General features: G+C 52.5%; 3 protein-coding genes across 3 annotated transcripts; 1 reads left to right on the top strand and 2 right to left on the bottom strand.

Annotated features, from left to right (window-relative positions):
* The first annotated feature begins 29,661 nt into the window (after window positions 1–29,661).
* TMEM86A (transmembrane protein 86A) lies at window positions 29,662–34,654 on the top strand. The gene is made up of 3 exons (XM_062198079.1): window positions 29,662–29,744; window positions 31,646–31,910; window positions 32,218–34,654. The coding sequence occupies exons 1-3, from the start codon at window positions 29,724–29,726 to the stop codon at window positions 32,652–32,654; spliced, it is 723 nt and encodes a 240-aa protein (XP_062054063.1). The 5' UTR covers window positions 29,662–29,723; the 3' UTR covers window positions 32,655–34,654.
* On the bottom strand, window positions 34,639–53,735 carry IGSF22 (immunoglobulin superfamily member 22). Its single transcript, XM_062197496.1, is given in 39 exon segments — window positions 34,639–34,652; window positions 34,973–35,084; window positions 35,086–35,117; window positions 37,760–37,884; window positions 37,886–38,037; window positions 38,101–38,125; window positions 38,583–38,645; window positions 38,647–38,845; window positions 39,495–39,632; window positions 39,635–39,686; window positions 39,890–39,980; window positions 40,429–40,477; window positions 40,480–40,512; window positions 40,515–40,623; window positions 40,626–40,714; window positions 41,726–41,854; window positions 42,044–42,091; window positions 42,094–42,126; window positions 42,129–42,223; window positions 43,232–43,523; window positions 44,606–44,692; window positions 44,695–44,847; window positions 44,850–44,894; window positions 44,991–45,129; window positions 45,177–45,191; window positions 45,224–45,312; window positions 45,315–45,338; window positions 46,422–46,436; window positions 46,439–46,554; window positions 46,556–46,691; window positions 47,639–47,778; window positions 47,780–47,822; window positions 48,776–48,921; window positions 49,436–49,592; window positions 49,884–49,983; window positions 50,980–51,096; window positions 51,249–51,358; window positions 53,637–53,678; window positions 53,681–53,735. Coding segments are annotated over 39 exon segments (3,609 nt in total).
* A 2,966-nt stretch (window positions 53,736–56,701) lies between these two features.
* Window positions 56,702–100,512, bottom strand: PTPN5 (protein tyrosine phosphatase non-receptor type 5). The gene is made up of 15 exons (XM_062197495.1): window positions 100,453–100,512; window positions 95,678–95,691; window positions 95,485–95,561; window positions 70,468–70,652; window positions 69,871–69,978; window positions 69,538–69,621; window positions 68,911–69,140; window positions 67,768–67,957; window positions 65,217–65,301; window positions 61,735–61,814; window positions 61,468–61,605; window positions 60,914–61,024; window positions 57,232–57,392; window positions 57,019–57,132; window positions 56,702–56,795 (listed from the first exon to the last, which is right to left on the bottom strand). Exons 1-15 carry the CDS (start codon window positions 100,510–100,512, stop codon window positions 56,702–56,704), a joined length of 1,731 nt encoding a protein of 576 aa, XP_062053479.1.
* Window positions 100,513–140,966: the final 40,454 nt, after the last annotated feature.

Below are 140,966 nucleotides of genomic sequence, written 5' to 3'. Positions count from 1 at the left end.
TTCTCCTGGTCTCCCATAGCAGAGAACTGGCCTGGAAGAGGGGCAACTGGGACAGAATCCGGCGCCCCGACCGGGACTAGAACCCAGTGTGCCGGCACCACAAGATGGAGGATTAGCCTGTTAAGCCACGGCGCCGGCCATAAATCTTTTCTTATAAAGTAAGCTTCTTGGGGCAGGAGCTGTGGCGCAGTAGGCTAAGCCTCTGCTTGTGGCGCCAGCATCCCATATGGGCGCCAATTCCTGTCTTGGCTGCTCCTTTTCTAATCCAGCTCTCTACTATGGCCTGGGAAAGCAGTGGAAGATGGCCCAAGTGCTTGATCCCCTGCACCCACATGGGAGACCCAGAAGAAGCTCCTGGCTTCGGATTGGCCCAGCTCCGGCCATTGCAGCCATTTTGGGGTGGAATGGGGAGAACCAGCAGATGAAAGACCCCTCTCTCTGTAACTCTATCTCTCAAATAAGTAAATAACATCTTTTAAAAAAAAATAAGCTTTGATCAAGCATTTCATTGCAATGATGAAAAGCTAACACACACCCCTACCATGTACTAAGCAGTTATATAATCATGTTTTAAATTGCACTTATTGACCTATTTTGTTTGAAAGGCAGAGAGAGAAAGAAAGAGAGGAGAGAGAGAATGAGAGTGCTCCTATACACTGATTTACTCTTCAAATGCCCACAATAGCCCGACTAGACCTAGGAGCCTAAAACTCAATCCAGATATCCCACATGGGTGACAGGGACTCAACTACCTCTACCATCACGTGTGCCTCTCTGGATGCACATTAGCAAGGAGCTGGAATCAGGAGCAGAACAGGGACTTGGAGCAGGCACTCTGATACGGAATGTGGCCATTCCAAGAGACATCTCAACCACCACACCATATACTTGCCCAACGCATTTTTTGTTACAAAATAGTTCATACCAGCAAAAAAGTATAAAGAATAGCACAACAATCAGCTGTGTGATCATTACTCAGCTTGTGACCAAAATCATTGCAAACAGAGTTAAAACCCCTTCGTACTTACCTTAAATCTTAGTCTCAGTCTACTGAGAGGTAACAATGATCCCAAGTGTGGTGTGCATCACTCCCATGCATATTACTATATTACTGCAGTATTCTTCTATAGTACCATGCATGGGTTTATACTTTTCCTATTGAAGTAGCACCTTGACAGCAGGACCCATTTTGGAGCACCTGAGACTCCATTCTGGGAAGGCAACCCCCCCACCATGAGACTGTTGTCTGAAACTATGATCTAAAACAGTCAGACAATAGCAGTCCACTACATCACACTTGGCAGAGCACAGAAACCCCCTAGCATGATCGCTCAAGCTTGAAAGTAGAAAGGTTGCACCTGGGTTAATGATAAAAATGTGATTTGTCTATGTCCCACATATCATTAAAACCAATAATTGGATTAATGTCAAGATTGTAATTGATAATTGTTAAGATTGTAACTGTTACTGTCAAGATTATAATTGATATTAATTTTGCGTAGGTTTTAGGTCAGCTTGACCCCAGTAACAATGTATTCCCCTTTGATCTTAGCAACCATGTATTTTCCTCCTGATTTTGCGGTTTTTGCCTTTATAAACCCTGTTGCTTTGGGCTTCAGGGTTGAGAGTTCTTTAGGGCATGAGCCTGCTCTCCACTGCTGGCAATAAAGGACCATCAAATTGTATCAATGTGTGGTACTCCTTTGTTTACACTCGCTCCGGTACAACACTATATTACTGTAGTATTCTTCCTGCTTACATTAGTTTGAGTTGGGTCTGTTGTTCCTTGCAATTAAAACCAGGATACAGTATTTCTTTTACAAAGCAGAGGACAAGAAGGTGATCATTAATCCTGGAGAACAGAGATGCCAAGCGCCACGAAGCTTGAGGAGGTCCTTTGGGTGATTAGGACATTGCTGCTCACTGCCTCAACAGCAGATGCAGCAGAGTAGGGGGTGGGAGATGCAGAGCCCATACTGGAAAGGGAGAGGGGCCAATGAGATGAGAGAAGGCAGGAGGCAGAGAGCCAAAGCCACCAGTGGGAAGTGCTCCACAAAGGGAGAGTGTCAGGACAGCAGTGCGAGAGGGAAGCTGCCTCGGGCAGACTGTCTTCAGTGGACAGATGACGCAGGTGTAGCAGGCAGGGTGTGTCTGGAGAGATAAGAAGGAGTAATCTCCAGGAAGACAGGTAAATGTCACTGTGAAGGCAGGGACCCTGTCTTTTTTTTTTTTTTTTTTTTTTTTTTAGATTTTATTTATTTATTTGAGAGGCAGAGGTACAGACAGAGAAAGGGAGAGACTGGGAGAAAGGTCTTCTATTTGCTGGTTCACTTCCCAAATGGTCACAACTGCCAGAGCTGAGCCAACCAGAAGCCAGGAGCCAGGTGCTTCTTCCTGGCCTCCCACACAGGTGCAGGTGTCCAAGCACCTGGGCCATCTTCTGCTGCTTTCACAGGCCACAGCAGAGAGCTGGATCAGAAGAGGAATAGCTGGGGCTAGAACCAGCGTCCATAGGGGTGCCGGTGCTGCAGGTTGGAGGCTTAGCCTACTACGCCTCAGCGCTGGCCAGGGACCCTGTCATGTTAGCTCCACATCTGAGCCCCTGGCCCTGGGTCGGTCTCAGAGAAGGAATTCAGTACATGCTGCTTCGAGGAGCACATGGAAGAAACACAGAGGCAAGGTAGCCTTGGAGGAGGTGGGGAAGCTTGTCTTCAGAGAAGAGAACAAAGGAAGGGGGCGGAGTGAAAACTGAAATATTTTGAAATGGACATGAAGCCATCAAGTGAGGTCACTCTCATCTTCTTGATGAGGGGAAGGAGTGAGGAAAATGTGTCTGGCAGAGGACGATTTGAGAGCTAGCTACACGTGGCAATCAGCTGAAGCTCCACAGTGCCCATGAAGGAACAAGTCCACTGTGAGGATGGAACGCACAGAAATAAAGCCTCCAGTGCACAAGGATATATGTGTGAGGCTATTTATTGCAGATCATTATACACGGGATAACCTAGATGTTCCCTGCAGGAGAATGATAGGAAAAAGCCATTGTCTATTAGTCTGAGTTTAATCAAGAGAGAAACCACTTAGCAATTTCGACAGAGGAATCTAAGATGAAGAATTATTAACTACAGCAAGGGAGTGGAGGACGGCAGGATTGGCTAAGAAGTGGTACAGAGAATTGGAAAGAATGTAGAAAGCAACCGCTACAACTGAGATAGAGCGGCCAAGAGAGAATCCCCCGCCCCTGCAGCTGAAACCCAGACCCTGTTGGAGAGGACTACGGCTCACTGAGTGGCAGAGGAATCGGTGGAATTTTCTAGAAATCCATCCTCTGGAAGTTGTCAGATACCTACCAGCCTTCTAGCATGCTGGGGAGAGCTGTTCATCAGGAGATGTCTCTCTGCAGGTCACCTCCTCAGAACTACCTTAGGGACAGTGCTGGGAGGAAGCTGCTGCCCGGGCCACACCTGCACCCCATGAGGTAGAGAAGCCGAGATCCCTGTGTGTGTGTTTCAAAGGCCTGGTGCCCTAGTCTTTGTTCCACTCCCAGTTCCAACTTCCTGCTAACACGCACCCTGGGAGGTAGCAGTGAAAGCTCAAGTCCTTGGATCCCTGCCACCCCCAGAGGGACCCGGACTGAGATCTAAGCTCCTGGCTGCAGCCGGCCCCAGCTCTGGCTATTGCAGGCATTTCTGGGAGTAAACCTGCAGATGACAGTTACTCTTTTCTGTGTGTCTCTCCGCCTTCCAGGGGGAAAAAAAAAAAAAAAAAAGGAGCACAGGGCCCACACCGTGGCCCAGTAGCTTAATCCTCTGCCTCCGGCGCCAACATCCCATATGAGCGCTGGTTCTAGTCCCTCTTCCAATCCAGCTCTCTGCTATGGCCTGGGATAGCAGTAGAAGATGGCCCAAGTCCTTGGGCCCCTGCACCTGTGTGGGAGACCAGGAAGAAGCACCTGGCTCCTGGCTTCGGATTGTTGCAGCTCCAGCTGTTGAGGCCATCTGGGGAGTGAACCAGCAGATGGAAGACCTTTCTTTCTGTGTCTACCTCTCATTCTCTGTTAACTCTACCTCTCAAATAAATAAAAAAAGGAGCACACAGGAACCTGAAATACTCTTTCCTTTTCAATTCCTCTCTGGCGCCCTCTACTGACACAACCATATTGTCACCAGCTGTTATGCCCCCAAGTCCGTGGTCCCCCGAAAGTCACACCACCAGAGACCGAAGTTGAAGCTAATAAGCAGGGTCGTTTTTATTTCGAGTTCGAACTCGGGCCTCTCAGTGCCTCCAGGAGAGGAAGCCCCCTGAGAAGCCCCGAGCCTAATTCTTACAGAGTTTTTATTACGATGTACAAGCAAGTGTTAAGGGGATGCTGTAGATCAAGTTGACACTTCTGATAAGTCCCGGCATCGCAGCTGCTGACTCTGGGGGTAGTGGCTGGTTGTTATCTAAAGCTTTGAACCCTATAGGTATAGATAATTAGTTTACATTCCTGGACCTGGGTCAGGGTAGGGTCACATCTGGCCAGATGGAGGGAAGGGGAGTGTACAATAGCGAGTGCCAGGAATGGGCAGCGGTTCGGGTCGTACAATAATCAACTTAATATAGTTACTGGATTACTTAGCTCAACATTTAACATAATACATATATTTTAAAGTCTAGCATCGCTTCTTTTTACTAATAGTTGCCTAACAAGCTAACGTGGTTACACTTTAGGTTACATTGAAATAATGATAGCACTAGTACAATGGATAATAAAAGCATAGTAAAAGCTGGTTGTGCAGGTGCCTTCTCACAGCAAAGGAAAAATACTATTAGAGGGCCCAGAACTACCTTTTACAGAGCTTTCAAAAAGGGTGAGTTTGGAACGGAGGCAGTCCATTGGTAACTGGCACGTGAAGGTTATAAGTAAAAAGATTTATTGCAGGATTATTTGAAGAGGCTAAGATTTAGAGACAACTTGGGTGCTCTCACAGGAGAATAATTGATTAAAACCATGGCACACCCATTCTGTGGGATATTGTGGGAAGAACTTTAATCTCTATCCACTGCTCTAGTGAGATTCTAGTGAGATTTCATTTTTTTTTTTAAAGATTTATTTATTTATTTGAGAGGCCGAGTTGCAGAGAGAGGAAGAGACAGAGAGGTCTTCCATCTGCTGGTTTAATCCCCAAATGACCGCAGTGGTCACAGCTGGGCTGATCCAAAGCCAGGAGCCAGGAGCTTCTTCTGAGTCTCCCACATGGGTGCAGGAACCCAAACACCTGAACCATCTCCCACTGCTTTCCCAGGCCACTAGCAGGGAGCTGGATTGGAAGTAGAGCAGCTGGGACTGGAATTGGTGCGCATACAGGATGCCAGCACCACAGGCAGCAGCTTTACCCACTACGCCACCATGCCGGCCCCTGGAGGGATTTCTATGTGTTGGCCACATGAGATAAGAAAATTTTAGAGAAAACCATATAATTCTACTTGAGTAATGTGAACAAGGATTAAATCCTTATGATTGATAGACGTGTTTGAGTATGGGGGAATGCACAAATGTAAAAGTGGTAGAAAGGAAAGGCACAAGGTTAAAAAAAAGTTTCCAGGGGCCGGCGCTGTGGTGTGCCAGGTTAGGCCGCCGCCTGCAGTGCTGGCATTCCATGTGGGTGCCAGTTTGAGACTCGGATGCTCCACTTCCAATCCAGCTCTCTGCTATGGTCTGGGATAGCAGTAGAAGATGGCCCAAGTCCTTGGGCCCCTGCGCCCGCGTGGGAGACTTGGAGGAAGATCCTGGCTCCTGGCTTTGGATTGGCACAGCTCCAGCCATTGCGGCCAATTGGGGAGTGAACCAGCGGATGGAAGACCTGTCTCTCTGCCTCTCTTCTCTCTGCGTAAAATTCTTTCAAATAAATATATAAATATTAAAAAGAAATTTCCAATGGAAGCACAGGTAGAAAATAATAGGAAACTAGTGCAAAAATGAATTAAACAAACCTGTTGCCAAGTGCTGCTTGTACTGGCAGGAAAATAGTTAACCTAAATGTTTAGTTACAAAGGGTCGATTGACTTATTTACAGCATGCATACATGATGGATACTGAATAGTCACTGACAATGATGCTGCACAGTCTACAGTGTTTAAGATATATATAATATATATACATATAGATGTATAGATAGATACATGAAAAAAAGATGACAAGTGCAAAAACTAGAGCATAAGTTCAGCTATGTGTTTATGCGCAGAAAATTACCCACAGGGATCCTGGAGATTGATAATGGCAGTTCATGATCATGAGATCATGGGTGTTAATCCCTCCCACTTTTTGATTTTCCACTCGTTTTCTAATTGGAGTAAAACATACAGAAAAATGAATCAATGACAGGGCACAGTCCAGTGAACTTTCAGCACGTCAGCGTGTTCTGGTGGGCGGGTCAAGAAGGAGCATTATCAGTGCTCTCAGGAACCCCTTCTGGAAAAACCTTTCCCCCCGGGGGAATGATCCACAGCAGCGCGGCATGCATTCTGTGGCCTATTTCTGAAGTTCACACGCATGGAACCACAGGCTATGTGCTTGTGTGTGATTTGTCTTGCTCAGTATTATGTTTGTGAGAGCTGCCCATATTTCTCTGTAGCTTATTCAGTCTCAGTGGTGTGTGTTGTCCATTGCATGGATGTATCACAATTTATTCTCTGTTGGTGGACATTTGGGTTGTTATGAATCTTCTTGACACATGTCTTGGTGACTATTTGTACATGTTTTTTGAGTATATTTCCTTATCTATTTAAGAGGCAAGGCGTTAGAGACAGATCGACACAGATGGACAGAGCACTCATCCACTAGTTCATTCCTCAAATGCCCTCAACAGCTAGGGCTGGCCCAGGGCTCAAGCCAGGAGCTGGGAATTCAATCCATGGCAGAAATGTTCCCATGGCAGAAACCCAATTGCTTGAGTCATTACCACTGCAGGAGCTGGAGCAAAGTATAGAACCCAAATACTGTCTTTTTTTTTTTTTTTTTAAGGATTTATTTCTGAAAGGCAGAGATAGATAGATCGATCTTCTGTCCATTGATTCATTGATTCACTCCCCAGTGGCCACAGCTGCCAGGCCCAGCTGAAGCCAGGAGCCAGGAACTTCTTCAGGGTCTCCCACATGGGTGGCAGGGGCCCAAGGACTTGGGCCATCTTTTGCTGCTTTTCCAGGCACATTAGCAGGGAGCTGAATCACAAGTGGAGCAGCTGGGAGTTGAGCCAGAACTCATATGGTTCAAGCCGCCCCAAGAGATACGGCTGTCTTTTAATTAAATTAAATTTAATTTTTTAATTTTTGATAGGCAGAGTGGCTAGTGAGAGAGAGAGAGACAGAGAGAAAGGTCTCCCTTTTTTGCTGTTGGTTCACCCTCCAATGGCCGCTGTGGCCGGCGCATCTCACCTATCTGAAGGCCTATCTGAAGCCAGGAGCCAGGTGCTTCTTCTGGTCTCCCACGCGGGTGCAGGGCCCAAGGACTTGGGCCATCCTCCACTGCCTTCCCGGGCCATAGCAGAGAGCTGGCCTGGAAGAGGGGCAACCGGGATAGAATCCGGCGCCCCAACCGGGACTAGAACCCGGTGTGCCGGCACCGCAAGGCGGAGGATTAGCCTGTTAAGCCACGGCGCCTGCCATCTCCTCCTTTGTTTTTAATGAGAGCAAACATTTATTGAGTGTCTGTCATGGGTAACTATAGAACAGAAGGTTCTAAGAGCATTATATTTTAGTTTAATTCTTGTGATTTACGAGACTGGAGTTATTTCTCTCCATTTTGCTGTTAAGGAAATTAAGGCACAGAGAGAGTCAACAACTGACTCAAAGTCACACAGCTGTATGACTCCAAACTGGGAGTACTTAACTACAATGTTGTAATTTACAGACCTGGGAGGGTTTTTATCATTAAGACACTGGGGCTCAGGCACATCCCAAATATTTGATGACTAAAATATTGCCTGTATCCCATGTTGGAGTGCCTGGGTTTGAATCCTGCTCTGCTTCCGATTCCAGTTTTTTTCAGTGGCAATGACTCAAGTCCTTGGGTCCCTGCCACCCACATGGGAGACCCAGATTGAGTCCCTGGCTTCTGGGTATTGGGGCATTTGGGGAGTGAAAGTGATGGAAGAGGCCGGCGCAGTGGCTTACTAGGCTAATCCTCCACCTGCGGAGCTGGTACCCCAGGGTTCTAGTCCCCATTGGGGCGCCGGATTCTGTCCCGGTTGCTCCTCTTCCAGTCCAGCTCTCTGCTATGGCCCGTGAGTGCAGTGGAGGATGGTCCAGGTCCTTGGGCTCTGCACCCGCATGGGCGATCAGGAGGAAGCACCTGGCTCCTGGCTTCAGATCAGTGCAGCACGTCGGCCGTAGCGGCCATTTGGGGGGTGAACCATCAGAAAAAAGGAAGACCTGTCTCTTTGTCTCTCTCTCATTGTCTAACTCTGCCTGTCCAAAAAAAAAAAAAAAAAGTGATGGAAGATCTCTCTGTCTTTTTCTGTGTTTCTCTGCCTTTCAAAACAGAGACTACACTGTCATCATCTTACCATCTATAAAGCTGTGCTTTTTCCCTTTAAGGAAGAAAAAGGCTAAAGCAAAAGGCCTTAATTCTGTTGTCTCCTAGAACTTCTTGACCCGAATTTAACTATGGACATGAACTGACTTTAGGGAAAGTCCCTCTAGCCTGGGAAGAAGAGTGCTTGGGGTTTTACAGCAAGAATCAGAGACGCTTGGGTTTAAAGGATGCTGGGAAGCCGTGCTATGTGATCCCTTGGCCCCTGTGTCCCAAGGCCTCTGGGGATGGAGTTTCCTGCTCCAACCACTGAAAAACTGGACTTCGCGGCTTCCTTCTGTCCCCTCCCTGCTCCCAGAGCTGTGCTGCTCCCTCTTCCTTCTCATCCCCTCCTGTCTCCATCGGTCTTCTCACCGCCCCAGCCCCCAGAGTGAAGCTATGGAGATTGGCTTTGAAGCCGCGACCACAGAAAGGGGCGTGCTGTTCCCAAAGCAGCACACTTCTGGTCTGTGTGACACTGGCATGGGAGCAGGACAGATGGAAGAACCCTCTCTGTATCCCTCCCGCTCTCTCTCTGTAACTCTGCCTTTCACATAAATAAAGTAAACCGTTAAAAAACAGGAAAGAGAAAGATTCAATCTTTAAAAATACGAACTAAAGAGAAATAAGTAATTAAATAGTACAGATGATAAGGGGGAATGGCAAGAAGCATACAATATTTTCTCTCTCTCTTTTTAAAAGATTTATTTATTTATTTGAAAGGCAGAGTTACAGAGACATAGAGAGAGGTATTCAATCTGTTGGTTCACTCCCCAGTTGGCTGCAATGGTTAGAGCTGGGCTGATCTGAAGCCAGGAGCCAGGAGCTTCTTCTGGGTCTCCCACATGGGTGCTGGGGCCCAAGGACTTGGGCCATCTTCTACTGCTTTCCCAGGCCATAGCAGAGAGCTGCATTGAAAGCGGAGCAGCCAGGATTTGAACTGGCGCCCATATGGGATGCTGGCACTGCAGGCGGCGGCTTTTCCCACCAAGCCACAGCACCAGCCTCATTTTTCTCTCTCTTTTTAAAATTGATTTGAAAGGCGGAGTTATATATAGAGATAGAGACACAAAAGAGGGAGAGAGAAAAATATCTTCCATCCACTGGTTCACTCCTTGGATGGCCACAATGGCCAGGACTGGGCAAGCTGAAGTCAGGAGCCAGGAGCTGCATCCGGGTCTCCCACGTGGGTACAGAGGCCATTTCTGCAGCTTTCCCAGGTGTATTAGCAGAGAGCTGGATCGGAAGTGAAGCAGCCGGGACTCGGACCAGTGCCCATATGGGATGCCAGCACTGCAGGCGGCAGTTTAACTTATTATGCCACAACATCGCCCCCAAGTTCAAATCTTAAGAAATCTGGAAATTTAGTATCATTTGACATGTGAGAACAAACTTCTCACTAGATATGGCTTTAAAACATTAGCACCTTAATAAGCGTGGAAGCAATATTAGCAGAAACTAAGATTTCCTTTTGATGATTCCTCTTTTGAAAGGGATTTTTAGACCTCTCACAACATGAATGATAACAACAGGAATTGGCATGTGCTCAGTGCTCACTAGACGGCAGCTTTAGGTGCGGGAGCTATGGGGCAGCAGGTAAAGCTGCCATTTGGGGCACCTGCATCCCTTCTCAGAGTGCTCAGAACATCTGCTCCCATCTTGGGGTGCCTGGGATCCAGCCCTGGCTCTCCCACTTCCCATCCAATTTCTTTTTTTTCTTTTTTTTTGACAGGCAGAGTGGATAGTGAGAGAGAGACAGAGAGAAAGGTCTTCCTTTTTGCCATTGGTTCACCCTCCAATGGCCGCTGCGGTCGGCACATCTCGCTGATCCGAAGCCAGGAGCCAGGTGCTTCTCCTGGTCTCCCATGTGGGTGCAGGGCCCAAGGACTTGGGCCATCCTCCACTGCCTTCCCGGGCCATAGCAGAGAGCTGGCCTGGAAGAGGGGCAACCGGGATAGAATCCGGCGCCCCAACTGGGACTAGAACCTGGTGTGCCGGCACTGCAAGGCGGAGGATTAGCCTGTTAAGCCACGGCGCCGGCCTTTTTTTTTTTTTTCCCATCCAATTTCTTGCTAATGTGCCTGGAAGACAGCAGATGATGGCTCAAGTGCTTGGCTTCCTGCCATCCAGATTCCAGGTTTGGCCTGGTCCAGCCCCAATTGTGGGCATTTGGGGGAGTGAACCAACAGTTGGAAGATCTCTTTTCTCAATTTTTTTCCCCTCTCTTTCTGTTTCTCTGCCTTCCAGACCAACCAACCAAGCAAGATCCCAATGAAGTAACCGGATATTATTCCTATTTTCCTGATGAGGAAGCAGAGGTGGCAGATAAGGTGTTACTTCATGAGCTATCACATATTTAAGTGTTGGAGTCAGGATTCAAACCCAGAGCCCAGGTCCTGTGCACAGGGATTCATGCACCAGCCATAGCTACCGCTGTGGAGGCCACCAGGGTGGCAGGGATTGTGGTGGGACCTGCAGAGAGCAAAGGAGCGGGGTGAGGCTGAGCGGAGCGGGGCTGGAATTCAGCCAGGAACCTGGGGCTAGGATTACCAGTTCCAGCACAGCCATTACACTGGGATTTCAGTTAAACATCTACACACTTGAGTGAAAGCATGTCTCAAGCAAAACGCTGGTTCTCTGACATGCAAACTTGTGGAGTTCTGCATTTTGATTTGCCAAGCCCAGCAATCCCTATTTAGGAATCCAGGGTCTGATTCCAGCATGGAAATTTCCCCTGGGGCTAGGTAGGCCATCCGTTTCAGCGAGGGCCTGTGGTAAATCCAACCCCTGCCACTAGGCGGCAGTAGAGGACAGAGCAGAGCCCAGGGGTGGGGGAAGAGGGGGAAGCAGCTCATGGTGGGGGCGGCGGGGGTGGGGGGGTGGGGGGAGAGAAAAACAGATCTGAAAAGTGCTTTAGATCCTCCTGCAGAATCTCGAATCACATCAGCAAAAGACAGGAACAGGCAGCTCCCAGAAAAAAGAGCAGTTTATAGATGACAGACAGACATGAAAAGATGCTTGGTTCTGCTGCTGACTAAACCTAAAATAAAATGTTATTTTCTCTCTCTCAAATTGGCACATTTTATAGTATCAAAAAAGATTAATAATAATCGGTGTTGTGAAAAGTGGGAGAAATTACTGTGTAAGTGCAGACTGGTACATCTTTGGGTTATTATCAAAATAAGAAATACATACTGGGGGCCGGTATTCTGGCATTGCGGGTTAAGCCACTGCAACACCAGCATCCTACACTGGAGCGCCGGTTGAGATCCGGCTGCTCCACTTCCTATCCCGTTGCCTGCTAGTGTGCCCCTGGGAAAGCAGTGGTAGACGGCCCACGTGCTTGGGCCTCTGCCACCCATGTGGGAGACCCTGACTGGAGTTTCTGACTCCTGGCTTTGGCTTGACCCAACCCTCACTGTTGTGAGCATCTGGGAAGTGAGCCAGCAGATTGAAGACTTCTTTCTCTCTATCTCCCCCTTTCTGTCACTCCGTCTTTCAAATAACTAATCAATCCATCAATCAATCTTTGGGGCCAACATGGCGGCAGGGCAGGTTAAGCTGCTGCCTGCAATGCTAGCATCCCATGTGAAACCTGTTTCAAGTCCTGACTGCTTCACTTCCAATCTAGCTCCCTGCTAATGCGCCTGGCAAAGCAGTGGAGGATGGCCCAAGTATTTGGATCCCTGCCAGCCACATGGGAGACCTGAATGGATTCAGGGCTCCTGGCTCTGATCTGACTCAGCCCCAGGCCATTGTGGCCATTTGGGGTGTGAACCAGTAGATGGAAGACATCTCTGTCTCTGTCTGTCTTTCCCTCTCTCTCTTAACTCATCCATATCCAATAATAAAATAGATACGTTTCTAAGAAAAGATTTCATCCGTGATTCACCAAACAGATTTACTTTCCCTTACATACGGACACATATGAAGATGTTTATTTGGTAAAAACAAAACAAATAGGCCGGCGCCGTGGCTTAACAGGCTAATCCTCCGCCTTGCGGTGCTGGCACACGGGGTTCTAGTCCCGGTTGGGGCGCTGGACTCTATCCCGGTTGCCCCTCTTCCAGGCCAGCTCTCTGCTATGGCCCAGGAAGGCAGTGGAGGATGGCCCAAGTCCTTGGGCCCTGCACCCGCATGGGAGACCAGGAGAAGCACCTGGCTCCTGGCTTCGGATCAGCGCGATGCGCCGGCCACAGCGGCCATTGGAGGGTGAACCAAAAAAGGAAGACCTTTCTCTCTGTCTCTGTCTCTCTCTCACTATCCACTCTGCCTGTCAAAAAAAAACAAAACAAAACAAAACAAAAACAAATGGCCTTAAAGGAACTGCTTAAATAAATAACATCCAAGTATCTGGTTTTTGATGGCTACTTTGGTACTAAATGAGCAAGCAGCCCTGGGGTTGGGGGGGATGGGGCTGGGAACTCCAGTTCTAACAAGGTTAAGAAATAGTAAGCAGTGGAGTAGCTGTCCTCCAAAATGGCGCCTGATGGTTCCTTCCTGCTTCCTGTCGCGATGCCCCGTGGAGTTTTCCACCGCTTTGTGCAGGGTTGTTTTTGCACGGCCAACCGCACATGGCAGAAGTGAAGGAATGTCACTTGTTTATACACATTCTTGGAGCTTTCATTCTGGGAAAGTAAGTTGCTGTATTGTGTGTAGCCTGTGGAGATGCAGCGTGGCAAGGAACAGAAGCTTCCCCCAGCTAGGAACTGAAGCTTGCTACCAGCCACGGGAGTGAGCTTGCCAGCCACCCCAATAGCGCTATGACATGGCTGCAGCCCCAGGCTCCCAGCTGACAGTTTGCAGCCCTGGGAGAGAGACCCTGAGCCAGAATCACCTGTGCTAAGACACTTCTGGATTCCTGATCCAGAGAGAGAGAGAGAGAGAGAGAGAGAGAGAGAGAGAGAGAACTAGTGCCTGTTTCTTAAGCTGCTAAATTTAGGAGTAATTTGAGATAGATATCATAAGTACCACTGGGTGAAATCTTACTCTGTACCTAATCCTCCCTTCCAAGTGTCCAACACACTCTGTCCCATGAGAATTTTATGACACATTTATGAGGCAAGAACTATTAGTCCTGTTACCGGAGAAGCAAAGGGTCCTTGTCTTCGCGCAGGAAAGAACTCAGGCATGAGACAGAGAGCAGGGGAAAGCAACATAGCAAGGTTTATTAGGGCAGGGACATCCGTAAGAACAGATGGGCACCTCTCCAGACAGGCCCTGAGAGAGAGTGCACAGTTCACATTTAGGCTGGGGCTTTTAAGGGGATGGGTCTTGTCTCCCCTCCCCCTCTCTTTCTCCCCCTCCCCCAACAAAGGACTTGTTGGATGTAAATAGGAAAAATTCCTTTCTGAGTTTTTCCCATTGAAGTTGTCAGGTAGGGGAAGCCTGGCTGGCATCGCCCCACCTTAGAGGAAGGATGTTTATCAGGCCTGGTAAGGGTCAGGACTCCCCGGAAGGTCATAAGGATCTGGGCAGGACTTTGGAGTGCAGAGACTGGGCTGCACCTGGAAGGTTATGGGGTGTCTTTGATGCGGATGCTGGACTGCTGTAGATGTCAATTCCTTAGGCCTTTGTCACACACACGTAAGCTCATTTCTGACTTCCTACCTACCAGTCCCATTTAACAGGGGAAGAAACCAAAGTTTAGTGAAAGTCCTGGAACACCACCATTTTGCAGAAAAAGCTCAGAAGAAGCACATCTGAAGTGTTAAGTAAAAGTGTAACGAACTAGGTCTTTTAATCATAAAATAATGTTTTTTTTTTTTTACTAAAACTATGCTTTGGTGTAATTATTAGAAAGAATAATTTTATATGTCTTCAAAAAACATACTCCTGAATGCACTCACAGTCGTTGTTGTAGTTAGCCATTCACGATAATACTTGCCATTTCAGTTCTGGAGACTTTTTGCCAAAAATGACATTTTAAAATTTAGGCATGAGCAAGCCAAGGTAGCCTTTCTGGTAATGAATCGGCACTTTTCCTGTGTGTTTAAGTTTGTGGCAGCAGAATCACACCATCAGCAAGAACAAAAGAAAGGAAGAGGAGAGGTTGAGATTAAGCCCCTGTGAAGGCTCTCACAGTGTTCGGTTGGTTGACTTGCTGAGCCAGGAGTGTGGCCTTGGCCTCTGGGCTCCTGGAATGGGGTCACTCTTATCTATGGCTTGAGGCTTTCTGACTTTACATTATGAAATGTCATTGTCACCTCTATGGGCCCCAAGTAGGTGCAAGGTGGATCTGGATTGCTAAGCCGGAAGGCACCTTGGCTATCAGTGTTGACTCTGTGATATGTCACTTGACCAATGAGAGGGGAGAGCTCTCCTGGAGGGAGCGAAAATGATCTACACCCCTGCACTGGCTTCTTCCTGTGCCCTGCTCTACTGTTACAAGAAGTAGCAGTAGCGAAAACATGGATTTTTTCGAACCATCCAGACCTGATGTCAAATCTGGGCTCTGCCACTGCTCTGCTGTGGGGCTCTGTCCTCACAACTCATCTCTGTGTACCTCAGCTCCTTGTTTTCATTCCTTCAGTCGCTCACGTATTCAAAACTATTTCTTGAAAACTTGTCAGGCACTGGAATTCCATGGTGAACAAGACAATGTCTCTTATCTCTGAGGGCTTTCAAGCAAGGAGAGTTGTTGGGAAACAGACAATAACTAGGAAAACTAATATATAATGTCGCTGGGCAATGGTAGTAGGTGCCACACAGACAATGAAACAGGGTAAAGTGAGAGAGGAGCCAGGCGTGCTGCTTATGTGGGGACGCACAGGTTGACAATGCATAGGAAGCACTTAGCACTGTGCCGACTCAGAGAATGAATTATGGTAACAATTACCGAGTCCTTGTCATGTGCAAGACACAGCTCAGATGGTAAGTCATGTAATGACCCAGTCTTACAGATAAAGAAACAGAGGCACAGGTAGGTTGAATTTTTTTGTCTAAAGCCTAGGTTTCCCAAATGATAGATGTGGGACCTTCTAGACTCAGAGTCCGTGCGTTCTCTCTCTCTCTCTCTCTCTCCCTTCCATATCTTGGTTTCTGGAAGTTGAAGGGCCCCAGAGGAGGATAGTTTCGATTCTGTTGGAGGTCCGTGGGGATGGAGAGCAGTTGGAGCTACAGCGGCTTGTAGAGACATGCTAGGGTGGGTCACCAAGTCACCTGCTGATGCCAGCACATGACAAAGAGTGGAGGATAATGGAGTCACGAGAGAATGGTGGGACGAGGGTGTCCTTAACAGCTCAGACTGCCACAACAAAATAACCAAGACAGGGTAGTTATTTTCCTATAATTCCCGAAGCTGGAAGTCCTGGGTTATGGTGCCAGCGTAACTGAGTTCTGGTGAGGGCTCTCTTCCTCACGCAGTATGTACTGGGGGCAGACTGCAAGCTCTCCGGTGTCCCTTCTCTTGGCACCGCAGTCATGACCTCATCTGATTCTAATCACTCCCAAAGGACCACTTCTAAATATCAAACATTGAGGGTAAGGGCTGCAATACCTGAATTTTGGAAGGATCCAATTCAGCCCACAGCAGAGGGGATGGACAGGATCTATGGAATTTAGTCCCAGAATCTAGATGCACAAAGATTTCCCTGGGCTGGAGTCTAACAGAAATGAAACACAATAGGAAAAAAAAAAAACCTCAATTCCTGAATTTAGATCCAAACAACTATGAAGTCCAGGATAGAAGAACTGCAACCTCACTGAGGTAGTGGGTCACGGTGGTCACAGAAAGAACTGACTCTGCTCTGGTCAAATGCAAACACTTTTATGACAGCATTACATTTGTGTCCCTCATAACATAATTCTAAGATGCCTTAGGAAGCTTGTGTGGGGAACTCTACTCACTGCCACCATAAAGCAAATCCTATCATCTGTGATCCTCTTCCCCAAGTATTTTCAGGCAGTTTAATTGTCTTGTTTTTATTGTGGATTTTATAAAGCAATGATATATATATATATATATATAATATATATATACATATAAAACATTTTAATTTTTTAAAAGATTTATTCTATTTATTTGAAAGGCAGAGTTACAGAAAGAGAAAGGGAGAGACACACAGAGAGAACTTCCATCCACTGGTTCACTCCCCAGTTGACTGCAACTGCTGGAGCTGCACCGATCCAAAGCCAGGAGCTTCTTCCAGGTTTCCTACGAGGGTGCAGGGACCTAAGGGTTTGGGCCGTTTTCCACTGCTTTTCCATGTGCACTAGCAGGGAGCTGGATCAGAAGTGGAGCAGCTGGGATTGAACCGGAGCCCCTGTGGGATGCAGGCAGCGGCTTAACCTGCTACGATATAGCGCCATCCTCGGGTTACACCTCGTATGAAGCTTATAATCTAGTGTGTGTGAAATAATAACATCATCTAATTAATTGAGCTCACAATTCCAAGTTGAGATGGCATCTAAGGAAGAACAAATTGTACAGGCACTAGAAGAGTAAATATTGAAGGCAGTGACTGTGGTGCTGTTATAAACAACAAGTGACGTCAACTTGATGAAGTCCAGAAAGTCACAGGAAGTTAATGAGTATAAGCTCTTATGATAAATACGTATATAAGGAAGTTAATGAGCATAATCTCTTATGATAAATATAGTCAAAATGCCAGTTTCCTACCACACACATCTCAAATGAAGAAATTCTCTATGAATAAACATGTATGGTCTTCCCCATGGTGGTCAGGCAATGGTCCTTGAAACCGTTAAAGCTGACCTGTCATGTGATAGGGAAGTCCTTTGCTATTCTCAGTAAAGACTTAGAAACTTCCTGGTCAGCTGCCCTAACAAAATGCCACAGACTGTGTGGCTTGAAGAATACAGACATTTATTTTCTCGTAGTTCTGGGGGCTGGAGGTGAGATCAGGTCCTGGTGAGGGCCTCCTTCCTCGCTGTTTCTCGCACGGCGGGAGAAACAGCTCTGCCTGATCTCCCTTCCCTGTGAGCCCACGCATATCATTTCGGGCATTCCATCCTCAGGACCGCATTTCAGCTTCTTCTCCCAAAGGCCCCTTCTCCTACATTGTCACACTGGGAGTCAGGGCTTCAACAGGGGGTAGAGGGTGACAGACATTTGGTCCATTCAACTTTACAATGACAGGGTACCGGATACATACAGGTTTGGCATAAATCTAATGGTAACTGACATATCAATAGCCCCTATTGTTATCTGTCCGAGATATAACAGCCAGATGACACTCTGTCACCTGCAAGCACCTGTGTCCTCCTTTCAAGCTTCCTCATTTAATGGGGAAATAAGGTGTGGAGCCTCAGGCTTCAGATACGATTTATGACCAAGGCTGATTAAGTAATTATTGCAGATTTATTATTTTTTGTTTCCTCATATGTGACCTAGGGCACGTGTTGTGAGAATTAGAAGAGATAATACAGGTAGAGCATCTGGCACAGGGTCTGACATATGGCAAACACTAGAAAATACTTACTATTATTTTTATCATTTTTAAAGATTTATTTTTTTATTTGAAAGGCAGAGTTACATAGAGAGAGAGAGAAAATCTTCCATCCGCTGGTTCACTCCCCAAATGGCCACAATGGTTAGAGCTGGGCTGATCCGAAGCCAGGCGGCAGGAGCTTCTTCCAGGTCTTCCACATGAGTGCAGGGCCCCAAACACTTGGGCCATCTTCCACTGCTTCCCCAGGTGCATTAGCAGGGAACTGGATCGGGAAGTGGAGCAGCTGTGACTCAAACTGGTGCCCATAGGGGACGCTGGCATCGCAGGTGTTGGCTTTACCTGCTATGCCACAAGGCCGGCCCCAATATTTGCTATTATTAACATAGCAAGTGCGAGCGGAGCTCGTAGGAAATTGAGACAGAAGCATGATCTTCATTTACATGGTCATTTGTCAGATGAACTAATAGTCTTCATAGTCGTCACCAAAGCAGGAATTCTTCTTGGAGGATGATGTGGCAATTTAACTGGAGAGTAAATTTATGAATCATAAGTATAATAATTCCCTTTGGTTTAATCATCATATTTCTAATAATTTGTTGTAAGAAAATAAAGGTGTGTACAAAGGTTTGTGAGGAGGAGCTGGCATTGTGGTACGACCATTAAGCTGCCTCTTCTGATGCCCGCATGCCCCATGGGAGTGCTCGTTACAGTCCTGGTTACTCCGCGCTTTCCATCCAGCTTCCTGCTAGTGCACCTGGGAAGGCAGCAGACGATACCTTCCTATGTGGGAGCTGAGGATGGAGAGCTTGGCTCCTGGCTTTGTCCTGGTATAGCCCCGGCTGCTGCAGGCATTTAGGGGGTGAGCCAGAAGATGGAAGATCTCTCTGTCTGTCTGTCTCTCTGTTTTAGTCTGTCTCTGTTATTGTGCCTTTCAAATAAATAAATATTTTTAAACAGATTTATGTAGAGGATGTTTATGATAGCATTATTTATAACAGGAAAATAACTTGGATCTTTTGAAAAATGGTAAGATTAAGTAAATTATGACAAATTTACATTTTAAAATCTGAAACATGTCTTTAAAATAACTGGAAAGAAATATACCAAAACATACAACCGTGACTACCTGTGGACTGGGGCACTGTAGTAATTCTTATTATTATATTATTTATGCTTTTCTACATTTCCCAAAATTTTCATAACGAATATGTGTTCTATTCACAAACAAAAAGGGCTTTGATGGTCTCCCTGTCAAAAGTTTTCTCCTTAAGCTTTGAAAACGACGACCCTGGGACGACAAGGTCCCGATAGCAAAAGGAACTACCTAAAACTTGTTTGAACTGGCCTCATGCCACCCTTTCACACTCCACTGCCACTACTCCACCTTGGGTCTCCTCCAGCCTGCTCGTGGACTATTGCAACAGCTCCCTAATCGTTCTGCTTGCCCCAGGCCTGGACTGTGCCACCCCGGTTCTCCACTCCGGTGGCGGCCAGAATCTTTCTGCAGGGAAAATCTGATTGCACATCTCCCATCTGCACCCCTTCCAGGCCCGCGCGGACTTTACAACATCGAAACTCCTTGGCAGGGCAGGTCGGTCACCAGCTAGTCCTGAAACGCCCACACCTCTTCCGGCTTCACTTCTCACGCTCTCCCGGGGCGACCCTGAGCTCCAGGCACACCCAGTCTGCCACGCCTCTAAGCCTTCGCACACCGGGGCGGCGGGTATGCGTAGGACGCCCCCTCCCCCACAAAGCCGTCTCTGACACGCACTCTGCAGGTGACAGCGTTCCCCGAGTCCCCTTTTCTAGGCACGCACGTCATTTAATATTGACTCCCAGGGCCGCTTCCCTCATCCGACGCCGCTCCTTCAAGGCCATTAGTTGCCAGCTGTTTACTAAGTGCTTACGGAGTGGCAGGCCGCGCGGGAGGCATAGTGTTTCCAGCGGCAGGCTGTTTTCTTGCCACGGCGCACTGCGGCTGCTGCGTGCTGATTGGGTGAGTGGCTCCATGAGTTATCTCTGCACAAAGGTTCTCAGACTTCCACGTGCATATGAATCACTTGGGGAGCTTGTTAACATTCAACTCTCAGGGTCTCACCCTGAAGCGCCTGAACCATGCGCTCGTGGGTGACCTCAGGTATGCAGAGTGTTTAACAAGCTTCTCCAGTGGTCCTGACATACTCCAGAGTGTGTGAATGTGAGAAACTCCACTCCACTCTAGAAACCACCATTCTCCATCATTCCAGGCATCTATGACGTCACCCTGAATTTCAATTTCCTCAAAAGAAGAAAATCAGAGGCTGGCACAGAGGGTTAAGCTGCTGCCTGAGGAGCTGGCATTCCGTCCTGGAGCGCTGGTTCGAGCCCTGGCTTCTCCGCTTCTGATCCAGCTCCTTGCTAATGCACCTGAAAAAGCCCCAGGAGAGGGGCCAAGTACCTGGGCCCCTGCCACCCACATGGGAGACCTAGATGGAGCTCAGGGCTCCTGGCTTCAGCCTGGAAGAGGAACAGTGCAGGCATTTTGGGGAGTGAGCCAGTGGATGGAAGACATCTCCCCGCGTCTGTCTGTCTCTGTAACTGCCTTTTAAGTAAACAAATTAAAAAAAAAAAAGGAAGAGAATCAGTATTTTCTCAATACTTGCTCAGTATCAGGTTCCTAGTAACTAGGTACCTTAGGTGCTTACATGATTTTCTCATTTAATTTTCATAAAAGTTCTCCGAGGGAACTACTTGTCTTCTCATTTATTTATTTTTTTTTAAATGGAGGCCCAGAAAGATTCTGTCGCTTGCCCAGGAGAAACTGTTGTTGCTGGGAATCGAATCAGGAACTCAAGACCTCTGAAGCTGTTCGGTGACACGGGGCTGCCTCCTTGCACCTGCCACAGCCGGTGCCTCTCTCTGTGTGTCTCATTTCTCGCTGTTTCCAGATGCCTACCTGCACCCTGGTGATGGTCCCTGATCGTGGTTTCCCCAAGCCTAGGAGAACTGAGGAAAATGAAAGCCAATTCTTGGGGAAGCTGTTTGTTCTTGTGGATTGAGTTGCAGGCTCCTAGTTGCAGCCTGGCCCAGTTCTGGATGTTGTGGGCGTTTAGGGAGTGAGTCAGAGGCTGGGAGCTCTGTCTGTCTCTCTGCCCTTCCAGTTAAAAAAAAATCAATGCAACTCTCTTCAATAAAGTCTATTTAATTCATCAACCTCAGTTCTGAGATTATTATCCTCATTTTTAGGATTAAAGTGTCATTTTTATTAAGTAAATATGTAGTGATGGATTTGATAGTTTGTTCCATCTTGAAATAGTCTTACTTGGGAAAATAAAAATACAGGCAATCCTAGTTCAATATCCAAGTTTTTTTTTTTTTAATTTAATTGGTTCTAGAATCCCAAAATATGGTAACAGCTGCTTTCACCACAATCCTGTTCCACAGCCCGAGCCTCTTTCCCAGGCTGGCATGCCCCGTGGCAGGTGGAGGTCCACCAGAACACTTCTGCATGAAAAGGAGGTTCAGACGCTTGTACAGGGTGCAGGATTAGCTTTCATCACCACAATGAAACACTTCAGAGGGATGAACTTCACGAAGAGAAAAGTTCATTTCGGCTCATGTGTTTGGGATTCCCAGTCCAAGATCGTGTGGGCCCCGTGAGTTCAAGTTCTCTGGTGAGGCCAGAAGATGGCAATGGCAGTGACAATGGCAAGGCAAGTGTGGAGAAGGAGCACATAGAGAGCCAGGAAGCTGAGACAGAGGGTGGCCGGCGGGGGTTTGTAACCAGCCTTCTCTCAAGAACTACCTTCTGGGAGCACCCCCTGATGAGCTGAGGGCCTCCCACTAGGCCCACCTGCTAAATGCCATAGGTTGTTTCCACCTTCTTAGTATCATCAATGTATGACTCAGGGTTTATCTGAATGAGTTCAGAGGCCACATCCCATTCAAGCCACAGCAGAGTGTGTGTGTGTGTGTGTGTAATAATAACAGGTGGATTTTTTCAATCCTTGGAGGATTGAATTTCAATCCTTGGAGGGATGATGAACCTGCTGGGAGCCATCAGGACTGGATGCCAGGAGAGGAGTAGGGCCACAGTTCCAGCTCTTTTTCATTTGCGATTTAAACCACGAGTATTACTTACTCCCAAAGCCCTCTGTTCTCAGATAGGAGGCAGGAAGTTGACCTGAAATAGGAAAACATTTGCAGAGGGCCAATGATGCAACACAAGGAATTTTTGCAACCTCTGCGCAGGGTGCCTTAGCCTCACTGCTGTTTTCTCTGCTTTTGGTCTATGGGAGGACCCTCCTCAAAGGCCCAGCCAGCTCTTGCTGACTTGGTTTTCCTGGCCTTGGGAGGTGTGAGGAAAGCTAGGCAAGGTGGTGGTGGGAGGCTGACACTGTCATTCTGTTGGCTGTCTGACAGGGAAGTTCTGTTTTACATCCATGTCCAAGACACAGCCTGGCCCATGGGTGCCACTTAGTAGACACCATTTCCAGGGATGACTCATGGTGTCTGCCCAGACCAAGGGTCTGAGCAGGGATATTATCTGTCTGGGAAGACGGGTCTCTGTGGAGAAGGGCTAGGATGGTCTTCTCCCTATCTGAGCAAGCAACCCTGTGGTCTCTCGATTTGAGTGCTGGTTAGTCAATGATGGGTAAGATCCCCTGGGGGACAACCTAAGACAGGCACAGCTTCGTACGGAGACCACACGGAAACGGGGTCAACAATGGTATGGCCAAGAATCATGCCTCCCGTTGCTCAAAAATAAATGAAAAGGGGGAAATGTGGTGGAATGAGAAGGCCATGCCAAGATGGCCGCTGGCAAGCGAGCGTCAGTTACTCAGGAATGGCTTTGAATCCCACCTGGCAATGGAGCCTGCCTGGCAACAGGCTGTGATTAGATGGCTTTGAAACCCACATGGCAAACGGAGCCTGCCTGCCAACGGGCTGTGATTAGATGGCTTTGGAAACTGCCTGGCAACAGGCTGTGATTGGTTGGGGCATAGACCGCTCCCTGACCGGATTGGCTGGTCTTGGCTATATAAGCTGTTGTACTAACTGAAATAAACGAGTCTGCGGGCTGCTTGCCTCAAGCCTGCTTTCACCTGACTCCTGGGGTCTGTGTGGTGACTCTGCGCCTCTTGCCCCCACCACGCTTCTCCTCTCAGAAAGGAATCCACTGCTTCATTGTTGAGAAATCAACCTCAACACTCCTGGTGTCCCAAGGCAGGTCCCCGGAGGCTGACGTTGAGAAGTCCTGGGGCTTGAGTGCTGCCTTCTAGGTGTGATTTTTCTTGAAAGCCATGCTGCTGCCCAACCCTAGACACTTATCCTGCTTGGCTTCTCCTGACTCCTACAAACCTCCTAACACAGAGAGAGGAGCTACTCAAAGGCCTACTACCTCTGAGAGCTTTGGGTCTGGACAGGGTGGGAGGGCTGAACTGGATGACCATGGAGCCGGGACCCCTGGAAGATTGGATATTGGGGGGGGGGTCACATAATTCTTCATGTGGGAGATTACACCCCTTAAAGGGATCCATCCTGAACCATCCCTGGCATTGAGCCCCATTAAGAGACTTATAGCTTGGCAGCTTTGTGGTTAGAGAAATCACTTGTTTTTGAGGCCTGAAGATGCCCTCATCAGCAGAAAAAAGAAGCAGGCATCTTGTGGTGGGGGCTGGGGGCATTGTGCGGGACACCGCATGTGTGTTAACAAACTACATTTCACATCGCCGCTGTTGGGTATTTTATAGAAAATGCAACCGAGGCCCAGAGAGGTTAAACAACTCTCTAAGACCACAAAGAAGATGAAGAGCTTGGAGTTAAACCCAGGACCCAAGCCTAGAGGCTAACCGAGGAGCCCAGAATGTCCTTAGGGACATGGGTCCACTTAGTATTTCAGGAAAGCCTAAGATGGAGCCCCAGCTGAGGATCTGGAAAGATGAGTTCTGAGAAAGCCTTTGTCTTTTGTTGTTGTTTTTAAGATTTATGTATTTGAAAAGCAGAGCATGGTAGGGAGAGGTCAGGGGAGAAAGAGAGAGAGAGAGCGTGAGCTTCTATCAGCTGGTTCACTCCCTCAAGTGGCTGCAATAGCCAGAGTTGGGCCAGGCCAAAGCCAGGAGCCAGGAACTCTACTGGGTCTCTCACATGGGTGGCAGGGGCCCAAGTGCCTGGGCCATTGTCCACTGCCTTTGCAGGTGAATTAGCAAGAGGCTGGACTGGATGCAGAGCAGGTGGGACTCAAACTGGTGTTCTGATAGGGCATGCTGGCTTCACAAGCAGTGGCTTGACTTGCTGCACCACAATGCCAGCCCCTGTCATTTTCTTCAGTGTCCCTGGGAACAGACTCTGCATCAGTGGCCACAGTGGCCACTCCAGGGCTCACCTTTCTGATCCAACTGGGCTGCAGCATGGCAGAGGCATTCTGGAATGAACGTCTTCACGGGATGGATGACCTAGGAGTCGAAATTCCTGGGTGGACTCCTGGAAGCAGGAAGGGCAGGAGTTGATGAGGTCGAGCTGCACACAGACGTGGGCCATGGAATTGGCAGTCAGCAATGGACACTGGTCATGAGCTTCTATTTTCAAAGCTTCTGACCCCCCACATGGGGAAGCAGGATGGCTGTCAGTCACCCATTCTAGAAGGAGGGACAGAATCACAAAGCCACAGATGACCAGTGTGCATGTCTACCACTCTGGATGTGTCTGAGTCTTTTCTAGGGAGGATACTTGTGTCTGGGCATACCCAGGTGTGCCAGAGGCATCCTTAACATATCTGTTTACCTGTGCGTCTGCCTCCTCCCTTGCTGTCTCCCCAGGGCTTGGTCTCATTCTTCTCCACTCCCTCACGTATCTTACCCAGGTTATCTCTGGTTAATCACGTCCACTTGGCTTTCAGGATGGCTGTGACTTCCAAGGTTCCCTTCTGGCCCTGAGCTCTAGATTGGTATCTAGCTCCTCTCCAATACCTCGACTTGGCTGATGCACATTCAGGTCACGTTTAACAACTCCTCCACTTTCTCCCTGACACTGTTGTCAGGACAACGACTTTGTCACACCCTCTTTAGCATTTCTGGTTTCCTCTCCAGATAGAGCGGTGAGGTGGGAGGGAATGAGAAGTGGAAGGGCTTGGGAGAGCTGATTAGAAGTGTTGTAGCGGTCTGGAACAGACATAGAGAAATTACCCAAGACCCAGCATCAGGTCAGGGATCAGGTAGACAGTTCAGAGCTGTTTGACAACTCCGAGTGGGATAAACAAGTGAGAGAAAGTATCCTGTGGCAGAGCCATGGGGGGTCGGGGGTGAGGGCAGTCACCGGCTGAGAAGCAGCAAGGCAAGACCGAAGTGAGGGTTGGTCACCGTCTCGAACGTGCACTGCCCATGCCTTGGCAGGTGAGAGCCAGGAGTAATCAATCAGGGAAGGCAGAGAAGACAACTGACCTACTGTTGTCTTCTAGGTCAAGTCTAAATCCTTGGTAGAACATTCAAGACCTCCCCTGACCTGGCTCATGCTTCCTTTCCAGTTTGTTTTTCCTCTCCCTAGCTCACTCGAGCACTACAGGTACCGCTCTCAATTCAGTGCACGCGCACACACAACTCCCTCTGCCTTCAAAATCCCCGATGTCTGCTCAGCGCTGACCAGCTCATGCGCCGAGTTTTAGCGCCTGCTTCCTCAGCTGCTCCAGGTGCACTTAATGATTCTGATGTCTTCCGGATGTCCTCTGTGATGTGCCCTCATAACTGAATTATTTCCGTTGCACAACTTGTTTACATGCCTGCCTCAGGGGAACTGTGAGCTCCATGAGGGCAGAGCTTACATAATATATATATATATATACTTACATAATATATATACACTTACATAACACATATATATACTTACATAACATATATATACTTACATAACATATATATACTTACATAACATATGTATACTTACATAACATATATATATATATATACTTACATAACATATATATATATGTTTTAAAACATTTATTTGGGGGGGTGGGGAAGAGAGAGAGAGAGAGAGAGAGCGCTCCATTGGGGTTCATCCCCAAATGCCTGCAATGGCCAAGGCTGGGTTGAGCTGAAGCCAAGAGCCAGAAACCAAATCCAGGTTTCCCATAGGAGAGGCAGGAATTACACTGAATTTTGGCATCACTGATGTCACTCACGGTCTGCGTTAGCAGGAAGCTGGAGTCAGGAGTTGGAAGTGGGTATTAAACTCGGGTACTGTGATACAACATGGGCATCTTAACCAGAATCTTAATTGTTAGGTTAAACACCCACCCTATTCAACATTTTAAACTCCAACACCTAACACGGTGGCGCACACGTAGTAAGTGCACAGTGAACATTTGTTGGGTGAATGAATGTGTGACTGGGTTCACATTTTTACCGAGGAGACAGAAAGTATACAGAGAACACAATTATGTGACAAGGACCATAATAACAGGTCATTTTGGGTACAGAAAGGAAGGAATGCCATTTCTCAGGCAGCCCAATCCTGTAATGTGCAATTCAAAATAAAAACAGAACAGTAAATAAAAATGTAGTTTTTAAGCAAACAAAAATTCTTACCTTCTGGATGAAATTAGGATAAGCCTTTTCTTTTCGGAAGGGGGCAGTGCCTGAATCTGTCAGTGCACTGGCACACTCAAGATTTTAACTGAGAACTCAAGGATGATTCAATGCATTGACTCTTGGGCAGGGCTAAAGAAGGCAGGTGTGGGTGAAGAGGCACCGAACGACCAGCAATAGCAGGTGGAGCGGCTGTGACCCCAGGCCTGCAGGCAGAGGGATGGAGCCTGGAGCTGCAGTCACGGCGGATCCCAGCCAATCTCAGCTTGGCCCAGCAGGCTTCATCCATGCTCTCCTCACATCCTCATTATAGCTTTGGCTCTCACTGGCTGAACTCAACCCAAAGCTGGAGCCCTGGTGATACAGTCCATAGAACTCTGGCTCCTAGGCAAGGTGGGGAAGGGCCAAGAAGGGATCTGGGCAGTGAGAGGGTAATGGGATGGGAACCAGGGTGCAGGGAGGATGCTTCAGTTTTGTGGTTGACCTATGTAGATACAGGGGTCTTCAAAAAGTTCATGGAAAATATGTATCATGAAAAAATATGCATGGATTTCAATATTTTTGTAGCCAAAAAAATCTTTTAACTCAGCTTTTTAATGAACTTTTGAAATGCCCTGATATGATTAGCTTGTCCATTGGTTAAGCAAGCACTGGCTTGAACTCTGTGAAAGAAAATTCTAGGACCCATGTTTGTACATTTAGGCTTTTGTGTATGTAAGCTTATTAAAATCTGTGCCACTGCACTGATAGGTCCAGGGTGGGGCTCCAGGCATCTAGGTGTTCAGAAAGCTTCCCAAGTGAACATGAAGGCCCCACTGATCCAGTCTGCATTTGCATTCCTATAGGTAGGCAACAACAAGGCCCAGAGAAATTAGCAATGGCGTGGCACACTCAGGTGACCTCAGAGGGTGTGACTGGAAAACTGAATGGCTGCACCTGTCTTCTAGTCCAATTCCTGCATTTTCCTGATGAGGAAACTGAGGCTGTAAAGATGGAGTGACGTGCCCAAGTATGCAATCACCAACGCATGGAGCAGGAGGCGTCAGTACCAAGCACAGAATAATTCTCTGGGCTGGTGCTGTGGCACAGCAGGTTAAGTTGCTGTCTGTGATGCCAGCATCCCATATGGGCATTGGTTCAAGTCCTGGCTGCTCCACTTCTGGTCCAGCTCCCTGCTGATGCACAGGGGAAAGCAGCGGAAGATGGCCCAAGTGCTTGGGCTCCTGACCCCCATGTGGGAGACACAGATGAAGCTCCTGGCTTCGGTCTGGCCATCCTCAGCCATTGCAGCCATCTGAGAAGTGTAACAACAGAAGGAAGATCTCTCTCTTTTTTTTTTCTTGTCTGTTTCTCTCTCTCTCTGTGTAACTTAAATAAAGAAATACATCTTTAATTAAAAAAGGCACAGAATAATTCTCAATCCAGTGTTATTCTGGGGCAGCACACTTTGTAGTGTGTGTGTGCGCGTGCATGACAAAGCCCTGGGTACCTGAAACTCCCGGAGACCACTAATTAGGGCTGGTCATCAGCTACCACCCTGCTATTCCCATCACGGACTACTCACCCATCCTGTGGGATGTATCAGAAATCTCTGTCTCCAGGAAGCCCGGGAGGCTGAAATGCCCTGGGATCAGCAGCCCTTCCCTTTTCGCCATCCTACAAGACATGTCAGGGGTGGGCAGAGCCTCAGAGCTCACCCACTCACAGTACTCAGTGTCAGAGAGGGGAAGAGATTCAGCCACTCGCGGGGGATGCAAGTGGCAAGGCTGGGACGACATTCCAGTCTGGTTGGCTGCCTACCAGTCCACCCATCCTGTGTTTGTGAACACGCACGGCTTCAAAGGTGCTGACACACCTTTAGTCCACATAATGTCAACATTAAATCCTTGGGGCTGGGGCTGGCGCTGTGGTGTGGAGGTAGAGCGACTGCCTGCAGTGCTGGCATCCCATATGGGTACCAATTCGAGTCCTGGCTGCTCCACTTCCGATCTAGCTCTCTGCTACGGCCTGGGGAGGCAATGGGGGGGTGGCTCGGGTGCTTGGGACCCTGGACCTGCATGGGAGGCCCAGAGGAGGCTCCTGGCTCCTGGCTTCGGATCAGCCTGGTCCCGGCCATTGTGGCCATTTGGGGAGTGAACCAGTGGCTGGAGGGCCTCTTTCTCTCTGCCTCTGCCTCTCTGTAGCTCTGCCTTTCAAATAAATATTCCTGAAGTCGTACTTATGAAATGCATGAAGTGCGCATTCCTTAAATAAAAGGTTTCTTTGGGGGGGGGGGCAAGCCAGGCAATAAAGAGATTGAAGAAAAAAAATCTTTAGAAAAATCATTAAATTCTCTTGGTGTTTCTTCGGCAAAGTTAGTTCACACTTCTTGGGATCCTTAAGGGTGCTCAGGTCTGCCTGTCACTCCTGTTTTGGTGTGTGTCACAGTTGTCTTCGAGTTGTGAAACGTGTGTGCCTGAGGCCAACTGACTGTGTTTGTTTCTATATTAGGGTTCCGGGTCTACAGGCTGAGGCTTGCCCATACACGTGTCTGTTCTCACGCTGAGGGTGTATGTCAACCCACAGGTGTTGGTTTTCTGGCTGTGTCCTTAAGGTGACTGTGACGCGGGACAGTCTTGTGTATGTGTGGATCTACAGGCCTCGTTTCACGTCCAAGGCTGTGTGTTTGCACCCAGTGAAAGCTGGGTGTAACTGCAATTGTGCCTGCAAGAACGGTATGTTCAAAAACTGAACGGGATGTTTTTGACTTTTGTTCCTAGGTATGAGAACATGTGTGCAACGGTGCATCCATGGCATCCGCCAAGCCTGGTCCTCACCCAGGCATGGGGTCACGGTCACGTTCTGGGATGCCTCGGTACGGCCTCCCTCCCCGGAGGACTGGGCCTCGCGGCCCCGCCTGCTGGCCCCGGGGCGCTCCTTCCCCTCTCGGGCTGCAGCCGGACGCGCCGGGCCGGCGTCGCCAGCCGGGCCCCGCCCCCCGGCGCCGGGCCCCGCCCCCCGAGCTCCGGCCCGCTGATTGGCCGAGGCGCGGGTGACGCCGCAGGGTTCATAGACAGAACCCCGAGCGCCCGGCGCGCGGGAGGTATTGTCCACTACCCCGGCTTTGTTACGTCGTCTGCTGCTCACCTGGCCGCGGGCGCGTGCTGGCCGTGGCAGCTCGGAGCAGGGTCCCCGCCAGCCGCCGCCGCCGCCGCCGCCATGGTGTCCCCGGTCACTGTGGTGAGTGAGCGGGCGAGCGAGCCGGCGTCCCGGGCGGCCAGAGCCCACCCGCTTGGCTGTAGCGCTGTGACGGGCCACGCCGCTGGGGCCTTGACGGGGCAGGGGCCCTGCGGCGGCCGGCGGCCCCTGGTGGGGCGGCGGGCGCTGGCACTGCCCCGGCCGCCGGACCCGCGCGCCCCCCGCCCGCGGGACGGCGGAAAACAGAGCGCACGTGACTCGGAAGCGTGACTTTGTTGATCTCTGCGCGTCTGGCGCGGGGCGCGGGGTCGCGCGGGGGAGGCCCGGAGGGATGGCAGACTTGGGCCTCCCGAGACTCCTGTTCGGACTTCGTGTCCGCCCCTTCTTCGTCTTAGGAACAGGTCGGGCTGTGGAGGGGCGGCCCCGTGTCTCAGCAGCGCTGCTAACGCTGGGGGAAGCAGGGTCCTTGTCTGTGGACACCCCCCCCCCCCCCCTTTCCAGGCTGTCTCAGCTCGAGCCTTTGTCTTGCCTCCTTGCCCTTTTCTAGAGCCGGGTTCCCTGGGACTGTCCAGACCTCCCAAGCTACTTCCTGCCTGCCGGTTTCTCTTGCTAGGACATAATGGGGCTAGGAGGGCCATGGAACGAACGTCAGTGCCCCCAGTGCTGGCAGGTGGATGCAGAGGGAGAGGGGGCTGGGTCTCTGACCTTGCCAACCTTGATGGTGGTGGTGCTGGTGGGGGATTTCCATGGGAGGGGGAAGGCGCCTCTTCTCTGGCAGAACTAGGACAAGTGTCCACCCCAACCCCCCTCCTCAGGGTCTGATCCGGGAGCCCGGGTGTGTCCCCAGAGCACTGTGCCGGACAGCTCATCAGTCAAAGACACAGTCACTTTGGGGGCGGTGTGGGTATACAGGGGGACCCTCAGCTGCTCCGGTCCCCCGGAAAGGAGCTCCAGGGGATCACAAATTCAGAATATCTGCAGCCGTCCCCTCCTCCAGCTTGGACTGTGCCTGCAGTGCCCTGGAGTGAAACCTTCCTTTAGCTGCCCTCCCCCCTAATCCCGGCTGAGACCAAGTCAGCTGCTTTAACTTCCCCCTCTGAGTTCCCCACGGCCTCCCAGCCTGTCTGAGATCAGAAGCTGGACACAGAGCCCTCCCCTCTTCCTGCCTCTTTCTCGACTAACTGGCCCTCCCCTCTCCCCAACCCTGAAATCTCTGAGTTTAGGGATAGTTTTGTTGCCCCCAATTTGTGAGTCTGTTTCTCGCCCCAGCATCCGGAACACCTCTGCTTTCCTTTGATGCCTCTGGTCCAGGCTGGGGCAGGTGGAGTGGAGGCTGAGCAGCATGAGGGCAGAGGAGCGAGCCTGCAGCGTGGAGGTGGTTGTCACTGCCTACCCTCCCACATTCCTGGCGCTTACCTAGTGTTGCCAGAGGCCTAAGCCTGTGCCCTGGCCCCACTACTGAGGATCAGTCAGGGCGGCTCTGTGGTTTCCCGCTGAGTCCACTCCATTCCAGACAGCTGGAGGCTGACGCTGGCAGAGAGAGGGGCTAAAGGGCCCCTGAGGAGGGGAGGGAGGGCACAGGAAGGGAGAAGCATCCTAAGGGCTGTTTGCTGCCCAGTGAGTGATCATTCCAGTTTAGCCCCAGGCCCAAGAGTGGACATGGATAACAACAACAGTGGGGCCCTCCTCCTGCCTCACGAATTGAGCCTCAGGGTGGTGATGGGTTTGCTTACACCCTGCGGGCTGGTTGGGGCAGGTGAGGCTGGACTTTCTGTGTCAATACTGCTTCCCCCGGGTGGTGTGTGTGTATGTGTGTGGGGGGGGTGCTGGGGTAGGCCTACGTCTGGGGTGGACACCTAGGCTGAGAGTGCTGGCTCTGGGCCTCACTACAGGCCTCTGAGCTCCCAAAGCTCTGAGTGCTGCCCTTATCCCGTGTCCTCCAGGTGAAGAGTGAGGGACCCAAGCTGATGCCCTTCTTCAAGGCCACCTGCGTGTATTTTGTGCTTTGGCTGCCCTCATCCAGCCCGTCGTGGGTCAGCGCCCTGATCAAGTGCCTGCCCATCTTCTGCCTCTGGCTCTTCCTTCTGGCTCATGGCCTTGGGTTCCTGCTGGCCCATCCCAGCGCCACACGCATCTTAGTGGGACTCGTCTTCTCTGCCCTAGGTGATGCCTTCCTCATCTGGCAGGACCAGGGCTACTTTGTGCACGGTGAGTGGCCCCAGTAGCTGCCTGGGCGGGGTCCTGGGGCTGGGGGCCAGAGGGTCCTAGGGGGAGGGCCAAGGATTTGGAAGTGGGGGCCTTTGACCCGGAAGGAGTCTGAGAGTTTCTGAGGCCAGGGACCATGGAAGCCCCTGTTAGAGGATGCCCTTGCATGTGATCTTGAGTCCTTGAGGGGAGTGGGGAGGTGTGGTCTTTACCCAGGCACCTTTCCCACCCTGTTACTCCCACAGTGAAGCTGCTGGGCAAACACTTGTTTACCAAGCCCACCCTCAGCATCCCTCATCCCTTCTCCCAGGTCTGCTGATGTTTGCTGTGACCCACGTACTCTATGCCTCAGCCTTTGGCATGCGGCCACTGGCTCTTCGGACAGGTCTGGTGATGGCAGTGCTGTCAGGCCTGTGCTATGCTATCCTCTACCCGGGCCTCTCGGGCGCCTTCACGTACCTGGTGGGGGTCTACGTGGCCCTCGTCAGCTTTATGGGCTGGCGAGCTATGGCAGGGCTGCGGCTGATGGGGGCAGCCTGGCGTTGGACTGAGCTGGCGGCTGGCGGTGGTGCACTGCTGTTCATCGTCTCAGACCTGACCATCGCCCTCAACAAGTTCTGCTTTCCTGTGCCCTACTCGCGGGCTCTCATCATGTCCACCTACTATGCGGCCCAGATGCTCATCGCTCTGTCCGCAGTGGAGAGCCGGGAGCCTGTGGAAGACTACAGACTGAGCAAGGCCAACTGAGGCACCAGGGTCTGCTCACCCCGTTCCCCTGGGGCTGGACTCCAGACCCTGGGAACCTGCAGGAGCTGGATCAGGATGGCTGCAATGCCAGCCTGGGGCAGCAGGTACCACTTGGGGAACGTGCGAGTTTGAGGGGTAAGCCAGCAAAGGATCTCCCGAGCAAAGTTAGTGGTGCAGGACAGTGCTGAGCGCTAAGAGGGAGCCTCACGCCCTTGCTGGCGCCAGAAGTAGACATCTCCTCGCCTCTGTCCCGTCAGGATTGTCGGAGCTCCTGAGGGTGCTGGTGCTTCTTAAGCCCCTCTTGCCCTACTGGGTGGAAGAGGCTGACTCCATCTCTTATGCCCAGGGCCAATGGCAAGGCTGGGATCACCCCCTCCCACCATTTCTGTCTGCACAGAGTTGAGGGAAAGATGGGGGAAACCTGGGCTGAGATGACTTGGGCCAATGGCTTGAGTCCCTCTCACAGACCCTAACTGGGAAGAGTGGGTGAGGGTGGAGGCTCCCTTTTCCCATCTATCCCTGTTACTTGAACAATCTCAGTCTCTAAGTAGGGTAGGTGGGAAGGTGAACTGGTGTCTGTCCCCGGTAGGTAGAAGAGGGAACTTCTTTGGTCTGGGAGCTTGGGGTCCCAGGGATTCAAGTTGTCCCCATCTCTCTGACAGGCCAGCCCAGAGCTCAGGCCCCACACCACCCCTTCAGACTTTATCCCTAGGGCTAGAGTGAACCATGCCAAAGGAAGGGGCCAGCCCGTGTGTGTGTGTATGTGTGTGTGTGTGGTCTCCCAGCCTTCCTGTGTCTTTCTCTGCCTATGTCTCTGTCCTGCTGTCTGTCTGAGTCTCATAGGGAGAGGGCCTCAGGGAGCTGCTGAGCCTGGCTCAGAGAGCTGGGGTCCCTCCCAACAATGCTTACACTCTTAGTGCTTCCCTCTCTGTCCCTCCTGCACTGGGAGCAAGAGGAGGGGCTTCAGTAACACTCTGGGTCTTAAGACTAGAGGCACAGTCAATGCAAGGGGAGCAAGGATGGGGCAAGCCCATCCTCTACTTCCCATGTGAATAAAAATAAAAACCGAGGGCCTTTGGCTGCCTTGCTTGTCTGCCTGTGTGGCATGTGCCTGTTCTGGAGACGGGGTGGCGGCCCAGTGTGTCCTCACAGTCTGGGTCACAGTCCTGGCCAGTGCGTCTTGCTTGGAACCAGGCTGGCTCCCTGGCTGTGGTGACACTGTGATGGCTGGCGTGGGTCTCGCTTCCCTGCTCACATACGTGGGTGAGGGTGTGGTTTGGGAGGACGGGAGATGGGTAGCGTTTGCTGTGGTCCACGTTCGTCCTTAGGCATAGACGCCCGACGTGCTTGGTGATCCTCAGTTACCCAGTGTCCTCGACTGATGCCCATCTTCTCCCTTCCCCTCCCCAGACCTGCCACCTGCTCTAAAGTGGGCCAGCCGTCTCCTGGGACTCTGGGCTTAGTTGAACAGCTGGCCGGGAGGAGTGGGATTAGATGAGCTGATTCATACTTAAGCTTTGAAGCCCTGGAAAAAGAATGAGCTACCTCCATTTGAGGGCCATTTTTTTTTTTTTTTAAATAAACAGGTAATACTCCAACCCAGAGGTAGAAAGTCTTGGGTGGCGGTAAACTTGCCATTAGTATAGGTGTTGCACATTTGTAGGGGAATGTGATAGTAGGAGACTCAACTCTCATACAGGCATTGGATGAAGCAGTACTTTTCAAACCAGAGTTTGTATAGAGATTGCTGGTCGGGGCTAGCAAAAGAATAAAGAGAGAAGGAAGGCTCAAAAGATCCCTTATCTTTGTTCCAAGTTTGGTAGCTTTGTCAAAATTTTGTAAAGGAAGGACTGTGGTACACAACTTAGTTTGAAACTTAGGGAACTGGTTGATGAATCATTTCCAGCTCTGAGAGTGGGAACCCCAGACATGAAAGAGGGAAAGTGCTGATCTTTTCAAACCCCAGAGCGCTTGAACACAGAGCCTACTGGAGAAGAACTGTGAGGGAGCAGCATGGAGAGAAGTGTGAAGTCAGCAAGATTTGCTCCCATTCCCTGAGGAGGGCGGGAGGTGCAGTGTGGCTGTGGGGGAGGGAAAGGCAAGCCAAGGGCAGGCAAAAGGGGGCTGCTCACTCCTCTGTGAATGGGTTTTTGGACCAGGATCTTGGGGCCAGGCCAGGGAGTCCCCCTCCTACTGTGTCCATCCCCTTGGTTCTTGCTGGCCAGCACCCACAGTAACAGGACAGGGTGAGCTCCGTTTATTGTCCTACCCTACACTGAATGTTTATATTGACAGAGAGGAAAGTGGCCTCCCTGTACTGGGGCCATGCAGGGGCCAGGCCACAAAGCTCCACATCATATCGGCTTCCTGATGCCTGGGCTGGACTGGAGGCCACGTAAGGTGCTTTGATTTCTTCTGCAGACTCGCTGTTAATGGGCACCAGGGTTGTCTTGTCATCTTTGTCTGAAAGAGCAAAGCAAGTATTCGTTAGTGTTAAGAAAACGCCAAAGTGCTAGTCTTGGAGTTACTCCTCAGGAAACAGACTGGACCCTGGGACCCTCAGTCCTGGGATGGTCTAGGATTTGCCATTTTCAGCACTGAATGTTTGCCTGGTGTCATGCCAGACACACTCCCCTGTGCTGTCTCATTCAAGCCTCAGGGCCTCAAGGAACAGACGAGGGAACTGCCTCAGAGAGGTGGTCTGTGGAGATCCCGTGGCTTATCAGTTTTGGAGCCAGGGCCCTGGGGCCATGTGCATCCAGTCAGGCCTGTCTTCCAGGGATCTCTCTAGCTGGGGAGTGAAAGCCCGGTGGCTCCCACAGTGTCTTCCCTGGCCCAGGTCTGTTACGCAGCTCTGCAGTCTGGAGGCATCATCATCTCAGTGCCAGATGCTTAGCTGAGCGCCTGAAAGACAGCAACAGGATCCTGTCCTTTCCCCCAAGGAGAGGCATCTGTAACCATGGAGACCATGGCCTGGAGGGTTCAGGGAGGGGCAGAGGATGAGGCTGGAGAGGTGGGGGAGAGGAGATCTTGGTTGGACTTTTATCTTCAAGATCAGTGGAAAGATGGAGAATTTTTTTTTAAATTTTTATTTTATTTATTTATTTATTTATTTATTTATTTATTTTGACAGGCAGAGTGGAGAGTGAGAGACAGAGAGACAGAGAGAAAGGTCTTCCTTTGCTGTTGGTTTACCCTCCAATGGCTGCCACGGCCAGCGCACCGCGCTGATCTGAAGCCAGGAGTCAGGTGCTTCTCCTGGTCTCCCATGGGGTGCAGGGCCCAAGCATTTGAACCATCCTCCTCTGCACTCCCAGGCCATAGCAGAGAGCTGGCCTGGAAGAGGGGCAACCGGGATAGAATCCGGCGCCCTGACCGGCACTAGAACCTGGTGTGCCGGTGCCGCTAGGCGGAGGATTAGCCTGTTGAGCCACGGCGCCGGCCGGAAAGATGGAGAATTTAAGCAAGAGGGAGCAAGACTGACTGGCTTGTCATTTAGAGAATTCACACTGCTAGCCTTGTAGCTGTGAAGACACTAAGCTGTGTGGGAGAGAATAAAGTATGTCCCCTGATGTGTGCACACAGGAGAAATGTGGCCTGTATGTGCCAGAGGGAAGTTTCCCTCAGTCCTCCCCCTATTTTGCCTGTCTTCTGTCTTTATTCTAGACTGGTAGTTTATTTTTCTTTTGAAAGATTTATTTATTTTATTTGAAAGGCAGAGTTATAGAGACAAGAGGCAGAGACAGAGAGATCTTCCATCCACTGGTTCACTCCTCAAATGGCCACAGTGGCCAGAGCTGGGCCGATCTGAAGCCAGGAGGCAGGAGCTTTTTCTTCTTCTTCTTTTTTAAGATTTTATTTTTATTTGAGAGGTAGAGTTACAGACAGTGAGAGGGAAAGACAGAGAGAAATGTCTTCCTTCTGTTGGTTCACTCCCCAAATGGCCGCAATGACTGGAGCTGCGCCAATCAGAAGCCAGGAACCAGGAGCTACTTCTGGATCTCCCACGTGGATGCAGGGGCCCAAGGAGTTGGACCATCTTCTGCTTTCCCAGGCCATAGCAGAGAGCTGGATGGGAAGAGGAGCAGCTGGGACTAGAACCAGCGCCCATATGGTATGCCAGTGCTGCAGGTGGAGGATTAACCTACTGTGCCACAGTGCTGGCCCCAGGAGCTTTTTCTGGGTCACCCACATGGGTGTAGTACTTGGGCCATCCTCCACTGCTTTCCCAGGCACATTAGCAAGGAGCTGGATCGGAAGTGGAGCAGCCAGGTCTCCAACCATATAGGACTCTGGTGCCATAGGCAGCAGCTTTATCGGCTACACCACAGTGCCGACCCCTAGCCTGGTAGTTTTCAATCTTGGTTATGCATCAGAATCTCTTGCAAAATTTTGTTAATGTATAGATTCCCCCTGGAAACCTGTCGGAGAGACTGGGATTGGTAAGACTGGTTAAGGACTGATCACGAGTAACTTTTTTTTTTTTTTTTTTAAGATTTTTATTTATTTATTTGAGAGGTAGAGTTAAAGACAGTGAGAGGGAGAGATAGAAAGGTCTTCCTTCGACTGGTTCACTCCCCAAGTACCTGCAACGGCTGGAGCTGTGCTGATCCGAAGCCAGGAGCCAGGTGCTTCTTCCCGGTCTCCCATGTGGTGCAGGGGCCCAAGGACTTGGGCCATCTTCTACTGCTTTCCCAGGCCATAGCAAAGAGCTGGATTGGAAGAGGAGCAGCCGGGACTAGAACTGGTGCCCATATGGGATGCTGGAGCTGCAGGCGGAGGATTAACCTATTGCGCCACCACTCCGGCCCCCACAAGTAACTTTTTTAAAAGAGGTCTAGGCCCACTAAGGGTTTGCAAACCATAACTTTCCTGGGTATCACAAACCCCCATGTCTGTAGGGTCCAGGCACATAACAAGTGACATGAAGAGGAAGGGAGCGCAGGTGGCTAACTAATGTCTGCACTACTTGGTGGTGGTCAGATGAAATGAAAGATGGTGCCACCCGAATGAAGAGAGATGCCTAATGGCCCAAGAGACCGTGATTTTGCGCCTCTGCCCCAGACTAGATGTGTGCCCCCGGCTCAGACCCAGGGTGCCCTCACCATAGACGGTGAGCGTGCAGCTGCTGTGGTCCTTGCTCAGCTCATTCTCTGACAGCGTGCTGTGCTCCTGCTGTCCTTGAGCGTGTGCAGTGGGGATGAGCAGGATGCACACACCACTCACGGAGCTTGGAGTTGGCCGTGACGTTGACATCACTCTTGTAGAAAGTCACCATGGGACACGGGTTCCCAAGGAAGGTGCAAGTCATGGTGCAGTCCTGGTCACAGAGCACCTTGTGTGGCTTGAGCGGGGTCAGGAAGCCTGGCGCATGATGCCAGTCCTTCCGTCATGGGGCTTCAGGTGCTGGACTGCACGGGCAGGGCGGGGTGGGCGGTGAACGCACCTGAAGGCCCCAGCCGCCATTGCATCTCAGAGCTTGGACGGTGCCCTGGGGGCCTCCGGGTGCCATCAACTCTAAGAGCTCCTTCCGCCCTTGTCCCTCTCCCGGTTTCATGACCTAAGTCAGGTTTGAAGAATTCTACTTTTCCCACCCCAGAGGTCCTAGATGGATTTCTTTCCAGTGCCAGTATCCCATACCCAGATGTCCAACTGTCACCCTGTCACTCCCCCTTCAAGTTGCCCATATTTCATTTCAGTTTCCATGGACCACAAGTCTCCACTTTAACCCCCGCTCTCCACCATCACCCCCACCCACAAAGCCCTCCCCGTCTCCATCTTAGTCTCATACTTCAAACTACCAGAAAGTTACCTGTCTCCAATACCCACGTCTCTTGCCGGTGTCAATGGTTCTCTGATTTTATTTTACCTCTTGGGTACCCCTTGTGACCCATATGTCATCCCTACCATCAGGGCTCCCTGACTCACTTGGTCTCATTGACAAGCCAGGTACCCTTGGAGTCCAGTGGGTCACTGTCACCAATTTCATTGAGTCACCACTCTAAAGTAATACTTCCTGCCTGGGAGCAACCCTGTCATGGGGCACTTGTTGCCACAGTGGACCAGAGGCAGGGCTTGCATCCTACTTCATGATGACACAGTGGGCTCTCCATCCTGCACGTTGGGGCTGTGGTTCCAGGTCAGAGTCACCGTGTTGGGAACCTCCTCAAACAGGTGTAGGTGTGTAGGGGCTGCAAGAAATCTGGAGCAGCAGGAAGGTCCATCAGGAACGCTGGCGGGGCCTAAGATATTGTGTCACCACCCCAGCCACCTGCCGAGGCCGATGGAAGAGGAAGCAGGGGCACGCCTTTCTTTGTGTCTCAGGCAGGTGGTGTCTTAGAGCAAACTATTCTGAAGTGCCACTCTGCCACTTACTAGCCTGTTAACCTTGGGCAACTAAGTCACCTTTCCTGAGATCCATTCTCCCACTTGCAAAATAGGGCTAACAATGGGTATGTTTTTAATAGGAGTATAAACTGCCTGGCATAGAGCTCTAAGTTCATCCTTGCCCTTGGAGTTTGGAAGCTCTGTGATAAAGTTTGCAGAGGTCACCTCAGTTAAAGGATTTGTTTCCACCTACCCCTCCTGCCCTTTACCCATTCTCTACTCTCTCTGCTGACCAAACTCTGCCTGTGCCCCAAAGCCCAGCAGCTGTGACAGCAGAAACTAAAAGGTTTTGTCCTAGTTCAGTGCCTCCAGGGTTTCTGGGCTTTGAGAAGAAGCAGGGAAACAACTCTCCCCACTAGGCTGACTGGTAAAAGGAACTCAGGCAGCAGTGCGAGCTACATTTTGGAGAACACGCAGGGATACCTCCCAGAGGCCTCTGTCCACCATCTATACCTGTCGTGTGCACACGGACATTGTAGCATGCCTCTCCAAACTCATTCTGGAGCAAGATTTGATAGCCAGCCGAGTCAGAGCGTGTGGTGCTGTTGAGGAGGAATTAGGAGTGGCTTTAGCCCTTGGTGATAGTTTCTGCCCCTTGGTAGGGATGCCATCTTGCTACCAGAGCACATGGAGGGGTGGTTAGCCCTGGGTGGTGGCAGGAGATGGCATTGTTGGTCCTCCAGGACCATGTGGAGGGAGGCTCCCCTCCAATTGACAAGAAGTCTCCTGCCAGGTCCTGTGCCCAGGGTCTGGAGAGGGGCACATCCAGAAGCAGAGACCGCCATGCCTACAGTAGACATCTTGGGTGTGTGGAGGTCACTTGGGAGCCAGGGTCAAGAGCAACTCACAGAGAAGGCTGCGTGGATGTAGAGGGCTGTCCCATTGTGAGCCGCCACGTGACTCTTCATTCAGGCACTGAGGTCAAACTTGGGGCCGCTGAGACAGAGGAGACAGAATAGGGGCATGGCACTCTCTCAAGAAGACTCAGCTTTAAGCCTCCCCTCCAAAGCCTTTCCCAACTTTTCCTTTTCATACCCCTACTACTGGCCATACAGACACTTAGCTGTCCTGTAACACCGTGAAAACACTGGTTTTCCCATCTGTCTCCCTCTGTTAGCGTGTAAGATCCTGAAAGGCAGTTCCTATGTCTTACTTGTTTTTGTATCCCTAACACTTCCCTTAGCACACAGTGGATACTGTTTGGCACACAATAATTTTTTTTTTTTTAAAGTAGGAGAGCCCCTGTGGTTACGTCTAGCTTTGTCCAGGCACAAGTATGAATGACTTTTCCTTGATCATAGCATCACCCAGTTTCCCCCGGTGCAAACAGGAAGGTTGGAACTGTAATGTTGGGCCTGAACCCCCAGCCCTCTGTGTGTCCTCACCAGGTGGTGCCATGGCATGGACCCCCTTGTCTAGCTCCATGGGGCCTCCAACCCAGCCTCCTTCACAGCCCAGATTCGAAAGAAGTCTCAGTGAGGCCTCCCACTGTGTAGCAGGTGTCTGAGCTGGGGATCTTTGCACACTTAAATCACTCCTTGTCGTCTTCAGTCCACATCTCAAGGATGTAGCTGGGGGGTGGGAGTCTCCCTCTACAGGCACCTGCCAGGCCAAAGAGGTGCTGGAGTTGGAGGAATCAGATATGTGCAGACCTTGCACCAGGCCTGGGGGTTCTGGGGTTGCACAGACAACCAGTCAATCCCCAAACTCATCCCCAATGAACACCAAGCCCATTTCCCACCTCCTGAACCCTAATGTTCACTGCTTCTGCCTTTGACTCCCCCAGTGAACACTGTCAGTTCCCAACCTCGCACATTCAACAGCCTCCAAATTCAGGACCCCTACTGACTCAGCACTTTTACCCTTAAAGTCAGTATCCTCCAACTCCAACATACCCTGCACATCCAAACCTTTTATATTCAAAACTCTGCCTGTAAATCAGTCATCTTCACCACACCCATTTATAGGTAGCAACGCTGCCTCACCTCGTAAACTCAACACCTCCCAACCATCTACCCAATACCCCTACGCAGTCTTCTGCATGTCTCTACTACATTTTTTAACAGGCAGAGTTAGACAGTGAGTGAGAGAGTGAGAGAGAGAGACAGAGAGAAAGGTCCTCCTTTTCCATCGGTTCATCCCCCAAATGGCTGCTACAGCTGGTGTGCTGCGGCTGGCGCGCTGCGCAAATCTGAAGCCAGGAGCTGGGTGCTTCTCCTGGTCTCCTATGTGGGTGCAGGGCCCAAGCACTTGGGCCATCCTCCACTGCCTTCCTGGGCCACAGCAGAGAGCTGGACTGGAAGAGGAGCAACTGGGATAGAATCTGGTGCCCCGACCAGGGCTAGAACCCGGGGTGCTGGCGCTGCAGGTGGAAGATTAGCCAAGTGAGCCGTGGCCCCAGCCTCTACTACCTTATCTAACTAGCAGTACTGAAAGCTTCGCAAGAACTTGACCCCACCCTGTCTCCTGGCTGTCCCTGACTCTGCGTCTTTATTTGCTGTTTTTATCTTGGGTGTGAATCTTGGCTCTCTGGGAGGCTGGCAGCCTTTGGAGAGCATAGACTATGGGATCACTCTGGAGACTATGGGATCACTCTCATCAGACTTTCCTCAGGAAGACATTCTCTTTCCACTCTGAATGGGCTACTTCCACTCTCTGTTGGGACCTGGCAGTCCCATACTCACTCACAGGAACGTTGGCTACCACTGAGCTGAATGACACACTGGGCTGTGCAGGGCCTGCCGTATGCACAGCTGTCCTTCAAAATTCACATTCTGTGTCCTCCAGGAGACCATCTGCAGTGCACTTGCTGCCTGAATTAGGAAGCCAAGGAAGGGGACACGAGGCCGGGGTCGTCCTAGGGGTAGGAGATGGAAAAATGAGAAACCATAGAAGAGGAGGTCATAGGATGGTGTTTAACCCCCAAAGAGCTGAGGGTTGCAGGGGGTCCACTCAGCAAGAACCCCTGGGGTTCCTCCTGGGCATCTGTCCTAGGACCTCACCCCAGATGGGGTCCTAATTGGCTGGCACCCACAGCTTATCACCTTTATTCTGCGCCCCACAGTGTAACCGAGCACTGGGCCCTGTCCTGGGCGGGGACATTCCATATGACAGTCACTGTTTCTTTGGTCACATCAGACACCTGAGGCTGGGAAGCAAGACCAAGGGGCTCTGTAGGGTGCAGAGAGAGGGCAAAGGTTAGGAGGGGCCACACAGACAATTGCCTACCTCATGCTAACCTCCGTCCTTCCCTTAAAAACATCTGAAACCAATGATTCTTAAAGTGAGGAATAAAAAAATATCACTAAAGCTAACCATTACTAGAAACTTATGTCTGAGTGTTCTCCCTAGGTATTCTAATTTAATTGGCTTTGGGTAGAGGGCAGGTATTAGCCTTTTTTTTTTTTAAAGAGTTATTTATTTATTTGAAAGAGTTACACAGAGAGAGGAGAGGCAGAGAGAGAGGTTCTCCATCCGATGGCTCACTCCCCAGTTGGCCGTAATGGCCAGAGCTGTGCTGATTCGAAGCCAGGAGCCAGGAGCCAGGAGCCAGGAGCTTCTTCCGGGTCTCCCATGTGGGTGCTTTCCCAGGCCATAGCAGAGAGTTGGATTGGAAATGGAGCAGCCAGGTTTTGAGCTGGTGCCCGTGTGGGATGCCAGCGCTTTAGGCCAAGGCATTAATCTGCTGTGCCACAGCGCTGGCCCCGAGGTATTAGCCTTTTTTAAGGACCCCAGGTGATTTTAATGTGTAGCCAAAAGTGAGAATCACCAGCTTAAACCTGTGTGACCCCTAATTCCCCAAAGCTTAGTGTACCATCTCAACACACTGAGATAAGGGAATGCACACTTGGGAGGTGTGTAGCAATTAATTAGAAGTCATAATTAAAATGCCAGTGTTGTCAAGGGTTTTCTTTGAGAAAAGAATAGAGTGGTTTCAAGGTCCCTAAGGTAACATGTGTCACTTGGATTCCGGATGATTTCTGGGATGGAGAAAGAAGTGGAGTGGGTGCCCTGGAATTGCACACGTTCTGGGCACATCCGGAGGGTCCCTGGTCCTGTGATCGGACAGGAAAAGTTGAGCAAGAAGTGGTGTGGGGACCAGCCTGTCTCATGGGGTTGGCTGGAGGTGATCCTGTGGAAGTCCCACAGACCAGCCTCTGAGCCCTGTGTGCTGCCCTGAGCACCAGGCCCCCTCACTGACCTTGTCAGTTTCCAGTGGGTCACTCACACCTTCCAAATTGACTGCCACCACACGGAACCGGTCGGCTGGTCCCTCTGCGACCTTGGTGGTAGAGGAGTTGGTGACTTGCCATTCACCTCGCGCCTTCCCAATCCAGGACTTCTTGCCGACTGCTGCCTGATCCACTCTGGAACGTGCCACAGGGCACCTGCTATTGTCCTTTGGGGCCTTCCACTTCATGTGCACACGGTTACCTGAGAGCTCCAGGGACTCCGCTGGGCCCTGCGGAGCCGTGGGGAGGCCTGGGGACAAAGAACAGCTGCAGAAGGTGGCTTCGGAGCAAAGGCACAGAATGGCCTCCCACTCGTAGGAGGGCTGGCCTGCCTGGGGCTCAGATGGAGTCTGGGCTCCTGGGCTCCCTTGCCCTTCCCTGTGTCCATCCCCCCTCTCTAAGACTCATCTGAAGAACTGGATCCTTGGCAGCTGGAGCCTCCTGCCAGTGGAGGAATGGGTGGGTTGGAGACCTGGGGGCTGCCTGCTTTAGCTGACTCCCTTGTCCCCTTCCACACAAGTTCCCCTCCTCTGAGTGCTCCCTACACCAGGGACATCTGCTCGCACAGTTTGGCTTATGTCATGATTATACGTGGGCCTCCCAGTGCCCACTCTGCTGGCTTCTTCAGTTCTGCACCCCCAGCACTGAGAGCACAGAGGAGGTGCTCAGTCATGCACTGAATTGAACTGAAACTGAACTCTTCCCACCCCGCAGCTCGGTGTAAATGCAGAGGCAAGAGGTGGTTATGGTGGGAGCACTGGATGTCAACCACGTGCTCATGAAGGCCAGTCCCTCATTTCTTTCCTTATCCTGATGTTTGGATCCATCCCAAGTCCCTTTCCCACCTCTCCCTCCCTCCTTTTCTCTCCCATCTTATTTTATCCTCAATCCTGTCTTCCCTCCATCCCACTCCATTTCACTTGCAGTCTCACTACTCTCCCAACCAACCTCACCTCCATCCCTAAATCTCACCTCTTCCCCACCTTCTTTCCATCTAACCTCCAACCACATCCTCATCTTCAAGGCCACAACAATACTTAGGTAACACATTTGAAGGTCAGTATGTGCTATGTTCTTGGCTATATACTTTAGAGTCACTAGCAATATATACCAGGAAAGAACCCCACCCTGTTCCAGGTGGGAGAAAATGAGGCTTGGAGAGACTCACGTGAGCGAGGCCACTTAGGAATTTAGGAAGTGGGCTTCTGGCTACGCAGCCAGCACTCCAACCCCGTCCTCAGCCTGAACTCCAACTGTCTGTCTGCTCCTCCCCACCAAGCCGGCCTCTACCCTGAACCTGGTGCCCTCACTCAGCCCAGCCCCTACCCTCACCCAGCACACTCAGGTGCAGAGTGGCGGTGGCTGAGCTGTGGTCATTCGTGAGCTCCAGCAGGACGAGGCCGCTGTCTTCCCTTATGCGATGGTGAGCGGCACCTGGTCCTCCCTGGGTTCCGAGGACACCTGTTCCCCCTCTGTCACCTCCGTGCCATCCTGTGCTATGTCACCTTGGGCAATGGCTTCACCCAGAAATGCTACCTTGCTATGGGCAGTGTGGCTCACCTTCACGGCCAGGGGTGCATGGCCAGAGCCTCCAGTACTGATGGGTGGACGGTAGGAGGATTTGTAAAGGGAAGGCTTGCCCCTTGCGGATGGAGGAGGAGCTAGGAGCATGAGGGCAGGCCAGGCTTGCCTAAGCTTAGTCTACTGCAGACCGTACCTGCAGTGAATGCCAAGGCTTAGCTCTGAGTTCCCTTGGCCCGGAATGCGCACTTGCCCTTTTACTCCGGGCCCATATCAGGGATGACCTTGAGCGGCACACCCTGCTTCCCAATCTGCACGCCCGGCAAGACCGTGATCTGGGGGACAAGGGACAGGTATGAGTGTGAGCATGGACCAGGTCTACCTCGTCTGCCCCTTCCTGGCGGCCCCTGCCTCAGACCTCCTTGCCACATGCCACATGCCCTCCGCCTTCTTGTTGTTCAGCACCATGCGCAACTCGGCTCTCTGTGGACTCCCTGTGGCTGTGTGCATGTTGGAATCCCACTCTTCACAGTGGCCAGATGTTCTGCAGGGAAAAGGGACCATGAACCAGATCAGGGTGTTGGGATGGAAGGGGGACTCATGGAAAAAGAGGCAGTGGTAATGCTCGTGGGTACACTCGGAGTGCCACGTCAATCAAAATCGCATAATGAGCAAGTAGTTTGGCAATGGTCATTATGACTGGGGGATGGCCAGGGGGGGACTGGAGGGAGCAAGTGGAGAGGGGGTTGGAGCAGAGCCAGTGGTTGGGAGAATGGCAAACAGGAAGACTGGGAGATGGTGAATGGTGAGTTGATTAGTGGAGGACACCAGCAGGGACTTAGGATGCTCAACTGAAGACACACAGGTGGTAGATGAGCCGGTGGTTAGTGGAGCTGAGATGTTTAGTTGTGGTTATGTTGCTTTGTGAGATGCCCAGTCACTGGGGTTGAGGGTAGTCATGGTTGGTGGGCAATGGTTATGGTTGGGCAGAGGGAATGGTCAGGATCAAGAAGCTTGGGATGAAGGGCTGGCACTGTGGTGTAGCACGTAAAGCTGCTGCCTGCAGTGCTGGCATCCCATTTGGGCACTGGTTTGAGTCCTGGCTGCTCTACTTCCAATCCAGCTCTCAGCCAATGAACCTGGGAATGCAGCAGAAGATTGCCTAAGTGCTTGGGCCCCTGCACTTATGTGGGAGACCTGGATGAAGCTTCTGGTTCCTGGCTTTGGATCAGCCCAGCTCTGGCCATTGTGGCCATTTGAGGAGTGAACCAGTGGATGGAAGGCCTCTCTCTCTGTTTCTCTATCTCTCTTGATTCTGCCTTTTAAATAAATAAATCAATATAAAAAAGTTCGGGATGATCAGCGTGGCTGGGGACAGTCAGAATGTGGAAGGGAAGGAGAAAGGGAGTTTGGGAGAGCCTGGAAGATGGGGGATGATGAGGGTCTAGGAAGTGTGGATGCTCAGTGCATGGAGATGGAGATGCTCAGCATTTGGGAGATGGGGAGGTTTACGTTGGTCATGGTCTGGGGGACGGTTGGAGACAGTAAGGGGGCAGATCAGTGTCTACTGCAGGGGAAAGCCTGGGTCAGGGGATGGGTCAGTGGGGAGTGGCAGGACGGGAGGGACCCTCCACACTTGGGGTGCAGCACTGCTGTATTCACTGGGTGCTCCATCCATGGTGTCCTCGCTGCCATTGCTGAGCGGTGCGTTGTCCATGGCCAGCTCCGCTCGCTTGCCCTCGTGGCTCGTGCTATACTTGCCCCGTGTGCCAGCAGCTGCCTGTATTTCTTGCAATGAGTGTCACATCCCTGGGTGTCAGCTCACACTTGTGCCATGCATGGCTCCCTTCTTTCACACATGCATTTGACAGGGTGCTCACAAATTTGATGGGGATGCCTGTGGACAGAAGGACAAACACCTGGGCCTGCTCCTAAACCCTTGTACCCCTTCTCTGTGGCAGCACGCTGCTCTGCCCCATTTTGGCTGTCGAAAACACAAGAACTTGTGGTTCGAGTGCAACAGGCGACCCCCGGGGGTGCCTGGCAGTGAGAGTCCCAGCCTTGCCCCTTGCTTGCCAGGTGACTGGACGTGACTCACTCACCTCTCCGAGTCTCCATCTCCTTCCATGTGAGACGGGACAGCAGCTTCCACAGAACCACAGTCCAGGTCTGTAATTGGAGCCCTGGCCAAAGCTGCCTTGTCTCTCTGGGGCTGGGTCTCTGCACATGCTGTTCCTTCTGCCAGGAATGTTCTGTCCTCTGACTGTTTCTCTGAAAGCTGGGTTCCTTTATGTTCTTGGTAAAGTTCAGACACCACCTTTTCCTATATCTGACATCGCCAAGTGGTGCCCCTTGCTTGGGTTCCTACAGCCTCTCTGGCTGCCTCCATCACAGTAGTGATGGCTCCAAGAACCACGGATCCCAGGGGTGGCTCACACAGGCAACACATTCATTGCTGTTCTCCCGTGATGTAAAACCCTGAACCAGTTAACAGTGGCAGACTGAGAATAGTCGAGTGACAGACATACTATAATCCACGACATCGGAGCCATCAAGGCTGATCACTTCTTGGTCTGCAGTCTCTCAGCCAATCATAAAACTGCAGTGTGCCTTAACTGCTGCTTAAGAGCTGCTATTCTAGCTTCATTTTCATCCCTGCCTCCCCTACTGGATGAGGAATACCCATTGCACGGCCTTGCAGAGAGATGTGTGGGTGGATGAATGGATAACCACCCCCGTGGAGGACCCCTCAGGTCCTTGTCCAGTCATTCATGTTCACTAGGAAGCTGAGCCTAAGCCGGCCACTATCAGACTCCGGCATCCCTCATCTTAGGCGTGGGGCACAGCCCGTCATTTCATAGTTGTCGTCCCTCTTCAGCTCCTGTCCACTGAACTTCCACTCAAAGTTAGGCTCCTTCTCGGAGAGACAGCTGTCAGATACGGCTGGCTGGTGCTCTGTCACCTCCGGCGGCTTCATCTCCCCCAAAGCTCAGTGGTTCGTCTGCAGCAGACAGAGGAGGGCCAGTCCCTGGGCTGCAGCCCTGGCCCCTCCTGAGGAGTGGGGTGTGCAGGGCGGGACACTTAACATGATACTGGCCGCCTGCTGCCAGCAGTTGGAGGAAGGCACTATTTCTTTGATTCCACTTGCAAACTCTTCTGTGGTGTCCCCTTCCATGGTATTTATATGATCTCTTCCCCAGGAATGGTAAAAACAGATACCCCCCCCCGAAAGTTTTAGATATGAGCCAGCACTATTTTTGCCAATTTGGACATATTAATTCACCGAAATCTCATATAGGCAGATTCTATTGGTTCCCATTTTACAGCTGGGGAAATTGAGGTCCTAAGTCACACAGCTCGTACTGAGCTGAGATCTGACCTTAGTAGTCTAGTTCCAGAGTCTGTGTGCTTTTTACGAAAGTGTTCTTTCTTTTAAAATTTATTTATTTTCATTTTTACTTGAAAGGGAGTGAGGGAGATAGGGAGAGGGAGAGGGAGAGAGAGACAGACACTGACTTGGAGAGAGAGCTTCTCTCTGATGGTTCACACCTCAAAAGCCCACAATAGCCAGGGATGGCCAGGCCACAGGCAGGAGCCTGGAACTCGGTCCAGGTCTCCTGTGTGTGTGGCAGGACTCAAGTACATGGGCCTTCATCTGCTGCCTCTTAGGGTGTGAATTAACAGGAAGCTGGATCAGAGCAGAGTAGTGGGACTTGAACCAGGCACTCCAGTATGGGATGCGGGGGTCCCATGTGGTGACTGATTACTGCCCCTTCATGTTCAGCCATTATACTACACTGCTCCATGGTGCCGATTACCCCATAGCTCTCTCTCTTACATCTCATTTCCTTCCTCCTCCCCATTCGTCTCTCTGATACCCCCCTAGACCCTAACCCTGCCCATTGCTTCTCCCCAACCCTGACATGTCCACCTCGTGCCCCAGATGTCCACACTCATACCAGGCACCGTGAGCTGCACCACGCTCATCCTCTCCTTGCCCAGCTGGGCTGCAGGTGCCAGAGTCACTCATGCTAAGGTTGGTAATAACCGGCAGGTACTTGGTGCTCAACTGCTGCATGTCGTACCTGCCCAGGGAGTCCCGGGTCCCCAGTGGCTCAGTATCCAGCCTCATGGAACAGGCAAGAGACTGAGGAAGGGATTTAGGAGGACACTGTAGACCTCCCCACTGCCCAAAGCCAGCCTGAGCTGGAGGGTGCATAGTCTTCACTCTACACATACCCAGAGGCTCCTACAGTCACTCTAGCCTCCTCATCTGCTTGCTGGGGTCCAGGTTCCTGTCTCCTCCACAAGGCCGAAGTCCTAAGTATGCGTGAGCTCATCAGATGCTTTCAGGACTGTCTAATGCAGCCTTCCAGTTTAAAGATGGATAGACTGACGTGGAGAAGGAGGAAGGCGACTGTCTCAGATCACAAACAAAGAGGCGGAACAGCTAAGAGCAGAGCCCAGACCCAAGCCTCTTTCAGCCACCCCAGAAGCCCTCCTCTTGATGGGTGGAAGAAAGGCGATGGCTTGTGGATAATGCAGGGGTCTGAGAGTGGAGGAAGTGCAGAGAGGAAATGACACTGCCAGGTTGGGCCCCAGCTCGGTGTCCCCGTCCACCTTGATCCGAGTCAGCTTGACATTGGGTCCTTCAGCTCCACGATGCAGTCAAGGGCTACTGTGGTGTCAGTCCTGGTCTCTGTCTTCCAGGGGCTCAGAATCTGGATGGGCTGAGGTTGTGATAACAAACTGGCACACGTCAGGGCGTCCAGAGCCTGCCCAGGCTGGGTCCACAATCCTGGGGGAGACCTGGGGAGGACCCTTCCCCACTGATCAACTGGGAGATTTAGGACAGGAATAGCATGGGAGGTAAGAAAAGAGCCCCCATTTGTGGAACAGGTACTAGGTACCTGGGCTAATCATACAGTTTCTGTACTTCTAGGGAGATACTTAATATGAATTGATTGAGTGAATGAATGAAAGACACATAAAAACAAATGCAAGAGGAAAGTATGATTTACATTTTAGAGATGAGGAAACATGCTTAGAGGGAGATGCAAGGTCACATGGCAGGAGGGGGCTGGCTCACCCTCCGTCACCAGCAAGGACACTGTGTACATGGCCTATGCATCTTCCTTGCTTGCAATGCACTTGTAGCAGTCAGAGTCATCCGAGGCCAGTGGTTCCAGCTGGACCAGAGGCAGGCCGTGGGCGTGGGAGACGGAGGGAGCCACAGAGAGACTTTGTGAGAGATGGGCGGAGGGCTTTTGTTGTGGGTGGGGGTGCTGTGGTGGTGGTGGGGGCTCCGTGTTGGCTGTACGTGTGGTGACTGAGCAGCCTCCATGATTTGGTTATAACTGCAGTGTGTGTATTATGTGTGTTTGCATCCTGATTGCGAGGCGGTAATGTGCGCTCCTCCTCTGACCCTCCCCCTTGGCTATGAGCTCCGAGAAGGCAGGGGCTTCCTGATCTGTAACTCCCGTCTGCAGTTCCTGGCACTGGGCCGTTTCTTCCTTCAATACAACTTACCCCTCTGTCCCAGGCGCTGCACTGAGCTCCACAGGAAACGGTGGTGACTAAAGTTGACTTGGTGCCCGTGTGCACGGCCCTTGCCAGCCGGCAGGGCGCTTGGAAAGTGCTTGTGGAAAAATGAGCTTGAGTGAGCGGTGGCCACTAGGGGACCCCTGAGGGTGAGGGTCCAGTGGTGATGGGTCTTTGGGAAGGGAAGGACGCAACTTCTGGCTGTGGGGGATGGAGGGGAGGCCTTTGCCTTTCCCAGCGAGAAGTCGGAGCAGGACCCGGGCAATTATAGGGACAGGAGTAATTACAGGCTTGGGGCGGTTGCTGCTGCCCAGGCCAGTTCTCTGGAAGTGACTCAGACGCTGGTGAGACCCACATGATGGCGATTGGCAAGACTTTTTTGGAGAGCGCCCCTGACCCTCTTAACTCTGTGACCGGGGCCAGCGCTCTGGCACAACTCGGCCCCGCCCACCGGGGCCCCGCCCCACCGCGTCCGTCTGGTCTCGCTAGCCTCGCTCAAACCCGACCCCGCCCTCGTCTCTGCGACCCCGCCCTCAATTCGAGTCTCCTCCGCACTCGGTTCCGCCTCTCTGCTCCTGCCACGCCCCCGGGGCACCGACGGCCGGGTTCTCGGGACGGCGGTGTGGCTTGCCTCCCCCGCACACCTGCAGGGCGTGCTCCTGGTTGCTGCTGTCGTAGAGCATCGAGGCGGACTCCTCCTCCTCCTGGAGACGCTGCACTGGGGATCCCCTGTCCCTGGGCTCGGAACACGGCTTTGTCCCCTGCGGTGAGCACGGGACGCGTGCTCCCCCCTTGGCCTCCAGGCTGGCCGCTCTGCCTGCTCCATGTCTCCTCCCCGCCCCGGGCAGGGCGAGGGGCCCTAGGCATTGCAGGACGTTCGGGTGGGGCCCGGGATACCCGGGGAGCCACGCACCTCGGGCGCGGCGAGCGACTGCGGCTTTTCCGCGAACTCGGGAACGCTCCGGCCCCGCAGGAGTGTAGGAGCTCCGGGCCACAAGCTGAGGAACACCGTATCGCCGGTTCCTGTGGGGGGCAGGCGGAAGTCAGAATGGGCTCCAGGTCGGCGCGCAGCCCGGGGTGGGGGACACGCGGGAGCCAGCGCGGTTTAAGGTTCGTTCACAGGGGCAGGACCGGCTCTGGCCAAGAACCGACCTCAGCGCCCGTGCGTCGTTGTGTCATGGCAAGCCTCAACCACCAGGGGGCGCCAACTCGTGTCCTCCCTGGTCAAATCACCTTAATTGGGTCAGGGCCCTGGGGTGCCTACCTTTTTGTTTTTCTTCGTTTAGAAAGAATGACACTTTCCTTTTGGGATTTTCTTGATCTCCTGGACTTCTTGCCTGGAAGTCCTGGTCCCCCAGGAGCATGAAGAGGGCCTGGCTTGGCCCTGCTGGGGAGGTTTGTACTTAGATCTCTGCTTTGAGGTGGCTCCCACTCCCTGGGGTGGGGGGTTTTACATGTGGGATTCTCCTTATCTGAAAGAGCGTATACAATGTGAGAATACGATTTTCTGTTTGGAAAACAGAAACCTGTTTTTGCAGCGTAAATTAAGAGAATCTTCCTGGCTGGCGGGTTACCAATCAATGGGAGTTGCTCCAGTGCATGGTCTGGGGCTGTGCTAGGCTCCTATCAGAGAGAATTTTATTTAATGCTCACAGCAACCCGCTGAAGTAGGTGCCTCTGTTACTTCCACTAGTCTGAGGGACTGAGATGGGGAGAAAATGTGGTAAGACGGCCTCACGGCCTGCTTTTCTTTTCTTTCTTTTTAAAGATTTATTTATTTATTTGAAAGTCAGAGTTACACAGAGATAAGAGAGACAGAGAGAGAGGTCTTCCATCTGCTGGTTCACTCCCCAGATGGTCGCAATGGCTGGAACTATGCCTATCTGAAGCCAGGAGCCAGGAACTTCTTCTGGGTCTCCCACGCGGGTGTGGGGGCCCAAGTACTTGGGCCATCTTCTACTGCTTTCCCAGGCCATAGCAGAGAGCTGGACTGGAAGAGGAGCAGCCGGGGCTAGAACCGGCACCCATATGGCATGCCGGTGCTTCAGGCCAGGGCGTTAACCCGCTGTGCCAGAGCGCCGGCTGCAATGGCTTGCTTTTCAATAGTAACCAGAGCTCTGGTCTCCAGCAGGCAGTGTGCAGGCTGCTCTCAGCCTGCAGACGTCTTAATGGTCTCTACGATTTTACAGGAAAGAAGATAGGGCTACATGTGAAAATGGAAAGATGTCATGTAAAAATCCAGGTTTCTGTATTCTCAACGCTGGGCTCATTCCCATTTGGTGTCAGTGGCTGCCCCTTTGGGACGGGCTACACCCTCTCCAGCCCACCTCAGTCTTTACATTCCCTGCCTGGACCTGCTGCTGCTCAGTGGTGTTCAGCTCTGGTTGCACATTAGACTCCCTGGACAGCTTTAAAAAATACCTAGTTCAGTGGTCTGGGTGAGACTCAGGCATCACTGTCCCCCCAACCCCGTCTTACTCTGAGATGCAATGATTCTAAACCGTAGCCGGGGCCGAGAGCCAGTGCTGTAGATCACTCGAGGCTGCGGCTTCCGGTCTAGACCACGGCCTTGAGTTGCTGCTCTCCCACTTGCTCTGCCTCACTGGCCAGGAGTGGTGGGTCCCGAGTGTTTATCTGGCCTCGACCTTGTGCACAGAGAACTTTGAGGCACTGTCCCTCTGGGATCTGGAGGGAGCGGTCATGCCTGCGGGGAGGACTGGTCAGTATCCTGTCCGGAGGTCGTCTTTGAATCACTTTCCCCTAGAGACATGGCTGGAACAGCCTGCTCTATTTCTCAGCTTTCCCTTGGATCTGCCCTCCCCCAGGGTGGGCCCCAGGGGCTGAGAGCATGGGAGCTTAGGTCGCTTGTTTGTGCGCTCATCCTGTCTCCAGTGGCAGCCCAAGTCGCCTGTTTCTGAAGCCGGAGCAGGGCGCGCATTACTCAGTATGTGCACAAGGTGGCTGTCGGCCTCCCTGCCCACGCCCCAAACTCCGGCACCAGAGATACAGTCCGTTGGCCCGTGGCTGTCAGCTCCTTAAGCAAATGAAGAGTTTCTCATGCTTACACGTGCGAGTAATTGACTTTTCCTCATCTGCCTTCCTGGAGACCTGATCCATGGGTGAACAGCCTGCTGGCTAAAGCTTTTTCAAGTCCCAGCTCGGAAGCGCAGGTTGCGAGGGGTTGCTGTTGCTTCTGCAGGCACCTGGGGCGCCCATTCCATGTAGCCCAGTCAGAGGCCACTGAGGGGTGGGTGTGTGGGAGGAAAGGTGGTCCTTTCCCAAGTTCTCCCCCTGTGTCCACTCTCGGTTGTCTGGGAGGAGGTCTGCACGGGGGTGGTGGCCGGGAGAGCTCCATGGACATGCGCTCCTGCATCAGCTCCTGGCACTGCATGGTCTTCATGGGGGCAGCAGGCGTGGGCACTCACCTGCGAGGGCCAGGGAGAGCCTGGGTGCCTGAAAGACAAGAGAGGGAGGAGGAGGGGGGTCCAGGGCTGTGCATGTGTGTGTGTGTGTGGCAGATTGTGTGCATGTGTGTGCATGTGGACATGGCAGATTGTGTGCGTGGACATGGAAGATCGTGTGTGTGTGTGTGGGCATGGCATATCGTGTATGTGTGTGTGGACATGGACATGGCATACCATGTGTATGTGTGTGTGGACATGGCAGATTGTGTGTGCATGTGTGTGGACTTGGCATATTGTGTGTGTGTGCATGTGGACATGGACATGGCAGATTGTGTGTACGTGGACATGGCAGATGTGTGTGTATACATGGACATGGCATATCGTGTGTATGTGTCTGGATATGGCAGATTGTGTATGTATGTGTGTATACATGGACATATGTGTATGTGTGTATGTGTGTGGACATGGCAGATTGTATGTGTGTGTAGACATGGCAGATTGTATGTGTGTGTGGACATGGCAGATTGTGTGTGTGTATGTACGGCCGATCTAGTGTGCAGGGCAGGACGAGCAGTGGGCAGGCAGCAAGCCCCTGTTCTCTGGCCTTGTATTCACTTCCATCTCCTTTTCCTTGGTTGGGTACGAGAACCAGTAGGCCAGCCCCTTTATGGAGTAACCTCACCCCTCTCCATGGAGAGCAAGTGCCTGGGCTGTAGGGTGGCCGGCCTCCTTGCCTCGCCCTGACAGCGGGGCCACCAGGAGTCATGAGCTCCTTCAATGCTGGCCCCTTACTCAGGCACAAGGCTTGCAGAGTGGGGAAGTGAGCTGGATCCACAGGGCTGGAGAAGTGCTGGGGTCCTGGCAGGTGCGTGGGTGGGGGGAGGTTCAGGGGGACTTCTCCAGCTCTCGTGGTAGAAGTTTTGGTTCTCGCTGCTGCTAGGTGAGCCTGCTCTGAGCTGGGGGCTCAGGGTAGTGTGTGTGTGTGTGTGTATGTGTGTGCACATACGTGCTCAGGTACATGTGCACGTGTGGACCAGCACGGCTCAGGAAGCAAAGCAACAGGTCTCTGTTTTCCAGGGTCTAGGAGGGGGTCAGCTGAGGAGGGCCTAGGGGATCCGCCACTGCACAGACCCAGGGGGCGCCACTCACGCCACACTATGTGGAGCATGCACAGCCTAAGCCGCCTTACAGGGCCACCCTGGGGCAGGGAGGAAAGTGCTGGCCCTCCCCCGCTTTCCCTCTCCTGTAGAGCCACCTCCCTCATCCCGGTGGAAAGGCCGCCATCCTCCTGGGGCGAGAGCTTTGGGAGGGGGCTGGAGAGTGTTTCCTCCGGGACCTCCACCTGGGCTGCTTCAGCTGCTGTTCTCACCTCATGGTCGCAGCAGCCCCCGCACGCCCGGCCCCTGACCAACCCACGCGGGGGTCCAGTATCACGTCCAGTATCGCGTAAGGAGTGGCTGGTTCATCAGCAGCCCTGCCCTTGACCCTCTCCTGCTCTGAGGTTAAACCCTCCACCCCCTCCCAGCCAGCAGCGGCATCACCATGACTTCTCTTCCATCCCAGGGGCAGAGTATGGGAACAGAATGGGAGTGTCCACGATGGGTGGGGCTGAGGGCACAGGCCCTGGGCTCCCTGGAAGGGGCTCCTCTCAGCCCAGGCCACGGCTGCTGTTGAGATCGCAGGGCGGGGCGGACGGGGGATGAGTGGGTTGGCCAACAGGGAGGGGCCTGGGGGAGTATCTCTTTGCCCCCGCCTTGGCCTCTCTGTCCACCTGTTGGAGCCGTTCCACACCTGTCTCCGAGGCTTCTCGGGGTTCGGGCACCTGGCTGGGTGGGGCCAGAGGGTTAAGGATTCCTCCCCCACAATGTACTTGACTTTGGTTTTGAGTTTGCACTCGCTCCATACCCACAACCACCCCTAGGGGCGCTGGCGAGCCCGAGAGGGCCAAGCTGTGTGCACCCAGGCCGGGCAGCAGGGACACAGGGACACAGGGACGGAGGAGGCGATCACACAGGCCCTGGAGGCGAGTTTTGCTCAAAATGCTCCGTTTATTGCTCTATTCAGTGACCACGAGCGAGTTATAAAAAGACACCAAATGTCTCGATCTGCCGTGGAATAAATATTTAAGGTCAGCAATAAAAACAGGTGGCTCTAAGATAACACACGTTGCCAGAGTCATGCACGCCCTGCCGAGGGGCTCTCCACGGACGCACGGACACGGGGACGCGCAGAGCGGCACGCAGCGAGACTTCGGGGAAGGCTTTCCCATGTGGCACAGAACACGGCTCACTCACCCCACCCCCGCGGCACCCCCACCTCCCGGGCCTCATCCTGGGGGGTTGCCACCCCCACCTGTCCCTTGCCTCCTGAGAGCATCTGACGCCCAGAGGCCACCCTGGGATGCCCCCCCGCCCCGTCCCAACCCAGAGACCTCTTCCTTCAGGCAAGATCTCTCTGGAACTTTCCAGATCCCCCAGGGACCACCCAAACCAGGTCCCAATAACTGGGGGCAAAACACAGTCTGCCTGCTGGGAGAAGTGGCTGTGAGGGGTGGGGGGCGCACGGCAAGCCCCTGCGTGGGCTGCCCGGGGCTGGAGCTCATTACCCCGTCCCCTTTCCCGCGCTTGGGAGACACAGTGTCCGGTACAGACAGCAGAGACAGAGACAGGACACGCTGCGCGGGACACTCGGAGTGTGGTGCGGGGACGTTTGGGACCCAGCAGCGGTGGAACCGTCCTTAAAAACCGAGGCCCCGGGTCTGCGTGGTGTGCTCAGGCCCCGGGGCCCTAGGCCCGGCCTGGGACCTCCTCCCCCACCCTCCGCCCACTCCCCTGTACAGTAGGAAGAGCTATGCTCGGGGTGGGCCAGGGAGGGAGCAGACTGGAGACAGGGAAGCGGACGGGGCGGGGGAGGAGGCCGAGGCGAGGAGGTTCCCCGAGGACCTTGGAGGAGGCTGCGCCGGTCACTCTGGGGGCTGGCGGGACAGCTGCTTCTCGTAGAGGCTCATGACGTGGTGCACGAACTGGTACTGCTCGGAAGTCTGGATCATGCCGCCCCTGGCCGGCAGAAGGCGCGCGGCGGGGAGGGGGTCACCGGGAGGGTGCTCCTCCCCCACTTCCGCCCCCGAGGGCCTGACCCTTGTCTCCTTGTCAGGGACACGGATGCCGCAGGCCACCACTGCCAGCCCCGGTCTGTCTGCTCACCCAGACCTCTGCCCGCCAGCCCCACGCACGCGCAGCTTCCCCTTGCTGCCCTGAGGGCCCCCGCCCGCGGGCTGACCTGTCCTGCCGCAGCTGGCACGTGGTCTTCAGGATGTCCACCACGCCTTCACGCCGCAGCTGCTGGCAGCAGATGCTGGTGGCGATGAAGCAGCCGGTTCTCCCGATGCCCGCGCTGAGGGCCAGGGGAACGGATGGGGTGAGCGGCAGCGCAGCCCAGGGGCTGGGGACTGGGAGGGGCTGCCCTGCCCCCGCGGGGCGCTGGAGGACCCACCTGCAGTGGACGACGATGGGGGCACAGCGCGGCCCCTCCTCCTGGGCTGCCTCCTCCACCTCTCGCACCAGGTGCAGCAGCGGAGGGGCCCGGTCTGGGGTCTTCTGGTCGGGCCAGGAAGTGAACCAGTAATGCTTCAGGCCTCGCTCTTCGCTCCCGTTCTGTCCAGGACACAGAGGCCCACCCCAGACACCCGTGAGCTCTCCCAGCCCACAAAACAGCCGGAAGTGCGGCCAGGACCAGAGGGGAAGGAACACCGGGGAGGCGCGGGGTGTGTGTGTGAGGGGACCTCAGAGGCCAGACACAGGCCCCAGCGTGTGTGGGGGGGAAGGAGTTGGGCAGCGGCTTTGGCTTTGCTCTTGTCTTCTGCCCCTGAGGCTCCAGGAGCACCCGAGAGGGGCCCAGGGCCCCTTCCCCAGTTCATTCCTGTCTTTGGGTTCCTTACCCTAACAGCTGGCCCAGCCGCCCCTGAGCCTCGAGCCCCAAGCCCCGAGCCCTTGGCCTCCCCTTGCTGTGCTCTGCTGCCCGCTCCCCGCTCCAGGCCCATTGCTGTCCCCAGCTTTACCCCGTCCAACCGCGGCCTCCACGGTGCCCTCCCCCCACTCTGACATCCTTCCTCCCCCTCACTGCCCTGGGGCCACAGCACTCAAATGGTTGGAGTCCAGTGCGAATGTGGGCATGCTGCCCCAGTGTGCAAAGCCCTTTGCTTCCCCAAGTCTGTCCACTGAGGTCTAACCCCCATGTGCGGGTATGCAGGGGTGTTAGGTCATGGGGGTGGGGGCCTCCTGAGTGGGATCAGCGCCCTCACGGGGGCCCCAGAGAGCTCCCACGGGCCTCCGTCACGGGGGTGGGGTGGGGGATGTGACCAGGAAGCAGGCCCTCATCAGGACAGTGCTGGTGCCTTGGTCCTGTGTTCCTGGACCTCCAGGTCCGAGAAGTAAACCCACTGTTTATTTGTTTTTTATTTGTTAAGCTGCTCAGCCTGTGGTGGTTGGTTATGGCAGCCTGGATGGAACAAGACCCCGTCCACGGCTCTGGGAGCACGACCCAGTCTCCTTAGCGCTCTGCCTGGCAAACAGGACCCCGTGCAGGGCCTCGGCTTCCAGAAACAGCTCCTGCCCCTGCACACTCGCCCTTGGCCCTCCAGCACCCTGAGGCTGTAGATCAGGTTTCTGCAGGGCTTCTGTGCGCACGCACACACACACCTGTGTGCACACGTGCACGCACACATTCCATCTTCCACGCCTGACTTTTACTCTCTTCTCACTCACAACGCTCTCCCACTCTGTCCCTGGCCAACTGTCACCCTTCACTCAAGACCCGGCCAGGCAGGGCCACTCCCAGGACGGGTGCCCTGCCTGAGCTGGCTGCCGGTACAGCGGGCCTCTGAACCCTGACCTGTCTCTAGCCCGGTACTTACATCTGCGGGGTGCTTCGAGAAGAGTCCATGCTTCGGACAGCTCTGTGTTCCCAGAACCCACCCCAGACCCCAGCCCTGCGTGGGTGCTTGTAACGGTTTACGGACAAGAGGAAATAACCTTCGAAACCCACGATGCCCTGGCTCCTCCCTTACCAGCCCCCGAGAGCTGAGCAGACCCGGAAGCCCCCTCCCCACTCCCGCATCTCTCTCGGGAATTTCCGTCCAGGAGGCCGTCCCTCAGGTCTTTGGGACAGTTATCACAGCCCCTGCTCTGCTCTCCTGGCCCTTCCTGCCCTGAAGCCAGTCCTGCATCCCAGAGCCGCCCAGGTGCCCCTAGCACCGGAGCCGGTGTGTTTTTGTGTGTGAGTGTGTGAGAGATGTGTGTGTGTGGTGTGTGTGTGAGAGATGTGTGTGTGTGTGTGAGAGAGATGTGTGTGTGGGTGTGTGTGGTTTGTGTGTGTGTGGAGGGGTGTGTGTGTGTGGTATGTGTGTGGTGTGTATGTGTGTGGTGTGTGTGGGGGTACATGTGGTGTGTGTGTGGGGTATGGAGTGTGTGGTGTGTGTGTGGTGTGTGTGTGGTGTGTGTATATGTGGGGTGTGTGGTGTGTATGTGATGTGTGTGGGATGTGGTGTGTATGGGTGTCTGTGTGTGGGGGGTGTGTGGAGAGTGTGGGGTGTGTGTGTGTGGGGTATATGTGTGTGGCGTGTGTGTGTATGTGTGGAGCATGCGTGTATGTGTGGCATGTGTGTGGTGTGTGTGTGGTGTGTGAGGCATGTGTGTGTGGGGTGTGTGTGGCATGTGGCATGTGGCGTGTGTGTGTGTGGGTGTGTATGGGGTATATGTGTGTGGTGTGTATGTGTGTGGGGTGTGGTGTCTGGGGTGTGTGTGGCGTGTGTGTGTGGGGGGTGTGTGTGGTATGCATGTGGGTGTGTGTAGTGTGTGTGTGGGGTGTAGGGGTATATGTGTGTGGTATGTGTGGGTGTGTGTGGCATATGTGTGCATGTGTGTGTGGTGTGTGTGGGTGTGTAGTGTGTGTGTGTGGTGTGTGTGGCATGCGTGTGGGATGTGTGGTGTGTGTGTGGTGTGTATGTGTATGTGTGTGGTATGTGTGGGTGTGTGTGGCATATGTGTGCATGTGTGTGTGGTGTGTGTGGGTGTGTAGTGTGTGTGTGGTGTGTGTGGCATGCGTGTGGGATGTGTGGTGTGTGTGGCATGTGTGTGTGGCGTGTGTGTGTGGGGTGTGTGTGTGTGGCGTGTGTGTGGGATGTGTGGTGTGTGCGTGGTGCGTGTGTGTGGCATGTGTGTGTGGTGTGTGTGGCGTGTGTGTGTGTGTATGGCAGGTGTGTGTGGCATGTGTGTGTGGGGTGTGTGGCGTGTGTGTGTGGGGTGTGGGTGTGTGGGTGTGCATGTGTGGTGTATGTGTGTGGTGTGTGTGTGGGTGTGTGGTGTGTATGTGTATGTGTGTGGGGTGTGTGGTGTGTGTGTGGAGGGGCAGGCAGCCCGTAGGAGTGCTGGTCCCGGCCGGGCGCCTTTCCCGAGGCGGGCTCCGGGCTCCATGCGGTCCCACCGGGCTGACAGGGCAGGGTCGGCTCCCCGCCCGCCTCGCTTCCTCCCACCTTCAGGACTGCCCCAACGCAGACGGAGCCCAGGAATCCCCCCGACTCAAAGGAACAGTCTCGGGTTCTGGGATCCTGGGAGAGGCACCACTTCAGGGTGGGAGGATCCCTCCCCTCACTCCTCCGGGCTGTTCTGCACGGCTCAGACGGTGCTGCCTTCCCTTTTCTTGCCATTTTCTGTAACCACAGCCTCTGTGCAGCACCGCAGCAGCAGGGAGCTTCTGCCCTCTGGCGGACAGAGCTGGCACTACAGGCCAGGAGCCCAGCCCAGCCAAGGTCTTGAAGGGACGGTTTCTAGGGCAGATCTCCAAGTGGTTAAGGAGCCCTCACTCATGAGGACGGTGCAGGAGGCTGCAGAAGTCCCCCCCTCCACCCCTTCCCGGCCTTGGGCAGCGGGCATTGTGAATGGCAGTATATATAGAGTCCATCAGCAACGAATGTAGCTGAGCTCTGGGAAAAGCAGCTGAGGTTTGGTTTGGTCCTGCCTGGCCCCCAAGTCCATCCACGCCTCCTTCGCCTCTACTTATCGGTAAATCCTGACACAGGCCTTTGTTTCCGCTGCAGTGGACGCCTGCGCCCTGTTCTCAGTGGAGTCCCCAGTGGTGCCCCTCGCTCCCATCCGCCCAGCCCAGCCCCAGAGCTCACCTTGAGGGAGATGAGTCGCAGCCGGTAATCCTCAGTGTGGATGACCCTGTGCACGGTGATCTCTACGCCATCGTGCACCACCTGCTCCTCCGGCCAGTACTCGGTGCATTTCTGCAGGGGCCCAGATCAGGCTGCGACCCGCCCTCTGCCCCATCCCCCCCACACCCCCATCCCTCCCCAATGTCCCTCCAGGGCCAGCAGGGGGCATAAAAGCACAATAGGTCCCGAGCTCCAGGATCTATAAGAACAGGAAGTCTATGGCTCGGCGTCTGTATCCGGCAGTTGGAAACTGTCCTCATTCTTAAGGACTTCTATGGGGAGTCAATGAACCCGGCTGTCACGGGTACAGCCAGTGTCGGTCCTGGCTGGCTGAGCATCACGGGCACTGGTGGTGGAGAGGCTGGCTCCAGGCTCCACCAGCAACCGCATGGTCCAGCTCTGGCTGCTGTGAGCCCCGCCAGCCTCACAGGCTGGTCCTAGGATTCACGTGGGATCCTGATGCTTGGGACAGGGCACAAAGCAGTGAGCACTTGGTCGCGGCCCGGGGTCCCTACCTCGTTCATCTCCTCGATGTTGGTGATCATGACGATGATGGGTGCGTGCTCCTGCCACACCATGCGCCAGAAGTCGGCCACCGTGCTCACGATGGGGCCCTGCGTGGCGATGTACACCTTCTCCTCGCCGCCGTAGCCCTGTGGCCAGCCGAGCCCAGGCTGTCAGACTTGGAGGCAGCGCTCCCAGGGCCCAGTCCCCACACTGGGGCTCGTCCCGGGGCTGGCAGCAGCCACACTGGCTTTGGCTGTCGGGATGGGGCTACGTACCCGGATGTAGTTGGCGTTGATGTAGGAACTCAGAGGATCCTCGGGATCTGGCGAGCTCAGACACACTCTGCTGTGAGGGTCTGGGGTGGGGGAGGGAGCCAGGTGAGGCAGGGACCTGGGTATGGCCCACTCCAGGGCCCCACCCCTCTTCTGGGACCTGGGCAGTTCTTCCTTCCCCTCTGGCCATTAAACAGGGACCCCTCTTGGGGTCCATTCGGACAGGACAGGCGAGGTCTCGGGGTAAGGAGGCAGCGGGAGAGAGGCCCTGTCGTGTGCCCATGCCCTATGTTCTGGGGAAGAGAAAGCCACGGCAGGAAAGGGGTGACCTTGGGTAGAGATCCCCAACAGCAGGTGGCAGCTGTAGCGTGCGGACGCCCTGTCGCTGACCGGCTGAGACGAGACGGCAGACGCGTGTGCACAGGGGCCCTGTCTCCCCAGTCTATTCACGTCAGCTCCCAGTGACAGATTCCCGTAACATCCTGTTCTTCCCGGGGTAGACTGCTTTGTTCCAGCTCCAGCAATTGTCTGTTCTGGGACCGGGTGCGGGGTGGGCAGGGACGCTAGCTGGGGGCCTGCAGCTCTGGGGCCTGGTCTCGCTTTGGCACAGAGTCTGATCCCTTCTCTGGGTTGAAGGCGCTTCTAGCGGGCACAGGGGGGCTTGCACAGGTGGCGGTCATTGCCAAGTCCACACCACTGAGCCAGAGAGCCTGGATGTGGGACGTGGCCCCGTGACTCCCCGGCAGCATCGAGGTGGACAGTCTGCCCCGTCTCCCTGTGCCTCGCCTGCACGGTGGGGATGCTTTGTTCACCACGACCCTACATACTGTGTGAAGGTTCAAGGAGGCAACGTTAGTTAGCCGGGTAACTTAGACCAGTGTGCACGCAGCACCGCACGGCGAGCAGCTGCCACACAGTTGCCATTGCTGCCAGCTCTACCATTAGGCAACGGGTAAAGGAAAAGTATGCAACACGGGCGGCGACGTGCACACCTCGCCTCTGCCGCCCTTTGCCTCCTGGTCCCACTGCCTGAGGTCTTGGCAACAACGTGGTTGTCGTGCAGAGGGATGCAGCAGGGCGGCGCGGATGGAGAGGGGCGAGGGGGAACTTTGGGAGCAGGTAGCTGTGCCTGTGCCTGGCCATCTCCCTTCCCCTGGCCTGCACTGTGTCCAGATCAGAGGCCAGCAGGACAGAAATGGGCACTGCCCACCCCCGCCAGACACCAGAGCCTCTGGTATTGAGGACTCCCTGTGCTAACAGTAACGGCTGCATTCCCTCAGCCTGGTGAGCACCGACTGTGGACAGGGACCTGCACACTGACCAGCCACGGGCCCTGCCATCAGGGGACGCAGCGAGCTGGGCAGGTGGATGAGGAACATATGGCAGGTGAGCACCGGGGCTGCGGGAGAAGACTTGGCCCGGCTGCCTGGGCTTCCTGGAAGAGGTGGCTCCTTGGCGGGGTTGGCAGGCCCTTAGCCAGAGGAGCAGGGGATGCTGTTCTGTGGGATTCCAGTGCCCAGGGCTGGGTGGGACTCATGAGAGGTGAGACTGGATGGGAACGAGAGGCTACAGGGTCTTCTAACCCAGGCTTAGAAAGCTGACCCTCAAGCCAAGGGCCACACAGGTGGCAGCGGCTGCGTCTGAGGGGGAGAGCGACTCGACCAGGGTTCTGCTTTGCAGCACTCTGCGGGCAGCGCTGGGAGGATAGGAGAGGGGAGCGTGGAAGTCAGGAGAGCGGACAGCAGAGGACCGCGATGAGCCGGGTGAGATGTGTCGGGGGTCACGAGCACGCCTGGTGTGTGCCCAGGTCTCTGTATGTGGCACCCCCTGGGACTGGCCCTGACCTTGTCACCTGGAGAGGGGAAGCTGCAGCTGGGAGATGTTCATCCACCACCCACCTACTCACTCCCCCTCCCCCTAACCTGTCCATCTCTCCCTGCCCCATCTGTCCATCTATCCACTCATCTGACTGACCTTCTACCCATCTGTCCGTCCGTCTATCCACGAGCTATGTGCCAGGCACCATTTTGGTGCTTGGGACACAGTGGTGACAGACAGACATCTCTGGCCTGCCCCTCGTTCTCCACGCCTCCTGCTGGGTTACCATCACACTGTGCACCTGTCTCTCCCTCTGCACTGGTGCTCCTTGTGCACGGTCTTATTCACATCTCAGCTCTTAGCCTGAGAAACGGGTGCTGCCTCAGGGAGACCACAGGGTGGCCAGGACCTGAGGGGCGGCCTCTGCTAAGCCTGCCCGGTCCTCCTCCCCTGAACCCGGCTCTGAGCGAGCAGGCTTAGCTTGTGCTGGACACACATAGGAGGTTGGGGCCTGGAAGCTAGGCCATGGCTGGAGTGGCTTGAGGCTCTCCACAATCCAGCGAGGACCAGGGGAGACACGGCCCGACTGCTGCCCTCCCCAGCGGGAATCCTGAGCAGCCAGCAGGGCCCCAGGTGCTGGGGGACCCGAGGCCCCCCGCCCCCCAGGCAGGACTGGGAAGGGGAGGGCAGGAGGAGGAAGAGGTAAGCCGCCCTGAATAACGCACCCTGGCCTTAAATGGTGCTTTGTTGAACCGGAACTACCTAGAGACTCTGTATCCATAGCAACCACAAGTCGATATTTTAAAAGTTAAAAATAAGTCATGACATCTTACATGTTGTCGGAGATGCTGATGGCAATGCCGCTTTTTGAAAGCCTTGCTACTCCACACACGGGGTGGAGTATATTTGCGGGGATTCGCTTTCAACACGTCACCCTCTCCCTCCACCCCAGCAAGCCCGGGGGGGCCCGGGCCCAGAACTTGGCAGGGGTGGCAGGCACACAGGGGCCTGATGAACGTGACCTGGAAATGACACTCCAGGGCTCAACGAGGAGCACGGGGTCACCTGTCTCCCACCCCAAGGGAGGCAAACCCCGCAGTGTCTTGCACACTGAGTGACGGGGAGGAGCTCACTCCCTGCAGAGGCAGCTCACTCCCCTGTGCGGTGGCTCTGCTTGTTAGAGGACTCACAATCTGAGCAAACAGAACACCAGACAGACAAGAGAGCCCGAAACTGGGGTCACCAGGGCCCAGGTGTGAGGCCCAGCTCTGTGCATCCTATCTGGGACTGTAAAGGACACAAGTGTCACCTCTCGGGCCCTAACCTTGTCTTCTTGACATTGACCCACTCTGCAGAGAGAAAGGATGTGGCCGCTTCTCAGTCCCCACGCACTGCCTAGGAGCTGCCAGGATCGCCTCCCTGTCTCTCTGGGTTTCCCCAGAGCCCAGCACAATGCTGGCCAGGCAGGGCAGGGGTCCTGAGAATGCTGCGTGAGAGGGGGAGCCAGCCTCTGCCCTCACCAGCAGGTGCCTGCTTCACTGCACCTCCAGTGCCCCGCCCCTTGTCCTCCAGCGCCCTGTCACCCCTGTCACCCAGCTCTGGCGTCCCTGTCTCCCCAGGGAGAGGCAGAGCCTGCCCCAGGCCCCGGGGGCGGGGCGAGTACTCACTGGGCAGGATGGTTTTGTATCGGTTCTTCCGCACCAGCCCGGGGATGTCGTACTCTTTGGGATCCACAAAGTTCATGGGGATTTCCTGCAGGAGGAGGGTGTGGTGGTGTTGAGTGGCTGACCCTCGGACTGCTGCGCCCCCCACTTCCCATCCAGGGGCTGGCCTGGGTGCAAGCGCTCCTCCAGCAAACCATCACTGTTACACCAGTTCGCAACGGTGCCAGACGCGAGCTGCGTGTGCAGTGTCATGCCGCTGCTTGGAAGCCAGCCTGGCATGCAGTAGGCACTCAATAAATAGCTGGTAAATACAGATGGCGACAAGGAAAGGAGACACGGCCAGTCAAGGCCTTCTCCCATACACTCTGTGCAGCAGCCCAGCTGAGTAGCCTCCCCAGGGCATTCCTGCTAACACCCACCCCTCCCTCATCTCCTGGCCATCTTAAAGGCCACCTCCCAGGGCCCCTGTTGTGGGGTAGTGGGTTGGGCTGCTGTCTGTGATGCTGGCTGTGCACACGGGCGCCAGTTCACATCCTGGCTGCTCCACCACCTCTGATCCAGCTCCCTGCTGATGGCCAGGAAAAAGCAGCGGAGGATGGCCCAAGTACTTGGGCCCCCACCACCCATGTGCAAGACCTGGATGGAGCTCCTGGCTTCAGCCTGCCCCAGCCCTTGCTGTTGCAGCCCCTTGGGGAGTGAACCAGCAGATGGAAGATTCCCCCCTCTGTACCTCTGCCTTTCAAGTAAATAACTATATCTTTATAAAAAAAAGTTAAAAAAAAGCCACCTCCTCTGAAAAGCCTTCCCTGATTCTCCAGTGGGACAGGAGCCTTCCGAGTTGCCGAGGCTGCCTCTACATCTTCCACTCTCTGTGTGTCAAGAACTCCTAGCTCAGTGTGGTTCATTAATTGTGACCAAGGTTGCTAAAAGGAGGTGTTGACAGGGGAAGTGGGCTAAGGTATGGGAACTCTTTGTATTATTATCTCCTAATTTTTGTTTGGTAAATTTAAAACTATTCTCAAATAAAATGTAAAAAACTTAAAAAAACAAAAAAAGAGCTCCCAGTGTGCCCTCTGACCCCGGGACGTGCACTGTCTTGGGTCTGGCCTCTCTCTGCCTCCACGGGTGCCAGTCTCCTCCTGGTTGCTGATCAGCCAGCCTCAGTTCTGCCTCCGGGTCGGCCTTTGGCTTGCTGGGAGCACAGGTTGCACCTGTCTCCGAGCCCCATTTCAAACCTATCCTTGACTGACAGCGACGGGGCTGCTGCGCTCTCCTGGGTCCTCTTAGCTCTTATTGGGTGGACAACCAGGGGTGTCACTCTAGGGCCCCTCAGGGCCCGAGAGGAGGCAGCTGGAGGCTGTGGCGCGGAGGCTAGTTGGGGGAGGTGACTGCGACTTGAGCCACAGCCCCCGTGGAGGCGATCAGAAAGATTTCAAGAGTTTGCGCTTATATTCTTAGAACTGTATCTATGACCTATGCTGACCCTGTTAAAAACTAATGAAAAATTAAAATAAAAAACAAGGAAAATTCAAATTAAAACCCAAAACGAGATACCACCTCCTACCAGTTAGGATGTTATCATGAAAACAATAACAAAGTTAATGAGCATTGACAAGGAGATGGGAATGATGGGATTCTTGTACACAGGTGGTCGGAAAGCACAATGGAGTAGTCGCTGTGGGAAACAAATTAAACATAGACTGATCATATGGCCTACCAACTTCATCTCATTGTTCACTGTAGCACTGTTCACAATGGCCAATGTCAAAAACAATCTAAATGTCCACTGGCAAACAAATGTGTTCTAAAAAATAAAATAGGGGCCGGTGCTATGGCATAGTTAGGCTAAGCCTTCGCCTGTGGCACTGGCATCCCACATGGGTGCCAGACCGAGTCCAGGCTGCTCCACTTCTGATCCAGCTCTCTGCTGTGGCCTGGGAAAGCAGTAGAAGATGGCCCAAGTCCTTGGGCCCCTGCACCGGTGTGGGAGACCCAGAAGAAGCTCCTGGCTCCTGGCTCCAGATCAGCTCAGCTCTGGCCGTTGTGGCCATCTGGGGAGTGAACCAGCAGATGGAAGACCTCTGTCTCTCTGTTTCTCCTCTTCCTCTCTGTAACTCTGCCTCTCAAATAAATAAATCTTTTAAAAAAAAAGAAATAAAGGAATGGAATTCCAAAACAACAGAAAGAGTTTGAGCAACGCTTGCTGATGTTGGCTAGGAGTCCCCGAGGGTCCGGCTGTCTGTGGTTCGAAAGCCTGATCGTGGCTCTCGGGCTCAGAACCCCAGAGCACCCCGGCGCCTGCCCACTGCTCTGCACTCGCTGTCCATCTCTTAAATCCCGACTGCAGCCCCAGTACATTCACCCCCATTTTCCAGGTGAGGAAACAGGAATACAGCGGGAGCGGCTTGTCCACGGTGGCGGGAGAGCTGACACTGATGTGAGGTGAACGTTCCGCAGATGCCGTGTTCTGGGCACCGCGCTCTACCTCCCAGCCAGGGGCGTGATCGGGACGCCCAGCGAGGCCAGCGACTGGGGGTGGGGGAGGCAGACTCACAAGGAACTCCGCCTGCAGGAGGAACGGGTCCAGGGCCTTTTCGTGCAGCTCGTCCGCTCGGAGGACGCGGGAGGCGCTGAGCAGGTACTCGTGGGCCGACTCCTCGCGGGGCGACACCAGGTAGCCAAAGCCCTCCTCGTTGCAGCCCGGCGTGCACATGTCCAAGGTCAGGGACACGTTGGAGCCCCTCCTGGAGGCACAAGAAGGAAAGTGAGCCTCGCGGCAGAGGGTGGAGTGGGCGGGACGAGGAGGGGGGAGACCAGGGTGGGCTCGAGGAAGAGGCGCGGGAGAGTGACCTGACCCACCCCACGCCACAAGGAGCAGGAGTCTCAGCCTGACCCCCCACATCCTGCCTCCTGTCCTGGAGCCCCTAACTGACATTCAAAAGTTTCAGCCAAAGCAACCCCAATGGGGTTGCCCTGGGCTCTCCTCTGTCAGTACAGGAGGCAGCTCCTCCCTGTGGCCTCCAGGGAGCTGAGAGAGCGCGCGAAGCACGGGGACAGCCCCACATCCTCCATATCACAGCCCTGGGCCCAGCCAGCCTTCGTGGAGGCTGCCCAGGAGCCAGAGACCAGCAGGGGGTCCCAGGGGCAGCAAGGATGTCTACACTGGACTAGCTGCACTACGCTCCATGGAGGGGGACTGAGCCCCCTGCCCCCTTCGCCCACGCTGTCACAGTAAGGCGGTGGCAGAGCTGAAATAAAACCTAGGTTTTCTGACTCCTCATCCAGTGCTCATTCCATGCCATCAAGTGGGTAACTGAGACTTGGGGTGACCTGGCTCTGGAAAGGGGGTGTCTGTATCTCCCAGGTGTGCTCTGTGGAGCACCACGCGATACTCCATAAAAACGGGAATCTTGGATGGAGAACTTGGGCAAACACCACGCTGTCCCCTTGCTGATACACGCAGGCACAGTGAAGCAAAGATCCACAGTGAAGAAGCCCACTGGCACGCAGGGCTGTGTGAGCGTGCACAGGGGTCTGCCCGCACACCTCCGTGTGTACACGGGAGGCGGCGGCCCCTATACAAAGCACTAGAACAGCACGTCCACGCTGGCTGAGCTGTATGGCAAACTCTGTCCTGGGCACCCGGAGGGGGTCAGAGTCAGGCACCCCTCCCCCACCCCGCCCCCACCCCTCCCACCTCTCCTGCAGACCCATGGCCTTGACGGTCAGTGAGGTGGGGTCGGCCTCAGGCTTGATGTCCATCACACAGTCAAACACGGGCGTCTCGGGCACGGGGTCCAGGTCCAGGAAGTCATCCTCTCCCTTCTCCTCCATCCACTCCGAGTAGGTGAAGGAGGGCTGGCGGCTCACCGACTGGCGCCTGTCCGTGGCGGGCGGCTCTGCAGGAGCCCTCAGGAAGTGCCACACCTAGTGGGAGGCACGTGGTGTCACCGATGGGGACCGGGGACAATGCCGGCTGTCCCTGGGGTTCCTGGGACGCCCACGGGGCGGGGTCTCCTGCCCCTCTGAGCGTCTGCAGGCAGCAGCCTTGCTCTCCTGGGGACTGTCGCCTGGACAGGAGGGCTGTCCCTCCACTCTCCCGCCTTGCAGCTCAGAATCTTCACGGGCTCAGGCCCTCTTGGTGGGCCTGGGGGGTTCCCAGAGCCACCTTCTCCCCAGCCCAGGTCACTGCAAGTCTCCTTGCTCCTGGCAGGGCCCACAGGTGGAAGGAGACAGGACCCCCGGCCTCACCTCACCCAGGTCAGAGGGCAGCTGGAGGGGAAGGGGGAACCGGGGCCTGAGCCTGGGGGGGTTGGTGCCTTACCAGGGGGGCGACGAGGAGCAGGCCCACAGACAGGGAGAGGAGCAGCAGGCTGGGGAGCCCCCAGGCCCCGGCGCCCAGCCAGGCCTGCGGAACGGTGGACAAACAGGTCAGGGTGCTGGTGGCGGCAGCATCTTCCGCCTCTTCCAGGTGGCCAAACTGAGGTTCTGAACACCCACGTCCCAGGGCTTGGGGTGGGGAGCAGGCCGAAGAACTGCAGGGGCTGGGCAGGCAGTATCTTCCGAACTTAGGGACGCCCCCTCTGGGGGTGGGAGAGTGGGATGGGCCCCTGACCCCGTTACCCCCCTTCCCCAGGGTTCCCTGGAGCTTACTCACCGTAGCCCCCAGCTGCTTCAGGAGCGTGAGCAAGGAGGAGACGAGGTCTCTGGCGTTCTGCGACCACGCGTGGCCATAGCCGCTGAACCACAGCACCCCGCAGGCAAGCTGGGGCGGCCGGGGGAGCGGACTGAACTCCGAGCCCAGGCACTCGGCCCCAGCCCCCATGCTGAGCTCACCTGTGGCCTCAGCCGGGCCCCTGGGGGAGGCTCGTGCACCTCGGGACAGCTGAGGGAAGGGGGTCCCCGGAGGAGGCCTCAGGAAGCCAGGAGAAAGCCCCTCCCAGAGGAGACCCGGTCAGGAGTGTCACACAAAGGGAAGTCTAACAGAAAGGCCTCCACAGGCCGGAAGTCCTCAGAGAACCTTCTAGAACCAGGGGGTTAGGGCTGGGGGTCCTAACCTGCCCGACTCTTGGTGTGAGGGGCTCAGAGCTCCAGGCTTCCCCTCACAGCTGCCATGAAGACCCAGAGTCACCAAGGGACACCAAGGACATCCCTGCCCTGCTGTCTCCCCAGGTGGCCATGTTGGGAGGAAGCAGCGAGGCGGTCTCTCAGCCCACCCTGGCCACAGGCCCAGGCGAGGCCCGCAGGTCCTTACCACGAACTGAGCGGCGGCGAACAGGCCCAGGCTGCTCCTGACGGTGAGGGAGTGGCTGCCGGTGCCTGGAGGTGGCGGCTTCTGCGCTGGCTCCGTGGGCGGTGGGGGCGGTGGCGTCGCCATCGGCGAGTCGGGGAGCCCTTCCATCTTGTCCGGCGCCTCCATCACTACAGGGTCGGGGAGACCTGTGGAAGGTGGGACGCGCAGGCCGCTGAGCGTGGCTGCTGCCCGCACACGGGGTGGCCACTCCCGGCCGCGCTGCCGCGGCTTCCTCTGATCCAATGTGGGATCAGTCGGTGCGGCTCCACTTCCCGCAGTCACCCTAGATTAGCAAGAGCGATATTCACCTACCTTCGTCAGAAAGAGCTAAGTGTGGGTGGACAGATTATTTCTCTTTTATTTCTCCAGTAACAGAGTTAAAATGGCAGGAGGTTTTTCAGAGTTAATACCGCTGTATTTACACAGCTTCATTCTTTTCCATTTCTTAAGGAAACAAAAAACAACCACCTCAAACTCAATTGAAAAAAAAAAAGGGAGGGGGAAAGACACTGCAGGATCAGGCCATGACCCTGAGCAAGCCACCCACGCCTGCACTGGGGATTTCTGTCTCTCCTGGTCTGCGCTCCCGCTGGGCTGGGGGTGAGACTCTTAATGAGATCCTTGCCACGTGACCCTGCCCCCTAGGCCTCCCCACCCCCAACACTGACGGGATTGGAGGGGGAAGGCAGTTAGGGCAACGTGGAGAAAATTCTGGTGTAGCAGGGTAGGGGTCCCGTGTTCAGGACCCAGTTCTGCAGCTGTCCCTGGTCTCCCTGGGGAGAATCACTCCCTGCCTAGGTCTTAGTTTGTCCTCCTGGGAAATGGCGGTTGAGCTCCATCCTTGGCTTTCTAAGGGCACTCTGAAGGGCCACTGCATTTTCCCAGGTGCACCAGGAGCTGGTGCTGCATGCTCCGAGCCCCTGTGTCACAAGTGTGGTTGTCCCCGGTGTGTGCGCTGGGTTTCTGCTATGGCTTATGTTAATAGAAACTCACTCCTAAGGAGTCTCAACACCACTGGCTTAGGTTAGGGGCCCTGGCTCTAGTATGGGGACTGCAGGGACGGCCCCCTGGGGAAGGGGGCATCCCAGATGTTGGAGGGCCCTACTCAAACTCAAAGGGTTTAGTTTATGGCGGGACCAATGAAATGGCTGTGGACAGCTCGACAGCCTGGGAAGGGGCTGTGTACACATCGCCATGGCTACAGGAGGATGGACTTTCTTTCCAGCAGGATGGCAACAGAACCATGGGAGGCCAGCATAGCTGTTTGTCCCCTGTTTGTGTGCTCACCGGATAAACATTTGCTGGGCCTCTCTCCTGTGGCTTAGATCAGCAGTGTGATGCCAACAGCCGGGGGCCTGGAGACACCTAGGTTTGTGGCCGGGCCCCGCTTCCCCAGCTGCTAACCTTGGATGGCTCCTTAGCTGCTGTGTGCCAACCAAACCCCCTGCAGTTCCCCAGGGGTGCCTGCTGCCCCGTGCTTTGCATAGGTTGTTCCCTCTGCCTGGGACATCCCTCCAACTCCCTGCACCCTTCCTGTGCCTCCCACATACCTTGCCATCTTGCGATCGGCAGCTGGAGTAGGTCCTGCCCTGCGGTACATGAGGGAGCAGCCCAGGCCCCTCCTGCCTACTGCCAGCACCAACAACGCATCTGTAACGTGCAGGGCCCTGTTCTGAGTGCTGCGCGTGCGCTAATTTGTTTGCAAACCCTAGGAGGTTGGTACGGCTATTATCCCCACTTCACAGACAGAAGAGGAAGATGAGGTATGGAGAGGAGGAGAGAGATGCTCGCTGTCACCCAGCTACTAAGAGGTGGGTTCAACCCAGTGCAGTCTCCATGGTCCGTAAAACGATGTGTTGACTATCGCCTTCCTGAATATCACCGTCCCACTCGCCTGCAAGCTCCCCGAGGACAGATGCTACCAATGCCGCTCCTCATGACCGCTTAGCCCGTCTTGAGCATGAAGTCTACAACGGATACTTACTACACAAGTGATGGTCTTACTCAGTTTTCTTACCTTACATGGGGATAATTGTGCACACTCTAAAAAGCTGTATAAAGACTTCAGATACTAAAGAAAAAAGCACCCGGCATGATGCCTAGTAGTTAGTGGGTACCCGACACATAGCATATTATAAGAAATGTAACAAGATCATTTTTAATCTTCAAAAGCCTCCTGGTCTTACGGATAAAACTGAGCAGTAAATATCTGGCTACAAAGCCACTGGGGCTGGCACTGTGGCGCAGCTGGTCAGGCTGCTGCCTGCGACACCAGCATCCCGTGTTAGAGCCCCAACTGCTCTGCTTCCAACCCAGATCCCTGCTAAGGCACCTGGGAAGCAGTGGAAGATGGTCCAAGTGCTTGGGCCGCTGCCACCTGCATGGGAGACCTGGATGGAGTTCCAGGCTCCTAGCTTCAGCCTGACCCAACCCGGGCCGTTGCAGCCGTCTGGGGAGAAAACCAGTGAAGGGAGATCTCTTTGTCCCTCTTCCTTCCAACTACATAAATCACATTTTTTTTTGACAGGCAGAGTTAGACAGTGAGAGAGAGAGGGAGAGAGACAGACAGAGAGAAAGGTATTCCTTTTTCCGTTGGTTTACCCCCTAAGTGGCCACTATGGCTGGTGTGTTGCGGCTGGCATGATGCGCCGATCCGAAGCCAGGAGCCAGGTGCTTCTCCTGGTCTCTCACATGGGTGCAGGACCCAAGCACTTGGGCCATCCTCCACTGCACTCCTGGGCCACAGTAGAGAGCTGGACTGCAAGAGGAGCAACCGGGACAGAATCCGGTGCCCCAACCGGGACTAGAACCCAGGGTGCCGGTGCTGCAGGTGGAGGATTAGCCTAGTGAGCTGCGGCGCCGGCCGTAAGTCACATTTTTAAAAACAGCAGCCACAGCATCAAACAGCAATGCACTTCATGACACACCAAGTGCAGTGGCTCCTCTGTGGGTGAGGAGAGGGGACCCCTGTGCCTGTGAGGGGCATGGCTGCCAGCCCCTAGAGCAGTGTGCTCAGGCCCTCGCAGCAAGGTGAGAAAAGGAAAGCCGCCATCATGTAGGAAGCCAAGGGCTTCTGGCGTCCACAGGCCGAGGGCTGGCTGCTTGGCAGCAAATCTCCACCCTCACATGGTGGATGCTGGATACAGAGGAGGGGGGAGGGCTGCAGGCCCAGGGTCGGCTGGGTTTTATGCACTGGCTCTGTGGTGCACGTGCTGTGGATCTGGGGCAATCCCTTCCCCTCTCTGGGTCTGTTTCCACCCCTATAAAAAGCAGGGCTTGAATTAGAAAGCAGTGCTTCACGGATGCTCCTGACCTCAGAGGAGAGGGACCATGGGCCTCGCGAAAGTTGGCTCACACAGTGTGGACTCTGCTTTGTTTGAAATTCATGGGTGTTCAGCATCCTGCACTACAGTGTATCTCAGCTTGTTTTGCTTTTAAAGTGTTTTTGCCTCCCAAATCTTCAAATCAAATTTACGCTTCAGCAGATGTGTGACATTCACCTTGAGGCTTTGCCCTCGGGGGTACATGCACCCCAGTCTGCTAAGCATGGAACTTACCTGGAATAAAATATCATGCAACCATTCTAAATGACTGTGTAGATGAATATTTAATAACATGGAAAGAAATCTCGAAAGTTTGGATGAAGGCAAGGTTACAAAACAGTATGATTTCCCTGGTGTTAAAACTAAGAAAGCAGAGGCAGGCACTTTGTCTAGCGATAGAAGTGCTTGGGTTCTATACAGGACTCTGACTCCAGCTTCCTGCCAATGCAAACCCTGGGAGGCAGCAATGATGGCTCAAGTAATTGGGTGGGAGATCTGCATCGAGTTCCTGGTTCTTGGCTTTGGCCTGGCCCAGCTCCAGGCACTGGAGAGTGAATCAGTGCACAGGAGCTTTCTCTCTCTGCACCCCCTCTCTGCTTCTGAAATAAACATTTCAAGAAAAAAAGATGCAGAATAACTGATGTAAGATGAGGAGTTCATATGAGATAGTGATTGCATTCTGGCCTCAGAGTCAGCCCTTAAGGCATTCGGATCTGGCTAAAAAACCCATGAGAGTTTCTCAGGCAAGGAAAGCCAAGATACTGTGGCAAAAAAATGACCTAAATGAAAGATCTCTGTGAGTGATATCCCAGTGGAAAAGACAGGCCATCAAAGAAGGAGGTACCTTTCTCTGAAGGGAGGAGAGAACTTTCATTTTGATTATGGCCTTGTCTAAATAATGTCAGAGTTTGTGAACTCAAGAGGCTTCCATAGCCTTGGCAGCTCATGACTAGAGCCTCGGGTGATTACTGACGCCATAAATAAGAGTGTCAATTGTTAAATCAACAAGAGTCACTGTGCACTTACTCCCCATGTAGGACCTCTGTCCTTAATGTGTTGTACTATGTGAATTAATGGTAAAACTAGTAATCAAACAGTACTTTATACTTTGTGTGTCTGTGTGGGTGCAAACTGTTGAAATCTTTACTTAGTATATACTAAGTTGATCTTCTGTATATAAAGCTAATTAAAAATGAATCTTAATGAAGAATGGGATGGGAGAGGGAGGAAGAGATGGGATGGTTTGCAGGTGGGAGGGTGGTTATGGGGGGAAAAGCCACTATATTCCAAAAGTTGTACTTTAAAAATTTATATTATTTTTTTTTTTTTAAAAAAAGAAGGATGCACAAAAAATAGTGCCTCCTAAGACAGAAATTAGGTAGCTAGGGACAGGAACGGGTGAGAGGCTTTTTAGTCATCTAAGAAATTTATAATTTTGTATCATAATTATTTCCTACTTAAAAATATGTTAATAAAAATAAATATTTCTGTATATAAAGATAATTGGAAATGAAAAAAAAAACCCTGGTGTTAAATTGGAAATGGCATAGAAAATTAATTTTTAAAAAAAATATTATGTAGGATCTCTGTCTTTAATGTGCTGTACACTGTTATTTAATGCTATAACTAGTACTCCAACAGCATTTTTTTCACTTTGTGTTGCTATATGGGGGAAAACTGTTGAAATCTTTACCTAATATATACTAAACTAATCTTCTCTATATAAAGAGAATTGAAAATGAATCTTGATGTGAATGGAAGGGGAGAGGGACCGGGAAAGGGGAGAGATGCGGGTGGGAAGGAAGTTATGGGAGGGGGGAAGCCATTGTAACCCATAAGCTGTACTTTGCAAATTTATATTCATTAAATAAAAGTTTAATAAATGAAAAAAAAATAAAAATAAATATGTGAAAAGTTGTCAGGATCACTAGCCATCAAGGAAATACAAATAAAAATTACAAAGAGGAAAAAAAAAAGAGATAGTGCTTGCAAAGAGTAGACTCCAGTGAACATTGGCACACAGTAAGTGCTTCATAAATGCTGTACATGATAAATGGGAAGAATAGAACCTAGGTCTTAGCAGCGCTCCTTTGGGGAAGGCTGAGATTGGAGGTGATTTCATTTACATTCTCTGAATTTCCTCCAATAAATATGTAGATATATACACGTGCATTTGTAGTGAGAAAAAGTATTTTTAAAATATTTATTTTCATCTACTTGGAAGGCAGAGAGAAAGACAAAGAGAGCGAGGAGAGGGAGGTGGGCGGGGAGAGGTAGAGGGGTGAGTAGGAGAGAAAAAGAGCGAGAACCCTTCAATGCCCTGGTTCCTTCCCCAAAGGCCTGCAACAGTCAGGGCTGAGCCAGGACCTCGATCTGGATCTCCTGTGTGGGTGGCAGGGCCCCAAACACTTGAGCCATTATCCGCCACCTCCCAGGATGCGTTAGCAGGAAGCTAGATGTGGGTGCCCCAAGTGGTGGCTTAACCTACTGTGCTATAACGCCCGTGCTGAGGAAAAATAATAAAGAGAGAGAACGGCCTTGAGCTCAGATGGTAGGAAGCCTCACTGGTATTCCCAGACTTCAGGCCCTGACTCCCACCTGTCACATCTGAACGCATACACTGGGATGCAAGACATTGACAGGGTGTGCACAGCTCTGTGGGAACCACTGATTACCGCGCAGCTGCTCACAGGGCGAGCCTCTCTGATACTGTGTGTCATCACTCCTGCACGTAAGAGATGGCAAGTTAACTGCCTTGTGCGTCATGGGGGTGGGAGAGAAAGCGCAGGCTCATGGGGCCCTCTGCGTGCATCTTCCAAAGGGGGGGAAGTTTCCTTTTCCTCTTTAAACCTCTGAGTAGCCGGCGGTCCTGGTGGCCAGGTGAATCCAGCCGATAGGCATCTACTGGGCGCCTGGTAGATGTACGTCTTTCGGAGCGAGCTCTACTCAGAAGTTTCTCTGGGTCAAAAATCTGCTAGCTTTTCACCCGGGAGGGTCTGTCTCCCAGCACACTCTGTATTCTGCATACAACTGTTGGGGAGAAACTCAGAGCTTCCGTGAAGAACTGCTGGCCTCTGGGGTGGGGGGTAGGGACCTATGACCGGAAGCAGTGGAAACTGCAGAGGTGGAGCCCATCCCTCTGATGTTAGTCTCTGCTCATTTTGCATGAGTTCAACACACATGCAGTGAGCACCAACTGTATGCCACGCAATGGGAATGCATGATTGCTTCCTGCCGTTCAAGAAGTGTCTACCCTGTGCCTTCTTTACCAAGCCCTGGGATTGCAGCAGGGAACAGCACAGTGGCCTCCTGCGAGGACCACTGGGGCTCCGGGCTCAGCCTTTTTTGGTGTCTTGTCCTACAGATGATGTCAGCGCTCCTCCCTGCTCTGCCCTCCCTTCTGCTCACTCTCTGGTTCTGAGAGTGATAACATCGCCTCCCCGGGGCTGGCTGGCTGCAGCCCCCCAAGCATCTCCATGCACGCAGTTGCAGGCGCTCTCGGCAGCCCGATGAGGTAGACCCGGTATCATCGTGAGCCCCGCTTCGTCAGTGAGAGGCGGACGCTTGTGTCAAGGGCTGGCGTGGCAGCAGTTCACAGCGAGCTAGCTGCTTTGCCACGCAGGAAACTGTGACTCAGAGCTGACAAGCGACTTCACCACAGGCTCCTTGTGGGCTTGGCTCTTGCGCACGGTGAAGGGATTTTCCAGGCCAGCGGTGTAGACAGGTTAAGGGCTGTGCCCCAGGAAGGGCAGACCCGGAGTTCGAACCCAGGGCTTCCTGACACTCCTGCATATTTCCTTTTTCTTTCCTGCTTCTCAGGAAAGGGGCACTATAGCAAAGGCAGGCAGGCTGCAGAGAGTCTGGCAGGGAGGGGGGGTGCAGGGGGGTTGCAGCTTTTGTGCCTGATCTCCAGCTGATGGGTGCCCTAAGGCTCCATGAGATGGAGGGATGGCAGAAGGACTGGAAGACAGGAGCCTGAAGCCCGGGCCAAAGTGCTAGGGCTCCTGGGCAGGGCATGCAAGGCACTGCACCACGCACTAGGAGCCCCCTCCTGTCACCCAGCTCCCAAAGCCCACCCTGAAACTCTGCAGCTTCTCTGTGCCCCGGGCTGGTGCCGCCCGAGTTCCAGAACCATGGCTGCTCCTGTCGGTGACTCATCCCTTGAGCTCCCAGGCTGCCAGCAACACCCCCCCCCCCCCCCCCCCCGGAACTGAAGCCGAAGGCTGGCTCAGCCTGTTCCTGCCGACGTGAGGAGGGAGGCTGTGTCCCATTCAGCTTTCCTTCCCTTCCCACCGTGGCCGGGAGTGACCTGCCAGTCTGGCCCACACAGTCACAGGCAGCCCTGCCCGAAAGAACATCACACTCCGTCCTGCCTGGGCTGCCAGCGCCACCCGACCATCGGAGCCTCGCAGGCCTTTCTGGGAGACCTGGGCCAGCTTGCTGGGCTCTCAGGAGGGGAAACAGCCCAAGGAGCACAGCCGGCCACTGGCATGGCTAAGACGGCGGCTGTCGCTGTTAACTTACATGTACGAGTGCTCACCGCGTGCTCCAACCGCTTTACACGTGTTAGCACGTTTAACCCACACAACAGTCCTGGAAGCTGGGTGCTGCCTACAGATAAAGCAACTGAGGCACGGGGAGTTATGTCCCTCGACCAAGGTCTGTTAATAAATGGGTAGAAGCTAAGACTACACTTAGGCCGCCTGTCTCCAGGGCCGACGCTGTCAGCTGACACACTGGGTGACACGGCTGGCCCTTCCTCCTGGCCTCAGCCCAGGCTTCCCTCACCCCATCATCTGGAGATGGCTCCAATACCCCTCCCTCCTCCCCACCCCCGGACATCTGTCTGATGGTGTTGGGTTCCATGGCCTGTCCCTGTGTCTAAAATATCACCATTAGGCATTGGTTCCTTGCTTATAGGATTCCTGTTCTCATCTCATTGTGAGGATGGGGGTGTGGGGTAGGGGTAAGGGGGTACCCTGGGCAGTTTTCTAACTCTGGGCAGTTTCTCAATGGTAGGGGGATTAACCAACAGGGGCGCAGTGGGATGGGCTGCCTGCACTGGGCCGCTCCTCTGTCGCTCTGAGCCAGGCCCTGGCTTACCTGAGTCTTACCCGGCTCTGTGCTCACGGGCACGCTGTGGGCTGCGGCACTGCCCCAGCTTACAGGCAGGGCCACAAAGGCACAGAGAGGGTAAGGGGCTTGCCCAGGATGAGAGAAAACAGGAGGAGGCAGAACTGGGGTTTGAACCCAGGTTGTTGGGTCACCACAGCCCAAGATTTTTTTTTTTGACAGGCAGAGTGGAAAGTGAGAGAGAGAGAGAGAGAAAGGTCTTCCTTTTTGCCGTTGGTTCACCCTCCAATGGCCGCTGCGGACAGCGCATCTCGCTGATTCGAAGCCAGGAGCCAGGTGCTTCTCCTGGTCTCCCATGCGGGTGCAGGGCCCAAGCACTTGGGCCATCCTCCACTGCCTTCCCGGGCCATAGCAGAGAGCTGGCCTGGAAGAGGGGCAACCGGGATAGAATCCGGTGCCCTGACTGGGACTAGAACCCGGTGTGCCTGCGCCGCAAGGCGGAGGATTAGCCTGTTAAGCCACGGCGCCGGCCCCAAGATCTTTCTATGATTCTACAGAAAGGCCTGGAAACCCACAGGGGGATAGGGGTTTACCTACCATGCAGGTTTAACTACCAGGCTTGGTTTGAAGGTTTTTTTTTGGGGAGAGGGGCGTGGCTAGGCCTTGAATCAGAGTCATGGGAAATGCCGGTCCCCAGGGGGAACTAGGAAGGTTCTATGGGTGAGAGCGCCCAGAAGGAAAAGGCCCAATCAGCTATTTCTGCATCATCAAATCACACCCTCAGCACCGCCCCGGGCTCCGAGATGACAGCCTTGCTGGCCGCTGCACGGACCTCACCGGGAGAGGCTGGAGTGGTGTCCACGTACTTTCTGCCGCATTCGAGGGGTGTGTGTCAGGCTATCTACGAGCCACAGGGCATGTGCTGGGGACAGGAAGCAGTCACCAAGCGTCTGCCCTAGGCCTGGTTCTTCACCAAGATCACCTCCTGCCTTTGAGATGTTTTCTGTCCTGACCCCAGCTTTTGCCTTGTCCCCACCACCCCACAAGACCGAGAGATGCACAGAAGCCGGCACACACTGGCAAGGCCTCAGCTGGCAGCAGGTGCATCTCGGAGGGTAAGCTGGCTGAGAGCAGGGCCCGTGGCCGCATTCCCCAGGCAGGCAGGAGGGGGTGGGCACAAGAGGACTCTGGACTAGAATGGGGGTGCTCACCATTTATCAGCTACGTGACTTTCTGTAACTTAAAACGTGGTCTTCATTGTGCCTATCAATTTTCCAACATCCTTCCCTTTAATAGGAGAGTCTGTGTCCCCTCCCTGGCTAGTGTCCCTGAAGAGGAGAACGTGGCAGAAGTGGTCTTATGGCACTGTGAACCTGGCTTAGAAAAGCCTATGCAGCCTTTGCTGCGTCTCTTGGCACCATGGCTCAGGAAACGTAGAGCTGCCTGGTAAGAGATCTGGCTACCCTCGGACTGCCTGGTGATCAGAAGAGACCTTGATGATTGTAAAATGACTGCTTACAAACGTGGACTCATTCAACCCTGAGAACAACCACATGACATAGGTAATGGAACTGCCCTTTCACAGAGAGCAAGACACACGTATGAAGTTGAGTGAGTTGCCCAAGGTTCCTGGATGGAAGAGCCAGGATCCAGAACTAGGCAGTCTGGAACCAGTGTTGGTCCTCTATTCTGTTTACTTAATTTGGAGGAAGAGAGGTAGAGAGAGGGAGAGGGAGAGAGAATCCATCTGCTGGTTCACTTCCTAAATGTCTGCAATGGTTGGGGCTGGCCCAGGCTGAAGCCTAGATCTGGGAACACAGTCCAAGTCTCCCATGTGGGCGGCAGGGACCCAATTACTTGAGCTATCACTGTTGCCTCCCAAGGTCCACATTAGCAGGAAACCAGAGTCAAGAGCTGAGTCTGGGAATCAAACCCAGGTACTCTATGTGGAACACGGGAGTCTTAAACACTAGGCCAAATGCCCGCCCCAGCATCCAGCCACCGTCCAAGGGGACTGGACCTCTGCAACTGCTTCTTCCTATTCCCTGTCGGGGGGGGGGGGGGACATCCTGAGAAGAAGCTCCAGCTCATCCCAGAGTGGAGGGGACTTCTCCCCTTGGCCCAGTTTATCACACACTAGTGAGAAAGGCGAGCTCAGAAAGGCAGGATGGTGACCATGACCGCGAGAAGAGCTCTGGGAGCCAAGGGTGTCCAGCATTAGGTCTGGGGCAGGGAGAGGGGGCTGCACTGACGTGCCAAGGAGGTGGGTACACTGGGAGGTGCCATGTTTGCATATGGTTTGAGTGCTCCCCAGTGGTTCATGTGTTGAAATTTAATCCCAGTTGTCCGGTATGAAGAGGGTGGAAACTTAATCTGACCGTGGTGTTTGGAGGTGGAGCCTTTAGGAGGTGACTGGGATCAGATCAGGCCACCAGGGTGGAACCCTCGTGACTGAATCTTGGTGGCAAAGTAGAGGGAGAAAGACCAGAGGACATACACATAGGTAATCTGCCCCATACCACGTGATAGCATGCACTGCCTGTGGACTCTGCCATTAGACAGGCAGGGCCTTACCCTTCTAGAGCTGCAAACGAAATCAACCTCTCTTCCTTATAGAGTTGCCCAGCTTCAGTTATTTCATTGGAGCCATGCAAATGGACTAATACAGGAGGCTAGAATGGGACCCCCATCTGGAAGCTGAAGGTGGGCAGATTCCCAAGCAACATGGGCCATGTCTAGCACTGGACCCTAAAAATCTGCACTGCAGTCCCTTCTGTCCCCACAAGTTGCTCCTCCCCACCCCCACCCTACCCCTGGGAGGTAGCTTCTTGCAGTGGCCTGCTGTAAAAGGTTTTGGATGCACAGACTGGGGTTTGAGGCTGGACTTTGTCATTTACTACCTGTGCATCCTTGGTAGGTGATCGAATCTCTCCTTTGGAAAACAGAGACCCTAAAATTTGCCAGATAGGTTATAAGGCTATGATGAGGTGCAATATGCAAAGCCCAGCCTGGTGCCTAGCCCATGGTGAAACCTCAATAAATGGAGCCAGCATTCAGATGAGGGAGGGATGGCAGGGGGGCAGAGAGGGAGAGGGAATGGCAGCACTAAGGGTCTCCCTTTCATCTGTCAGGTGAGCCCCCAGGGGTACAATGGGTGCTCCATCTGGGTGTGGGCAGGAGCTTTGAGACTGCTGGCTGGCAACTGGGGTCGGTGGATGGAGTGGGCATGGACTGGGGGTGGGTGAAGTGGGGCAGCTTTGTCTCTGGCTGTTAATTAAATCTGGAATGTTAACAAGCTTTCAAAACAAAATGTAGCTCAAGAACTCTTTGGATGAGATCTAATAAAATGGTTCTGTGTGAAACTGCACACAGCTTTGTGGCTGGAAACAATGGCTCAGTTCTTTGTGCCTCTCTGGAGCGGAGGCCCAGAAGCACACGGGTGAAAAGGGTCAATAAAACTTGGAGGGTGCAGCACCCAGCCAGCTGCCCATGCTGGGAGCTAAGAGGCGGACAGCAGGGGCCCGGGGGGCCATGCAGTACTGGAGACCCCCAGTGGCTGACACTTAAGCACAAGTGCTTATGTGGGGGGAAGGCAGCTTAGACTTGGGAGCCCATCTTGTTCCACCCTCCATTTTATGGAAGAGGAGGCTGAGAGCATCAGTGGGACTAGGATCGGCATGCCTGTCTTTACTCTGATCCAGCTCTCTCTAAGCTAGCACAGGAAGTTGAACAGGGGCTGCCAGTGGGCGTCGGAGGCCTGAGGCTCCCTGGCAGTGGAAGGCGGGGTGCTGGCTTGGGATTTCTCAGTGGGTCCTGTTGGATGCTCTCAGAGGTCTAGGAAGGCCAGGGGACAGAGGTGACCAGGGGCTGTCCCAGCTTCCCCGCAGGACAATGCTGACAACCCCCAGCCTCCGGCGCTGCCACCATCAGATGGCTGTGACAACCCAGGAGTCTTACAAGGCGCTGGCAAGGTGTCAAGAGGCCTCAGTGCTTTGTCTGCACTGGGCTGTGCTCTGTGGCCTTTCCCCTTCTGTAAATTCAAAGAGTGGGGCGAGGGCTCTTTCAGCTCTAAAGACTCACTGCTGCTAAGAAACCTGAGCCCCCCCCCCCCACTTTAGTTTAATTCAATGGCTTCCCTTTGATCTCAGGATAAAGACAGAAATCCTTGTCATGGCCAAAGAGAAGGGACCAGCATGCTCTGGCCCCTGCTCATCTCCCTGGGCTCCACCCACACCACCTTCCTCCCAGTTCTCTCTGTTCCAGCTTCTTCCACATCCTCTGCTGGAACTCATCTGGGAACAGAAACATCTGGAAGCTAGTGGTTCTGCTGTAGGGATGTAAATGCCAGAGAAATTCTCACCCAGAGCCCAACACAGCATGTAAGCCAATGATCCCTCCATCGCCATCTGGGGTGGGGGTGGGCATGGGATGGGGGAGCACCCGCATACCCATCGCAGGGGGAAGAGGAAGTCCCACCATCTGGGATGTATCTGGGAGTCCCAGGCAGCCCCAGGAGCAGGGGATCAGAGTACATGTGGCCCCATGGGAGGAGTTTAGAAGCAGTGCTGTAGGGAAAGAAAGATCTAACACAACACTGATGCTCCTAGACTTATGATGGGGTTATGTGCCAATATACCCATCATAAGTTGAAAATATTTTAAGTCTAAAAAACATTTACTACACCTAACCTGGGGCTGGCACTGTGGCGTAGTAGGCTGTCTCCACCTGCAGCGTTGGCATCTCATATGGGCACTAGTTCGTGTCCTGGCTGCTCCACTTCTGATCCAGCTCTCTGCTATGGCCTGGTAAAGCAGTGGAAGATGGCCCAAGTCCTTGGGCCCCTGCACCCATGTGGGAGACCCGGAAGAAACTCCTCGTTCTGGATTGGCCCAGCTCTAGCTGTTGTGGCCATTTGGGGAGTAAACCAGTGGGTGGAAGATCTTTCTCTCGGTCTCTCCCTCTATCTGTCTATAACTCTGCCTTTCAAATAAATACATAAAATCTTTTAAAAAATTAAAAAAAATAATTAAAGCACACCTAAGCTACCCAACGTCACAGCACACTGTAGAGGATCAGTTGTCTCCTCTCACACCTGCAGCTTGCTGCTCCCATGTTGCAAGACTGTAACATACCACAAATCATTGGCCTAGGAAAAGATCAAAGCTCAAAGACAGTTTCAGCTGTGTGTGGACCACTTCTGCACCATTATAAAATTGAAAAACTGAAAGTTAAACTATTGTAAATCAGGGACCGTTTGCATGATACACATGCAAATAAAAATTATATGACACAAAACATTGCCACCTTCCTGCAAGGGCACATAGCAACAGGAAATACACACCAAACACAGGAACTGCAGAGGGGAATAGCAGTGGGAGGCAAAAGGGAATCAACCAATAAGCAAGTGGAACCAGAGAGGGGCCAGTGCCCTGAGGAGCATGGTAGACAGTGCTCTGAAAACCCCCAGTAACTACTGCCTCTGTCCTCCAAATAAGCCTCAAACAAATCCACCGAACTGGAGGTTGGGTCACGCTCCTAAGGGAAGGGATGGACAGAAACCAAGAGCCCTTCTCCCTTCCTGTCTGAGTCCTGGGCGGGGAGAGCTGGGGAGAGAGGCCACAGCTGCTGGAGGGCTAACACCCCTGGAGGAAGAGGCTTGTGCATTTAGCTGGAGCACAGCTGGCTGTCATAGCGACTCCCAACTCTCCCCTTCCCCCCCGCTGGTTTCGCACCATGGCCGCCGAGTCACTCGCTGGCTTTCTCCTGAGAGAGGGGAGGCCAGGCGTTGGTGGCCACCTCCACAGATTCTCCCTCAGGACTGGCTAGGCTCTAGTAGGGCCCCTAGAGTCGGGTTAGCCTCGGGTAGTGGGCCTGCCAGGGTGAGCACCTGACCCCGAAGGGAGGTGACTCCACCCAGAGGGCACCCTCCCCCACCAACTACCCCTCTTGCTTGGTAAGGAGTAATTCATATTTTGGAGCTGTCAGTCTGATTTTTTTTACGATTTTACACAACATGGAGAGACAGCCCCCTTAAAAACCAAGCACAGAGAAAAACCAGGCCATCCACAGGCACCACACTGAGGAAGGTGCTGGTTTCCATGTGCCATGTTTTCTGGTATTTTTCTTTCTTTGTGGATAAAGTTTTTTTTGTTCCCTAGATCATTCTATACATAGGCACTTCCTGAGACTATGTCTCTTTGCATAACAAGGATTTATAATGCTTTACATTTTTAACATTTTTGATGAATGTGTAATACCTGCACAACTTCATGGAACACTGTAGTATTCCCACACACGCACACAGTGGAAACTGGACGTATCAGGCGATCAGCATCTCCACCTCTCCACCTGCTGTCCACGTTTGGAGCCCACCAGCTCCTTCGCTGCGGCTTTTCAGTACAGCACCTAATATGTTACCGTGATCCATGGTTGCCCCACTGGGCTATGGAACTCTAGAACCCATTACTTGTATCTGTGTTTTTCAGTTCCTTTTATCCAACATCTCTGCCCTTCCTCCCCACCCTTACTAGTCTCCAGGACTCACCACTCTAAGTTCCACATGTGGAATCTGTCTCCCTGTGCCACTTACCATAACGCAGCGCTTCACTTTTAAGCAATCTGGTCAACAGCCTCCAGGGTGGCCCTCAATGACGCCCACCTCCTGGCACTCACCCCTGGGCAGTCCCTCCCACGTGCTACCACGGATGGTCCGTGTGGCCAACAGCACACAGCCCAAGTGAAGGCATGCGGCTCCTCAGATTTAGGCTCTGGGACTGCCCCTTCCACCTTGGACACTCTCTTGCTGCCTCGCAGGTACTGCCTTGGCCCCCACATTCTGGGGGAGCCAGCTGCCATGTTGTGTGGTCACTTAGTCAGCCAATGCAGGGGCTGCATGGTGAGGAACTGAGACCCGTGGCTGACAGGCTGCAAAGAACTGATCAATGACTGCCAACGACCCAGGAGGAGGCTTGAGAATGGATGTTTAGCCCCAGTTGTGGGTAGCTCTGGGCGATGTCTTCAGATGCTGTGAAAGATGAAGCCAGAACCATGTGGCTAAGCCTTTTTCTTGGATTCCTGACTTACAAACTGTGTGAGATAATAAATTTCTTTCTAAGCTGCAAAGTTTTGGGACTAATTTGTTATGCAACAGAATATAACCCAGGCAAGCAGTTTAAGCCTTTCCCAGATTGCCACTGAGGAGAGGCAGGTCTAAAAGGCTGGGTGTGGCCAAGCGCTGGTCCTGCTGCTGGATACCAGGACGGTCCAGTGGGCTTCTCAGACTGGCAGTGTGTGCCACTGGGCTGAGGGAGCGACTGAAGACTGATTCCAAACGGGTTTGTCTGGGATGGGGACCTAGTCGAAGCTAGGTCACATTCAACAGGGATGGGGGCCAAAGGATGATCTTTTTTAAAGATCTGATGGTCACAGCCAAAGCCTGAGTAGGGCTGAGAGGAGGGAAGATGATGCTTGTCCTTAGAGGAGAGGTGCTATGTGCCAAGCCTCATCTTTGTCCAGAAAAATGGTGCTCCACAGGCGATTCAGGGCAGGTTCTTCATTTATATTTTATTTTTTTGAGGTTAGGGAGGGGGAGCTACTATCCAGGGGATCACTGTCCAAATGCCTGCAACTGCCAGGGCTGGGCCAGGCTGAAGTCAGGAGCTGGGAATCCAATCCAGGTCTCCCACAGGGGTGGCAGGGACTCAGCTACTTCAGCCTTTCGGGAGTGCATCAGCAGGAAGCTGGCACTGGGAGTGGAGCTGGGATTCAAACTCAGGCACTCCACCGTGGGATGTGGAAGTTTCAAGCAGCATTTTAACCACTAGGCTGAACACTAAACACCTGCCTCCCGCCTGTATTTTGGAAGGCAATGCAACTCTGGCTGACATACGGGGTACAGCTGGTTCAGACAGCCTAGTTCCTTCCTTGCTGTTGACTCTCCCTGGTCCAGTTCTAATCACTCAGGATAAAAAGAAACACCATCGGGCTGGTGTTGTGGCGTAGCGTAAAGCTGCCGCCTGCAGTGCCGGAACCCCATATGGACGCCGGCTTGAGTCCCGGCTGTTCCACTTCCGATTCAGCTCCCTGCTGATGGTGTGGGAAAGCAGTGGAAGATGGCCCAAGTGCTTGGGTCTCAGTATCCATGTACAAAACCTGGATGAAGCTCCTGGCTTCAGTCTGGTTTGGCCCTGGCCATTGCGGCCATTGGGGGAGTGAATTAGAGGATGGAAGATTTCTGTCTCCCTCTCCCTCTCTCTGTAACTCTGCCTTTAAAATAAATAAAATAAATCTTTAAAAAAAAAAAACAGCACTGGAGTCCTAACAAACAGTCTTACCTATTTCATTTCTTACCTATTTCATTATTTTCAGAGTCATGTGAAATGCCAAAGTTTATAGCTATAAAATGATCGGTGCAGGATCCCAAGCTTGAAAAGCCCAAATTCATTCATGTCTAGGGTTTCCGTATTCAACAACTAGAAGCCACAAAAAGTGACGAGTGCCTAGACTTCATGGTTTATAGACTCCACGCTGATCCATCCTCTCACGGAATGCTGAAGACTACCACAAGAAGGCTGCTTTTCTACTTCACAGCGTGGGCGTCTGCTGGGCGGGGTGGAGCAGAGCCAGGCTTGTCTGAGCCCCTCTGTGAAGGGTGCTGCCCACGGCTGGACCCACAGCTGGACCCACGGAGCCTGATGTCCAGCACAAGGGCAGATCCACTCAGCACCGTCCTGCCATCCAGGAAAGCGGCTCCTGTCCTGGCCTCACATTTTGGAAGGCTCTGCCTCTATCCTTTCCCAGACACGCTCCAGGGAGCCAGAGGGATGTCCTCCAGTTCATTAAAAGCTGTTTATGTTTTAAGGATCCCAAGCCCCAGAATTCCTTGCCCAAGCCTGATTCCAAGGTCCAGTGGTCCCCTTTTCTGATGGCTCCAGAGCTGCCTGTTGCACTGCTGTGTGCATTCTAAGACTTGGCTGAGGGACCTGGGTGCAAAAGGTGTGTTTGGATCTCTGATACGTGGGCTGGGCTATGCCTGCATATAAATGTGCACAAGTGTCCTTTTGGTGTTGGACTAAGCTGGGGTGGGATGGAGGCTGATTTTTCCTAGACGCTGTATTTTGATGAAGAACTCTGAGCAGAGCCAGAATTATAAATTTAAACTGGGTGCTGGCATGGTGGCACAGTGGGTAAAGCTGTTACCTGCAGCACTGGCATCCCATATGGGTGCTGGCTTGAGTCCTGACTGCTCCACTTCCAATCTAACTCCCTACGAATGCACCTGGGAAGGCACTGGAGGACAGCCCAAGTGCTTGGGCCCCGGCATTCACGTGGGAGACCTGAAAGAAGCTCCTGGCTCCTGGCTTTGGCCTGGCCTGGCCCAGCCCCAGCCCTTGTGGTCATCTGGGGAGTAAACCAGCAGATGGATGACCTCTCTCTCTCCCTGTAACTCTGCCTTTCAAGTAAATAAAATAAATCTTAAAATAAAGATTTAAACCTGGCTTTTCAATTCCTTGACGAATATTTGTCAGGGTAGAAGGACAGAACATACGTACAAGGGCACTTCAAAAATTTCATTGGAAATTTAATTAAAAGCTATTTATTTTGGTGCAGAAATTTTGTGACCCACACATAGTTTTTACAACATACACATTTTCCAGGAGCCTTGTGAAGACCCCTTGCTTATGACGGATGCCCATCTGTCTGCAATGGCTTTGGCATCAGATGTTGCAGGGCAGAGGACTGGACCAGCTGAATTCTTCCAGTTACAAAGAATTTTTGTGTGTGTGTGTGTCATCACTCATGCAGGCAACTTCTTAGAATATCAGAACCGTTTCTATCCTGGTGAGGACAAACGTCCTTCCCATCCATTGAGCCCCCTGTTCCTGGCTGACTTTGCGAGCAGTCAGTATTCCTGCCTGTGGCCATGCAGGTTCTGCGAGGCCCAGACCTGTGGCGGGCAGTCAGGAAAGGGCCACACTACCGACTCCCCTGCTGAAGGCCTGCCCGCCCTGGGCTGGATGGCTGAGCGCTGGGAACAGCGACGACAAGAAGTGCAGGAGTTTCTGTTGATGCCTCCACACCCTCGGACACTCATCTCCATCATTATTCACTCCCACGGACTGTACATCACGTGATAAACACTTTACACCCGTCAACGCTACAGGATCTTACTATGGAATTACCCTTAGAGTGGAGAATTTGGAGCACAGGTAGCGAGGTAATTTTCTTGAGCTCATGCTCAGCGGTGGAGCTGGGATCTGAGCCCAGGTCGATCGGCCTCCCCCGCATCACCTGAAGGCCCATCTAGATGGCTTCCTGCCTCCACACCTGTTCTGGTGTCTGGGAAAAGCTAACATGTACCAGCACTGGCCAGTGGGTCCTAGACTGGTACTTCTCAGTACAATGGCGTCACTGCAGAAGGCCACCCAACTAGTGTCCTTAGCACAGTCCAACGATGTCCTGCCTTTCTTTAACTCTCCATTCTGGGCACTCACATCCCAGGACTCACTGTGTCATCAGCCAAAATGAATATCCTGAGATGTGTTAAAGATCTGGGACACAAGCAGAGCCATCAACCCAACGAAGAAACAAACACCAACGCTAGTTAGGCTGCTGAGCGTCCACAGGCAGAAAGGACATCTCGTTGTTACTGCCGTACACAAGTCTAGCCTCTCTGTCCCTCTGGGCTTCTGCACCTGCTTCCAGGCCAGTCTGAACAACCACTAGGCACTGGATTTGGGGCGGGGGTGCTCTGGGAGAACAGGGATTAGCAGATGGGGGGAGGGGGGACACGACCCCTGATGACTTGGTTAATTTGCTCCTTAAAATGTTTGACAGAAGAGTTCTAAAGACACAGACTGGGACCCTATTCATCCCCTTGGCTGCTTCCTCCAGGAAGCCTTCCCTGACCCACCATGATAGGGTTGCATCATCGTTGCATCCTTCCATGGTGCCCTGTACAGTCTGAAGGCAGGGACCACGTGTGCCTACCTCTTCACTGCCTCACCAGTGCCTGGCATATACTCAATCAAACATAACTGATAACAAGGTCGGGCTGCATTGCTATAGGCCCTGTTGGCTTCTGGCGCACGACCTGTTCAGCGGTGTGAGAGCTGCTCCTTCCTGCGGTCAGAGGAGTCGCTGCAGGATTAGGATAACAGCTTTCCTCAGAGCAGGCCTCCATCCCCTTACATTATAAAGTGGCAGCCCGGGTGTGTGTGTGGGGGGAGGGGGCCTCTTGCTTAGACCACCCAGGAGGGTGCACTTGATAACCACTTGAAACAGAACAGGGACCAGCGCTGTGGCATAGCCAGTAAAGCCACCACCTGCAGTACCGGCATCCCATATGGGTGCTGCTGCCAGTCCTGGCTGCTCCACTTCCGATCCAGCTCTCTGCTATGGCCTGGGAAAGCAGTAGAAGATGGCCCAAGGTCTTGGGCCCCTGTACCTGTGTGCGAGACCAGGAGGAAGCTCCTGGCTCCTGGCTTTGGATCGGCACAGTTCTGGCTGTTGCGGCCATCTGGGGAGGGAATCAGAAGAGAGAAGACCCTCTCTCTCTGCCTCTCCTTTCACTCTGTGTAACTAACTTTCAAATAAATAAATCTTTTTTTTTTTTTTTTTGGACAGGCAGAGTTAGACAGTGAGAGAGAGACCGAGAGAAAGGTCTTCCTTTTCTGTTGGTTCACCCCCCAAATGGCCCTGCGCCGATCCGAAGCCAGAAGCCAGGTGCTTCCTCCTGGTCTCCCATGCAGGTGCAGGGGCCCAAGGACCTGGGCCATCCTCCACTGCCCTCCTGGGCCACAGCAGAGAGCTGGACTGGAAGAGGAGCAACCAAGACTGAACCGGCGCCCCAACCGGGACTAGAACCTGGAGTACGGCACCGCAGGGGAAATAAATCTTAAAAAAAAAAAAAAAGAGACAGAGCATTGTGCCTAGAGCTGGGCTCCAGGCCTTTGAGACACCAGGATTTAAGCCAGAGAGCAGGCACCAGTGCCACTAGTCTAAGAAGCTGGCTGTTCCTACCAAAAGGGCGATTGGCCTCCTCAGGCATAAACCCACACTCAAACCTCAAAGTGGTTGGGGTGGCCAAGCTCCAGTCAGCTACCAGCCACAGGAGATGCTGGGAGTACCTTGTTCCCAAGAGCAGTGCTGTCTTTCAACTCGGGCCCTGCACTGCCTCTCTGGCCATGCCACTGCTCGCAAGGTGAGCAGGTGAGAGGCCCGGGAGATGCGCCCACCTGGAGCCTGTGACTATCTGGCGTCCACGCCCACCTTTCCAGGCCTGGTGCTCTGGCTATGAAAGGACTCCACAATTCCTTGCCCGGTTGGTCTGAAGTCTATGTGGGTCTCTCTCTCCCAGGGATACCCTTCTGGGTAGAGACACTGCCTTCTACTTGCGTACCTTTAGGTTCGAGAGGTGGTCATGGGACAGTTGTTGGGGGAGAGTGGTGGAGCATGCCTGGGCACACAGGCTAAAGCATCCACATGCATGCAAGGGCCCTTGCAGTACCACACTGAGTGCTGGGGGCTGGTGCATCACTAGGGGCCTCCTTTGTATGGGCCTGCCCATGAGTCCATCCGCTAGTGACACTGAAAACAACACTTGGTGACGTTGCTCTGTTCCATGTACCAGCCACCACTGGAGTCTGCTGTTGCCTAATCTACCTCCTCCTTTCAACCTGTGCCCTCAGGAAAGGTGCCGCCCTGAGCTGGCCCTGTGCTGGTGCTGGCCAGGGAAGAAGCAGAGGCCCCAGCACTGGCCTCTTGCAAGGGTGAACACCACACACCACAAAGGGGCAGTGTGAGTCGGAATGTGCCAACGTGCTTGGGTGCCGGTGTGCAAGTGAGCAAGGGAGAGTGGAAGAGAAGGAGGCCGATCACATGACACAGCACACATGCAAGAGGGAGAATACGAATGCGTGCATGTGAGCACCCATGGGGTGCAGGAGGTGGCTGGGGAGCCACCCAGCACCTACACCAGTCCCTGGGGACTGTGTGGGACTAAGGGCCTGGAGAAGCAGAATATGGAGGCAGGAGCGCGCCTCCTGATCTGTGTGAGCGTGCATGAGAAGGAACAGGAGAGCGAGGCAGGATGGCCGACTCCAGGAAGCACGCGAGGAGCCTGGAGCAGAGAGCTGCACGCAAGACGAAAAAGACTTGGAGGTGTGTGTCCACCCCCACGGGGCCCTGGGAGGCGGAGACAGGCCATGCGCCCATGTGCTGGGATGTGCATGTGTGTCTCAGAGCACGTGCTGTGACAGGTGAGGACAGACACGCGTGTGTGAGCATGTGTGGGAGTGCCCTGGGTGGCGGGGGTGGGTGTGAGCTAGCACGTTTGGTCCTGGGGCAGCTGCAGGCTGCCTGAGGGTGTTGGCAAAGCCTGAGGATGTCACCCCCGCCCCAGGAAATCTCAATCCGAGAGGGCTGCATGACCTGCCTGGTGCTGGCTCCGGTCCTGGTGACCGTGGCGGGGAACGTGGGTCATGCCGCCCTGCTGGAGGTGTGTGGGAATCAATGAGTCACCCAGGCATGGCTGCCTGCACCTTGTCCAGCGTGGGGAAGACAGTAGGGGGCAGAGACCACGCAAGGACTGCTTTTCTACAGCATCGTTATGGAGTTTCTGCGGTGCTCATGGGCACATTCCAAAAGCCCAGCAGCATCCCAGCTCCCTTGGTCTATGCACCTCCATTTCTTTTATGTCCAAGTTGTGGCACAGGTCAGGGGCTTTGGCTGACAAACAGCGACTGAGAGTTTGCTCCACACCTCACTCAGGATCCTGTATCTATCATGCCAAAACCCCTCCCCCAAGGTCTCCCCATCCCCTTTTTCTTAGCACTTACCAAATCACATATCACATACTTTATTTACTGTTTCCCTTAACAGCAGGTGTCTATATGACCCTTGCTATGTAGCAGGCACTGTTCTAAGCCCTTTGCTAATTCACAGCATCTTCTAATAACTTTATGCAGCAGTGAACCGTGTTCTTCCCTTGTAAATAAGAGCTCCAGAGAGGTGGAGTCGTTTGGGCACAGTCATTCCACTGTAAGTGGCAGAGCCAAACAGGGGGTCCAGAGGCTCTGCTCTTAGCCCGCGTGTAACACCGCCCTGTAAGGGCAGGAGGTTTTCTCAGTTTGGCTCACTGTTGAACCTCCAGTGCCCACAGCAGTGCCCAGCACATGCAGGTGCTCAATTCACAGCGAATGCATGAAGTCCTAAGAGAAAAGATTCTGGACATGGAGGACTCAGGGATGAAATGGAGAGGTACTTGCTTTCAAAGAGCTCATGGTTCCACGGACCAGACAATCCCGCATCAGGATGGCAGCCTGGGAGTCCAGACAATTGCCCTGGTCTTGGGCAGGCAGGGATTAACAGAGGAAGAATTCAGTCAGGGACAGGCACAGGGACACTGCCTCCCTCCTCCAAACCCCTCCTGGGGGACAAACAGACCGTATGTCTTCCTGCCTCAGTCCCCAGTGCTCCAGGAGATGATGGAGACAAAACAGAGGACATGGGCTCTGGGGAGAGACTGCCTGAAGTCCGTCCACCCAACTCCAGCTAAGTGACCTTGGACAGGCTGCCTGGCCTTCCCGGGCATGGTCCTCTCCTACGGAAGATGGGGAGACCCAGCGGTATTGACTTCCTAAGGTACTGCACGAGGATGGCAACATGCGAGCTCCCCTGGAGGTGACCAACACCCCTCTGCCATTCCATGCTGTTGGCTGGCTCTTGGGGAAGAGTGAGAGAAAGGGTCAGAATTCAACAGGATATGTATTATTGTAGCTCTCTGCTGTGGCTCCTTTCCTATTTCAAGAAGCAGCTCAAAGCAGAATTCATCCATGAACCTTCATCAGGGCAGGGGTTATAACTGGTGCATTTACTGCTATATGCCTAGCACCTGATACAGGATCTGAAACACAGTAGGTGCCCAGTTGTTCGTTGAATGAATGACTGATTACATTTCTTTACTCCCTTGGGACCCTGTTCACATTGCTGGTGTTTCCATTTATAGACAGGGACTGGAGGTCCAGCAACGATAAGTGACTTGCACGTAAGCACACAGCCTGCAGGCAGAAGAGCCAGACTCAGATACCACACCCCACGATCTTTCTTCCCCACCAGGCTACTCTCTGCACTGCTCTAAGTCATGTCCTACTTCCCCTGAACTTTTTCTAGCCAGCGGGGCCGGCCCTGATTGTGGAATCATCTCCGAATTCTATGACTCACATCTGAATCACAGAACTGTTTAATAGTTGAAAGGGACTTTTGATGTCATCTAGACCTCCCACCCAGTGTGGAAATTTCCCCTGCCATGTCTGGCCAATACTTGGATGCCTCTGGTGAAGACACACTCGCTCTGGAACGCTCAGGTTCTAGGACAGGATCACTGGTAGAATCAGCAAGTTCTGCAGCCACACTTCTAGGTGTTGGGCTTGGGTCATTCTCCTAAGATACCACAGTGGATCTGTGTCCCTTCTATGAGACAGTCTTTCAGATATCCAGAGGGTTCTCACATTCCTTCAGTGAATTTTTTTTCTGGTCCCCACAAGGATCCCAAGACCATCTTACTAGGCCATCCAAGGTGTTTTGCGTGCTAGTACCCCCTACTGGACAAGGGGGGAATTGCACTGAAGGGTTGCTGGTGAGGTTGTATGAGGAGCTGGTTCCTCAGGAGCCTGGGCACTGACACACAGTGTCAATCAAAGAACTGCTTATTTTGAGGAGTCACAACAGAGCAGTCACACCTTGTTGCTTTCAATGTCTATCTTCAACACTGTCATTCTAAGTCTCCCTGCCAATCACAAGGTTTCTGGCGAGCTACAGTTTTGGGACTTCTAAGTTAGAATCCAAAAGGATTCTGTTTTTAAGTCACATATTTAGAAGGAGAGATACAGTAATGTATGCTGTGCTATAGGATTATGGTGATTTTTCTTTTCTTTTTTCCAATTTGTCTTTATTTCCTGGTATTTCTACAATGGACATTGTTATAAGAAGAAAAATGATAGAGACTTTCTGAAAACGTCTTACCATGATGTCCCCCCACCCCTTCCATTTATTCTTTCCATGATTAAACAACCGTGCCCTTGGTATTTGGTCTGTAACTGGGATATGCCAGGCCCAGGAGCGCCTAGGCCACGTCTCCGTAGTGACCGCAATGGCCTGGGGTTCAGCCGGCAGACTCCCCGTAAAGGCAGCAGTTTCATACTCACAGCCAAGCTCGTCAACAGGGCTGACAGGCAGTTCTTCCCATCATCCACCCCACCCTTGGTCTGTGCAACCTCCAACCTTACCTCTTGAAGTCTGCCCAACGCATCGTGGCCAGTGGCCATGTCCCTATCAGTCCTGGACTCCCCGGCCCTTCACCCAGCTCTCTGCCTCCTGCACACCCTTGGCTGCCTTCCTTGTGAGCCTGGGGAAGCTCCAGATGATAAAAGGACAGACAGACTCAGGGATGAGAAAGACAAATCTCCATCGGAATGTGTTCCTCTGGAGCAAGCGCATGGCTAACCAGGCTCTCCGCTAGCCCCAGCATCAGCCTGGGTGTTCTGGCTCTCCACTGGGAGCTCTGGGTGCTGGGAAGACTCACCCGGCAGCCTCTCACTGCAGCACATGTCCAGGGCCCCTCGCTCGGAGTCATCGGCAGCGTGGTTCTCTTTCTCACCCCTGCAGCAGAAAGAAACACGTGAGAGGGCGCTGTTGAGCCAGGACCGAGACAAAACCCTGAGCACAGAGAAGGCGGCCTCCTCTCCTGCACTCTGTGTCTCTTTGAGTAACCTCACCCCATCTGGGGGACCTGAGGAAAAGACCAGCCCATGGAGGGGCCAAGCTGCAGAGATGGGAGCAGAATCTTGCAGTGTTTTCCACGTGGAACCAGCAGCAGAACAACCACCACCATCATCCCCTCCACCGTGGAAGGAGGGCTTAGCATGTGCAAATCACTTTACACATTTTACCACCCTGAGTCCTCACCACAACCCCATGAATTAGGGATCATTAAATGGATTCAGAGGGGTTAATTAAGTTGCACAAGGTCACACAGCTCATTCAGGTGGAGTGGGCTTTGCAGTTATGGTCTAGGACTCCAGGCTCATGCTTGTGAAGCAATAAGTGGGGTCTGGGTAATACACAGTCCTGGGTTCAGCTCCCAGGTTCCTGTGCCTCAAGCAGTGCAAAGTGGCAGGCACAACTCTTCTCCAGAAATAGCTAGGAAAATTAGTTTTATGTATATATTGCATATTGTAAATATTGTCTTTCTGAAATCAGAACACCCTCTTTCTAGCCTATCAAGGCACGTTTTGGGTCTGTACTGGGGTCAAGCTTTTCTCCTTTACCCAGCAAGCTGGAACAGGGTTGCGGGAGATCCATCAGGCCCCATGAGGCATCTCCAGAGTGGACGTCTCACGAGGGCAACCATGCAGTGCACAGGGGTCCCCTTCCCTGGCAGTGGCCTGAAAGACAGGCAGGAGCAGGTGTGGCTCCGTCTGTCCTTTGTATCTGCGACCCTTGGCAGGAGGAACTGCCTGATGCACAAGGCAGGCTGAGATGACCAGGTCCTTCCCCTCCATGTTTGAAATGCGTTCTGGAGGGTCTGGCATCTGCAGCCCTGGGTACTGAATCATGGTGGCCATGGTGCCCTGCAGGGTGGGGCCTCGGAGCTGCTTCACCCCTGCCCAAGCTGAGTCTTGACTGGGCAGCGTGTCCATCAAGGCCACGAGACGCCCCAGGAGTCTGCCAATCGATCCCCACATTATAGCTAAGGCAGTGGGTCCTGACTTCTGTAACTGGCAACCAAAAGAACCTTTTGTACAGACTTGCTAGCGTAATGCTTCCAAGAAGTACTGCAGCCAGGTGCCCTCTTTTTCCTTTTAAAAGATTTATTTATTAAAAGCAGAGCAATGGAGGGAGAGAGAGAGTTCCCTTCTATCTGCTGGTTCACTCTCCAAATGCCTGCAACAGGCAGCGCTGGGCCAAGCCAGAGCCAGGAGCCAGGAACTCCACGTGGGGTTCCCACGTGTGTGGCAGGAACCCAAGCCCTTGGGTTATCTGCTGCCTCCCAGGCACATTAGTAGGAAGTTGGAGCAGAAGCATGGAATAGCCAGGATTTGAACCAGAAACTCAGACGTGGGGCGCAGGCATCCCAAGTAACAGCTCAAAACATTTGCCACTGTGGCAAAACATCCACCCCCTAGGCTTGCTCTGAGGCCTGTTTCAGGCCCAACCACAGACTTTAAATAAGGAAGGGCAGGCAGGCTGGGTTAAGGCTGACCCTTCTCACTCGGGTATCTTGCACAGTCAATTGGTATTGTGTTATTTTGTTTTTTCCTTGCTCCCAGTGGCAGGGTCTCTGGGAATCCCAGGTCCTGGAGCCCAGCTGTCCTGCAGAGAAAGGGCTGACCCTTCAAGGCAAATGCTGAACTTTAAATACTCTCTTTAAAGGTCCCCTTTCTCCCGTTCCACCATTCTGGCCCAAGCCACCATCGTTTCATCTCGTGCCCAGATTCCACATCAGTGTTTTGATTGGTTTCTGCTATCCACTCACGCTGGCCTCCAAAACATTGCTCGCGTGGCTCCAATGCAAATGGTGTATGCACGTTGTTCAGTTCACAACCTGCACGAATGGTCAGAGCAGGCTTGAGCTAGACTCAGTTCCTAAAAACTCAACATTTGTCACATAACCTTCCTTGAGAAAACACTTTCACGGACGGCATCTATTAACACTTAGAACAGCAGTAACACTCCTCTGACGTAGCTCTTTAGACCTGGTGTGGCGGGGCCCCCTTCTCCCTCCAACTTTGTCTCATGTCCTTCTTCCCCTTGGCCTCTGCACCCCAGCCACAATGGACAGGCTCTTTCCTTCACAGTGCCTTGGTCCCTTCTTCTATCTCTGCCTGGAGAGCTCCTCCAGCTCTGCTTCCCAGTACTTCTTACCTACAGAACGTGACACAGTTGGAAATTTCATTTATGCCATCATTTGATTAACATCAGTCTCAACCATTAGACAGTAAACACCATGAGGGATGCACCCCATCTGTCTTATCTCCCATTGGATCTTCGGAGCCTACCAAGTACCTGGCTCATTGCCAGGTGTTCAACAAATGAATCCTTGTTGAATAAGCGAGTTTTCCCTGACATTAAAAAAAAAATCAGGAACCTCACACAGAAGCGATCAACTGAGCTTCTCGGTGGGCAGGACTTTATTAAGCTGCTGGGAGCCCGACTCCACAGCTGTTGCCCATAGCAGAAGACAATCACAGATCTGGAAGGTACCCATTTTACAGGTGAGGAAGCTGAGGCAGAGAATGGGGCTGTGGCTTGCCCCGCACTGTGTACTGATTTGGGGGGCCATCCGTCCCCGACCTCCCGATCCTCTTCCCTTCCTTTGTCCTAAAGAGCACCCCAGCTGGAAAGCAGCCCACCGAGGGCGGGCCCCTGGCTGGGTGCAGAGAGGCCACCCAGGTATCCAGATACCTCTGGAAGGAGACCCATGCATGACTCACACCTGCTTTCACACCTTAAAGCTCCCAGGCCCAAGCCATGTTCACAATAGCTCAGTGCTGCATGTGTGCAGCAAACTCTATCAATATGCTTCCCAGAAGGTGACTAATTTCATAATCAGAAAAGCAGGAAGAGTAGCACCTCTTGACTGCAGAGGAAAATGGAGCAAGAGCGCACGGCTTGGCCCTGCAGTCGGAGGGCTTAGGTTTTCAAAAGGCACGGATGGCACTCGGCACTCGGGTGGGATAGAGAAGCCCGGCTCTCGCGGTCCTGCCCTCCTTCCCGCCTGACGAGAGCAGGAACAGCAGCCTGCAGTGGCTCACTGCAGGCTCCTCCTCCTCCCTCTACCTCTCCCCCTCCATCAGCCAGGCAACCAGGGGCAGAAACTGGACCATGCCAACAGTCCCCACCCCCACCCGCAACTGCTCTTAGAACCGGAGACGCCAGAGGAGGCGGCACTGGGAAATCACACAAGGGGTCTCTCCTTCGGGGATGGAGACATCCTGGTGGTGAAGTAAGTCCCCCAAGCCACTGCTTTTCAGCCAACATTGGCTGGGCACGTCCCCAGAGTAAGGGGCAGAGCGGACCCAGGAAAACAGCACTGGACAAGCCAGGTCCTCCTCAGGGGCCCTCAGCCTTCTCAGGGAGCCAGACACACAAACAAGTGAAATTTCAGTTTAACTTATGCCTTTGAGTAACTCTGATCTCAACCACTCGACTGTAGGCTACACGAGGGAAGGACCACCACCTGTTTCACTTAGGACTGCTGTCTTTGGAGCCCAGCGCAGGGCTGGGCTTATAGAAGGGCCTTCAACAAGGACTTGTGCAATAAGAGTGCTGCCCCAACATTGCTGAGAAAACATCAGGAAACTCACACACTATCACAGTATGAGCTGCAGGGAACCCAACTCCACTGCAGGTGGAGAATCGTAGACCTGGAGGGTCCTCATTTTACAGGGGAAACTGAGGCAGAGAATGGGGCTCTGCTGTAACAGAGGTATGCATGGGGAGTGCGCAGCTCAGTTTGTGGTGAGGAGGAGGAAGAGGAGGAAGAGAAAGCCTCCTCCAAAGGAAGACAGGAGCAGATTCTTAAAGGATGTGTCCAGTTGGCTGCGGGGTTGCCAGGGAAAGGGCTTCTTGGGCAGCACACGTAGCAAAGGTAGGGCCTGGAGGTTCAAGATGTAAAGAGCAGTTGGCACAAGATTGAGATGGAGAGGCAGAGGTGGGCAAGGCACATGGACAGAAGGTAAGACTAGCAAAAGCAGCAGCCTGGACACCAGGAGTCCTGCCCCCTGCTGGGGTGGCTCTTTGCCACTTGACCACGGTCACTCTGAAATGATGGGGGCTTCTCCAAATCTGGCCTGGGCAGGGCAGGTGTGTAACAGGGACGGGCTGCATGGCATGTGTTGGAGGGATGGACACTGGACACATTTGGAAGTGTCTTTTCTGGTTCCAAACTAAATTTTTTTTAAACTGTGATAAAATTCACATAGTATCAAAAGCAAAGCCTAGAGGTGAGAGCTGAATGGAGCAGTTGGTATTAATGGGAACAAGTGAGATGGAAAGGTAAATGGGGGCTCCAGTCAGGTGTATAGTCCCGTGTGGGCATCTGGCCTGGTGATTAAGATGCCCAAGTCCCACAGTCGAGTAAATACCCAGCTCTTGCTCCTGGCCGCAGCTCCCTGCTAGTGCAGACCTGAGAGGCAGTGATGTCTCAAGTGGTTGGGTTCCTGCCACCGACTTGGGAGACCTCGATGGGATTCCTGATTCTCAGCTTCAGCTCCAGCCCAGCCCTGGCCACTGCAGGTATTTGGGGGTAAGGCAGCAGACTGTTATCTCAAATTTAAAAAACTAAAATTAAAAAAGCATACATTTGGCAGCATACAGTACAATTTTGTGCCACCACCATTATCTAGTTCTGGGATATTTTTATCACCCTATAAGGAAACCCACAGTCATTAAGACTCCACTCCTATTCTTCTATTCACTGAGGTAGGACCTGGCAACCAACGCTTCCTGTCTTAGGATTTTCACAGAAGTGGAATCACACAGTACATACACTTAGGTTTTCTAGATCATCCGCACTGGTGGCATAGAGCAGCATCTCATTCCTCTCCATGGCTGCATGCTATGGATAGACCACCTTTCATTTCCCCATTTTTCAGTAGATGGGCATTTGGGTGGCTTCCATCTTTTGGCTATGCAAGCAGTGCTGTTATAAAGCCAAATTACTCTTGTATATTCTGCTCCCAAAAAGTTTATCACTTTGGACAACCTTTCCTACCCCAGGGCCCGAGGCCTTATCTATGGTAGAACTTCAAAAAGTAGAAATTGAAATTAAACTTACATTGGTGCAAAAAAAAAAAAATAAACTTTCAGAATCTGTTGAGAGCTTTTTCATGCCACATTTTCCTGGAACTTTCTGAAGAAGTATGTGGCTTGTGTGCTGTCACCTTCATTTCTTCCTGTGTGTGTGGGTGAGTGAAGGGGACACATGTTGATGGCTTCTCCATCAGTGCTGGGGGCTGGCAACCCAGCCTGGACCACCCATCCTCACTCCCAGGAGCTCTTGCTCAGTGGTGGAGACATACAGCAGGTGGGTACCTGTGGGCCAGATGCAGTGTTCTAATAGAAGCCTGTCCAGGAAGGACCAGGGCGGGATGGGAAGGGGCTACCTTAGAGTGGGTGCCAGCTTTGCCTGGGACTTCTGCAGAGGCCATGCTGACTGGTTTTGTTAGGTAAGTAGAGGAGCATGAGTCTCCTTCCAAGGCGTGTGTGGAGTGAGAGGGGACTGGGTCATAGACCCCAGGATTGCTGGGAGTGAGGCTGAGCCACCCCTGGCCGTCATGCCCTCAAACTTGAGCTCCACGCTCCTGGACCCCTTGGCACAGCCCTCCTTGCCAACACGGAGCTCCTCCCACCCTCCTGGGAAAGCTGTGACTCCATCAGGCATCTCTGTGTGCTGAATCAAACCCGTCTACTCCCACTTCCTAGCCTTTGTCCACACCGTTCACTCAGCTTGAAATGTCTCTTCCTCTTTTGCCAAATCTCATTTACTGTGGCCGGACTCAAGCATAACCTCTTCCGTGGGCACTTCCTGATTTCTCAGTTAGAATTAATCATCAAATCTCTTTTGTCTATGGGCTCTCCCACCACGATACATGCTGCTATAGTTAGCTGTTTGTGCACCTGCCTCCCCCACTGGCTTCCGAGTGCCTTGGGAGCATCCTCACCCCCTCTCCCACCTCTGCATCCCAGGTGTTCAGCAGGGGGGCCAAGCCTGGTGATGCACCCATTAAAGATCAAACGGAAGGAAGTGGTGGGGTCTTAGGGTTGGTGGCTCTGGGAGGCCAGATTCCGGCTGGGAGCTTTTCACCCTGGAGGAGGCGGCTAGACAATGGTGAAGGTGACCAGGAGGAGGCTCACCATGCCATCCAGGTTTTCATTAGCACGTCAGCGTGCTGGGAGAGATGACATGCCGGTTTCATGGAAAAGACAGTCAGACTGACCACCTTGTATAAATGAGTTATGTGTCCCAGAGCATGCAGGTGGAGGCGGCTTGTCCTCCTCAGTGGGTAGGCTGCCAGGACACCCCCACCCCCATCTCCTGGTCTCATGGTTCACCCCCAAGGTGTCTAGATGGGGAAAGGTGCCATCCGGGGCCAGGGCAGCAGGTTTTCTCTGCAAACAGCTAGCGGGAGTAAAGAGGTTACCATCAGAACATCTAGGTAGGGAAACAGAGGCACACAGTGGTTAGGTGACCTGGCTTAGGTCACAGTGTGAACAGCTGTTACCCTTCTCCTCCCTTAAGTGCCCTGCCTGTCCCTTGGCACAGGGAGGGCCCCACACCACAGCATGATCCCTTCCCATTTCTGCATCATGCCCTAAAGCCTTCTGATAAGTCTCCTTTTTTGCCTAAGTTATTCAGAGTCAGTTTCTGTTGCTGGCAGCCAAAGAAGCCAGACTGATGTGTGTGGCAAACTCAGGGAACAGATAGGCTCCGAGCCCAGGACTCCCAATGCTTAGTTCACTGCCATTTCCATCCGGTGCAGCTGTCCACTGTCCAGCCATCTGTCCTCACGTCTGAGCAGTCTGCACACTTGGGAGTGTTCTGGATTCCAAACACAGGGTCTGAGTGTTCTCTGCTTGAGATGAGCCCAGATGAATGAATGACTTCCCTTCTGTCCCTGCTCTGATGGTGGTGTCTGGGGGGTGTGGCTGTAGCAGAGTCCCAAGGGAAGGGAACATGGTAGGGACTGGGTGGGCCCAACCTTGCTGAGGGGCTTAGGCAAGTTTCCACTCTTCATGTGGGTCTGATTCAAGGTCTGGGCCATTCATTTGTTCAACACACACATGACTACGTACCATGGTGTGAGGTCTGGGGACACAAGGAGCCAGGAGCATCTCATGGGGGATGTATGTAAGGAAGTGGCAATGGCAACGGCAACAGAGTTGGCCCACGGATGGGAGACTCCCAGGATGCCCTGGGAGCATGCTAATGAGGGAGAGGAGCCAGGGAAGGGCTATCTGCAGTGAGATGTGACAGAGGAGTGGGATGGGCGAGGAGAGGTGGCGTGTTTGGGCGGAAGGGGAGCAGGAGAATGGGTCGGGACTTGAGAGAAAGCAGGGACTGTTCAAGGAAAGGAAGGCATCCATTCTCCCAGGGAGAATGGCGTGGGGCAGGGCTCATTTGAGACCCCACCCTGTTCTCCCTCACCTGCTCCCTGTCCTCCGTTCAGAGAGCTCCCTGGCTCCCTTGGGGGCAGGTTTGGTTGCAGGAATAAGGCCAAGTTTCTGGAGGAGCTAGCCTTGGTTCTCTGCCCTGTGGAAGCTGGGGGTCTGGGGGGAGGCTCCTGGCTGGGAGGTGGGGTGTGAGGAGTGCAGCAAGGTCTCCAGGCCTAGGAAGGTGACAGAGCCAGTCCTTGCAGGATTGGCGCCTGCGGTGTGTCTGTGGGGCGGGGGAGGGGGACCATGGGAGGATGCTCTGGGGATGACTCAGAGGTGTATGGAGAGGGTGGATCATGGCCCCTGGGGTCTGTGTGACCCACCCAGGGCTCGCCCGACCCAGGGCACAGAGGTGACAGGTGACGAAGGGATATCTCAGTTATAACCGATGTGGTTTCCTGGAAGCACGCCATGTCGGGCAGCGGCAGCAGCGGTGGGGAGAGGCACCCTCGGAAGCATTTCCTGCCAGCCAGGACTGACAAGGAGCTCTAAGCCCGGGCTAATTTCATTGAAGGAACCTGATGAGATGACATTTCTCCCTCATCTGATAGGAGGGTTAAGAGAACCACGTATGCCAGAGCAGACTGTTGACTTGGGAGCCCCCGGGAGAGGCAGCTGTGGCAATGCAGGTAAAGGTGGGTGCCTCCCAGCCCGGGCTGTGGCGGGGGGCTGCCTCCTCTGTAGGGTCACCTGCTCCCGCGGCCCTTGCTTTCAGACCACAGCCTCCTCTCTGTCGCTCCCAGGGCTGCGAGGCACATTCTTACCCTTCATCCTCGCTTACGCTGGCTCTGCCGCCTGCAAAGCCATCACCTCTTTGCCCCCTCCTCCGAACCTGGCTCTGGCTGTCTGCTCCCACTTCATCTTCAAATCCTAGGAAGCCTTCCTGGGAGGACAGTGTCTTTACCATTCTGAGCCTTAAATCTTAATCTCCCATTTGTCAACCAGAGCTGACAATCCCTGCCAAGCAAGGGCAACCAAAGAGTGAGAGAAATGTGACAATGACCACGACGGTGCCTGATCCACAGCCAGTGCTCAGGAACCATGTAAATGACCAACACGCAGAGAAACGACAAACGAGGGCGGCAGTGGAGGGAAGCAGATGTACAGATAGCACACAACTCTCAGGAAGGGGCCAGGAACCGCCTGTGGAAAGGGCAGAGGGCTCTGAACGGTGCCAGGTTGTCTGGGGGCAGCCGCAGGCTGAGCAGAGCATCTGGGCACCGTGCCCTCCTTCTCAGGGACAGCGGGAAGGTGCTGTCAGGCCCTGCGATTTTGCCCAAAGGCCCAGCGTGAACCGAGTTTACCTGCGGCCCTGTGCTCTCTGAGGCGCAGAGCGCTAGAGGGAGGTGTGAGGAGCCCCTGCCTTCTGTAATTCTTACACTGGGTGGGACGGGGGCAGCAGACACACAGAGAGAGTCTCTGCAGGCCTTGGTCACCAAGCTAGGGCTGGAGGAGCAGGGGCCAGTGTGCACGTAGCACTGACAGAGACTGGGGATTGTGGCTGAGGCCATAGCATTTTGTGCTGGTCTCATCTTTGGGATGGGGTGGTGGTGTCAAGAACCTGACTGTGTGGAGGCTCCATAGACTGTCCTGGACTCTCTCTCCTGGTCAGGTGGGTGAGGAGGCAGAGTGGAGAAGGCAGCATCAATCCCCAGTCCTGTGCCCAGGAACTCCTGTGAGAACAGGATTAACGCCAGGAAGGGCCTCTCTGTTGAACTCTTATCACATGTGCCAGGCAGGGCTCTGAGGGTCTCACGTGTGCTAGCGTCTCTGACATGGACAGTGGCCCTACTAGCAACATGCTCCATTACTTGGATTTTCTAGTGGCGAAAATAGAGATTGAGAGGTGTGACGTGATCAGCCCAAGGCGGCACAGCTAGAAATGACACCTCCCCTCCCCCTACCCCAACCTCTCTTCCCTTCACCGTATGGGAAGCATACGGTGCATACAGAAGAGAGCACACGTTATCACAGTTGCTCTCTGTACTTTTCAAAGATCCTACCGTGAATCTGTGGTAGCGTTGTGATGATACCCAATCTGTGAGAGGAAGTAACGAAGGCTTCGTGGTGAGGGGAGAGGGAGATGTGACTCTGCCAGGCTCACACAGTGGGAGCCAGAGGGAGACTCCCGCACCCAGGGCCCTGTAGGAACTCAACGGTGAGGGTGTGGTCTGGACAGCCTACACTGGACCGTGACCTCAGGTTTCTTCCCCAAAGGGGCAACTGTGCCCAGAGCTGACCTTGGGAGGCTTGGCCTGGGTGGGGGTGTGGGATTGTAGCAGCTGAGCTCCATCCGTGGAGTGGGAACAAATGCACTCACCAGCCCAGAATCTATCAGCCCTGGCCCCTACCACTGGCTGCTGTGTGACCTTGGGTCAGTCATTTCCCCATCTGAGTCTCAGGAGCCCCAAATGAAAAATCAAAGCAGTCAACAAGATGACCTCGAAGGTCAGACTTAACTCTGGGGGTGCTGAGGTTCAACGGGGCGGGCGGATGGTGGCGCAGCACTGAGCCAGCAGAGGGTGCTCTGAGCACCAGGGAGTCAGGGCCTTGGTCTGCCGAGGCTGGCTAAAAGCTGCCCAACCTTCAAGTGTGCAGGGTGGATGCCGCCAGGGCTGGTCAGTGGGGAGGCTGCGTCTAGCTGGGACGACTTGATGCTGAGGAGGGTCACGAATGATTATGTCCACAAGATGAGCCAAGAGCAGGATTTGGGAGTTCAGGGCTCATGGGGAAGAACCCTCTATTCTCCAAGACCCTGAGAGCATTCCAATCCTGCTCCCTCTCTCACCCTCCTGCCCCCAGGTCTGCAGCTTAACTTACACAGCGCAAACAGGCGATCACAAACATGAAGGTGCATTCCCACCTCCTGGGGGTGTTCCGGTACTCCCGCAAAGCGAATGCCCCCTCCTGTCTTGGAATATACTTTCCTCTCCACTGGAAACCACATGCCCCACCCTCTCACCCCTTGCCCACTTTCCCTGCCTGGAAAACTCTCATTTGCCCTTCAAGGATGTTCAAATGTCACCTCCTCCAGGGAGTCAGGTAGAACGGGGGGCTCCTTTTCCCATTCTCATCTCTCCGCACTGCAATTATTTATTGACGCCTGGATCCCCGCCTTGCCTAGGGCTGCCTTTGCACAACCCTGTGGCTTATAGTCGTTGCAGCTTCCTTTAACTGAGGGCTCGCCGTGTGCAGGGGACTGTGCCATGTGCTGGGCTTCCATTGTAACCCTGTGAGGTAAAGCCGACCATCACCCTCCTGGCACATGTGTGGACACGGCGACTTGGGAGAGACTGGGTCATTTGCTGAAGGTCACGCAGCTGGGAACAGGCAGAGCCAGGCAGAGCCAGGCTTCGCGCTCAGTGTGTCTCAACCCCGGGCTCAGGCTTAATTCACAGGCTTAAACCTGACACAGGACTTCCTGCTTCTCCTGCCTAAACCGTCTGGCACCAGGCAGGTGTTCAAGATATAGCTTTCAAAAAAAAAAAAAAAAAGAATGAAAAGTGGGCTTCCATTGGAGCACTTATAAAAGGCTCATTAAAAACACGAGCAGTAGTTCAATGCCCGGGCTTGGCACTCTGCTACCCGAGTATGGATCAAGTCTCCCTGATGGCCGGTGCCGTGGCTCAATAGGCTAATCCTCCTCCTGCAGCGCCGGCACACTGGGTTCTAGTCCCGGTCGCCCCTATTCCAGGCCAGCTCTCTGCTATGGCCCAGGAGTGCAGTGGAGGATGGCCCAAGTCCTCAGGCCCTGCACCCCATGGGAGACCAGGAGAAGCACCTGGCTTCTGCCTTCAGATCAGCGCAATGCGCCGGCTGCAGCGGCCATTGGAGGGTGAACCAACGGCAAAAAGGAAGACCTTTCTGTCTGTCTCTATCCACTCTGCCTGTCAAAAAAAAAAAAAAAAAAAAAGACTCCCTGACGCTGGGCGAGGGATCGGCCCTCGCTGTGTCTGTTTCTGCATCTTTGGAATGGGGACAGCAGTGTCTACATTTCAGAGTTTATTATGAAGACGGATGAACTTTGATCCGCACAGGAAGTTTTCATTTTACATGAGATACATGTAAAATGCTTGGATCAGGGCCCGGTTAGCTCCTAAGTTTATCTGTTGCCATCATCGTGTGTCAGGCTTTGCCTCTTCCCCAGTAAATACAGCCCTTCCCTCCCCATAGAGAGGTCCATGGAGACTTGGGGAAGAGTCTGATAAAACCGGTTCTTAAAAAATAAAAAAAGCTGTATTGTGGTATTTGCCAATTTCCATGGTGCCCACCACAGCCTTATTCCAAGCTGTGAACATGAGCAGCATTGCAGCCAATCTTGATGTAGCTCAGGAGTTTTGCTCAACCTCTCTGTGCCCAAGTTTCCTCCTCTGTATGGACCAGCACAAGTACTGAACTCTGTTAGTACTAACACTCTCACGATGAATAAACCCAAGACCCTCAGAGAGGCATACTGCACAGAGCACACCCTGGAGATGTTGGCCAATGCCACTCTCACTACTGCTTGTCTGGCTCTGAGACCGGCTCAGGCTCAGCATCTGCTCTCCCACACCCTACGTCCCGGCAGGCAGAGTTTTGGTTTTTGCACGTGAAGCCTCTGGATTCTTGCAGCATTTCCCTCTCCAGCTAGAACTGGACTAGAAGTCTGACCCAGCCTGGTCGCTTATGCACCTGTGCCGATAACACACCATTGTGTCTCTGGTCTCTGCCTGCCTCTGACGTCACCTCTAGATTTCCAGATGCCATTTCCTGGCCTAGCCCTGCCAGCCACTGCCTGCGCCTTATCTGAATCTTCCCTGATGAGCCCCTCTGGCACACGCTCTGCACGTCATCCCTTGCAAAGCTCCTCCCAGAGGCTCAGAGCGAAGTTTGCTCCTACGTGCAGCTAGGGAGGCCTCCAGCTGTGCCATATCCCACTACGGGCTCCAGGTACACACCAGGGTCCCGGGGCCCAGCCCCTGACTTCCCCCTTTTGTGTTCAGGCCTGAGAGTTTGGTGCCTGGGAGTGGCAAGGCAAGGACAGGGCTTGGAAACCTCAGCTGGATCTGAAGCCCCTTTGCCAGGGCGATAGAGCAGAATATTAACTAGGGGGGAAAATCCAGATGTTACCAGGACCAAGATCAAAAAGGGCGTGACCTCCTGAAGTCACATTTTGAAAACAGCAGCAGCATACCTACTATGCGCCATGTGTCTTTCAGTACCTTATTTTATTAGACCCCTGTGACAAGCTTGTGAAGAAGACACTGTCCTAATTTCTAGATGCAACAGGCACTTAGGGTTGGGGCTGACACAACAGCTTCTGCTCAGGTGGCCGGCAGAGAAGACAGGAATGGAGCCTGATTCTGGGCCCAGGGTGGATCATCCTTTCCCTGCCACGTGCCAGTGGACAGCTGGAAGCCAGGGGCCCAGGGCAGGCTGTCCACAGAGGTCCTCTGTCATGGGCTGAGTCCCTGAGTGACCAAGCGAGGTCTTCTGGACAAAGGAGCCACCCAGAGGCAGAGAGCCTGGATGAAATACTTTGCATGGCCACCTTTTCCCCATGGGACCCAGGGCCAGTGTCCTAAGCTCTCTGAGCCTTGTTCCCCCTCTGTAAAGTGGTAAGGAGAACTGCAGGACTCTGGGGAAGACAGCAGAATGAGTGACCAGGACAGAGATTGTGAAGTGCCCTCCTTCCTCCCTTGGTTGACCCGGCTCAGAGCTCCATTCCCTGTCTCTCTCCAAGTCACACGACACGGGAGATGCTCCTGCTCTTTGTGCCAGGCAGTGCCACCAGCTACAAAGGTCTGTTTCCTATTTCCTGGGGCTCTGTTCAGGTTCCCCGAGCTAATGAGAACAGTGCAGGATCGAGTCGCTTGAGGGTAAGAGGGGCTTCCCCAGCAGAAGCGACTCGTCTGCCCTCTGGAGAGCTCCAGGCTGTTTCTAGGTAACCTGAGTCAGATCCAGAGCCAGGGGGAAGGGTGGTAAAAGAATTGCAAACCCAGCTGTGCAGAAGCCCCCTCGCTCTCGCCCAGGAAATCGTTCCGCCTGCAGCCACGCTCATGCCTGCTTCTCCGCTTTGCTCTCCCCTGCTCCTCTCCTTCAACTTTCAGGCTGAGAAGGGGCAGGGGACAGGCAGCCCTGTGCAGAGAAGGATGGACGGCAGGCAAGGCACTGTGCATCCAGCTCTTTCCTGTGCCCTTGCATTTGGAAGGGAGATGAGAAGGAGTGACCAAGGGGGAGAAAAAGAAGGAAGGAAGAAGTGAGTGGAAAGGAGTGAAAGCGGTGGGAAGGGTAACTGTGGGAGACTCAGCACCAGGGTCAGTGCCAGGATTCAGGTCACCCTGGATTATGCTCTAAAGACTGTGGATTATGTGTAACCCCAGGCTCAACAGACTCCTCTTTGCAAACCCTTGGAACTTGCCTCCTCCACGCAACCTTCCTTGATTGATTCTGTTCCGTTCCCCCTAGCCTTGGCTCTCTGAGCTTGAGGGGTTACACTTCTCATGACGCCAGGGGGCAGGGGCCGGAAGTCTCTGCCCCCTGGCAGTAAGCTCAGTCTACACTTATCATCTGCATTTTTTTTTTTGACTACCTTTATCAGCACCAGAGGGTGGTCTGGCACACATTTAACGCAATTATTGCAAACCTGGTTTGTCTCCAGACAACCATGAGGCACAACCTGTTATAATCTTATGTCCTGTTACAGCTGGCTCCGTGCTGCGTCTGTGCAGATTCACAGCTGACTAAGGCCCAGCCCCTGTCCCCCACAGGCTTCCAGTCCAGTGAGCAGAGTCAGGAGCATGTGAAATGTCCAGGGGGGCTGCCTTATGGGTGCACCTGGGAGGGTACACTGGGAGAGCCTGGGAGGCTGCAGGGAGCTGCCCTGAGACCTGAGGGGTACAGGGGTTCACCAGACTGGGGTGGCTTGGGGTGCATTCCAGGCAGGGAACATGAAGGAACAAAGGCAGACAGTGGTGCAAGGCTGGCTGTAGTGTTCTGGGAGGAGGGTGCACCTCAGTGTGGCTGCAGGGAGGGCAGGAGAGGGGCCCTTGTCCCATGGCGGAGGGCCGTGGGCCTTGGACTAGGACAATGATTGTAATTCCTTGGCCATTTTTTCTAAAGGGGAGTAAGACAGGTACTGTCATCCTTGTTGGCATTTAGGAGTGTGCTCACATGTGTGTGTGTGTTGGTGGTGGTGGGGCAACAACATGGATGCATCTCAAACTATGACACAAAGGGTCCTATAGGATTTCATCCCTATGAAGGTCAAGAGCAGACAAAGCAGGCAGGCATTTGGCACAGCAGCTGGGCACTACCCAGGAGATGCCTGTATCCCATATCAGAGTGCGTGGGTTTGAGTTCTGCCTCAGTTTCCAAGTTTTGCTCCCTGGCACACATCCTGGGAAAGCAGCGGGCAATGGCTCAGGTACTCAGGACCCTGCCACCTGCAGGGAAGACCTGGATTGAGTTCTGGCCTCTTGACATCAGCCTGGCCTAATGTTGGCCGTTGTGGGCATCTGGCAAGTGAACCAATGGATGGAAGCTCTCTGTCTCTCTGCCTTTCAAATAAATAAGAACAGAAACTAAAGCAAAGCTCATCTGCACTGAAAGAAATGGGAACAACCATGACTTATGCACTTGCAAGGGGTGACGTCAATGTTCCGTGTCTTGATCTCAGTGACAGTTACAGGAATTCATCCAATTGGAACCTTAAGGGCTGTACATTTGACTACCTGTAAAGTACACCTTAAATATGCATGTGAACATTTTGGTTGTCACAATGACTGAAGGGTGCTGCTGAAAAAATATATGGGGCATGGGGCCAAGGATGCTTTCCTAACAAGAACTCCGCCCCCCAAACACCAGGAGGAGTCCCTCCCGAGACTCCGTTGTAGGGCATCCGGGGCCACGGCATAGCTGAACAAGCAGAGAGAATTGGTTACCTTGGTGCTTAAGGGAGATAGGGCTTTGGTGGTGATGGCAATCCACGGCGTCCAAGTGTCGACGGTTGGTGATGTGGGGCAGAAGACGGACATGTGGTCTTCATGGCTACTGCTCGACCTTGTATTTGGCCAACTGTAGCCCACTGGTCTGAAGCTGCCCAGGCAGAGGCAGGGGCCCCAGAAGGTTCCCCTAGGGCATCCTAGACACCACAGGGGTTGGGAGTAGGCCAGCGGAGGAAGTAGCAGACACAGCAGGTTTTAGAGGGACAAAGCAGGGCCCCACACCTTGCCGGTCCACCAGTAAGCCCCAGGGATGCTAACCGTGGTCACCTTCCTCTGAGCGCAGCCTCAGTGAGGCGGGCTTCCCTCGAGTTTGGAGTCCATGAAAGGAGGGTAGCTGCTACTGCACAACACGATTTTCTGACATCCCAGGCTAAAGAGGAACACAGCGGACTTACACTAAAACGCTCACCTGACCCCTTCCTGCAGGAAGCCCTCCCTCACCTCCACCTCTGCAGGTGCCCCTCTCGTGTCACCACGGCCCTCTGTTCTGACAGCAGCAGAACACGGCTGCTGCCTAAGGCTGAATTCTGGTTTTGGCCCGTATTTGCTGTGTGTTCCTGGCAAGTGGCTCGGGCTCTCTGTGCTTCCCCTGCAAGCTGAGCATCAAGTCTTCACTGAAGTGCTATGAAGACCGAGTCATGTGGTACAAGTCGGCGTGCTCACGCTCAGGGTGCACATCTGTCTGAGCCACTGCTGCCAAGGTACTTGTCCGGCATCCACGCGAGGCACAAGCTCTTCGCCGGCAGGGTCCTCGCATGGATTGCTGAGGTCCTGTGTCCACCACGAGGCCACAGCAGTAAATACTTGCACGCATGAATGAATTCCGCCCACGAAGATCTCTCCTGAGAGCTTTCTCTCTCCACCCACCACGCCTCTAAATCGCCAGGGTTCTTCAGGAACGGAGCCTGGGCTCATTTGCATTCTCTTCTCTCTTCCCTCCTCTCCATTACCTACAAGGCCGTGCAGAACCCACACAAAATCTACTTCTCTAAATCAGTGGCTTCTTCCTGGTCCCTTCACTCCTAAAGACGTCACTCGGAGGTCTTCTTCACGTGAGCTGGGCCTACAAAAATCCCTTAACAAAGCAGCCCACAGCTCCTCAAAAAAGGTAAACAGATTCACCATAGGACCAGGCAATTGCACTGGTAGGCAGACACCCAAAAGAATCAAAGAGATCCTCGCATGGTGCATGGGCCTCCCTGCCCATGATGTCCCTCTTCTCCATCTTCTCCATCCTCTTCCTGCCAGGGGATCTGAAGCCACAGCACTTGCGTCATGACGTCAGCCTGCTTCTGCCCACAGTCGACACTTTTTCCTCCCTCACCACCCGTAGTCCTGCCATTTCCTCTCGGGGATGCTTAACGTACATACCTCCAGACTGATTGGAAAAGCTGTGTGCTCTGAGTTATTCACGGGAGACCGTGTCCAGCAACAAAGAAATGGTTAAAGTATGGGGATGCTGTTGAGGGTAAGAAGACGGGGTGGGCATATATAGGCCATGACATAATGTGAAGTGAAAACAGCAGGTTGTAAATGCACTGATCTCAACTTCACGAGACACAGAGCTATAGAACCACAGAGTGCAACATAAGAGATGATGGTGAACATGATGTCTAGGATGCGGTATTTGTTGCAGCTTTACAATTGTCGTGTATTTTTTAAGGGCTGGCCAATACCCGCAAGCAGGTGATGGGATAGACGCACTGTCAGCACTGCCTTCAAGGGTGACTCCTGGTGCCACAGACTGCCTCCACGGAAGCCACAAATGCCCCTCTTCCCGAGAGACAGAGGGGGAAGGGCACTTCATGTCGAGTCTCTAATGACTGCCATCCACCACCTCCTCACAGAGAGGGAGGGCAATTTAGACGCTTTGTTTTACCATCACAGTACCCAGATTTGGCTACGAATGGTGCATCCCCTGTATTGGCCTGAGGTTAGGAATTCCTAACAAGATGTCTGCCCCCTTACATTTATGCAAACTGGCTTTTCTGCACCCAGCTGGAGAGGGTCCCCTCTCAATCCAGCACGCCACAGTCCAGGTCTGGGAACCTGAGTCCTGGTTACTTCAGGGGTGTCAAGGGGAGGAGGGTGCCCCTTGTTCTAGGTGCTGCTTAGAAGGAAAGGCTTTCTTCAGCCTGCGAATCTAATGTTAGACATCAGTGGTCTACAGATACAGAAACGATGGAGATGACGAAGCATGGGGGGAGGGCGGATGTTATCCCACATCCTAGCTGAAGGCAACGAAGGGCTTTTTGGTGATAATATTGTTCAAAAACTAAAAGCATTTTAATTTTTCTACCTGCCTTGGGATGACAGACTTGCGGTTTAGATGGCATTTGGACCAGGGGCCTCAGCGATGCTAGGATTCTAAGACTGAGACTATATGTCAACTTGCCTAATATCTGGCTCCCTCTGCTGGTGGGAACGTCCCATCTCCTCTGGGGCAGGACCACCTGTCTGCCTCATATCCCTCAGGACATGGGAGGAGTGCCACAGGGAATTACACCCTGACACCACCACCGTCTTGCAGGCAAACAAGAATGTGGTCCCCTGGGTATCACAGGCCACAAGAGTCTAGTGCTTCGGGGGACCCAGAAACCCAAGCCCAAGCTCTCAGACACAGGGGAAACTGAGTTCAGGAAATGGAAGAATCTTGTCCCATGTCACCAAATCATGAGTAACTAGGACATAGGCACTTGATCCCCACTGGAAAAAACACTGATACATTGCCTGATAGGTCATACATATTGGTTGATAGGTCAGTTACAGTTTTGGCAAAGGGTAACATGTATTTTGAAACGTCCACACGGCTGCTGGGTCCAATATAACTCAGACAAAAAGCTTTACATGAGTAGCTACATTCTGGAGTTTTTCTATTCCCTCTGCTGGATCCATTTCAACAATTAATTAGGTGCCTGAAGAATTGATACTTCTATAAATATTTATCTATTCTTCCCCCCACTGCCCTCTTTGCCTTTTTGGGAATCTGTGGCTTTACTGGAAGTTGATAATGCCTTGTCCTACAACTATGGGTCTCTATGCTGGGGAGGGTTGCTTTAAAACGTCTATGAGGAAAATGGCTGAGGACATAAGAGTTAAGGGGACACTTTGCAAGGGCCCCAGAAGGCTGTGCATTTGTACTGGGAGATGAAAAAAGACCAAAAATGTTGCCATTTTAATTATCTTATACTCATTGCAGGTACGTTCTACTAATCTCAGTCAATAGCAGTGTTTATAACATCAAGCCATACTGAATAAATTATGCAGATTTGACTCAAATTTTCATACTCGAAGCAACACATTCAAGTCATCTGAGCTTTATCATTTTGATCATACTACAGCTCACTATGCCATTCCTACACTGTACTACCTTCATTTATTGGCTCATCTAAGCCCAAGACAACAAGGCCTATACATAAATGGCCATTTCTGCTATTCATTCATTCAACAACTACTTAGTTGATCCACTGAGGAGAATCAGGCTTGGTTTGCAAGGCACAAAGAATATAAGAGTACTTCAAAAAGTTCATGAAAAATGGATTTCAAAGCTAAGTTTACTTCGGTACAAAAACAAATTTAAAGGCAAAGAAATCTCTTGTCCACTAGTTCACTCCTGAAATGCCTGCAATAGTTGGGGTTGGGCCAGGTCAAAGCTAGGAGCCAGGAACTCAATTCAGTCTCCTACTTGGATGGTGTGGATTCAATTACTGGACCTGCTGCCTCTCAGGGTGCACATTAGCAGGAGGCTCGACTTGGAAGCAGGGTTGAGACCAGAACCCAGGCACTGCAATATGGGCTGTGGATGTCTTAAGTGCAGCACCAAACACCTAACCATTGTGCAAAACACTTTTGAAATTTGTGCAAATGTGGGTTTTCAAAGAGACTAAAACATTTCTTAAAAATTATGCAGATTGCAAAATTGTTTTACAACAAAATAAATTTTTCTTTTAACTCTGTTTTTATGAACTTCAAAGAGAATAGGACTCAGACTCTCGAACTCATTAACACCACACAATTTGTCATTCCTTAGGCTACAAGCACCTACAAGATTCTTGTTCTCCCGCACTGGCACACTCGAGGCTCGCTGAAAACACAAAGCTATTCTTACCCCAGGGCCTTTGCACTTATGGTCTCTTCTTCTCGGACTGTGATTCCCTCCTCATTTTATTCAGGTATTTGTTCAAATATTACCTCCTCAAAGATGATCCTATTTAAAATTTTTAAAGATGTATTTTTCACTTTGAAAGGAAGAGAGATGAGAAAGACAGAGACAGACACACACACACAGCAAGAGAGAGAGGAGGGGAGAGGGAGGGGGAGAGGGAGAGGGAGAGAGAGAATTTGAGAATAAGAGTTAAGGGGACACTTTGGAATGGCCCCAGAAGGCTGTGCATTTGTACTGGGAGATGAAAAAAGACCAAAAATGTTGCCATTTTAATTATCTTATACTCATTGCAGGTACGTTCTACTAAACTCAGTCACTCCCCAAATGCCTGAAACACCTGAGGCTGAGCCAGGAGCCAGGAGCCAGGGACTCAGTTCAGGTCACCCACACAAGCAACAGGGATTCAAGCGCCTGAGTATCACCTGCTGCTCCCAGGGTGCACATTAGGGGGAATCAGAAGTGGAGCCGAGACTCGACCCCTGGCACTCTGAGGTGGGATGCAGGTGTTTCACCTGCTGTACCAAATGCCCGCCCTGACAATGCTATTTAAAGGCAAGCGTCCTCCTCCACCTTTCCCTAGTCATGTCCGTCCTGCTTTACCTCTCTGCAGAGCACAGCTCACCACCTGGAATACGTTCTCTTGGCTTGCGTTTCAGAGGCTGGGCAGGAGGTTGTCTTTCCCAGCATTGCATCCCTAGAGCTTAGAGCAAGCTGGCATGTGAGAGACATTTATACATATCTGGAGAACGAATGAATGAATGGGCTCTTGACAGCTTGGGGTGCTTGGCGAGCCAGCTTTGCAGGAGTGATCATTATGGTTCCCTGGCGGATTCAGGGCTTCCCTCCCACGCCTCCCCTCTGGCCCCCTGCTGGGCTTTCTCTGGGAAAGGCATGCTCAGCCAGTCGGCCTCAGAACCTTGCCATCGCCTTTCCTCCCTCCCTCCAGCACCCATATCTAATCAGCTGCCATTTTTGATGGACTCAGGCTTTTTGCTACCCCTTCTTATAAGTGCCCCTACTCCAGGCCCTTATTATCTCTCACCTGGACCCCTGTCACGGTTTTAGACTGGGGCTCCCTGCCAGCAGGCTCCCTCCTTCTGAGTGTTCTCCATGGGGCAGCCACAGTGAGTTTCCCAATGGCAGCTTTGTTCATGCCTTCTCTTACTCAAATACTAAAGATCAACTCGTTAGCTCGGCACTCAAGGCTCCCAACAACCACCTCCACCCTCCTAGCCAGTGTTCCTGCTCATCCTTTTTGGCTGCGGTTGGAATGACGCGCTTTCCAGTTTCTGTATACATCCTAGAAGTCCTCACTGCCCATCTGTCTGCTCAAGCCATTTCCATTCCTTGAAACACTCCTCCTTCCTTCCAATGCACACGTCTTTCCGACCTAGCTCCAGTGTACCTACCATCTCCAAGACACCACTCCCGATCCTCCACGAGAATCAAATCCTCCTGGCTCAACTCTTTCCAAGGGGTCATCTGCCTGTCTTTTAGGGTGAGCCTCGAGAAAGGACAGGCAATATGAAGTAGAGGGAAGAGTTCAGAATCTGGATTCAGTCCTTCATAGCTGGAAGCCCATCCCTCTGATTCTGATACCCTTAAGGTATGCACCCTGAGATAAGTTAAAGTCTCAGCCTCAACTTCCCCATCTGAAAAATGGGGTTGTAATACTATTGAGAGCATGGGGGTGTTAAGAAGAATAAGTGACAGAGTCTAAACAAAGCTTTGACACCACATAAAGATTAATTATTAAATCAATCATGCTAAGGTACCAAAAAACTTAAAAACAGAAGTGCTGCTCCTCCCAGGGAGGTCTGCTGGGTGTCTCAGGCAGTCTGGGCAGTAAGTCTAGGAATAGGTCACTGGGGGAGGGACTTTTTTGAGGGAGGAGGACTTTGAGGTCCTAAAATTGCACATTCTTGGGTGATCTGAAGAAGGGAAGAAGTACAGGCCATAGGCATCAAGCTAGGGCCCTAATGGTATTAACAGCCACCAGTTCCCGAGCTTTCTCTAGGCCATGGTCAGGCACTGTAAAAACACTCTCCATGCATCATCTCCTTGAGTCAGAAATTACTGCCTCACAGAGTGGGCAGGAAAACTTGCGTACCCCAGTTAGATAAAAAAGGGCTTCCCTGCTTGTGTGCAGAAACCCAGGGCCCAGCACTCACTATGAAGTCGGTGGAAATGGTGCTTCCTGGAGCAGAGCCCTGCAGGGACGCATGGACTAGGGTGTCAGCAGTGGCTGCTGGGGGCTTGGCATGTGGTCACCAAGTCTCTGCTCCATGCTCTGCTGCTTTCCCCACTCAAGGGAGAAGTTCTCGAGACAAGCACCTCAGACCCTCAGCGACGGAACACTGCAGAGGCTCCTCATTAACCCACTCACCGTCCAGCTCTGCTCCAACTCCGGCAACACAGGTGCTGGGGCCACGTCTCTGCACCAGGCACGGGGCTGAGCTCTGAGGGCTCGCAGCTGCCCCGGAGGGCATCACCTGCAACCCCAGCTTCCCCGGCAGCTTTGTCAGCAATACCCAGAGGCTACACTTAACAGATACCAAGAGGAAGAAGTGGCCGGCCACCAAGGGCTTGGGGACATCCAGACTGGCGAGACGAAAGGGGTCTGGTTCAGTTAGAAAGCCTGGGCCCTTAAGGAGGAGGGGAGAGTGACCAGGAGGGCATCAGGCGGATGAAGAGGGTGAATCTTTGGATGCCACATCATCTGGTTTCAGTGAGGACACTCCAGCTCAATGGCTCCTGGGAAAAATCTCATCTCTGGTCCAGGATTGCCTCACTCTCCCAATCTAAGTCCCAAACCTGGAGTGGCTGCACGTGAGACAGTTCTTCTTTGAGGCTGAATGAGGCAAATCAAAGGCCTTTTTAAAAAAAAAAAAAAAAAAAAAAGGCGAGAAGCAAATGAATGGCACCTGGCTCCAGGTGGGGGCAGGGCTGGAATTACGCTGTGGTAAATTCTGGGCTTGTAGGGTTTCAGTGGGGATCAGATCTAACTGTAGACCTGTGGGGGGGGGGGGCGGGGGGGCAGTGAGTATGAAAGCCAGCGACCACAGTGCAGGCTTTGTGACTAATTCTCCTGTGACCTTGGTTAAGCCACCTCATCCGGCCTCAGTTTCTCCATTTGTAAAATGAAGGGATGAAATGGGTTCGCGAGGCTTTTAAGGTCCTGGGCCCTCTAAGCCACGTGATCGTGGAAAAACGTGAGCCCCCCCCCCAAGGCTCCTGGGCATTCTCCCGGTTTTGCAGGAGCCTGGGCCTTCCCCAGGAAAAAAAGCGGCATTCTGGGGAGGGGACGCGCCGGGCTTTTATTTTGGGAGTGGGTGGGATGCGAGTGGCCAAAGCTAAAGGGTTGGGGGAGGCGAAGCAATGGTGGTGGCGGCGGCGGGGGAGCTGCGGCTTGGGAGGCCAGCAGGCTAGCAATTTCTAGGCCCCCCCTCCCCACCCCGGGGTTCAGACTCGAGAGGCGATGCAGCCCAGAGCCGCGCACTACCCAGGGCCGCAGAGGCTCGGACCCTGGACCGTCACGCCAGTCCCTCCCTGGAACCGCGCAAGAGCTTCGTGGGGAGTGGCTGCCGCTCCCTCCGGGCTTCCAGGGGCCGGGCCACCTCTCCAGCGTGGGGGGCCCCTCCCCCAGTCCGGGGGCGCCGGGAACCCCGTGGGGGCGTGGCGGGGGCGGACGCCGGCTCCAAGCCCCGGAGGGCTGGAGGAGGTCTCAGCTGCCAGGCTGCCCTAGGAGGATCCCGCGCCCCCCGCCTTCGGGCGCCCCACACAAAGGCGCCGACGGAGGCGCAGCACTTACCGGCCAGAGCGGGCTCCGGGCGCCGGCGAGCTGGCGGGCAGGCTGGCGGGAGGATGTGCGCGCGCGGGTGCTTGCGTGTCTGCGTGTGTGTGTGTGTGTGAGAGAGAGAGACAGGAGCCGAGCTCCGTGCGTCTGCGTGTGCGGGGGCGTCCGTCCGTCTGTCCGTCCCGCGCTCCGTGCGCGCTCCCTCGCCCGTCCGCCCCACCAAATGCGCTTCAGCTGCGGAGTCGCTGGCGCAGCCGCGGGGTCGGTTCCGCACCCCCCAGCCCCGGCTCCGCCCCGCCTCCGGGCGGGCTTGCGCCGCTCCCCGGGAACTGCGCAGGGCCGGCGGGGCTGGGGGCGGGGAGCTCCAGCAGCGCCTGGGGGGCGAGGGGGGCCGGATCACCGACCCCTAACCCCTGAATTCGTCTCAGCCCCACCTCCACCCCCGCAACTCTGCGCGGAGTCCTCGCAGGCGCCGCCCCCACGCCAAGGTTGCCTAGACCGGGAGGGCGGGGGCGTGGGAGCACCGCATCCATTTCATTCATGATTTTCTCCTCCCTGGAGCCCCGGGTCGGGGCTGTGCGGCTATGGCAACAGCCAGAGGGATCCCCGCCTGGCCGTGCGCACCCAACCTGGAGGGGGACAGACTGGCAGACAGACTGGGGTAAGGGCCAGTGAGACAAAGGGTCAGAACGGGGGTGTGTGTGGGGGGCGGTGTGCGGAGGGGTGCTGTGACATTCCTTGCACCATGCCCACAGCTGCGCACGCCGAGCGGGTCGGACACCGGGGCGCACGCAGTGCCGGGCGTCCAAGACCCGTTCTGGGGCTCGGAGAAGGCGAATTTCCGCATTTCTCCCTGTCCAGTCCCTGGGGAGTGAGAGCGAGGCGGGTACCTAGCTCCCTCCACGGACTCTCGCCCTCCTGACGTGCGTCACGAGAAGGGGCGGGGCGCGCACCTGCCCTGGCTTTCTCCTGGGCACCAAGGGCTGGCAGGTGCAGGGAGCTGCCTATGCAACCCCCCAATTCAACATTCCTCCCGCTGGCACCCCGCTGGATCGAGGTTCCCAAGACTCCTTCTCTACCGGGGCTCCTTAAGGCCTTGAGCAGCACGCAGGGAGGGACCCTAAGCTCCATTTTTACAGCGGGACATGCAGGCAAGCCCCCGCCACGGCTGCCACCCTGGTTCCAGCCACCGGCCTCCTTGGCCTGGATTTCCTCAATGGCCTCTTTACTGGTCTCCTCGCCGTCCACCCTCGGCCCCCTGCAGTTGGGTCTTCACACAGCAGTCAGAGCCATCCTTTCAAAACAAGTCCGATGGCGTTTTTCCTTCTCCGGAAATCCTGCAATGGCTTTCCATTTCATCCAAGTGGGAGCTGAGCCTCTACAATGACCTGCGAGGCTCTGCATGAGCTGGCTTCCTTTTAGCTCTCAAACCTCACTTCCTATCACTCTGTCACTGGCCATCCTGGCATTTTTAATATATCACCAACACCGACATGGCACCACCCTGTGGCCTCAGGACCTTTGCACCATTAGTGTCTGCCCAGAAACTCTTTCGCCAGATAGTCTCGTGGCTGGCTCCTATACTGCTTCAAAATGTGTCTCTCAAGGAGACCTTCTGTGGCCATCTGATTTCCACTTAGAATTGCTGGCTTGTGGGTTGGTGTTTGGTACAATGGTAAAGGCTATGCTTTGGGAGCCTGCACACCATATCAGAGTGCTTGTCTCAGCTTCTGATCCAGTTCCAGGCTGAAGCCAGGAGTCTGGACCTCAATCCAGGTCTCCTACCTGGATGGCAGGGACCCAAGTACTTGAGCTTCCTAGGGTATGCATAAGCAGGAAGCTGGGTCAGAAGTGGAGGAGCTGGGATTCGACCCAGGGGATCTGATACAGGATGTGGGCTTGCCAAGGGGTGACTTAACCAGGGCAGTGCCAAACACCTACCCTGCCTTGTCTACTTTTTAAGGCCTAGGACAAATACCACTTCCTTTTCCATGTGAGGTAGTACAGACAGTATCACTAATCAACATGACCTGACTGTATACCTTTCTCCAGTTCCAGACCAATCAGGAGCAAGGAACATCAGACCCTAACAGCAAAAGACCTCCTACTACCTGCAAGGGACTTTTCCAGCCTGTGCACAGGCCTAGAACAGCCCAGTGCAACCATGATGACCTTTCTGGGGAGGCGCTGTAGAGCACCACCACCCATCGTTTTGAGCTTGCTGTGTGCAAAGAAAGCAACTGCACCTGGCCTGGTGCAAACCCAGTGTCCTGGGCAGAGAGGATGAGTCAGAGACAGAGAGGGCACAGCCACACCTCCCCAACCAGAAAAAAGCCCTGTTCTGCTCCCCTGGGGGAGTCAGTTGGTGGAACCTCTTCCCTTTGTGCTGTGTCCCTTGTGTCTGAGCAGAGGCCCCAGTAAACCTTATGTAGCTTGCATGTTGGCCTCTTGGCATTTTCTGCTGCAAGGGAGTCAGAGAACCCGGGGTCGGTAGCACAGGGAACAGCACAGGGAACAGCCTCCCCTGCTGTTCCCAGGACTCTGAGCCCTCATGACTTCCGTCTGCCATGATGGAGCTTCCTTGTCTTTCCTCCTAGGTGCGCCATGAACTCTTGGGAGAAGAGGCTGAGTGTCCTCTCTCCTCGGCCCAGCACAGAAGGTCCCTTCAGTGCCTTGTTTGTGGATCAAGGGCATCTGATTAGCCTTTGTTTATCTGGGGAGGGGCCCAGCTCATCTTCTTGTTATGTTCAAAGAGTTTCCTCTGGAGAGGGGTGGAGGGCAAGAAGGAATCTAGTGTGAGATAACCAGGCCGTACTGCTTGGCTGTTGGAAGTTTTGGTGACCATGTCAGCCAGTGCTCCGGGATGCACCACCCTCTCTCTCTGTCATAGGCTGAGTTTCCCCACATGGCTTCAGTGTGGCTATGGCGGCTGTATGGATGCTTCAGTGGGCCCTGCTTTGTGGGTTTTCAGTGTGCTGCCCTGTTTAAGCTGCATGGCAACTGCAGGAAGTAGATATTTGATGCACTCATGTTCAGAAGAGGAACCAGAAAGAACAAGTGACTTCAAGTCCCTGAAGTTTTTCAAATTCAGATCTAACCAACTCCAAAGCCCCAGCTCACTGAACAGGGATGGCCTGGAGGATTGATGGAGGTGAGAGGAAAAAGACAGAATTAGGGAACCCTCTGCAGGGTCAACCTGACCTGGCATCTTGCTGTGCCTAGTGGGGAGCCACAGAGCTGTGGTACCCTTGCTGGGAAGGGACAGCCTCCATTGCCTGTGATGTCCTGGGGTGGTTGTTAGTTGTAGCCTTTGCTGCTAGCTGTGTGCTCAGGGCTCAAAGCCCAGCCCTAGGTGTTGGAGGTGGATAATGATGCAGATCTGAAAGGCTTGGGTGAGCTATGTTAATGTATCTAGATGTAGTAGGGGCTCAAGACATGATTTTCCCCCTTTGTTTCTTGTCATGGGCTCCTGTCAGGTAGGGACACACCTAAACTGCTCTTCTCACCCCACTTCTGGCCTGTCCACCCTCCAATTGAAGAGTTCCATCTTCCCATAGTCCTCTGAGTGTTACCCTGGGGTGCCGTTCGGGAAAGAAAGGTAACAGTTATTAAGGGCTTTGGGAATGAGCTGTTTGCGTTGCTCGCCTGTTTTCTCTGCTTGTAGCTGCACAGGCACCGCAGGCAGGCAGGCAGTGCTGTGGTTAGCAGTGAGGAAGCCGAGGCACAGAGAGCTCCCAGGGCTTTCTGTGGCCCCAGAGCGCCCTCCGGAATGGCACAGTGAGAGTCCACTGGCGCTGTTCATGCCGTCAGCAGCCTTCTCCCCCAGCTCCATCATCGTGGAAAGTAACCCCTCGTTTCTCTTCTGCGATGACAAAGAAGGAGAGCTGTGTGAGCTGTGTGTGGCGATGAAGTAGCCGTCAGGCTGGGAGCACCAGGACCCTCATGGAGTCACTGTCATGACTCATTCGCCCTCTCCTGACGGAAGGAGGAAGAAGGCTTGGGCAAAGAGGAGGAAGGGGCGAGAAAGATGGTCTGAGAAGCCCTAGAGTACCTTGCTGGCGGTTTCTGATGGACTCTTAGAGTCGATATTTCTTGCTTTTGGCCTCACTTGCAATTCACTGTCTTGGTAATGAAGTGTTCTGCTTCAGTGAAAACCCACCCCCCCCCCCAAATTTTTATTTATTTACTTACTTATTTATAGCTCACCCCAATCCACATAGGATTTGAGGTAGCTTACCACAGGAGCAGAAACCATAAAACAATATTAAAATATCAATACGGATAAGGAAACAGGACAAAGGAAAATGTAAATAAACTTAGAGAGAGGAGACTAAAGCTCAGTGATTACAGCTGATTTTTATTGAGTTCCTGTGTGCACAAGAATTTGTGAACATTATTTCATTTAATCCTTCAAAGAGCCCTGTGAGGTAGGCACTGTTGGCATCTTCATTTGGAGGTGCTAGAATGAACCGGGATTCAGAGAGGTGAACTCAGAGGCCCAAGGTCATTGTAGTTGGGAAGCAGTGGAGCCAAGTTCAGCTCCAGCTGCAGGTTGGAACTCATGCCCTTGACCGATGTGCTGCCCTGGCTCTCCAAGGCACAGAGGGTCACCAACTTACAGACCACAGGAACCTCAGCAGTGCTGTGTTAGGGCCTCAGATTTGGTTTTGGCCATCTTGCATGCCAAAAAGGAAGGGGAACCAGGCAGTAACATCAACTTCAAGTTTTTACCTAAGTGTCACTTTTTTTTTTTTTTTTTGGACAGGCAGAGTTAGACAGAGAGAGAGGGAGAGAGACAAAGAGAAAAATCTTCCTTCTGTTGGTTCACCCCCCAAATGGCTGCTACGGCCAGCGCGCTGTGCCGATCCGAAGCCAGGAGCCAGGAGCTTCCTCCTGGTCTCCCATGTGGGTGCAGGGCCCAAGGACTTGGGCCATCCTCCACTGCCCTCCTGGGCCAGAGCAGAGAGCTGGACTGGAAGAGGAGCAACCGGGACAGAACTGGTGCCCCAACTGGGAATAAAACCTGGGGTGCAGGCACCGCAGGAGGAAGATTAGCCAAGTGAGCCACGGCGCCAGCCAATATATTCTATTTTAATGAATTTATGACCATTTAACATTTTTTGATGAATAATTTACTATATTTACTGTTTAAATATTTGTCTTTCCCCACTATTATACTGATCCACACTGATGGGCATCTTTATCTGTTTGGGTCATTGATACATTACAGGTGTCTGGTGCACAGTCTGTACTCAAAACGTTTTTGTTGAATCCTGGAATGCTTATTTCAGAGGGAAAGAAACACAAGCCAGTGCATCTCAAGTGGTGGAGTAGGTCACTTTTTTTTTAAATAAAACTCTCAATTTTTATTTTTCTAAATTTTTAAAATTTTTAATTTTTTAAAGATTTTATTTATTTGATAGGTAGGGTTACAAACAATGAGAGGGAGAGACAGAGAGAGAGAAGTCTTCCTTCTGTTGGTTCACTCCCCAAATGGCTGCGATGGCTGGAGCTGTGCCAATCCGAAGCCAGGAGCCAGGAGCTTCTTCCTGGTTTCCCACACCGGTGCAGGGGTCTAAGCATTTGTGCTGTCTTCTACTGCTTTCCTAGGCCACTGCAGAGAGCTGGATTGGAAGAGGAGCAGCCAAGATTAGAACTAGTGCCCATATGGGATGCTGGCGCTGCAGGTGGAGGATTAACCTACTGTACCACAGCGCCAGCCTCTACTTTTTATTTTATTTTTTAAAGATTTGTTTATTTATCTGGAAGGCAGAGTTACAGAGAGGTAGAGAGAAAGAGAGGTAGAGAGGTAGAGAGAGAGAGAGAGGTATCTTCTATCCATTGGTTCACTCCCCAAATGGTTGAAACAGCCAGAGCTGAGCTGATCCGAAGCCAGGAGCCAGGTGCTTCTTTTAGGTCTCCCACATGGGTGCAGGGGCCCAAGGGCTTGGACCATCTTCTACTGCTTTCCCAGGCTATAGCAGAGAGCTGGATAGGAAGTGGAGCAGCCAGGACTTGAAGCAACGCCCATATGGGATGCTGGCACTGCAGGAGGCGGCTTTACCTGCTATACCACAGCACGGGCCCCAGCCAATTTTTTTTTTTTTTGCTAGCTTATTCTTTCTTTTTTTCCCTCCCCCAACTCACTTCTTTTTTTGTGTGTGTATGTGTGTGTGTTTGCTTGTTTGGTGATATTACAGGCCAAGGTCACATAGTTATAGACAGAGAGAGAAGTCTTCCATCCACTGATTCACTCCCCAAATGGCCTCAATGGCCAGAGCTGGGCTGATCTGCAGCCAGGAGCTTCTTCCAGGTCTGCCACACGAGTGCAGGGGCCCAAAGACTTGGGCCATCTTCCCCCGCTTTCCCAGGCCATAAGCAGGGAGCTGGATTGGAAGTGGAGTAGTGGGGACTGCAGGTGGAGGCTTAACTTACTATGCCACTGTGCCACCCCTTCCTGCCCACCTCCGACCCCCAAAGATTTGTAGGTAGTTCTAGCACTGAGCCTTAAGAGCAAGTCTTCAGGAAGGTTTTCTGATGGTAGATCCTTAGTGTTTATGTGGCCAGTGACCTCAGTGTCATTGTTAAAGCAAATGGATAAATGAAATTCATGAGCTCAGTTTTGGTGGGATCGCTCAACAAAAGCTGAGTATTATCTACCCACACCTAAAGTAGCAAAGGTTGTTCTTCCTGGGGCCTGGGAATGGTGCCCAAGGACTTGGGATTTGGAGAGGCTGCCAGGGTGATGGAGATGGGAAAATTAAAAGCAGAGCTTGTGTGTGTGGAAGAATTGATTTAAGGGGAGAGGGCACCCTGCTGTCGCTTAGAGCTCTCCTTTGGAGTTGTATTTCCTGGCTGCAAGCCCCGAGAGTGAAAAACCAAGGACAAGAGCAAGGTTTCTCAGAGGAGAAGCTTAGCTGAGAATAGGTACCAGGGTATTCACAGTGGGTATATGCGTGTGGTATGATCTTCCCACAGGGACTGCCCAGAGTCGGCCATGCTTCTGGGAGCTGCAGACACCAGCCCCTCAGCTCACCGTGAAGGCCAAGGTCGCCTGGCTGCTGCTGATTCTGGCAAGGAACACTGGCCCCAGGAGTTGTGAAAATCAGATCTTTGTCTCTCCCATGGTCATTTTTCTGGGTGCCTGCAAAACATATTCATTAAGCAAATACTTCACTGGGGGTCTTCTCTGAGTTCTCTTGTGCTGCAGAAGTCTTGTACACGTTGGAGAACAAATCACCTTCCCTGTGCTCATGGAACTTACATTCTAGAGGGGATAACCTTGACAATGAACCAGCTTAAAATAGCAAATATCAGGAGGTCAGTGCAATGAAGAAAAAGAAAAGACAGGGGTGATGGAGATTGAAGGCAGAGAGCTGCCACTCTCCATGGGTGTTTGGAGAAGGTCTCTCTGAAGAGAGCTTGTTTGAGCAGAGACTTGGGCTGCAGGAAGGACCCATGGATTCGGCACCAGGGAGGAGTTCCTGGGCAGAAGTTCTCTTCTAGGCTCAGGAGGGTAGCAGACAGATCTGAGGGGGCAGAGGAGCACCGAACCAGACTGCAGGAATTGGGGCTTTAGTCCAACGTGCTGGAAGCTTCCAGAGGTTTCTCAGTGGGGTGAGTGATGAGAACTGGACATGAACTGCGGGTATCCGGGGTGCAGTGGCATCACAGAAGCCCTGAGAGCCCTGGGTCCCCTGCTTTGGAAGGGCCCTGAGAGGCCGTGGAGCCCAGTGCTTCCCAGCTGGCTGTGTCTCAGATGCACTTGGTGAAGGGGACTCTACAAACCATGGGTTTGGAGCTTTCCACCCCTGGCTAATCTAATTCTGTGGGACTGCGTGAAGTTCCCCTCTCCCCTGCCCCACCCCACAGTTCTGCTTATTGGCTGGGATTGGGGGTTAAGGAGGGTCCCCTCTCCCCTGCCCCACCCCACGATTCTGCTGATTGACTGGGGGTTAAGGCGGGTCCCCTCTCCTCTGCCCCACCCCAGGATTATGCTGATTGTTTGGGGTTGGGGACACCCAGCCTGGCCATGGCTCATACTTTTGAAAGAGGATACAGAGACCAGGAAGGAGGAAGGGTTGATGGCTGACAAATCTCAGACCCTGGAGCAGTGCATGGGCAGAGCAAGCCTCAGAAACACCCATTGGTTAACATGGGCAAAGGGGGAAGCTCACAGAGCAAGGGGGGAGGCTGAAGAACCAGGCTTGGAGAGGTGGCGGTGGGGACGCTCCAGAGCGCGCGGGATTAGGAGCATCTTCGCATCCTGGACAGGCATCTTTCCGGGCATGCGTGATTGTCTGGCATTTTTCCTGCCTTCCTGTCGCTCACGATTCAAAGTCGAGAAGAGCTTAGTTCTGGCTGTGGGCTAGGGGGGTTGTCAGTCCCATCAAAACTTCACCCGAGGCTTCATCCAAAAGGGAATCTGGGGGTGTCACTAAAAGAGCACCTGGAGATGAGCACATTCCGCATCGCCTGGCACCTCGGACGGTGGTAGATGTCAGCCGTCATTGCCGTGATCCTGGGAATCGTGCTTGTTTAATAAATTCTTACAGAGTTTCAGGTACAGTTTAAAGCGTGTTTCAAATATTAACCCACTCCATTCCTACTTGAAGGCTATGAGACAGGCACTGAGGTTGGTCCCGAGCCAGGAGGCCTGAGAAGGGAAATAGCAGCTAATGTTTTCCTTCTGCTCTTAGGGTCCCAAACCTCGTTAACAACCCTTGTCTCGTTTGCTCCTCATAGTGGCCTGTAAGGACAAGCGTGCTTACAGGGAGTGAAATGTGAGAGCACGCACATTTCAGACTCACAGAGCTAGGGAGGCCTTAGATTCATATATTCACTTACTCACTCATTTGTCAAGTAGCACATGGCCCTCAGGGGCCAGGCACTGAATTTGCTGGTGAACAAACTACAGTTTCCTGTGGCTCACCCATGGCAGGACAGCGTGTGCTGACAGTGGGGCATGAGCCTGGGCCTCGCTGTAAGGAGTTTGAAAGGCAGAATTACAGAGAGAGAGAGAGAGAGAGAGAGAGAAAGAGAGAGAGAGAGATATTTTCTATCTGTTGGTTCACCCCTCAAATGGCCACAACAGCTAGGGCTGGACCAGGCTGAAGCCGGCAACCAGGAACTTCTTCCAGGGCTCCCACGTGGGTGCAGGGGCCCAGGGTCTTGGGCCATCCTCTGCTGCTTTCCCAGGTGCATTAGCAGAGAGCTGGATCAGAAGTGGAGCAGCCGGGACTTGAACCTGCACAGATATTGGATGCTGGCATTGTAGATGAACTTGCTAAGCCGCAATGCCGGCCCCGTGAACTTGGTTTTATGGAGGCAGCTCTGACTGCAGTAAGATGATGGGCTGGCGGGGGCTGATGCAATCAGGAGAAATACGTGATTGCCTGGCTCAGGGGTGTTGGAGATGGAAGGACGTGAACCGATTTGAGAGATGAGGAGTGGGATTGGAAGGATTTGCTTTACTAGATGAGGATGGAAAAGGAGGGAGTTTAGGATGAGGGCAACTGTGTGCAGTGGGCAGCTGGGTAAGGGGTGAGGCATGTGCTGAGGGGAAGGCTGACGGAGCTGATGGCAAACTCAGTCTTGGACATGTGGAGTTTGGAGTTCCAGTGGAATAGGGACACAGAGGACACAGGGCTTTGCAGGACCTCTGCCTTCTCATCCCGTGATCTTCCCCCGTGCCTTGCCGATTGAAAATCTCCATCTGCCTCAAACCCAGACGCTGTGTCAGAAAATAACTCCACGGATTCCCCACTTCACCCCCTCACCTTTCACACGAGGAAGCAGAAGCCAGAGAGTAGTGGTTTCTGGGAGGTCACAAGGCAAGTGGGGGTCAGGGGTGGGGCTGAGCTGACACCAAAGGTGGGGCTTCCCAGAGGAACCACCCTCCCATCTCACAGAATCCTGGGCCAGAGGCCACAGAGACCGGAGGCTGAATCCAGATCTCAGAAGAGTTCTGTTTGCTGTGCAGCTAATTAAAATTAGATTCCACTGTTAAAAAAATCTGGGTCTATCAAGTACAAGTCCATATTAAAAAAAACACACAAAATCTGGCAACTTCAGGCTCATATCCCTCTGTGACAGTGCCCAAATGAAGCTGGGTAGCAGATGTCCCCTGAGACAGGGCACATGGGGCCGGTTCTGTGGCGTAGCAGGTAAGGTCACTGCCTGCAGTGCTGGCATCCCATATGGGTGCATTTGAGTCCTGGCTGCTCCACTTCCGATCCGGCTCTCTATTGTGACCTGGGAGGGCAGTAGAGGATGGCCCAAGTCCTTGGGCCCCTGCACCTGCGTGGGAAGACTGGAGGAAGCTCCTTACTCCTGGTTTCGGATCAGCTCAGTTCTGGCCATGGTTGCCATTTGGGGAGTGGGCCAGCAGATGGAAGACTTCTCTCTCTCTCTCTCTCTGCATTCTGCTTCTCTGTAATTCTGACTTTCAAGAAAAAATAAATAAATCTTAAAAAAAAAAAAAAGAGACAGGGCACGTCCAGTTTGCCGCAGCCTCATTCTTAGCCCGCTTACCGAGGGCAAGTGTTACTGTTGTTTATTGCTTTTCTTAAAGGAAGAAGTCACTCTTTCCGGTAACACACCTAAACTCTCTCTCACCTGCTGACCCCAGCTTGCTTCAGTTCCCTGGCCTTGGAGCATTTAAGTCACTACCCCATCTCTTCCTTTCTGAACCACATGTTCCTCCTACGCCAAGTGCAGTACTTGTATAAGGGGATTCCAAGGTCCTTTCTAGTGCACCTCAGAAATGAGCCGTGCTATCGAAAGTGCCTCACTGTTCCGCAGCTGGGCTTGGAGGGGTTGCTCTCCCTTGATCTTTGTGTCCTTGAATTATGATTTATCTTAGCTCTGGGAAGAAAATGCCCTTTGTTTTTGGGAGTCTATCCTTCATCTTTGAATCTGAACAAAATGAGTACACTCCAAACAATGCAGCTTAGCTTTAGTTGCTAGGAACACAGCAGCAGGAGAGGCTGCCTGGAGACCAGACCATTGGAAAAGGCTTCCCTCTCTCCCTCCCTCCCTCCCTGTCTCTCTTCCTCTATTGTCTCCCCCTTCTCCTTTCTCCTCTCCTTCTCTTTATTCTTCCCTCCCTTCTTTTTTATTCCTTCTCTCTTCTTTTTCATCAAATATACCAAATCCATAACCCCTTCTATAAAGACCCATCTTTTTTTTTTAAAGATTTTATTTATTTATTTGAGAGGCAAAGTTACAGATAGAGAGGGAGAGACAAACAGAGAGGTCTTCCATCTGCTGCTTCACTCCCCAGATGGCTGCAATGGCCAGAGCTGGACTGATCTGAAGCCAGGAGCCAGGAGCCTCTTCTGGGTCTCCCATGTGGGTGCTGGGACCCAAGCACTTGGGCCATCTTCCACTGCTTTCCCAGGCCATAAGCAAAGAGCTGGATTGGAAGAGCAGCAGTCAGGACTCGAGCTGGCACTCATATGGGATGCCAGCATCACAAACAGAGACCTAGCCTACTACACCACAGCACCAGCCCCCAAAGACCTGCCTTAATCCACCAATACAGTTTAGGCTATCCTGAATCCAAAGGATCTTTTCTGAAGAGCACTCCCACCAAGTAATCAGTGAAGTAATCTCCTGCGTTTCAATGCAGGTTCTGGAACCATATAGTTATTTGACCTGGGAAAAATAACTTATTTTTCTCCAGGACTCAATCTTCCCATTGATAAAAGAAGAGTGGAGAAATGGTGGGCTCTTGTGGTTTCTTCCAGCCATATAATTTTACCAAGACACTGTGAGGGACTTAGAGAGTCAGATGGCACCAGCAGAAAATGTATCTGCCACTCCAAACCAGCCTGGGACACCTTTGCCTTGGAGCCATACTATTGAGTTCTGGGTCATTGATTTTCTCTGGCTCCCCTTCTTGCTGGCTATCCAGTAATTGGTAAAGGAGAGATTTTTATCCACCCTTCTCATTACATACAGGTGCCTACATATCTGCCTCGTTGGGACACTTCCTTCTAACACAGCTCCAATATTGTAGAAGTGGCTGGTCACAGGACCTTAACATCTCTGGTTGGTTGTTTAAGTCCAGAGTTTCAAATTCTGCTGGTCCCCAGCTGCCAGAGAGAAGCAGCGATTTAAGCAACACGTGCGCGCCCCCTGGTGATCAATGTAAAAATTGCAGATTGCAGAAAGGCTCTGTCATGAAGAGATACAGAATAAACGGTGCTTCTGTTTATGTGCCTCAGCCGCAAGGTGGGATAAAGAATGGGAATAGAAATTCTGTAAGGTAAAATGCAGCATAAAATGGGAAGCCAGTTGTCTCTGAGCTTGCATTTCCTGTATTAGAGCTGACTCTTGCCTCTTTGCTGGAATAGTTATTTCCAGAGACAATCACAGAAATGTAGAATCAGATATTGCAAGTCTTTCTTGAGAAGTCTGGAAAATGAGGGGGTAAGATTTAAGTCACTCAAGTGAGCAAATATTTATTGATAATTTATTATTGCTTATTTATTGCATTGTTTCAACATTTGATTTTTAAAAACTGCTCATTTATTTGTGTTTTATTTATTTGAAGGGAAGACAGAGGGAGAGAAGGAGGGAGAGAGATACCTTCCATCTGCTGGTTCACTCCCTAAATGCTTGTAATAGCTAGGGTTGGGCCAGGCCCAAGTTAGGAGCCAGGAACTCAATATAGGTCTTCCATTTAGGTGGCAGAGACCCAAGTACTTGAGCCATCATCTGTTGCCTCCTGGAGTATAAATCAACAGGAAGTTGGATCAGAAATAGAGGAGTGAAAACTTGAACCAGGCACTCTGATATGGGATGTGGGCATCCTAAGTAGTGTCTTAAACACTGGGACAAAAGCCTAGTCCTCCAGAAACTTGTGACAAGATGTGCAATTGGGACAAAGCAAAATCCCATCCTTGTTTCAGTAACCTACATTTTGTTATGGTAATGACCTTCAGTATCCTTTTGTAACTACAGGTACTAAGATTCATCAGTGCCAGGTAATGGTACTCTGATTTTTTTTTTTTTTTGACAGGCAGAGTGGATAGTGAGAGAGAGAGAGAGAGACAGAGAGAAAGGTTTTCCTTTTTGCCGTTGGTTCACCCTCCAATGGACACTGCGGCCGGCGCACTGCGTTGATCCGAAGCCAGGAGCCAGGTGCTTCTCCTGGTCTCCCCTGCAGGTGCAGGGCCCAAGAACTTGAGCCATCCTCCACTGCCTTCCTGGGCCATAGCAGAGAGCTGGCCTGGAAGAGGGGCAACCGGGATAGAATCCGGCGCCCCAACCGGGACTAGAACCCCGTGTGCCGGCGCCGCAAGGTGGAGGATTAGGGTACTCTGATTTAACAAGAGTTTGCAACAGTGATTTGGGCCAGAAGTTCAGGGTCTAATGAGGTTTATACATCACAGTGAAAGCAATTGAGAGCTCAGAACAGCCTCCAGCAGCACCAGTGGGAGCTGTCCCAGGTCCTGAAAGTGGACTACAAGGGAGGCTTGTTCAAGCTCTTCATTTTCCAAGGTACTGGTTGTAGCCTGTGAGAAGAGGGTAAGGATCACAGACAGACAACAGGGATTGTATATGCTAGCATTCACAGATCATCACAGCTATAGGACATCTTACAGATAATCTCTTCTAATATCCTTATTTTTTTAATTTTTATTTATTTATTTATTTATTTTTTAAATTTTTTTATTTTTTTTTATTTTTGACAGGCAGAGTGGACAGTGAGAGAGAGACAGAGAGAAAGGTCTTCCTTTTTGCCGTTGGTTCACCCTCCAATGGCCGCCGCGGTAGGCGCGCTGCCGGCGCACCGCGCTGATCCGATGGCAGGAGCCAAGTGCTTCTCCTGGTCTCCCATGGGGTGCAGGGCCCAAGCACTTGGGCCATCCTCCACTGCACTCCCGGGCCACAGCAGAGAGCTGGCCTGGAAGAGGGGCAACCGGGACAGGATCGGTGCCCCGACCGGAACTAGAACCCGGTGTGCCGGCGCCACAGGCGGAGGATTAGCCTGTTGAGCCACGGCGCCGGCCTAATATCCTTATTTTAAAGATAGTGTCACCGAGACCGGGAGGGAAGCACCCTTCTGGAAACCACAACCAATAGTTACTAGCAAATTGGAATAAAAAATTGAATTTTCAAATATTGATAAATAAAAGAGGCATCATATAAGTACAAAATGTGTCATTCCAACTTTGATTTGGATACCAAAACACAGCTGGGTGAAGGTAATGGGTTCTGGTGATCCAGAGAACAATAGGGTAACTGTAGCCCATGATAAAGAAAGTAGAAGGGTTAAGTGTGTGGTATGATTGGTTTATGCTGTGCTTATCTGTTGAAATATTGTAACATACCCCATAAAATGTATAAATATCTTATATTCATCTAAAATTAAAAATAAAAATATAAAATAAAGCTAAGATAGCATAAAGTAGAAAAACATAGTAGTTATCTTTAGGAGGTGAGATTGCAAGGGTTTTTAATTTCCTTCATATACTTGATGTATTTTAAAATTTCTACAAAAATGCGTAATTATAAAAAATAAATATTATTAAAAAGAACTTGTATTTTCAATGATTCAAAGGAGCCAAATCAAATGCCCAGTAGTAGTGCTATGTATGTATACATTTTCTTTTTTCCACTTTTATGAATCTTCCTCATTTTATTTAATAGCTGTTGTTGATGTCGTTAGTCCCCATTATGCCATTATCCTCTCATTTTGGGCAAAGACTAGGATTACTCTTCCTTGGTCTTATAGTTGTTGTTCAATAATATGACTAACTCTGGCCAATGGTTTGTGACCCATGTGATCATTAGAAACAATCAGGATTGCCTTAAGGCCAAACATTTAGTTTGTAGTGGGAGTCTCTCTAGCAACTGTGAACTCTAAGCCTTTGTGAAGATAGAGGTGCTTTAGGATGGAAGCTGCCTGCACTGCTGAGCAGTGAACGTGGAGGGCAGCTGCCCAGCCACGCTGCGATCTTTGCAGGAACAAGAAATCAACTGACCCCATGTGAAGTCGCTGAGATTTTTGTAATGTTGGTCAATACAGTGTAATCTAGTCTATTCAGACTAATATGGTCGCATGTTTAATTTATGTATTAAAAGGAATCAGGGGCCGGCTCTATGGTGTAGCAGCCCATACGGGTGCTGTTTCAACTCCCGGCTGCTCCACTTCCTATTCAGCTCTCTGCTATAACCTGGGAAAGCAGTAGAAGATGGTCCAAGTCCTTGGGCTCCTGCACCCATGTGAGAAATCCAGAAGAAGCTCCTAGCTTCTGGCTTTGGATCAGCTCAGCTCTGGCTGTTGCAGCCATTTGTGGAGTGACCCAGGGGATGGACAACCTCTCTCTTTCTGCCTCTACCTCTTTGTAACTCTAAAAAAAAGAAATCAATGCTATTTCACATTTAATCAATTGAATATGTACATCCATATTCTTAAATTTTTATGTCAGAATTTCAGAAACAATTATATATTACATTCTACTTGTAATGAATAATCATCCTAGGCCGGCGCCATGGCTCAATAGGCTAATCCTCTGCCTAGTGGCGCCGGCACACCGGGTTCTAGTCCCGGTCGGGGCACCGATTCTGTCCCGGTTGCCCCTCTTCCAGGCCAGCTCTCTGCTGTGGCCCGGGAGTGCAGTGGAGGATGGCCCAAGTGCTTGGGCTCTGCACCCCATGGGAGACCAGGATAAGCACCTGGCTCCTGCCATCGGATCAGCGCGGTGTGTCGGCCGCAGCGCGCCGGCCGTGGTGGCCACTGGGAGGGTGAACCAACGGCAAAGGAAGACCTTTCTCTTTGTCTCTCTCTCTCACTGTCTACTCTGCCTGTCAATAAAATAAATAAATAAAAATAAAAAAATAATCATGCTATGATTGGCTTAAAATCAAGATAATCTTTTTTCAGTTAAGGAATATTGTTTGTAATGAATAGTTAATAAAATCACAGACTTATAATGTTGGGAGGGACCTCAGAATTATTATTATTTTTTTGACAGATAGAGTTAGACAGTGAGAGAGAGAGAGACAGAGAGAAAGGTCTTCCTTCCGTTGGTTCATCCTCCCAAATGGCCACCATGGCTGGAGTTATGCTGATCCAAAGCCAGAAGCCAGGTGCTTCCTTCTGGTCTCCCACGTGGGTGCAGGCGCCCAAGCACTTGGGCCATCATCCAATGCTTTCCCGGGCCACAGCAGAGCTGGACTGGAAGAGGATCAGCCAGGACCAGAACCAGTGCCCATATGGGATGCCAGCACTGCAGGCAGAGGATCAACCAAGTGAGCCACGGCCCCAGCCCCCTCAGAATTATTTTTAAGATTTATTTATTTTGAATGTCAGAGCAATGGGCTTGGACACACACACACACACAAATACAAATCAATGTTCCATCTGCTTGTTCCATCCCCAGTGGTCACAACAACCAGGTCTTGAAGCCAGGAACTTCATCCAGGTCTCCCAAGTGTGTGGCAGGGGCCCAAGCACTTGGGCCATCTTCTGCTGTCTTCCTAGGTGCATTAGTAGGAAGCTGGATTGGAAGCAGAGTATCCAGGGCTTGAACTGTCACTGAGATATGGGATGGCAATGTTGTAAGGTTGGCTTAACTCCCTTTGACACAAAACTGGCCTCAGAACCTCAAAATTCTATTTTATATATCCCACAGAGTCTCATAAAGGTATAACTAAACCTTCTAACACAAATGAATTATCTAACCAATGGTTCCAAATCCTTGCTAATCAAAAAATATCAGGGGAATGGAAAGAAATTGAAACTCCTAAGTCACATGTCTGGAGCTTTGGTTAAGAAACTCTGCAGTAGGACGCAGGAAATGGCATTTTAAGAACTCTGCCATGTGATTTCAGTAATGGTGAGGTCTGGAACCTCTGGTCTAGAGAAAGACATTTACATCACATTTATCATTACTGCAACTTGCACTTCATTAAAACTTTGCTGGATCATGTGGTGGCTCTATTTTTTATTATTATTTTTAAATTTTTGACAGGCAGAGTGGACAGTGAGAGAGAGAGAGAGACAGAGAGAAAGGTCTTCCTTTGCTGTTGGTTCACCCTCCAATGGCCGCTGCGGCCAGCGCACCGCGCTGTTCCGATGGCAGGAGCCAGGTGCTTCTCCTGGTCTCCCATGGGGTGCAGGGCCCAAGCACTTGGGCCATAGTGGCTATGCTAATTTACATTTCCACCAACAGTGTGTAAGAGTTTCCCTTTGCCCACATCCTCATCAGCCATTATAACAGGAGTGAGGTGTTATCTCATTGGGTTTTGAAATGCATTTCCCTGATGGCTAGTGATATTGAACATTTTTTCATATATTTGTTGGTGATTTGCATTTCTTCTCTTCAGAATTATCTATTCAGATTGTTTACACATTTCTTAACTGGACTGGTTTATTTTTGTTGTTGAGTTTTTTGAGTTACTGATATATTCTGGATCTTAAACCTTCATTAGTTAAGGAGCTTGCAAATATTTTCTCCCATTCTGTCAGATGTCTCTTCACTCTGTTGATTGCTTTCTTTGCTGTGCAGATACAACTCCACTTGTCTAGTTTTGCTTTTGTTGCTTATGCTTTTAAGGTCTTTTTTTTTTAAAAAAAAGATTTATGTATTTATTTATTTGAAAGGCAGAGTTTATATATATATATATATATATATATATATAGAGAGAGAGAGAGAGAGAGAGAGAGAGAGACAGAGAGAGAGAGAGAGAGAGAGAGAGAGAGCAATCAAGAGAGATCTTTCACTTGCTGATTTACTTTCCAAATAGCTGCAATGGCTGGGGTTGGTCCAGGCCAAAGCCAGGAGCCAAGCACTCCACTCAGGTTTCCTACATGAGTGGCAGGGGCCCACATTCTTTAGTCATATTCCTCTGCCTTCCCAGGCACATTAGTAGGGAGCTGGATCAGGAGTAGAGTGGCAGGGACTTGAACTGGATCTCTGACATGGGATGCTGGCGGCACAGGCTGGGGGCTTAACACACTGCACCACAGTGCCAATCCCTTAGGGCCTTATCCAAAAAATCATTGCTTACACCAATGTATTCAAGTGTTTCCCCTACATTTTCTTCCAGAAATTTCATAGTTCCCAGTCTTACATTTAGGTGTTTGATCCATTTTTGAGTTGACTTTTTATATGTGGTGAGAGATAGGGATCTACTTTCGTTTTTCTAGATACGCATATTCAGTTTTTCTAGCACTATTTATTGAAAAAGACTTTTTGACACCTTTGTTTTTGGTGCTTTATGTAAGTGGGCTGATTTCTGAGTTTTCTGTTCTGTTTCATTGAAGTGTGCTGCTTTTTATGCCGGTACCTTGTTGTTTTAATTACTATAGCTTTATTGTAGGCTTTGAAGTCAGGTATCATGATGCCTCCGGTATTATCATTTTGCTCAACATTTCTTTGGCTGTTCTGGATCTTTGATGGTTCCATATGAATTTTAAGATATTTTCCTCTCATTTTGTAAAGAATGTTATTCTTATTTTGGTGGGGATTGCATTGAATTTGTAGAATGCTTTAGATAGTATGGATAGTTTAACAATATTAATCTTCCAGTCCATAAATATGGAATATATGTGCATTTTTGTGTCCTTTATGATTTCTTTTGTCCATGTTTCGTAATTTTCATTGTAGAGATCTTTAATTTCTCTGATTCAATTTATTTCTTTTTTCCTTTTTTCACATCCAAAACCAACTTTATTAAAAAGAAATATGTTGCCAGGGTGGCTAACTGCTGGTGTGCACACAGAGGAAGCCTGTGGCCGAGAGCAATAATCCAGATATGCGCTGGGTTTATATAGTACAATCCAGGTAAGGGCCATGAGGAGGAGTGGAGCTGAGCGATCTTTCTCAGGCTTTTCCAACTTGGTGGCTTTCCTCTCTGCAGGCTAGTTAGTTGGAAGAGAATACAGGGCTTTAGACTCAGCTGGACTAAGAATGCAGGGGCTAGGGAGTCCCCTGGGGGACCAGATCTGCTCTCAGGCAAGGAGCCAACATGGCTCTGAGACCTGTGTCCTTCCTGTCAGCCCTGATTCTGAGTATAGCTAGGGAGTTGGGACACTGGTTTCTTTCTGGCTACTTCTGCTGCTACATGCCTTGATGCAGGAAGGGTGTCTATACCCTGGGTTGCATTGATTGAGGAGCAGTCTTGTGATGTTCCTGTGTGATGGCTCAGGATACAGCAGAAATTTGTTTCTACATATTTGATTTTTTGTAGCTATGGTGAATGGGATTTCTTTCTTTATTTCTCTTTCATCAAGACCATTATTGATGTATAAAAACGCTACTGTTTTTTCGTGTGTTGATTTTGTATCCTGCAACATGATTTCATACATGGAAAAATCTAAAGATTCAACCAAAAAGCCATTCAGTAATGTGGCAGTATATAGAATGAGTGTGATCTTGTGTAGGCTCTAGAGTGTAGATCGCATTACAGAGGTGTCTCTCCTTGAGCCAGGGAGCTGGGCTCCGTCCATTCCCACACATTGGCTATAGGTGGACTGGGTTGGGGGCAAGGTAAATTGTGAGGAGGTTCTGGTCACCCAAAGAGTTGGGTGAGTCATCCAACTTGTTGATGGCCTTGCAAGTGTGAATTGTCAGCAGGAATTCAGTGGCAGCTGGAGGATGAATGTACCCAATTGCTAAAAGAGATCTTTACACTCCCAGAAGCCAGAATTGCAGGTGTGGGAAACAAAGATCTCCTACAGGGGTCGCTCAGAGTGATGGAGCATGGGCTACTGCTGCTTCCATCTCTTATTTCCTGGACCCAAATATTCTACACACAGAGGATTTTCCACCAATCATGACCATTGGTACAAGGATACTTGGAACCTCAGCTACATCTCTAAGAGGCCACCTCACCACCACCAGGGTAGCCACTTTGGATGACATGGTAAGATCAGTGGGTTCCAAGTACCCTCTGCTTTCCTCTTTGGCACTTGGCCTAGGGTGGCTAGAACCAGAGAGCTGACAGTAGCAGGATCCTCTCGAGGTAGTTGTTTCCTGCTGCTTTTGCAGTGGACGCCCTCTGGTGGGCATTAACGTGTGATACAAGCGTGCAGTGGTTTTCAGTACATTCAGAGCTGTGCAAATATCATCACCTTCTTTTAGAACATTTCCATCACCCTGTGCAATCATTTCCAATCTACACTCCTGTCCTCCTTTCCACATACTAGCCCTAGGCAGTCACTGATCTCCCATTGACCTTCCTAGATTTATTCAGTTTGGGCTTCACCTAAATGGAATAACATACGCATATAGTATATATATATATATATATATATATATATATATATATATATATATAGTCTTTTGTTTCTGGCTTGCTTCACTGAGCAGAATATTTTCAATGTCTACTTGTACAGTAACACGCATTTTTAAAAATTTATTGTTTCATTTTATTTGAAAAGCAGATAGAGTGAGAGAGAGATGGAGAGAGATCTTCTGTTCAGTAACTGGTTCACTCCTCAAGTGCCTGCAGGAGCCAGGGCTGGGCCAGGCCAAAGCTGAGAGCCCAGAACTCAATCTATGTATCCCACATTGGTGGCAAGGACTCAAGCACTTGGAACCATCACTTTCTGCCTTGCAGAATATGCATTTTTTTAAAAAATATTTATTTCATTTATTTAAAGACAGAGTTACAAAGAGAAGTAGAGACAGAGAGAGAAGTCTTCCATCCACTGGTTCATTCCCCAAATGGCTGCAACAGCTGGAGCTGAGCCAATTTGAAGTTTGGAGCCAGGCGCTTCCTCTTGGTCTCCCACGTGGGTTCAGGGGCCAAAGCACTTGAGCAATCTTCTGCTGCTTTCCCAGGCACATCAGCAGGGAGCTGGATCAGAAATGGAGCAGCTGGGGCTCGAACCAGCACCCATATGGGATGCCGGCATTGTAGGCTGGGGCTTTAACCTGCTGCACCACAGAGCCAGCCCCTGGGGTATGCATTATTAATAGGAAGTGGATTGGAAGCAGAGTAGCCGGGACTTGGACTAGGCACATATTAATACTTATTTTTATTATCAAATAATAGTTCATTGTATGGATATGCCAAAGTTATTTATCCATTAATAAATTAATATACTTTAGGTTGTTTCTAGTTTTTGGCTATGAAGACCCCTGATATGAATGTTTTTGTGCAAGTTTTCATGTGGACATATATTTTCATTTTCTTGGTGTGTGTGTGTGTGTGTATGCTTAAAGGTAGAATTGTTGAATCATATGGTAACTGTTTAGCCTTTGATGTAGTGCCAAACCATTTTACATTGCTGGAAGAATTTATGTATGTTCTACATGTCATCTTTATATACCCCAGATGCCTGTAGCACTATGAACCTGTAGGTCACATGGCCCAGGTGACAGAGTTGCTGCCTCAAAACCCAAAGAGGCTTCAAAGGCCTTGAGCTTTTCTCTTGGTGGCTAGAGACACAGGTACAGTATCTCGTCTTTTACTTTGAAGAGGATGTTTCTGCATGCCTAAAACCTCTGAGTCACTAAAAACCTGCAAAGGTATTCATTAATAGAAGTTATATGCTTACAAACACATCTATGATGGGAAAAAAAAACCCAGGCGAGATAATGTGGACATATTTCTGAAAAGAATGCCACCTCCCCAAGAAGGGCCTCAGGCCGGTCCTCTAAGAGAGGCCATTGTTATCACTGGAGATGACAGCTCCATACGTGCTCCTGAAGACCTTCCAGGGGCATGAGACACAGAGGTGGAAGAAGGTGACATTGATGAGACTGACCCTGTGTAGTCCTAGGCTAATGTGAGTATTTGTGTCTTTTTAAAAATGATTTATTTTATTTATATGAAAGGCAGAGTTAGAGAGAGAGAGAGAGTAGGAGAGACAAAGAGAGAAAGAGAGACAGAGATCTTCCATCTACTGGTTCATTCCCCAAATAGCCACAACAGCC

Source organism: Lepus europaeus, chromosome 7 (genome assembly GCF_033115175.1).
Source record: "Lepus europaeus isolate LE1 chromosome 7, mLepTim1.pri, whole genome shotgun sequence".
In the NCBI taxonomy this organism is placed as follows: Eukaryota; Metazoa; Chordata; class Mammalia; order Lagomorpha; family Leporidae; genus Lepus; species Lepus europaeus.
Note: the sequence above shows the minus strand (reverse complement) of the source record. Positions and strands in the feature narration are given on the sequence as shown.

What these genes read in the sequence shown, in the direction of transcription:
- TMEM86A (XM_062198079.1), top strand. Translation starts at nt 29,724, where the DNA reads ATGGTGTCCCCGGTCACTGTG. An exon ending in TGGTGTCCCCGGTCACTGTG is followed by an intron (nt 29,745 to 31,645) that starts GTGAGTGAGCGG and finishes CGTGTCCTCCAG; the next exon opens with GTGAAGAGTGAGGGACCCAA. An exon ending in CCAGGGCTACTTTGTGCACG is followed by an intron (nt 31,911 to 32,217) that starts GTGAGTGGCCCC and finishes CCCTTCTCCCAG; the next exon opens with GTCTGCTGATGTTTGCTGTG.
- PTPN5 (XM_062197495.1), bottom strand. Translation starts at nt 100,512, where the DNA reads ATGGAGAGGAATGAGATGCTGCTCTATGCCACCAGTGCGGATGATCTA. An exon ending in ACATCGAGGAGATGAACGAG is followed by an intron (nt 61,025 to 61,467) that starts GTAGGGACCCCG and finishes GGGCCCCTGCAG; the next exon opens with AAATGCACCGAGTACTGGCC. An exon ending in TGCCAGCTGCGGCAGGACAG is followed by an intron (nt 56,796 to 57,018) that starts GTCAGCCCGCGG and finishes TCTGCCGGCCAG; the next exon opens with GGGCGGCATGATCCAGACTT.